This window comes from Fringilla coelebs (genome assembly GCF_963513975.1).
Source record: "Fringilla coelebs genome assembly, chromosome: 3".
NCBI lineage: Eukaryota > Metazoa > Chordata > Aves > Passeriformes > Fringillidae > Fringilla > Fringilla coelebs.
This window is the reverse complement of record NC_140030.1, coordinates 83259032-83403210: the sequence shown is the minus strand read 5'-3', so window position 1 is coordinate 83403210 and position 144179 is coordinate 83259032. Positions and strand designations below refer to the sequence as shown.

The window sequence follows — 144179 nt, the reverse complement described above, 5'->3', positions numbered from 1 at the left end:
CTTCAACGTGAAATTATGAGAGCTCCTGGCATTATAGATTCAAGAAATCCTGACCACTCTTAGAAATTCCCTGCCCTGCACTCTTGGGCCAAGGATGCGTTTTGCTCCTAGAAATCAATCATAGCTGACCATAGTACATTGGCCAGAGATTCCCTTTGGGTGGCTTCGATATCAAAACCTTCCAACAGGGATATTCCAGAGACTATTTAGCTCGCCTTTTTTCTGACACCTCAGCTACATGTCCTGCCTAAAATGGTACTCAAGTGTTCATTTTGTTTATTCACAAGCCTTCCACAATAGTAGATGTTATTTGGTTATACACCACTCTCCCTCCCTGCTCTCTTCCCAGGTCCTTGCAAATCTTGTTCCTGTTCCTGTTCTTTTCTGTCAGTAGGTGCCCAGCTTTCAATGTTGACAGAAACCAATTGGTTTTGTTATGTGTTTGCAATTTTGTTTTTCACAAGAGTCACGTGCAGGGTAAATTATCTGCAAAATTAAGTAACATGCCAACATCTAAACATATACAGCACACACAGCCAGCAAACTAAAAAAAAAAAAGCAAACTTGTGTAGCTCTAAAGTGAACGGCAAGAGTCACTGGTCACAACTCTAATGTCTCTATCTTAGTTCCACTTTGGTAAAATCGAAGTGCTACTAGCTCCTTCCTCTTTTCATAAGGACTGTGGTAAGGGGAAATCTGTTCATGTTTCTGAACTGCTCAGATTTAGAGTGAAAGTGTCACAGGAAAGCCCATGAGGAAATGTAATCAGTTTGTGTTCTAGGCAGAGCTTAAGTGGTGTTTAGTAAATAAGGCCTGAGGTCAAGTGATGAGGGTAAGAAGAAATTCTGAGCAGTTACCCAGTGAGCACGTAACAATCTGTCCTATACAGTGACAATCCTGTGACTGTGATACAATGCAGATGCATATAGAGGTTTAAATCGAAAAATGAAGAGCTATCACAATTTTAATGTCTTATTTCTGAGCAATTAATATTTCCAACCTCAGTGGTTTTTAATATAATTATTAAAAGAAAATAAGGACAGACAATATAAAACCAGGTGCCCATCTAGCTCAAATATTATGCAGTTAGCACATTTATAAAATAATTACTTTAATAGGCATTTGAGCTCTGCAACAGAGTAGAGAACTGGACCTCATAGGATACATTCTACTGTCTGCTTTTGAAAGCCCCAGGCAAAGGCTCTGAAGAGATATTCTTGTGAATTTCACTATTTAATACCTCCCCACAATAATTAGGTTACATTTTCCCTGAACCAATTTCCTGCTGTTTTTATATTTTTACATATAAACAAGCACAACATTAAAGATCCATTGTCCTGACTGCTCAGAAACAGTGTGTGAGCAGGTATTAACATGCCCCTACAAAGACAGCCAACCAAACCAAGCATGTTTGAGTCATTCTCCCATTGCACTTTTCAAAATCCCAGAAAGGCTTGGATGATTTCAACAAACCCTCAGTCCTTGCTATTGCATTGCTTTGAAGACCATCCAGGTTGTCACCACCTCCCTCGTTTGGTAGACCACTGATTTCACAGAAAGATAACTTCCTGGTCCTGTTTGAGTGTTCTTGGTGCCAGCAAGACCAAACTTCACTGACCGTCCTCGGTCACACTGCATGCCAAGATCTTATCAAATCTGCTCCACCTATCAGCCCACCTACCACCTTCCATTTGTTGAGCCCCACATCTGGCTTTAACCAGCATACTCACAAGTTCTTTCAATATCACATCTGCCAAGGGTTTTCCTCCTTTCTCATAGTCTGTGTGTTTTGGGTTGATTAATTGATGTTTGTTTTGTGGGTTTTTTTTTTTCCTCCAGATGAAATGTGGGGGTTTTTGGCCGGCTTTCTGCTCCTCCAAAGTCACATTGTATTTGTTCTCTGTCTAAACTTGCATTTGCAATTCAGCCCAGTTAAATAGCATTTGTTAATGCCATTAATGGGCTTTTAACTCCCCGCAACCTGATTAATAGTGGAGATATTAAGTACACCCAGAAGTAATGTTTACAAAAGCATCCACGTGATTTAGAAGCATGAGTCCTGTCAAATGTCTCCGTGTCAGCTTTGCCTTTGAAAGTGAACTTCACAGTTTGGCATGGACCCAGAGAGCTGGGAGCATGCTCCATTTCTTTTTTGGGGGAGGGTTGTAAGCTTATCCCTCTGCAGCAGGACATTGGGATGGGCATCAAATCAAAGTTGATTTGCACACATGGACATTTTTCCTTCCCTTCCTGGCTGCTAACAGTTTTAAAAGATCTTGTTTCCTGCCTTACACCCTGTTCAGCCAATCTTTTTGTTTTGTCCTTATGTTTTTAAAGAAGCAATGGGGACTCTCTGTCACTTCAGGCTCCATCTCATTTATGCATGGATAAGCTCTCCAGCACTACTTGTTTTCACAATCTCTCTTCCTAAAACCCTTTCGTCTTTCCTTGGCAGCCAGAACTCCCTTTAGATTTCTCTTGCATGTACCCTTTCCCTGCAGGAGGTGATGACTGAGCTGGGTTGGGTGGCTTTGCCTACAGCAGTGGATATTAACAAATCTAAACAAATACACCTATATCTGCATGAGGGAGACAGGTACCCACAACAGACAGTGCTTGCTGTGTCCCTCTAATGCTTGCCTTTCTAAAAAGGGTCACAAATGCCTTATCTCAGTTCTGCCACTCTCAGCTGACTTTCCTATCCCTGTATGGGCCAGTCCAAAGTCTGAGGGAAGAGCTAGACTAGACACCTAGCTTTTTCCTGGCTTCTCCTTCAGGAAGAGATTGTTTACACCTCAGTACATCTGAATGATTTCCCAGAACAGCAGCTAGCTACTTGGTGCTAATTCACCCCAGCAGGAGCCACACAGCTCCACCTCACCCCCTGCACAAAAGCACTGTAACTCCAGGGTCTCACATCCTGCTCCAGCTGTAAGTTCTTCAGGAACATCCGTAAAAGGAGGAGGGGCTTTCTAGCCAGTGTCCCCAGAATTAAATCACTGAAAGGCTCCCTGCTGGCAATCCCTGACCTCAGCTCCACTTTCAAGAGCAAACACAACTTTTACATCCATCCCCTTGCTGATGCCCTGCAGAACTTTCCTCAGCTGCGTTGTGCTCTCCGCTGGGATTAGAGGTACGGAGCTAGCGGGCCATCTGCTGTGCTGGCAGAGGCAGCTCCCATTCCCCTCTGAAGAGCCAGCTTGCCTTGATCCAGTCACCAGGTTAAGCCTGAATGACAACCATCCATGATTCAGCAGAGATTTGGCTTTTGGCTGCTTGCTTTCTCATTGCTTGCGTGGCCAAAGAATGACATCCATCATCATTTGGGGGCCTTGCCCACGCTGGATTGCTCTGAGGTTTGCTCTTTGACACAAACTGAGTTTTCAGGGGACGATCAGGCAAGATGAGTGCATGCTTTCCTCTCCTCTTGCAGCAGCAGGGGAGTGGTACCTCATCATTAGACAAATGCACAATGTCCTAGCAGAGCTCCTTCCCTCTCTCCCACAGACAGCTTTTTGTCACCAAAACACTTGCAAAGACTGAGCTGCCGGAGAGGGAACCTCCAAAATTTCTCCATGGAGCAAGGGAAGGATGGGATATAGCTGGACACCGCATCAATGCTCCATGTTTCCCCACTAAACATAACTAGATATTGCAGAAGAATCATACTATGTAGGAGTCAAAAGATTTCCCAACAGCTGTTCACACAGATGTCCAGGATTGTTTTTATATATTTGCATATCTATATCTATATCTAATACATATAAACCCAAATATAAATATTTATTAATTCTTTTAAAATTTATTTAGAATATATGCACAAAACAGTATATAAAATATAAAGTTACATATATGTATAAAATTTCATACATCTAAAGCCCAGTGCGAGAGGGACTGATCTCACTCAGAGCAGGATCCTCTGGGTACAGTGTGGTTATGAGCACTACCTCAGGCACTGTTTTATGGTAGCTTGGCACCTCCTGTGGCCCTGCAGAGAGGGAAACCCCTTCAGGGAGTTAGGGTCAGTGGAAATTTCATGTGCTCAAAGAAGCGTGTGGGGATGGTGACCTGGTGTGGCCTATTAGCACATGGTTCAGGGCCAGAATTAGACCTGTACCTATCTCATGGCAGCTGGAGTGACAGAGAGAGGCAGAGTTAGCCAGGAGGGTCCAAAAGTCGCTTGGTACCTGGTGAGTGTGAGTCATGAACTAGTTGAAGTGGGGGATGGAGAACCACAGAATGTATCCAAGGCACAATGCTGCTGGATTGCACACTGCTTCCCACTGGGGCCCTGCCAAGCACGGCCCTGCCTGATTTTGGACACCCTGCTGTGGTTGTGCTTCCAATAAAACAAAAGAGAAAAAGGCTTTATTTCAAGAAACAAAAAATACCCGCAAAGAAATTGAATAAATGCTACTCAAGTCCTCTGTGTCCCTTTCATGAGTTTAATACAGAGCGCAGGTCCATCTCAAAGACCCAACACACCACAGGGGGCTCTGAGAACACCTCTGCAGGAAAGTTCTGTCTGATGGACCCTGTCCACAAACCTCTCTGAAGCTCTCCCTACAAAGGCCAACGCAAACCAGCAGCTCCATCTGAGAAAGCAGATGGGTTTCCCAGGAAAAAATGTTTCTCTTGCTCATTAAAAATCTTTGGCTTTGCTGAATATAGACTTCTAGATTTATACAAAGAGTAAAACATCACCTGCCCTGCTGCACAAATGCTTCAAGTCTGTGGGAAAGCAGAGACCTGTTATCAGGAATGGGATTGCTCTGGTGGACCCAGCCTTCCTCTGCCCAAGGGCATCAAGGGCATGCTGTGCACTGCAAACATGAGCTGTGCTTGGGTAAGCCCAAAACCTTCAGGGTTCCAAGCTTCCTTGTCTGATTACGGTCTGACACTTATTTAGAGGTTGGTTCAAGGAGGAGGGGGTGTGGTGAAGGAGTTCTAAGGAAACTCTCTGTCTTCTTGGACAGGTTCTGGGGAACCTCAGGCAAGCCATGCAATGGATGAGGTGTGTCAGTGAGGAACCTGTCAATGCAGAGCATGACTTCTCCCATAAGCACTACCCTCCTCTCTAGAGCAGGTTTATATACTGCAAGAACATGTCGCTTTACACCCTCACAAGTGAAGTTTATTAGCATGCTCCTTATTATTTTTCATGAGGAATTTGCACACATGGGGTGAAGATTAAGCCCTACTTCCAATAAACTCTGCATCAGCTGTACAAACCTGTCCCAGAGAACAGATAGACACAATGGAGCAAGGGCATAAATCACAGCATGGGGAATGAGGGTGCTAGGGGGTAAATCAGAAAGGTCAGAATAGCTGGATGATAAAGGAGGCAACACAGTGGTCTCGAAGGCAGTGTTGTCTGATGGTGCATAACTCACATCTAATTTGTCCCTATGAATAACAGCCCAGCTTCACCTCCATGGTCTTCTCTTTCTTCAGCTCTCGCCATGACACTTACTGGAAGTGAAACTCAGAGCACACTGAGGTCAAGGCAAAAGAGAAAGTGGGGCACGGCTGTTTAGGGCTTACCATGCTCACATCTATGTCAGTGACCTAAGAGAATGTCCAGTGTCCCTGAGAGAACACCTGCCAATGTAGGCAAACACACACTGAAGAAATTGGTCTTGTAAGCCACTGGTTAAAAACCCCCACAGGCAGGTCTAGAGCAGGAATGCTCAGGAGGAGCCACTGAGAGTTGAGCAGTCATTAGGAAGGCTGCAGCGCCCTGATGTCCACAAGACAGACAGGAGATATCAGATCTTCAGCTCATCAGTGTGCTGAGGGGGCACAACCCCATAAAGGTCATCCCTGAAGTTAGTGGGCTATGGAAGTCTGTGGAATGACATTACTACCACATCACAGTATCCTCAGATGGCACACACTAGTGCAGCTTCATTCTGAAATTAGGTGCTGATTTGTCCCAAATAGGTTTTTTGGCTGCCTCAGTGTTGTGAACTTTTACCACAAGCAGAACTCTACCCTGTTGTTTCGATAAGAGACAGAGGATGTTTCGCAAAACTTTGTGGCAGAACATGTAACGCTGACCAGAGGGCTGTCAGATTTGCAAAACTGGGTGAAATGTTGCAAACAGGCAGACTGGCGCCATTGGAGAGCAATTCCAAAAAACGAACTCCCGGACACTTCCCGCTTTCTACCACGGATCCAAACAGCCTCCAGAGATGCTTTTAACAAATGCTTCTGCATCCCAAATATTCTCTAGCCTCCAGGGCCTTGAAGCACTGCCCCAGCACCTATGAAAGGACAGAAATAATGAATATGGAAAGCTGATTAACAGTAAAAGAAGCCAGAGGTTTGAATAGAAGTATTTTAAAAAACATTGGCTTTGCACTCTATAGTTCTGCAGGGAACTTGCCAGTCCTGCAATGCCAAAGACTGAAAATGCCACCAATATTCCCTCTTAGGGGCCACCCAAAATGTCTGAGTAGATGGCCATGCCATTGTGTGATTCCCTAAAATAAAATTACTGTAATTGTGGTTAGGCTTTAGCTATCCAGGAGCCACATGAAAGAACATAAAAGCCACAGAATAACTTAGCTACATTGTCTCCTGGGGCTTTGCCAGGGCTATTTCTGAGATGATGAAATCTCTATCTCTGGAGAACTTATGCTCAATTTCAGGTTCCCAGTTACCTGACTTATTTTGCCTGGAAAATGGCTCTATCACCTTGAATTCGCTAGTGTTTGTTCTTCCGCAGTCGGATCCTATCGTGGAAATGTAATTAAGGATAAGCTGTTCTCTGGCACCAGCCTTGCTCGGGAGGCCCAAGTCCCACCCCAAACCCAGAGCAGTCTAAGGAAGAGGCAGTCTGTTTGAGGACATTGCACAGGAGCTCATGGCCATCCTGCCGAGTCATCCTGACAGAAGGAACCTCTGCCATGCAAAGGTGTGCAGTTATTTCTGCTTGGTGCTTCACCTCATGCACAAGTCAAGCCAGCAAACCCACGCAGAGGAAGAGGAGGCAGAGAAGATCTGCAGTTTGTGGTACGAGCAGCACAAGTGGATGGCTGTGCCCATAAAACTGTTCCAAAGTCTTTCACTACCTGCCACTGTGTGGCTGGTGCCCTTGATTGCTTTTTGAATAAACAGAGCTGCAGTGGCAGCAGAACAAGTAAGAATTATTTCCTACAACCACAATCTGCGCATTAGGAAGCATGTCTAAATCTGAGAGACCCAGAAATGAGGATAAACATTGCATCTTGTGAGGGGACTGGTGAAATCCCTAAGTTAGGGATAAAAATCAGGAAACTGAGGTCTCTATGTGAGGCATTCAAGAAATTTCAGTCTTTCCTTCCCCTAGAGAATGCACGCAACCCATACCCAAGGATAACAAAGTGATTTAGAACCCTAAACATTAATTTCAAAACTTGATTGTTCAGGGAGCTTTCAGCAGGAGAGGTTTATAAAGCTGATCAGCTTTTGAATATAACTCTTGGGTCCTTAAAGATTTAAACATACTAAGAGTCAAAACACGCTGATGTCAACTTTTCAAATCTGTGGAAGTTCCCACTCCCACATTCATGTTTGTTCTCTGCTTCCATTCCTTCACAGAGTTATGCTGGCACTGTGGTCCAACCAGGCATCTGCAGCAGCCTTTTTGCCCTGCTCTTTGTGTATCATTCCTAAGATATCAGAGCAAAGTCAGCCAGTGAGCAGAGTCTGAGTTATTAGATTTAGTCAGCAAATACAGTAGCAGTGTAAACAGCAGACACGTCCAGAAACTCCAGAGCCTTCCCCTCTGTCTCCAAGGCTCATGCCTCTCTTCTGTCCTGAATTTCTGAATAGTTTCAAGGCTGATGCCAGTTCTGCACTGCTCCAGCAGAGCAGGTACAGCCCATTGCAGTAACCTAAGAGTTTTGGTGGCTGGGGAAGAAATAGCCTCCTTTCATCATCTGCCTGTATTGGTAGTAAAATTTCTCAAGCTCTGCCTCTGATACTTGCCCAGTGGTTATAGGAAGAAGTAAAGAGGGGCACCAAATGCCCTACCCCACACAGAGCATATTTGCATCTTCAACTGTTTGTTTATCCATGAAAGTCCCCAGTTAGCAAATCCTCAAGGTGCTGCTCAGGCAAGCTTGAGCAAGAGAGGCCATGTCCCAAAAGAAGCTGTTAGGGTTTCCAAGTCATTCAAAGACCCTGATCATATGCTCATCTCCTTTTCTCTTTTTTCCTTGTCTCTTCAATTGTGTCGTCATTCCTCGTTATTTAGGCAGCACATGTTTTTGTGCAGGGGTTTAAATCTCTCATACTGTCTGTCCCTGGTAAAGTTGTCTGGCTTATGAAACTACTTTGGAAAAATCTTCTGACATGTTTCAGTATGGACCCCATTCACCCACCAGAAACACCTGGTGGTACCTGGCTCACTGTTCCATGGAGAGAAAAGTAAGGGGACAGGACCACCCCCCCAGCCCCTGTTCAGGAATTACACACACAGGCAGGCAAGAAGGTCATGCAGCTGCACAGCTTTGGCCACTGCTGCCCAGGGCATCCCTCTCTCCTTTCATCTCCCCTCTGTAGTCACAGGTAAATATGCCACAGGCAGCAGAGGAGGGACCTTGATACTGCTCCCCTGTCTGGGTGGGTTTCCACCTACTCCAGCTGTAGAAGCCCTCCTGTAATTCAGCAGTTTTAACTTTTACAGAAAGCTGGTTTTCCAGACACCCATACTGATGAGAAACACTTGACAATGCAAAAGGTAATGGCTTGAAAACTGAAAGGCCAATAAATCCTCCTGCCCCCACTGCATTTCCTCTCAGAGCTGGTGCTCTTTAAGGCAAACTTCCAGGAGTCTGACCCAGGGACATGGGACAGCTGAGGCTGGCGATACCACGTAAGTGGCACTGAGGCATTGTGTCTTTCTGCACAGAGGTGAACTATGCTGGCAAATAGAGAGGCAATGTGTAACCTGATGTGCTAATTATATATATTCCTGTAACCAGGGAAGGGCCTGTGTACGTGCCAGTGCCTGGACGAGCCTGGAAAGACAGGCATGATAGGAAAAACTGCTATCTCTCCTTTTCCTTTTCTTCTCCATTCAAAGAACTTACACAGAACATAATTGAGGATGGTATTTATTCATTTCTTTGAATGAAAAAGAAAAATTGTGCTTGTGATTTGGGAGGAGAGCTGCCAGAAGAGCAACTGGAGCCTTTCCAATACCTCACAGTCTAGTAGTTAAGCATTGCCTGAATTGGGCACCAGGGAATCTTGAGTCCTGCTTTCTTCCACTCAGTCGTTTATAACTCTTGGCATTTAAAAAGGCACCTTGTAAACATTTAATTCATTGTTCTTTGATATATAATTGAATCATTTGCTGGCTTGCCTCGTTACAGGGCGGAAAGCACCCTGCAAGGGGAAGTTTTCTCTCTCCCCAGCCCTTCCTCGCCTGCTGGGGTGCAATGGCACCGGCAGCTTGATGCCTTCCGCTCCCCACCAGCTGCTTTCTGGCTGCCTCCGAAGGAAGGGACGTCACCCTGGAGAAAGAAGGTCTTCTCTCTCTGTTGCCAGATCTTCCCTCACTTTTGTGGCACCTGCTTCATGTTCCTTCATCCGTGGTTCTCAGCCAGCTGCTGTGTCAGCGCAAGCCCCAGCCTTGAGCAAGCCAAGCCAAGCCCTTCCCCATGGCTGGCTGCCGTGGGGCTGGAGTGGAGGTGTGGGTTCCTGATGGGAAATGTGGTCGGTCTCTTGTCTCAGGTGCCCTGATGTTGGCCCAGCCATTCAGTAGGTCCCTGCTGTGTGAGAGGAAGGGATATGCACACAGCTGTCTCCAGCAGGCCTGGGGTTGGCTGGCTCCCTGCTTGAGTCAACGTGGGCTTTTTTAAAGTGTCTTCCTGTCATCATTTCTTAACTTTAACGCACAGGCCAAGGCTTGTTTGACGCTGTGGCAGAAGCCTCTCTGTTACACCTCATGTACAAATTAGTGGAGATCTTTGCTGCATTCCAGTAAGGGACTGAAACAACAAATCTGCTGGTTAATCATTTATTGCTGTGTGAACCTGCTGAATAGCAAATATGCTAGAAAGGGGAAAGGAAAGGGCACGGCAAGAGATTAACTGAGGACAGTCAAAAGTCAAGCAGAAAGGAGCGGGGATGAGACTGGAAAGGTCAGGTGGCAAACAGGAAGGTTACTGCAGTGTAAACACTGTCCCTCAGCTGCACAGGGGCCAGATGCACTGTCCTGCTGCCAGTTCAGCCCTCTCTGCTCCATGACCACAGGTAGTGCAGGCTGAATGGCTAGCTACTGCCTCCAGCTGAATATGACAACTTGGTGTGCCTAGGAGAGATATTTAGATTCACTAAATTTCTTTCACCTTTCCAGGACTCGGGTCCCCAGTGCTTACAAAGCATGTGCTTCTCCCAAGAAGGGACCTGTTGCCCTTGTACCCTTTAAAAATGTATTTCTCCGTGCAAAGTGCTGTTCTCATCAAAGGCTTTGACTGCCAAAACCACCAGCACTGGGGTGGTGGGGAAGGCAAATCAGCTCGAGTCAGAAAGCTGATTGTCCAGGAATGGAGTTCTCTTATGGACTCCAGCGTGATAGGGCTGGTGGGACAGCACACTGCTGTATCTGTCATGATCACAAATAGAGCTTGAGCAGAACAAATGTCCCCCTCCTAGACACCTCTGGGGTATTCACTTTAGCCCTCCAAAACCTGCAGACCAGTGAGCTGGGATACTGAATACAGCCATTGTCACCCAGGCCTTGTCTGCTCGTGACCACCCCAGCTAGAGGGAAGCTAGCCAGGAAAACAGGGGTGACCACACGGCCACTGGCAGAATTTACGGTGTGTCTTTACTGGCCCGTGGGTGCTGGGAAGCAGAGCCCCATGGCAGCAGTGTCTGAGTAAGCAGCAGGCCCATGCAGACTGGGACAGGGTCCACCCTCACACTAAGCACACATCCAGTAGGAAAGCGTACAGGAGCAGCACCCCAAAGCCAAGGAAAGGGCTCCATTTAGACTCCTGTTGACATAGCAACGGTGTGACATTGCCAGCATGCCCAGAGCATGGTGGCAGTACCATGGGATATCTGCCCAGGCAGTGGGGTGTTTGTTTTGAGAGAAGCACAATACTGGGCGAATGCCACAATTCAGAGAAACAAGTACTTTGGCCAACATAAACAAAGCAGTTATTGATATATTTACATAGCCAAGGTTCCTCACTTGAATTGTCAGCATCCAGTGGACTCAGTTGCCTTTTCTTTGCTCTCCACTTCAAGTCACAGTGTTGAACCTGACATGGGAGCAGCCGTGAGAAGTCTGGTTGATCATTATATAGCTTCATCCATGTTGACAAGGAAGACTGAAAAAACCCATGGTGCCAGGATGCTCAAGCTTATTGCCTCCAGCAGCCCCCCTTCTGCTCTGTGAAGGGCTGTGAGAATCACCAACCACTGCCCTTGATCCAGCCACACTTGGATATCCCCACGAGCTTTGGCTTCACCTGGGGTCATAAGCAGTGGAAAGGCCGAGGTGAGTCTCGGTGTCTTGAAGGAAAAAGAGGTGAAGAAGAAGCCTGTAGCTATGGGTCTCCCAGAACTCATGCCCTTCTCCTGGATGAGGGGCAGGGAGCAGTTTTGAACACCTTAACCAAGGAGAAGAAGGCTCCCTCTCCTGTAGAACACCTTGTCCTGTTTTCAGCTGGCTGGGAAGGAAGGTAAGTTAGGAAGGGCAGCAGGACCCCATTGACCAGCTATCTGAGGACTGAGCAGGCTAGTCCTTCAGAGAAAAAGAATGGTTTTTTACTCCAACTGCTCTGTAAAGCAGTAAGAGGTGAAATAATAAAATAAGATAGTGCTCATTTGATGGCCCTAGCAGGATTATACTGCTTCACAGTGTGCATGACATAAACAAACAAGCATGTCTATCTACCAGAAACTCTACTGTATTTGCCTGCATGCAAGCACAAATTGCATGACAATGTATTTTTGCAGTCAGTGTTCTCATTACAAGCAATTAAAATAAGCAGGAGCATTTTACCAAAGCTGAAGGTCTCTGTCAATTTGATTCAGGCAATTTGCCTTGCAGCAGCTAAGTATCAGCTGAAAATGAAGGCACTGATCAAATGGGGAATCTCCCTTTTCCTTTTTAAGGCTCTGCCAGACTGCAGTAGGGTGGGAACATCACTGTGGGGAAAAGTGGGAACATGTGGCTGAAGAGAAAAAGGGAGGGAGAATGAGAGGAATGGAAGTGGTGTTACTGGCCAGTGGTCATATGTTTTGATGCCTAAGAAATAAAATGTTCTGGCATTTCAGTTTTTCCATGGAGCCAGCAGCAGAGGATGTAGTTCTCTCTATGACAAACTTGCTGCCTAGTTCCCCACAGAGCTGTGCTCCCGAGTTCCTCCAGCTGATTTTGCCGGATAGGCTCAGCAATTCTTCAGCTGGTGTCGTGTTACACCCAGACTTCTGTCAGCAGGCAACCAAGACCAGTGGACTTCACATCAGAGCACAAGCAAGCCGTAGATGTCAGTGTGCAAACCTGGGCTTATCAGAAAACCAGGCTGCCATCATGATGCCAAATGAGAGTCAATTCCCCCCAAGCAAAAGAGTGAGTGGGATACCACATACCTGAGAGGAGATGAGAAGGGAAGCAACCACGCATGTGTGAGACAGCAAGGGAATACTGCCCCCAAAATACTGACATCAACTCCCACCTGAAATATTCTTACACAGAGCCAAAGAGAGAGTCTTTCACAAACTGTACAAGAAATTCAGGAGTAATTAATAATAGAGGAACCAGAAGGTGAATGCTACCTCATGGTAGAGCAGGACCCTCGGCTCCCTTGAGTCAGCTCAGAGCAGAGGGCTGTGTGTCACACAGAAAATGGACAGGCCTTCGGCTACACTGCTCAACAGGGGGAATCTTGGCTATCCCATTCTTCAGAGCTGGCAGCTGAGCCATAGGAAATGTGAAAATCTTTTCCTCAGGGACTTTCTAGGAACTCAGTTCAGGAGGATTCCTGTTGCTGAAAAGGACAGGCATCAAAGCACTACATATCCTGTGGGAGGAAAAGGGGAATTCTTTCACAGACATCATCTCTTCCTTATGTAATTAAAAAAGTCAATGGGAAACAAATCCAGACATGAATATTTATCTTCAGCTTCCTGGTAAGCGTTTTGCTGCACTAATTCCCCTGGCCTTCTTCCATATTTTTTTTTAATAGAGAGAACCCAGATACAGTGGCTCCCCATTAGGACTTGGGCACCTGGGGACATGTTGTCTGAGAACCTGTTGACCCCCAAGCTGTCTGACTGAGCTGACACATGCATCTTCATCTAAAATTTTCCCTGAAGACTCAGCCCTGAATGTAGTATTTTCCATAAAGGGTAACACTGCAGTAATTCTGTTAACAAGCAGTGCTGTGAAACTGCCTGCCGATCCCTTCCCACCCTCATCTCAGGCAGATGTCTGAGGGGGTAAGAAGAGAAGGGATCTGTCAGCCCAGCTGCATTAATTTGAGACATCAGCAGGACACAAGCCTCCCGTGGGCCCTCTGCCCAGGGTGACCTTCGTTGCATGAGGCCAGACTGTCAGGGCTTGGGAAGGGGCCACAGACACACCCCAAGGCAGCATTAGAGATGGCAGCCTCCTGTGCCTCTGCCTTCCCCTAGAAGCTCTGCAGTGCAGTTCTGGTAACACACTGGAAGAGGTTTCCCGGGGACGCAGTGGATGCCCCATCCCTGGAAACCTTGCAGGTCAGACTGAACGGGGCTCTGGGCAGCCCGATCTAATTAAAGATGTCCCTGCTTGTTGCAGTGGGGTTGGACTAGGTGGCCTTCAAATGTCCCTTCCAACCCAAACCATTCTGTGATTCCCTGATTCTATTATTCTTTTCATGGTCTGGGAGAGGAAAGAAATGCAGCCAAGATCTCCCTAAGCAAACCCCTTGTCCCCGCTGCCAGTGCTCCCCTGCTCAAGGATGCTACAACCTGCTCTGACTTCTTATGCGTGAGGGAGCCCCAGCCCCATGAAACAGACCATACTCTCAGCTCACTCTTTTTGCTCTTCACAGAGCCAGGTGTGTTTGTAGAGTCAAGAACCACCTGGTCAGCAGGAGCATGAGTTAGACTTTTTTGTACAACCCTACTTTTCCTGCCCCCAAACACTATGATGCTTGACGTGGAAAAGACGCTTTATTTTTACCCCACAGGTTTCCTGTCCACGCAGAACAAACTGTAATATGCATCTACACAAACACATCATTCCCTTTTGTTTTATCTGTGTTTATTAGCCCCTCTCTGCCCAATCTATACCCTGAGCATACTATTATTAGTTTCCTGCTGTGGTACTTTTCCCGTTGTACCTGCTCCTTCACAAGCATTAATGAGATTAAGGCTAACGTGATGAGATTAAGCTTCCAGCATCTGGATCATCCCCCAGATTGTGTTTAACCTGGGTTCCCGCTGTGTCCTCTGGGGTCCCTATGGTGGGAAACTGACTACTAAATATCACCTCTACATATATAGAGGTCAGAGTTAGAAACACTTCAGTGAGTGACTCTAATCACCTTGCTGGCTGCAGGTAGAGTTTCCTTTTTCAGCCTATTTTGGGGCTTTGGAAAACTACCACAAAAAAGGAAAGATTATTTCAGGGCAGAGGAATGTCATTTTCTAAAACTTATTCTCAGAAACCAATGAATCATTTTAACAAAAACTGGTTTTCAATCAACTCATTCATTAATTAATCATGCTGAAGCAAGATTTTTCCAGAATGGAAAATTTTAAGTAAAATAACGACTGGCAATATTATAAGCAACTGCAAGAAAAAAAAAAAATCAAAACCAAGAATCAGATGAAGTGCTGCCTAACTTTACCTGTCACTGTCCCTAATAGACAGATGGCCTTCCCACAACAGCAACACCTCTCCTGTCAAATTTAACAATGTGGTCATGTGAGTACCAACTCAGTGGGACTTCTACCTTAATGAAGACTAAGAAAAATATTGAATATGGACTTCTAATGTTATGTGATATAATCATGTAATAAGAAATAAGAAAGTGAAACAGCACAGAACATTGTATCTTGCAATGACTGTACTTCCTTGTCAGTCAGGAAGCTCAGGTAATTTACAGTGCACATGAGATCAGGAAGTCCATCAAGATGTTCCTGGCACAGATTAGTCACAGGACTATTTATCCAAGGGTCAGTCACATGTGTGGAAAGTAAAAAAAAAAAAAAAATGTAGCAGTTAACAATCTGTTGGTCTGTGAGCGTAATTGATGTGCTCTGTAATGCTCCACGGATCTTGTGGCACACACACGCATGCCTGTTCTCACTGCACACCCTTCGCTACAAGAAGCTGATTTTTGTGCAAATCTAAACAGCAAAGTACAATTCTGAATTATAAAACAGAGAGTTGGGACCTCACTGCAGAACTGCCAACATCTTCTCCTTTACAGGCAGATGGCAAAACTGTCATAATAAGATGCTTGAGGAAGAATTCACCAGTAACACTTGGAAGGGTGTAAAGATTGATCCCTCCTAACTGAGGAAGGAAACATCAAACCAGTAGCCCCAGACTGTAATATCCCTGCATAGATTTGTCCCCAGAGATGGGGTAGAAGTCTTTGCATTGGAAAATGATCAGTTCCAGGATGCGCCATTGCAGAGTCATGTCTAGCAATCCAACTGTTCAGTCAAAAGAAGCAGGGAAAGACAGTGCCACATCCACCAGCCCACTGGCAAGAGATGTGCTGGGCTCCTGCGTGGATATGTGCAGATCACCCTTGCTAAACATGAAAAAAGAGGAACACACATCTGGTGTTGGTGACTGCCAGTGGATTTCCTGCCTCTCCCAAGTGCTGTGATTCTGTTAAGTGGTTTCTGCCAGAGAGAACATTTGTGTCCTGCTCATGTGGAATCAGTTTTTACTCATTTCCCTACCCATTTTTACATCTTAAAGGCATGCCATCTAAATTACACTCGCACCTTTGCAGCAAAACCCATGGGTCATCACCATGAGGAGGACTCAGAGAAGTGTGCCATGGGAAAAAAGAGGCCACATGGGAAGAATGAAGAGGAAAGCTTTTCATGATCAAGTCCAGCAGCAATAACTGTCTCTCAAAACAGACAACATGGGCCTATATTGGGTATTCTTTCAGTTCAGCCAGGTATTGCCAAAGCCCATGGCAGGGTTCCCATCCTTTCCACTAACCCAGCAGTCATGCTCCTCTACTCCCAGCAATCCTAAGCAGGTTGCATGGTACAGGAGGGAGGTTCAGGACATAATGTGCAGCGACCAGCAGGTTCCAACAACTTTCTCACCATGCTGCACAGCATTTTTTGCTTTCCACAAGACTCCTTCTGCTGCAGACTCCCAGCAGAACAGGCATAGAAACAGGGAGTGCGAGTGGCGCCTTCCCCAGATAGATTTCACACTTCTAAGGCACAGAGATGGAAAGCAGCGTCACTTTGATCAAGTGCCATGCGCTGTGTACAGTAAATGACGACACACCACTCCCTCTGCACTTGACACCTTGCCAGTTTGGCATACTTCTGATCTCTGAGTGTCACCCCTTTTCAGTAAAGGAAAATATTTTCAAAGGTGAGCAAATGACCTGGGAGCCCAATCCCCATCACTGCTCAGTGGGGCATTACATCCATTTGATGGTATGCTCTTCACACAGGTGCTCAACAGGTCAGTCACCCAGATGTGGAGTGAGACAAAGACCACCATGGGGAGCTTGAATCTGAATCTCTGAAGGTGCCCATCAGGCTTCAAAGGGAGCTGAGGCTCACTTTAACACATATTTTGGCCTTTCAGGACAACTGCCAGATCCTGTTCCTAGGTTCCAGCCACAGCCCAGTCATATCCTGCCTTTATTTCAGCTCTCAACTGAGAAATACCCATGAAATAATTTTATTATACATCAGCACCTGATTATCTCATTCCAGCTGAGGAGGACTTTACTCCAGTAATGAGCCCATGACTTGGATGGGCTGCTCAAGGACTGCAGCTGCTTCCTAGGAAGAGATATTTACAGGGTCTCTTTCTCAGCCCTTCACTGCTTTCCTTCTCAAGTGTGTGGCTGCTCATGAAGGGGCTGCCTCTGCCCACCACTGCTCAGAGCCCACCTGACACCTGAGGTCAAAGCCACCTGCAGGCTGAGGGGCTTTCTGTTCCCATACCTTGGAAGGGATGGAGCAATAGGGTCTGCAGAGGTGAAGGTGCTCTCCTTGCTCTCGTAGAAGATCAATGAGCCTAGGAACAAGAGGTCTAAAGCCTCTCTATAGACAAAAGTATGCACTAAAACATCAAACATCAAGGTCCCACGCTGCAGCAGATCGTGTTCCTCAAGCACAGCAGGCTCACAACAGTTACCCCTACACCAGCTCCACTCCCAGAGCCCAATTCCACAACATTCCCCCTTACGCCGCTGAATGCAGATGATGCAGCAGGTACTTATCACTCTCACCATTGAAGAATTCCCTTGCATGGGATGAATTCAGCACCAGCATAACCTAGACTGTGTACCTGTACCTTGCACTGTGAAGCAGAGATCTTGGTCTCACAAGCTTTAGGGACATTAACCACTGCCACATCAGACCCTGCCCCTACTATTTCCTGTATTATCTGTGTGATCTGTCAGGGAGCAGAAGCCATGTGAGGACATCCTTAAGCATGAGCACCAGGTTCCCCTAGGACAAGAGATGAAATATTCACTCTGACATATTAAAATAAACCAACCCCTCCTTCTTTGGAGCCAGATTGTGAATATGTAGGGTGTGTGTAGTCAGATGAATGTCATTGCCAGATAAGAACATCCCTCACAATCACGCAGTGTCGAGAGCCCAGCGAATGCCAGTTCCTGATCACCGTCACGTCAGTATAGTGCAAAAAACAACTGCTCTCTTTGCTGTAGCCACATTGCGGTTTTGTAGAACCTCAACAGTCATCCATGAGCAGTCTCTGAGACTGTCCACAAGGAATGACACTCTGCTTTCTCTTTGTCCATGGCCTTACCTTTATCCCTGGTGACTGCAGATTTAAATGTGCAGGCAAGGAGTGGAACTAAAGCCACCCAGTAAGACAAATCTGCCTTACAAAATGCTACTGGAGGCATACAAAGAGAAAGCCTGTGGCTGAAACCTTTATAAAGTTTTAGTATAACAGAGTAAAGAGTGATACTATGGGCATTTCTTCCCTGGCATAAGGTGGGCACAGTGAGAACCTTCTGAGCTCTTCAGTTTTCCCAGCATTTTCCCTTTTGTCTCTGTACCACCCAACCTCAGGCAGACTCAGATGAATACAGAAATGACCACAAAGAATAAAAACTGTCAAAGTAAACTGAATTATGTCTGACATAGAGTCCTATTTCCCATCCTGCTTTGCATGCTCACTTATAGGTAGTAGATAATACCTTTCCGTTCATACGAGTATAAATAAATGTCCAGTGCCAGACACAGCCACTGTGACTGAGCAACGGGGGAGGACATTCAGCCCTTTCAAACCATGGAAGCAGACAGTGGAAAAGGGACAGTTTGATGACATATGGAAGGCTGTCAGCTACTTTTTCAAACTGGGAAAGACACAGCCTTTCCAGTGTAGATCCAAGAGAAGTATTTATTTTTAAAGATAACAAAGGATTGACAGTTGTACTGTACATAAGATAGTAACAAGCAAGGCCATGCAAGAGGAACATCTCACCCATCACCCACGTAGCTTCAGGGAGTGTCTCATCCCAATCCAACATCTGCCCAGGTATTTAAGCAATGACTTCAACAGAGATCAGCACAATGTAAACATTTCCTACCTGAGATGGGGCACCACAACCAGACCTAGGAGTGGAATAGAAAGCAAAGACTTTGGTTGGTCCACTGTGGTAGTGGAGTTGGAGAGCAGCACCTGCAGCCAGCTTTTGCCCAGCCAATCTGGGTATGCAGAGCAGGTTGGCATGCTGGCAAGGACTCCCAGCAGGGACTGCCTTCCTCTCTAGGAACCTGGCCTCCACCGAGCTCTTCCTGCCTGTAAGCTGTGGCTTTGCTTCTGCTGCCCTGCAAGCCACAAAGAAAAGAAGCACACTTGGACAGTCTGCTGTGGCCACTTCTGCTGGAGTCTGACAGGTGTCCTTAGCATCCAAAATGAAGCAGGAACCCCACTTGGTATCCCATAAAAGACTTTCTAAAGAAGTTTCTTTAGAAAAGGAATCTAATGTTGCTAAGACTCTGCTTTTTCTTCTTCCACAGCTGAAGACAAAGAATACTGGCACAACAAGGAGCAAGGGAAGAAAGGCAGGAAAACAGGAGAGATGTGCCCTGGTCCAGGTGGGAGCTGGAGAAATGTCTTAAGGGGAAGTCAGCAGACTGGTACTGGGAATATAATGGAATATAATGGAATATAATTCCTCTTGCAGAGGCCCTGTATGAGACTGAGACACACATTTCCTCTGTGACACACAGGAAACAATTTCAGCTGCCTGTGCTCCAATTCCCTTTCTGGAAATGGGATTGCTGGTGTTCATTGTTCTACTCATGGCTCATAAGGACCAGTCCCAGTGGCATTCAGGTCCCTGCTCAGGTGCTCTCAACATGAGGGGCAGTTGATCCAGCCCTCAGGAGAGAGATATCCCGGCACACTGTGGCAGCTAGTAGGCTGTTTTGGAGCAGCCTCCAGTCCATGAAAAGAGAGCCTGTATCATGCTCAGTATTCCTGGGGCTGGCCTGGGGAAAGAGACGAGTACTGCAGGGAGGAGGTGGATGGGCTGGTGCCTGCAGCTCCTCTGGTGGCAACTGACAGAGATCCTGTTGCAGTTGTTACCTTGGCAGTCAGAGGTGTTATCTGACGGGATGGGACTCTCTCACCCCTCTTTCTCACTTCTGGTGGCGGATGTGAGCAGCCTGACAACCCTAGGCTTCTCTCCCCTGTTAGGCTCAAAGTGTTGGGTTGTGACTCCCAATGTGCCAGATAAATGCACTCTAGAAAATTTGTTCCATATAACTAGAAAACTGTTCACTGTGAAGCTTCTGTTTCTCAGAGACTCCTCAAATAACACCTCTCTCATTGAGAGCCCCAAGCAACAGGGTCCCCAAGACACCCTAATTTTCTGCTGCAGCTTTGGTTAAACACCCACTCAGCTGCCAAACTGCCCATCACAAATCAGGAAGATTCAGCTGGTCCTGGGCAACCCCCTTGCCAGCACTCAGGCACCTCTTTCCTCATTGCTGCAAAGCAAAGACAAATACAGTTGAAAAAAACATGGGTAGGCCTGGGGGAGGAGTGAGGGCTTCTGCTGGGCAGGGGGTGAAGCACGAAGGAGCACAGAGGGAGAACTCAGGCAGGAATAGTCAGAGCAGATACTCTGCTAGTGCAAATCAAGGTGGCCTCATTGACTTTGCCTTGCCCTGGCTGGGTCACGCCTCCTGTGCCATGTTTCCTGAAATAGGGATCTGCATGTCTGGCTCAATGAGAGCAGGCTGTCCTGGCAGTGTTTAGAAGCTATGTAAGTGGAAAGCATTTTTACACAAGCTAATTTGACATATAATATTTCAGGAACTTACAATTTATTTTTATGGTTTGTTAAAAAAAAATTAAAAATAAAAGCCTGGCAGAAAAAGAAAATAAAGGGGGAAAAAAAAGAAGACTGAGCAAATAATAACATGTGTGGGTGGGTTGGTATGTAATACCCCAACCACAGGGCTACAGCAACATTTGGTCCCATTGACCTTTTTGCTTAAATTAAGGTAATTACTCAGCTACTGACAATAGGCTGCTGTGTTACGTCTGTGGATTTGCACATAGAGAGGGACATGACAAATAATTTGACACATGCCAGTGACTTCAGACTTGGTCCAAAGTCAAAGGACATATTGTTATTATGAGCAAAATTATTAAACCTAGATTAAACTCCAAGATCTATAAAGATGGAAATGTGGAACGGCGAAAAGAGATAGGTAGACACATATATAGACAGACAGACAGACAGACAGACAGAAAGACAGACAGATAGGTAGATAGATAGATAGATAGATAGATAGATAGATAGATAGATAGATAGATAAACTTTATGTAGCTTAAAATAGATCTAGTCAAGTAATTTCTGCTGTAATCTCTGTCTGAGGGTAATGGACTTTAAACTCAGCCAGTTTTATATCCCACGGGCTTTTTTGTCCTAAAGTTTTTACTAGGAAAATCAAACCTGTATATTTTAAACCAGATAATTCAGTGTGACTGACTATATGTTCTGTTGTTGACCTGGCCCAAAATACTCTCAAGTGCATTTGCATACTGTGATGCAATGTCTCCTAAGTGTTTGCATTTCTTTTCCATAATATAACAATTTGCTGGTTCACATGAGGAAATGGGTCTACCATTCAACCTGGGTTGTGTGCCCCCATACAAATATTCTTTGTAATACTCAAGGAACACAAAAGAAAGCAATTTCTGCTAAAATGAATGAAATGACTCAGGACATTGCCACCTTGAAAAGTCAAATAGCTCATTCCCCTTAGAAATGTCAATAGAAGCAATTTACAGATGTAAATGCTTTAGACTTTTTCATTCAAATACCCTTCTGCTTTTCAAATGTACAGTCCCATAAAACAAATGCTGAGGCATCTATTTCATTAAATACAAATTCTCATTTTTATTCTGCTTTCTTTCTGCATAACAGGAAACACACACACAGAGAAAGGTAATCTTTTTCTAGCTCAAGTTATTAAGTTATAGAGCAGATTTGCTATTATGTAAATTAAATGACATCTCTGACATAGAGAACTCATAACTTACATGCTTACACTGTGTTGACAACCTTTAAATGGATTTTAGAAACTTTTGCTGCTTGAGGTTGAACATTGCATCTGTGCACTGTTACTGCTTGCATGGCTCATTGAATGCTGTTAAAACAAATTTTCTTTTTACAATGAACGAAACAACTGGGATGAGGCAGAGAAGACCTCAGGTCATAAGGTTTGCAGAATGAAAGAACAATGTTAAACTTTGGAGTTTAGTAATCTTGAGAGCAAGCCTTGGGAATTCACTTGCCAAGCTCCAAGGGTGACCCCTGAAGCCAGGCTGCCTGTGAACACTTCTGGTGCTGAGCCATCTGGTCCCAAGGCTCCATTCATGTTTGCAGTTTCCCACAGCAATTTGCACACCCACAATTTGACATCTCTTAGGAAAATAAGGCCAGTATTTTGTAAAGATTTGAGAGTTCATGAGTCTTCTCCTTAAGGGCACCTTCAAATTCAAACCAGGTATTTGGAAATTCACAAACTTTAGCACTGTTTAGACTAAAGGATAGAGGTTTACCTGAAACCCTAATTTTGATCCTGGTGAGGAATAGGCCTGGGGTCACTTGTTCTCCATGGAGCAACAGATAACACCAGGGAGTAGAAGAAACTGTAAGGACACCTACAAACCTGAAGGTGAGAAAATGCAGAAAACATTGATGATCCAAGCAGACAAGCGGAACACTGGATGTAGATGAGGCAGGAAGGCATTTATCCCAGATGAGGCATTTACATCTTGTTCATGGTGTTTTTGTAACAGTCTTATCATCCAGATCCTCAACTGAGGGATATATTGGGCCAAACTCTCAGCTGGTGTGAAGCAGTGCATTTCCATGTCACAAGCCTTAATTTAGCAACAGAAGGGTCACAGAAACCAGAAAATGAGTCCTTCCCTACAGATTGATTCATTGGACTTTGGCTACCCCTCACTCACATTTCCCCATACCTATTCCTAGATGTCCACTGCCTTTTTAGTCCATTGAAGACTATGAGACAAAATACATGGTCTAAACTGGTAAATCCATTCATTACCACTGCTGCAGCCCCAGCTGATTGCCCGCTCCTTGAAAACTCATCCCTGAAATACCTGTGGGACTTTCACTTCCATGATGGTTCTGAAGTACAGAAGTACACCTAAAAGTACAGAAGGCAGTGAGACTCTGTTGCCACAAAAGTGCCTCCAGTTTTCCCTCTCAATGCCACCAGACTGAGCACAGCAAGCAGAAGAATCTAACAAAACAAAGCCAAACAGCTTCCAGCTGTTATTTTAAGCCAGGAGAGGGCATGGAGGGAGGGAGCAGGGGGAATGAACCACTCGGCAAACGCTGGGAAAGCATTTAGTTTTGGCTGATGGCCTCTTGTGGCTGTGGTTTCCACAATGTCTCTGTGTTCTATCTGTGTCAGGATGGAACCAGTCTCCTGAAATAGACTGAACAAGCTAGACTGGAGCTATTTTAATACCTAGAGCTTGTTCCCTTTAGATTTTTTTGAGTGAGGGGATGGAGTGGAAAAGGAGAGACAACAAGTAAGGGTGATGTTATTTTAACACATGCAAAGGAACTGTCAGAGTGTAGCAGTTTAGCTGTCTCAGCACACGCCCCCATGCGCCCCATCGTTACTACGTGCACGGATGCACAGCCTGAGGTAGCACCTGTGTAGCCCAGAATTAGCTGGGATTGTGGATGCACACGCACGCATCTCCTTGGAAAAGCGTCACAGTTTCCTTCGTGTCACACTGAGAGGGAAAAATGAGCTCACGTCTCCAGGCGTGTGACGTGCGAGCTGCTCATGGTGGGCCTTTCTTACCCAAAATAGACGCAGATCACTCCCCCATCATGCTGCTATAACAGCTTGGTCACCATGGTCCTGCTCTGGAGAGCAGCTCCTTCCCAGCATCAAATGTTGCAAAGCTGGGAAGGGATAGTAGGATAGCGTGCAAAGCAAAGTCTCGAGAACACCACGTGGCTTTTTACACTTGCAGCCAGTTCTGATACTATCTTTTGCTGTGTGCTAAGGGGATAGGCTTTCAGAAACTTCATCAACAGAAGCAATACAATCCAGTATTTTCCCCAGGCCTGCCTGGGTACTTGTTTCATAATAGCTCAGACAACACTTTCCTCTTAGCTTTTCCCTGATTTTGCAGCAACAAATTGTAAGTCTTGAAAATGTCCTCTCAGGTTGCCAGTGTTGCCCTTTTAAAGATCAGTGCAGAGGAGATTTTAATATCTGTGTCTAGAATATTTTCCTACATTTCTTTAAATCGGGTCGACATTTAATTTGTCTTGGATTACATTGTATTGGTCTTGCTCATGATGCACTGTTCTGAGGGCTCAGCCCCTCCATGGCAATCATCAACTGTGTTATCCTGATTTATACTGGGCCACTGTGACCTGGTATGATGCTACAGAACAGCATATCATCTGTATCCCTGACACATGACAGCTCCACTTTCTTTAGCAGATGAGAGAAAAGCCATACAGCAGCTCATATCACCTCTAGGTTGGTCAGAGAACAACTTGCTCCAAGGAAGACATTCCTCAGAAGCTGATGAAGTCCCTTTGGCACCCTCTTCCTATTGCTAAAGTCCTAGCAAAAATCTTTTGCTCCCCAGTATTTGCATTGCTCAATGTCTTTGCACGCCCTCTGTGTTGAAGTAAGGTCTGAATCCCTTGTGACAGCCCCACATTACAGCAAAATAGGCTAAAAACCCATGTGAGGCCTTCTGTTTCTTCCTTCAAGGTTAACTCTTAATTTTTTTGCCCTTGCAACCAGACCTCCTCAACACAGTCAGCCAATGAGGTCATCCTCTCTATCAGATAGAAGGAGCTAAAAACATGACACAGGAGATGGCAGCTCCATTGGCTGCTCATCTCAGTACCTGCAGCCAAAACAGAAAGCTTACTCAGGCTGCCAAATAAAAATACCTCTTGTGGGCACATTCCTTGCAGAGTACACAAGAAAGCAAGCTGAGAAGACAGCAAGGGAGGACAGCAAGAAGTCAGACAGAAACAAGAATGGACAGATAGTGAGGAGGGAGAGAGACAGAGAAGAGTGGCAGGGAGGAGGGGAAAAACCACAGGTGAAGACCTATAAAGATAGACAAGGAGCCAAGTGAGATGGGGCACATTGATTTCATTAGCAGTAAATGTCATGGCACACAACACAACTGTACGATACAGTGCTTTCTTAGGCACGCACAGTGAAACCCTAGCTCCATTGAAGACTACGGCCAAAATCCCATTGACTTCAGTAATTCCAGGACAAATGGAGCTGCCCCACGCCTTCCAGCAACCAGCTCTGGCCACAGCCAAAATCCCTCCTGCAATCCGATCCCAGCTCTCCAGTTTCACCTATCACACTGCCAGAACCAGACTCGAAGGGGCAAGCAGAGGATAGCAACGCACAAATGGCCAGTTTGTGTTTTTCCTATTTTCCATATGTGGCAACAAGAAAAGCAGGCTGTTAGGGGCAGAATTTAGCACCTGCAGCCTAATGCCCTTCAGAATGGTCTTCAGTCCCAGCAGAATTTCCATCTCAATGTCACTGCCTAGGAAAAAGGAGCCACTCCTAACTACTACAAAGGGTAGCTGTCAGGTTCTAGTTTGCTCAGAGCTTCATGCAGAATCACTGAAAATGTTTCCACTACCTTTGGAAAGCGAAGTGTGCAGTGACATTAGATTGTGTAGAGTTGCAAACATATTGCAGCCAGCAGAACAATGTCTTGCAACACGGTGGACTGCAAGATCTTTGTTTGTCTTCTTTGTCACCATGGTCTGATGATGCAGTGATCAAACCTGTGCAATGTGGCAATGCATAAAACTTTAAACATTTTATGCATTTTTTCAGGCTCCTGGCAGTGTGGATCCCCCACCACAGGACAGGCTGTCCCCAGGACAGCTGAGATCTTGGCCTTTCTTCCCTGGACTCCCACATTACACCCAACCAAGTCAAAGGTCAGAGTCATTAACTTCAAAGTGTCCCAGTGCAAAGGCTGGGATAACAGAAGGACCAGCTATCACTTGAGATTAACATCATGGCTGGCAGCTTGACTTCTTCAGCATTTGGGAAATCTCAACTGCAAGATGAGCCTTCCTCTAGATGGTTGGAACAGATGTGGGTTCTCATCTGGGGAAGGGAAGGGAAGGGAAGGGAAGGGAAGGGAAGGGAAGGGAAGGGAAGGGAAGGGAAGGGAAGGGAAGGGAAGGGAAGGGAAGGGAAGGGAAGGGAAGGGAAGGGAAGGGAAGGGAAGGGAAGGGAAGGGAAGGGAAGGGAAGGGAAGGGAAGGGAAGGGAAGGGAAGGGAAGGGAAGGGAAGGGAAGGGAAGGGAAGGGAAGGGAAGGGAAGGGAAGGGAAGGGAAGGGAAGGGAAGGGAAGGGAAGGGAAGGGAAGGGAAGGGAAGGGAAGGGAAGGGAAGGGAAGGGAAGGGAAGGGAAGGGAAGGGGGTGTATAACAGTGCAAGATGAAGCACTGTTTTGATCCCATGTGGCTCAGGCACTTCTTTTTCAGTGGATGCAATGCGCTCACAACCCAGTGATCTGTTGACTCAAATGCCGTCATGGACATAAGCAGCATAAACTTTGCCTAAGCACGAGCAGCTGTCACCTTGTGAGACGCATGTGCTCAGAACCAGGTGCGTGTCACTTCTGTAACGTTGGAGGATATGTCTTTCACTTGGCCATAAATGGAAGGAGGGGGGAGGGACCCAGGGAAGATATGGACACTGCAGCAGGTACTGGAAATTGTTCTTGGCTCCTAGCAGCATTGTTTGATCTGTTCAGTGGGTCATGTGCCAGCCAGCCGACTTGCTACGTGTGTTTAGACAGCTCCTGCATGTCTGAATTCTCCTGGCCAGCTGGCTGCTTTAACTCCTTCAGCTGCTCTTACTGCCAGTAGCCAAGCAGTATTTGAAACAGCAAAATAAAACTCAGCAGGGTTGAAAAGTAGCACAGGGTTTGAGTTAAGTGAAGATGGGTTTGCGAGTGACAAAGGAAATGGAGAATTTGCTAGGACCCTCGAATTAATGATTGTTGTTGGTAAAAGAGCATGACCATCATCCTCCTGAGATGTGTTTCCTAACTTGTTTAATAGAAAATTAACCAGGACAGCCTCTGCTCTCTCAAGCTTTGAAATCCTGCCATGGAAACCTGTAGCAGAGGATGAAGACTCAAAAGCAGCAGCAGCATACAGCACAGCCTGGTATCAAGAATGCGCATACACTTGTCCTACCATGCATCTTCAGTTGCATGCCCCCTCACAAAAACAAATACTATGACTAGAAAGCCTGGAAAAGTGACATTGTTCACTGAAGTTCATGACCAACCTGTGATCCTAACCCCCTCCCCTCCTTACCCCACCATCACCTGACAGCTTTTAGAGAACAGTCTCTGCATTAGTGCTATAGGTCCCCTTTAAAACAGGCTCGAATGTGAACCCAGGCAGATCACTGTCTGAAGTAAGTTTTCTAGACCTCCTACCTCTCTGTGAGTCCTTTCTTTAAAAATACTCACTAACAGATTTGTGGTTTTAATGTGACTTGTTGCCCCTGTTAGACACTGTGGCCCGTATACCAGTGACCCCTCCCTCTGTTTGCCTCTTCTGCTGCGCTGATCCAAATTCTCAGGTCACTGGTAGCAATCCAGAGTCATTCCTTGGGGTTTATTCCAGCCTGTCGACAGCACTGCTGAAAGCTGAGTGCACCGTCCTATTTCCCACCCCTTCACCCAGGGTGACATGCTGGTTGTGAGGTGTTCTGTGACATCTCACACTTCAGGCATTGTATTGGTGTTTGTCATGTTGCAGCATGAGGAGACCCAGCTGGCATCCTGGGAATTCCAAACAGCATCCATGAAGACTTCTTTATTCTGCTCTTGGATTCTCCTGCACTGGTGATCTGTTGTCCTTTTGTGCAGTTTGACAAAAGCAAGGGCAGAATCCCAATCATGTCAAATGAGCAGGGAAAATCCCACAGAGAATGGGAATGAAGGAGGGATAGGGACACCCTTCCACTCAGCAAACAGGCCTGGGGCCGCCATGATCACGCAGCGTCTGGAGACCATCCAGACCATAAGGAAACCATTGCAAACTGCTTTGATGGTGCAATGGCAACACATTCCCACTGGCATTTTCACAAGCTAAATGGTTCTTGCATTGCTGACAAGAAGGCTGTTTCCATCCATATGCCACTGAAGTCAGGAGAATAACACTGATGCAGAAATTGCAATAGTTGAGAGCAGAACAAGCTGCAGTTTTCCAGCAACAGTGAGCTGCCTTTCATCAGCTCAACCATGAATCCCAGGGAGGCAGACTCTCTTCCTCACTCCTATTCCATGGACCAACCAAGGAGGTTGTTCAGGCTGTCAGAATGGGGACCAGGCTGATGATGGAGGAGGTTATGGGCTGGTTCTTGTGATGTCTACTCTTTCTTCAAGAGGGGATGTGTTAGTATGTGCAACTGGCCTGAAAAGAGAAGTGGGGAAGAGGAAAGAAATGGCATGTAGCCCCCCACTTCCATTTGCATTTGCCTGCTTGGGATAGAATATGCTGCTAGTGCTACCCTTGACAAAAGTCTCAAGCAGAGATGCCACAACATATCCTTGCCTTGTTTCTCTGCATTTATCTCTGCCCCAGAAGGCTGGACACTTGCCAGGGGGCCTTGCAGAATCTGGGTCTTGTTAGCTCTTAGTTGTCTTTATACCGTTTTACAACGGCAGCTGCAAATGCCAAGTAGCAGCTCAGCCCCGAGTTAACAGGATCAGTGAGCACTGAGGGTTCCATTGGGGTGGAAGATTAGTGTCCAACCCATTGGCTGGGGAATCTTGTGCATAGGGGTGGGGGAACAGGCATCACTGCCACCTTCATCATGGCAGAGACAAGCAGCAATAGATTCTTCAGGACCTGTCACCTCCAGACCAGCTCCCTCTGTCATTAGGTCTGCTATCAAAGGCAATGCTATGTCCTCCCCAAACCACTTGTCTCCAAAGGTAGATCCTGGCTGCTAGGTACACAGCTATGAGCAGAAGTCCTGCCAACTTTGAGAAGCAGCCTTTTCCATTGTATCTTTCTGAAATCATAGATATCTGCACGAAATCTTCTGTCTGCAGAGAATAGTACTGAACTTCTCTAGGACTGAAAGTATCACAAGAAAATAAGGGGATCAAGCATGGGTTTATGAAAGTCAGGTCCTACTTGAGCATCCTGACCTTCTGTGACAGAGTGATCCTCTTAGTGGGTGAGGGAAAGGCAATGGATGTATCTACCTGGACTTAACTGAAGACTTTTGTACCAATTCCCGTAGCATTCTCCAGGAGAAGCTGGCTGCTCGTGGCCTGTGTTGGTCCACTCTTTTGGGCAAAAACTCTCTGGATGGCCAAGCCCCGAGAGTGGTGGTGAATAGAGTCACACCGGCTGGTGGCTGGTCACCAGTGCTCTTCCCCAGGGCTCAGTGTCAGAGCCAGCTCTGTTTAATCTTTATTGATGATCTGGATGAGGGCACTGAGTGCACCCTCAGTCAGTCTGCAGGTAACACCAAGATGGATGGAAGTGTTGATCTGCTGGAGCATAGGAAAGCCCTGCAGAGGGATCTGGACGGGCTGATTGATGGGCTGAGACCAACTGATGGAGGGTCAACAACGTGAAATTCTGGGTCACAACAGCCCCTTGCAGCACTGCAGGCTGGGGCAGAGTGGCTGGAAAGCTGCCCAGCAGGAAAGGACCTGGGAGTGCTGGTTTACAGCAACTGAACATGAGCCAGTGTCTGCCCAGGGGGCCAAGAGGCCGATGGCATCCTGGCCTGGATCAGCAGTGGTGTGGCCAGCAGGAGCGGGGCAGGGATTTTCCCCATTCTGCAGCACAAATCTTATGAGGAGCAGCTGAGGGAGCTGGGGGTGTTTAATGTGGAGAAAAGGAGGCTCAGTGGGGACTTTATTGCTGTCTAAAACTATCTGAAAGGAGGTTGTAGCCACATGGATGTTGGTCTCTTCTCCCAGGTAACAACTTACAGGATTAGATGAAACTGCCTCCAGTTGTGCCTGGAGAAGCATGGATTCAATATTTAGAATGGAAATTTCTTCACCAAAAGGGTGAAGAAATACTTCACCAATTCTCAAGCATTGCCCAGGGAAGAGGTTGATTCACCATCCCTGAGAATTGAGTATCCGAGAACAGCACGGACCAGTGGAAAGAAACTTTTCCATCCAGTCCTCTGTTGTGGCAACCAACCATGACACAAAAATGTACCACCTTTGTAAATCAGGCTGTCAGGTGCAGTCTATCTAAGAACCTTCCTGGAGAGGGAACTGCACAAGCCACTTATCCATCAGCATAACAGCAGAGCAAATCAGACAGCTATCTTCAGTAACCAAGATGGATTTGTGGCATTAGGACATCAGCACTGCTCTCAGTAAGTGTCTGGGTAAATGTCTGAATTGGGACTGATAAATTGATCTTACAAAATTTTAGCTTTAAAAATGAGAGGAATTTCTATCCTCCTTAAATTCTCATGATTTGGACCCGTGTGCTACTTTTAGAAGAGAAAAGAACTGTTCCTTTGCTCAAGTTTTCTACTGTCCACACATGCCAATTTAAAAAAAAGTTGGTTTTTTTTTGTTGAGGGAGGCAAAGGGGCAGACAATTCAACATCAAGATCTGAGAATTTGTCTACTTTATCAAAGTCACTTTAGGCTTGCCAAAATTACCCTTCTTTGCAGTCTAAAAGGAATTACAAAGCAAAATAAAATATTTTAACTGCTTATTCGTATTGTTGCACTGCTCTGTTTAACTTCTCTGGCAAACCTGCTGTTGGTTATAAATTTCTTCCCCATGCCAAGTCAACCCAGCAGTACTGAAAGGTCCATGCACCAGAGTTACTCTGGGCCCTTGGCCTCCTGGCAGCTGTTATTCTTTCCTACCTATGCCTGTGGCTGTCCATGTGGTGCTTTGAAGCCGGTGCACGTTCACAGAGGGCTGTAGCCTGCCAGGAAGACACCTGGCCATACGCACACTTCTCACCCATGTGACACCAACTCACGGCATCCCTGGGCTGAGTATCCCAGCAGCCAGGGCACATCTTCCCTGCTGGCTCTGTCTTGTCCTTTCCCACGCTCAACCCTCTCCACTCCAACCTGCCTCACCTCCTGGGTCCCCACATCCAGACCTAAATGAATGTTCAGGTGAACACTTGGGTCCAAGCCAGCGAGGCCACTGCTATGTTCTTATGTGCTGTGTACGATCCAAGAGGTCTTTTTGTTCTATTATGTGAACATAAGTTCACCAGAAACTCAAATACATCCAACTTGTTGGGCGATGACAGATCTCCCAAGACAAAATGCCTTCTGCCCTGAGTGCCTGCACAGCCTGGACCTGGATTGTATGTTTGTGATTGTATGTTTGTCGAGATCACACGTGGCCCTATGACTTCATCATCAAGAATATTCCCAAGCATTTGGGCAAACTATTGCATTTGAGGAATGACAAAACACCCACAGCACTCCACAAACACCAGCACTGCTGGGAACCCCAGCAGCCAAGCAGATCAGCATGCTCCCTGCCCCACATGGCCCAGCATGCCTACAACACCATGCAGAACATGTGAGCAGCTCCACGTGTGTGCACCTGTGCCCTATGGACTCTGTCTGGAAGCCCTGCACAGCCCCATGATCTGCCTGCCTTGGAGGAGGTGGTGTTCAGGGAGCCACACCTGTGGGGCACATATCTGTCGCAGTGAGGCACCTTCTGCCAGAAGGTGTCACAGCAGATTGGAAAGGTACACCATCCTCCTCACTTATCACTTACAGCGAGCCTGAGTCAGTGACAGAAGTGATGTGGGTGCCCCGTGTTACCAAGCAGCAGCTGGCTCCCTAATGTGCATGACAACAAGAAGAACAGTGGTGTGCAGACCCCCTGGGAGATATCCCCAGGCCTCCTTCATCCCTGCAGTAAAGATAACTCCTGCTTGCAGACAGTGTGCTGTCCAGCACAGGGATCTCTGTGTCCTGTGTCTGCACTCTGCATGAAGGAGACTCAGCATGGCTTCACCTTGAGATCCTGAAAGCTTCAAGACTCACACAAGCTAGTGCCAAATACTTCTTTGTGAAAACCAAACCCCAGGGTAGGATTTGGGATGTGAACAGCTTTTGAAAATTCTTGCTACCTACCAGTGTGGGTTTTGTTTGGTAGATAAATTCATACACAAGGAAAATTGTCCCATCTGCAGTCTTCAGACAGTAACAAGCTGCCCAATGTCCTTATGGAAAGTTCTGAAAAGTGATGTTATTATGGGTAGGATAAAAATCTCCAGAGATGAATCCTGAACTTCTCTCATTCCTAACTAGGTACATCTTTCAGAACAAAACTAATTCTAATTTTTCTTTAGAAAAAACTAGCAGTCATTCCCATAAAATTCTGGAATAGAAGTTTGTTTCATGTCAGTGGACAGGGAAGCAAAGTCTGGCCTTTGTGTTGACCTATGTCATACCTATGTGGCTGCATGTCACAATGGCATGCAGCCACTTAGGTAAACTGGCAGGTCTGTCAGTGTTGCACTTGCACCCTGGATTCTGGTTCTCAGCTGTATCCCTTTCGTCTCCAGCCCACGCAGCACATGCAGCTGCTGGGATGTCCTTTCTAACAACAGAGCATGCCCAAAGCTCATTAGCAACCCCTTGAGATGGAGTGATGATGTAACGTGGAGTATCTGCAGAAAGGGAGTGTGTGGCAGGCCTGTGGGTGCCCTAAGGACTGCACACACCCTTGGACAGGCTCGCCTCAGGGCACAGTGCAGCGCAGTTGCCATCTCCAGTGTGTGCTGTTAGGTCCACCTACTCTGCCTGGGTTTTGTGTGGTTGAGTGACTTTGAGTTCCTTTCATAGCTCAGGATGTTTCCCTCTGCTGGTATGTTGTTAGAAGGGTCAGGCATTAATTTGTGTGGTTTTATAATTGATGTGCCTGCACCTGAAGGTCACAACAACAATTTGCACCAGGAAAAATAGAACACTCAGAGGAAAGCCTTGCTCATTTTCTGCACCACAAGGGAAGTCTCTGGACCCTGCACATGACTCAGACATGGTCCACAGCAACTGCAGGATTCTGGCATCAGCCTGGTGATTTTGCAGGGCTGCCTATTGTACTCTAATCACCTGCTCTCATGGGCAGCTGCACCAGCGTGACAGGTTTTCCTGCCTCTTCAAAACACAACGCTGGCCAATGGATATGGGCAGAACTTACTGTTTACACTTTTCTGCATGGCAGACATGTCCTGTTTTTCTGTGGGAAACTGCTGCCTGGGAGGAAGCGGTGACTTCCGTGCGTGTCCTGTGCGTTACCCTTTCATCCCATCTTCACTCTAAATCTCAGGACTGAGATTTTCCAACCGACCAAAAGGCTTTGAAATTCACGCTCCCAGCACCCTCATGCAAGAACCTCAAGCTAAAACGCTCCTCAATGCTTCTAACATGCTTGGTTGCTTCAAAGCGTGCTTCAGAGTGGGGATTATATCCAACCACGGTTGGCAGTAGGCATGACCCCAGAGAATTGCTCCCTTCACCCAACTTTGAGTAAAGCAGGTCCCAAGAAGAAGAAATCCTAACACGTATGTGCAGTCTGGCAAACCTCAGTGCCAAGGGCTTACTGGACCTGGTAGTTTCCTTGTCAATCACTGAACTTGGGAGTGAGGCCCAAAGGAAGGCAGGTAGGTTCCATGGCAACTTTAGCCTCTCTCTGCTCACCGGGGTCAGCAGATCAACACGCTGCAGTGGCAGTACCACGAGCAAAGCAAGGAGCCTGTTAGCCCGCTGTCAAACACATGGGGGCAAATGAAATTAGTCCAGTCCAAAAGCCAGCCTCATTTGCTTGAAGATTTTATTCTGATGCTAGAAAGCATGGTGCAGGAGATGGGGAGTTCCTCCACAGCCCTCAGGAAAGTCCTGTCTTCCCAGACTCCATCCTGAGCTTCTCTGGGCCTGTGTACCAGTGCACAGATTGGCCATCTGAATAAAGAAGTTGTAGAACATGGTGCTTTTATAACACCAAGGACACACAAATGCATACAAAGTTTATGGGTGTCTTTCTAATACTCTGGTGTTTTCCTGCACCAGGTGGAATGTGGAGAGGGGATCGGCAGTCCTCTGCACAGACAGGGAGGCTGTTTCAATCACTTGGCATCTTCAAGGACACAAAATGAGTGTGATAGCATCAATAGGCTCTAATTAATGTTTTGTCTGACAGACAGAACCCCTCTGGAACTGAGAAGAGAGATCTGGAAACTCCAAATGGCAAGGGTGATGCAGGGTGACAGCTGGAGAGAGAAAAATCCAGTTGACTGTAGACCTGATTTGTACAAGAATTGCACACATCCACTACCTGTCTCCAGACAAGGAATGTGAGATTGTAAGGTCTGCCTGGCTCACCCAGCCTGGTCCTCAGTTCTCACAGGCACCACATTTCAGGAATATATTGAATTCCATCTTAAATGGGGCTTGGTATTTGCCTGGAGTAGAAGTCTGTTTCAGAGTCCAGCTACTGAACACAACCCCTCCAGGGCTATGGCATGTTTAACAGAGGTCATGAGCCTCATTGGAAAAGTGATTGCAGAAGTGGAGCTTTGGCTAGAGGTTGGGTAACATCAGAAATATTGAGCCTACTTCAAATTTCCCTCCAAATTTGCTGTCCTGACTTCACATGCATCACCTTCTTGCCTTTTAAGATGGAAAAGGCAGCATGCATGCTTCAGTAGCTATCCAGTGTTTGTTTATTTTTTTATGACCCATTTGACTTAAAATTATCTTGGTCTATTCCCAGTCTCCACAGATCAGCCTTAAAGCTACCATGTAAATCACAGCTCTCCTCATTCTAGACACACAGAAAGGGAGCAATAAAGAAGCTATAAAAAGAAATTTGGCACTTTTTCAGCTTATCATCTAAGCGTAATTGGTTGTTCTTTACACAAGAAAAAAGTTGACCTCTTGCCTATATTATTTTCATGGAAGAGGTGAAGCTAGATGGGGTTTTAAAGTGGAAAATTCCTGAAAAAGCAAGAAGTGAATGGCAGAGAAAGGTCTCTTGGCCCAGCTGTCAGGTCTAGGTTTCACCCTGGGTCACCCCTGCATGGAAAGGAAAAACATGTCTCCTCTCTATGGTGGCTGGGTGGACGAAAGGGTTGAGAGCAGCAGGGACCCTGATTTACAGCCCAGCTGTCCTCACTCAGAGGACATGATCAAAGCACCCTGCGATCCCCCACTGAAGAGATGGGAAGAAACGGCCGACTGGCCATCTGCTTGGCATGTTCAGCTCTAGCATGAGGCCAAGGCAAAGGCTTTGTTTTCATGGACCAGAGCCTCTCACAGTGGCTGCTGAGAGGAAGTGGCTGAAAACTAATTCTCAATTAAGTTGTGGAACCAGTAGGTGGGAAGTTCCACGCAGGCCAAAAGCCCATAATCTCGTCTAGAGATGACTTTTGTTAAGAAAGAAAAGGGTTTGTGATGTCCTGTCCACAAATTTCCTGGTGTACTCTGGAGGAGGTCATGACCCCTGAAGACTTGTGCCCCTCTCCCACTGAGGATTGATGCAGCCATTCAGAGACCCAACTACCAGAATGTGAGCAGATTTTCCAACCAGAGGTATAAAACAGCAACGTGGGATTACTGCTCTCTGTGCTGAGCGCAGGACCGGGCCAACGCCCTCTGTGGTTATGGGATAAATGTGTACAAGGTCACAAGTCATGAGCCCAGGCTGGGCTCAGAGCAGAGATGTCTGTGGTCTCCTTGGGCCTTCACCACGGCATGGTGTGGGAGACATCTCCAGAGACACAGCTCGACAGGGACAGTCAGCTTATCATCCTGGAGAAAAGGCATAAGGCGCAGGCCATGCCTGCTGCTGTGCTATTTCCAGAGCAGGGGGCCAAAGGGGCTCCTGGGGATTTGAGGGCAGGGCTTGCACAGGGGTATACTGCCCACCTGAATTACATGGCAGGATGACACTGACCCCTCACATGCACTGCTGATGGCTGGGCCACCAGACCTGGCTCACCTCCACATGCCTGCTTGGAAAAGGAAGGGTTCCTATAGTAAGCAAGTAAGAAAACTGGCTGAGGGGACCCTTGTGAGAGCAGTCCCACTCCCTGGCTGCAAGCCCAGCAGCACTTCCTCCACCACAACGTGGTGTTGTGTGTCTTGGTTAATTTAATCTTTGGGACTTTCTTGAGGGGAAAAGCAAGGACGGGCCTTTGTGGAAATGTCACGCAGCTTGACACCAAAGGGCTCCAGGGCAGCCTCAGGAGGTGCCACTCCGTGGCTGGATGGCTACAGAGCACGTGGGCTGCGTAAGGATACTGGGTCCTCCCACCTGGGAAAGGCTGCAAAGGAAGCTGAGTAATGCCTGGAGGGCTGATTGTTCTTCCCTTATGAACCTGGATAAGGGGTGGTTAGTGGAGAAAGGGACTGTGATTTGGGAACATATTTATATGGGCTATGGGAAATAAGGACAGACCTAGGCAGAAGGGATGCACAGAGGACAGTCACTTGGGCATATGTGGTATAGAGGCGGACTTTATGGACAGGGCTAGCTTCCACTCTGGGCCAGTCCTGCAAACCCAGATGTGATTCCTCAGACTGACAAGTTGGAAAACACAGCAAAGCATTAGATTGCACCTCCAGCATGTTTATTCCTTCAGTTCCTCCAGCCACCTCCTCACCCTAGCCTCTTAGCTCTAATCCTTCATGTTTACATCCCACTGCCTACCAGGAGGACTAACTCTTGGCCTGTACAGGAGCTTGGTTCTTCAGGCTTGCTCTCACCATCAGAGTCACACCCTGAGGCACAAGCCACCTGCATGGCCACCCTTCCCTAACACTAGTGCCAGCCTGAAGGAAGTGGTTGAAACATGACGTCCACACCTGGTGTTGACCCCTGGTGCTGTTGCCATTTCCAGTTTTATTCAGTATGGCTTCCTGGATAAACAGATGGATTTTCCTCTCCTGACCCTTCATAAATATTATTTCAAGGGTGCCTTTGAAATTGCACAAACAATCACCTGTTTTCCACCTTCACACAATATTTTTACTGTCCTTCATTATGCAGATTTTTTTTAGTCCCTGCCTGAGTTAACATTCTTCTCCAGTGGCTCTCACTTCTGTTTACCTCATAAGCAACATATGCCTTTCAGCCACAGCCCTGAATTTCTTACATCCCAAATGATTTCACTGTATTTCAGTCACAGCAACGACTGAAGGATTGGAGGCCTATGTCTTCCCCACAGAGATATCAAGGATTCTATCAAAAAGGCCTAGCCTGACAAGATTTTCTTCCTTGAAGTTTGGATGTCTTACATTACTGTAGAATACAAGCAAGTGAGGGAAAACCTGCCCTTACATGCCTTAAAGCTTGTCTCTTTTCCTAATTGTGTGATTTGGTGCAAGCAAAAGGTATATTTTCTCCCCATGACACTTTATTTAGTTATATTATCTACCACAGATATAACACAAATATGGAAGACTGTAAACGTGAATGGCTGGGGTGAGATAGCAGAAGCAGTCACCCCATCTGTATTTCAGAATTTAGTGCAACCATAAAAACCATTCCTGATAAAATATAGAGGCAAAATCAGCAATGAATGCATCATCACCATCATAAAGGCACTGAGAAGTCAACCACAAACAAGCACAAAGGGGAGTTTCGAAGGCCTCCAAATTTTGCCGACTTACCACTACCGCTCTTTTTTTTGTACTTATTAGCTGCCACCCCATCTTGAGTAACATCTCTGAAGCAAGCCCTGGAGAAGCGTGACAGCCAGAGGCTATTTTTTCCTCTGTTCTCATCTTCTGCTTGAAGACCTTTGCTCCCTCAGCAAATCCTAACAAACTTATATGGCACTTGAATGAACAGCTTAACTGTAAACACAGAGCAGGACCAAAGGTGAGATAAACAGGAGCCCAGCAGCTCTCAATGATCCGGGAACAAGGGGCAGAGTTGACGTTCAAGAATTGGACTGAGACTGATGTTTGCTTGCCCCTGGGATCACAGGATGTTGTTTTGAGGACCCTTTCCGTGGGGTTCTTGTAGGAAATTCTCTGCCTGTTAAAAGCAAAGTGGAAGAGAAGAACAAAATTAACTCCATAGCTCAGACCACTGACTGACCCTCTGACATGCTCACCCACTGCCTGGTCAGCCATCACGCTGACCTCATTAGCAGCAATGGGGTCCTGCTGCAGTTTCTGCTAGTACAGCTCCCTGGGACAGGAGCTTCCCTTCACCAGGTTTGCACAACACACAGAGCCAGAGAGAATCAGTGGAAATACTTACAGATAGATAACCATTGTTTTTCTAAGAGCAGGCTTGCATTGCTTTTGGCAACATTTAACAAGCCAGCTTCAAAACACTTGTCCTGGATCAGGAACATGAAAAACCTCAGCAGGATTGCACTGAGAGGGCGCATTTTTCCTTGAAGAGAAGACTGGTATTAGCTGCTGCTTCCTAACAGCCAGCACTATCTGTGAGACCTCAGCTCATCTGCCTTCCCCCAACACCTCCAGGAATGCATGTGGCTTCATGGTGCAGTGAAGAGGGTGCCAAGGGCCGAGCTGTAAGGCTGGAGTGACTTGACCAGGTGACATGTGCTTGGAGTGCTGTGTTGCACCTCTCTGCAGACAGAAAGCGTGCCAGCAGCGTGTTGGTGAAGCTGCTTCTGCATTGTGTTATTTACCCCCATATCCCACCCAGCATGGCTACACCTGGCACCAGTGTCTGCAGACAGAGCAGGCTGGAATCTTTTAAGACAGCTTTTTGCCCCAAAAGATTTTTATATTAAATGAATTGGTTTTAATAACCAGATATGAATATCAGTGGAAATTTCCCTGGCAAAATATGTCAATATGGGCATCTTCTTTATTCTGGGTGGAGAAATACATATTCATAAAATTTAAAAATTCAAAATTTTATTGCAGATTTCATTGTCATGCTTTTTAACTTAATGAGAGACCCAGCATGCTATCACCATATGAAAGACTTGAAATATTGCCATTTTATTTCCTTTCTTAAATCATGATGGACAGCTGCTATTTAGAACTAATTAAAACACCTTATCTTTTTTTCACAGATCAAAGTGTCTCCTGTTTGTTTTGTAATGAAGCAGTGTGACACTTTTTGTGTTTGACTTTTTGTCAGACTGTTTCATTACAAACAAAAGTCACTTTGATCTGTAGAGAAAGATAAGATTTTTTTAATTAGTACTATATAACAGCTGCCCTTAATTGTGCTTAAAAATAGAAGAATGGAAGGCTTCAAATCTCTTGTCATATCATGCACTAAAACTTTGTCCTAAAACAGGCAGCAGACACTGTAAAACACACAAAAAAAAAGACATAAAGTAGGATTTTAACAGATGCTTTGAAATTCCAGGATGTAAATGAAATACAAAATGTAAACCCTAAAATCCCCAAACTGGAAACACTATGAGGATCTATATTGTAAGAAAAAAAAAATATATTTGATTTTAAAATATCTTTCAGAATTACTCTTCACATGGAAAAGTTGAGGGTCTTCCCCTGAAAATCCATGGGCAAGGGCTAAGAAGAAAATCATGGGACAATTTTTTGGCATGTTAGGACAACCCACAGCCTTGGTGTTCCCCTGGCTCCTCTGCACTTCTAGACATTGAAATAGCCACATCTGTTAGATTAATATCTGCTGCTCTGTATGAGCATTGCCTTGAGCAGCAGAGTCCCATTCTTGACTGGCACCTGATCATACTGCAGATGAAGGGTAATAAAGCGTCTTTTGGCAAGATGACAGCACCTCTTTCCTGCTACACTCACATTTTGAATCGGCCTTTTCAGAGATGACTGCCCACAAATTTATTGCCCCTAACTCCAGGTCAGGCACCAGAGCCAAACATCAGAACCTCTGGTTCTCTGCACTAGCTCTGTACCAAATTTTGGGCCAAAGCCAGACTTCCAGCTCTCCTCTCCAGACCAATTCACAGTGCTGACTGCCTAAGGGAACTGTTTCATGCTTTCTGGTGGTGGCTGCTCACAGGAGCAGTGATTCACCCTAGAACTTTTGGTCTCAAGGGAATGCTGATGTCTGCAGCAGATGGGCATCTTCCCTGAAGCTGACTCCTACCCATGAAGCTTGCCCCTGCAGGGAGCCACAGGAATGACTCCCAGCTTTCCCATCTCCCAGGGCCAGAGGCATGTCTCATTTCAGCCAACTCACCAGAACAATGCCACACACGCCAAATACAACCCTCAATGTGAAGAAGATTGTCTGTCCCACTGATACAGAGGTCGCCAGCACAACTAAAGGACCTGCTCCAGAGGAAAAACTGTATGGAAACAGGAGGAATGGCAAGGGAAAGTGGCAGCATCCCTGCCAGCAGCACATCTCTCCCAGCAGCCAGCACCACATGCTTCATGGGAGGTAGTAAAACCCTCGTAGTGGACAGTTATGCAATAGGCTTCCTTGTCTAGCTCGCAGCAATTATTGTCATGCGAGATGAAGATTTATATCCCATGTAGGTTTTTAGCCCAGCTGGTGTAGGGGTGGATGATATTTTTATTGCTTCTGTATGGAAAATGTGAGAGTAATGTCTTCCCAAGCTCCTGGCCCCAGTCGTGCTTTCACACAGCAAATTCCACAGGTTACATACTGTGTAATGCGGCGTGTTCCTTTATTAGTATTTCAGGTACAGTATTTTAAGTCATGATCTTTTTCTTGCTCATTCTGGTATTTTAATAAAGAGTAAATGCCTGGATCTTATGCGCCTTCTCCCTGCCAATATTCTTTTCATTCCCATGTCACATCTCTCTCACTAAATTAATAGTCCTAAACTTTTCTTTGTGAAATCCTTTTCTAATAATTTGTATCAACTATCTTTAGACATCTTCTATTTCTGATATATCCTTCAGAAAAGTGACAAAATCTGAGTACATAGTTTCAAATGTAGACATAATTTCGATTCATAGGAAGGTATCATAATACAGCATTTTCAATGCTAGCTATTGTGATCTCTACTGCTTAAGGGGCCTGAAAAGGACCTTGATGTTTTCCTGAGTAAGAAATAAATAATTTAGGGCCGGTCATGTTACGTAAGTAGCTTAAATTGATTTTTCATGTTGCATTACCTTGTACCTATCCCTGCAGACATTAAACTGCCAGCTGCCTATTCTGGACATCCTTATGTTCTCCTCTTCTTCAGCGCTCTCAGCAACACCAATAGCCGGGGCCCAGGCAGGTGCAGCAGATGCCACACAGCCCTCTGGCAGTCTTGTGTGGTGGGTAACATACCCACCATCCTCCAGCCCCTGCTGGGGAGACGGCTGCTGAGTGTTGCTGCTACACCACATACAGGACTGCAGCAAAGGTGATATGAGCCCACAAAGAATGGCTTCTGTCTGAGGGGCTAAATCCTTGCCTCTGCATGCTCACAGGGATCCTCAGGCACTTTTCATCCAGCTTTCTTCTGAGCACCTGCTTAGTAATAGACATAACTTTTCTTTCAGTCCTCTCTTCTGCAAGCCTTGGTGCTTGCTGAACAAGGTAACACCTTGTCTTGGGGTGAACACCTATCTCTTGGAAAGACAGCCAATCCCAAGCTGAGAGTGCAAGGCTCAGTGATCCCAGTCCATTGGTGCGTATTTCTCCATGGGTCAAACTAGAATTTGGCACATGACCCTAGCTCCATACACCATCTTTCACCTGATGCTGCTGCTGCTGGGAATATCCATCTCTTTGTGATTGCTGCTGGTTTTTAATTGTGATCAGTGACTCAGCACAGGCTGGAGGAGTTGCATAAGCAAAGCTGAGAGCAATGGAAAGTGATTTGGCTGAACCAGGATCAGGAAAGCTCCATACCTTCCTTACGGTGACAAAGAAGAGCAGAGTTTGGAAGACAATTGGCAAGGTCCTGTAGCTCTTCGGGATTTATCTCTTGGTACAGACCTTTGGTGCCTTGAAAGGGGCTTCATGAGAGCTGTTTATGCAGAATTGTCAAAACCTTCAGTAGTTATAAATCAGCACTGCTCCAATTAATTCAATGAAACTGCCAATTGACACCAGATAAGCGCATAGTTTGTAATACAGTCTTGAATCCAACCAGATCACCTTCTTTTCATAAATACCTGTCTGGTAGTTTTCCCTCCAGGAGCCCTGCAGACCTTTCCTTCTGGAATCCAGCAGACTCCATGTCCTTGCTGTCTCTCTGGGCGCAAAGTAACATCTGAGTGTTAACTCCATAAAAAAAAAAAAAGAAGCACACATGGGTTTTTTTACAACAGAGACCTATTAGCAAGTCAAAGCAACAGCTTGGAATGGTGGAGGCACAAATGTAAGGAATCTGTGGTATTTGTAAGAAATGCAGATAGCAGATGATTTGACTTATTTCCAAATACTATGGCAAATGTTCCTCTTAGTGCACAGGGCTGTGCTCAGCCTATTGCATTGCCTGCAGTAGCACTGTATTTATGGACAGCCAGAGGCAAATACACAGACCTTCTTGTAAGAACTTCTTGACCCATACAGCAAAGAGATAATGTTCCTCCTTTCAACAGTGGATTTCTGGACATTTGCAAACAGCAGATTCAGCATCAAGGAAACCCTCTGTGAAGCAACTGATTGGAGTTGCTGTACTAAAAGAATGATTCAGGAGGTTACTGCAGGACAGTGGGAAAGGCAGAAATTAAACTCCTACTAACCCACTTTCAGGCTACAGTCAATCACTTCTCCAGCCTTGAATTAGAAGCCAAAATCCTGATTGCACTGGCTGCAATCTTCCCTTTTCATTGGCAGAGTAATACCTACATCTCTCACACCCCTAGTCCACACTCTAAACCATACACTCTTGGTAGAAAGTCACCCAGAAAGACTCATTTACTTTCTTTACAATTATGTAAAAGCAAAGTTCCCTGGGTCGTGTGGCAGAGTGTATTTTTCTGCTCTTTAGTTTCCTTTGGAAGTCTCCAGTGAAGACGCCTGAGGAGAGAAAGAAGTCCAAATTCTCAGTGAGAGACTTCTCAAAACTACTTTCCTCCTGTTCGGGCAAAAGTTGAATAAATCACTGCAGTTCAATCTGAATCCCTTGCTGTATTTTTGGTGGTGATGTTTCAACTCAGCTCATTATTTCAAAACACTGATTCTCATTCCAGGTGATTTCTCCTTTGTCTGCCTTCCTCTTTCCTGTTGTCTACATCACGTAGACATTTTTGCTGTTTTCCTACTGTTCATTGCACTATATCCACCAGGTCTTATCCATCTTATTCTACCTTTTTCCATTTTCTTAATAATTTTTTCTTCAAGTTCAGTCTGAATTCAGCATAAACTCTCTTTCCTGACCCCAGGGTGTCTGGATATTTTGTTTCTCCTGTTGCTGATTGCTGCATCTTTCCTTTTCTCATTGCTCACCCAACTGTAAGTGACATTACTTGTATCTGTTCTCTGAGGTGTAGGAGCATTTTCTGCTTTACACATCTAAGTCCATACCCTGGCCACATTCTGATTTCCTGCTGGGACAAATACTGGATATACTTGATTCTCAGTCTCCATGTTTCTGTGCCATGCCTTAATGTCCACAGGAAGGGGATCAAGTTGCGTGTGCAAGAAGACACATCAAAGCCACCTTTCTACCCTGGAGACTCACAGGGCACAGAACCAGAGCCTGTACCATAATGTACCACTCTATCCAAAATGCAAAACAGGTTTTTCTGACTGTACTTGAACCATGCTGTAAAAACTCCACCTATTCAAATATCTTTACCATACCTCCTTACAATGCATACCTCCTTAAACCAGGCATTGCATGTGAGAAGTACTCAGCACCTCTAAACTTACGATCAAATAGTTGCTGAGCCGGGCAATGAGATAAGAGATAAGAGAAGACTTCCACAACCAAAAATATGTACAAAGACAGAGCCTATAATCACACAGCAAGTTGGCAATAGGTTAGGTACAGCACTAGGTCTCCTGATTGTCTCCACTGGTGCCCTCACCAGATTATATGACATTTTCCTCTCCTCACTCCCTTCTCATCATTTTCTCCATTCCCCCCAAGCCACTCCTCTCCTTTTATTTTAAGAGCTGACTCTGCCATTTCCCATCTATAAGGTGACATATGAAAACTTTCTTAGAAAACAGTCATAAAAAGAAGAACAAAATGAAAAAGAAAGGCCCAATGGAGAGCAGAAAATTACAGTGTCTGGGCCGTATTTACAATAATTATAATTATTATAATGCACAATAGGGTGTAGAAACCCGTAATTCTCCCGGTGCTTTCTGATTTTTAGATCTATGTTTAGAAAGCACATGTCAAAGAAACAGTCAGAAAAGGAATACCATGAAGTCACTTTCCTCTCTGTGTTGTAAAACCATTGGGGAGCATATTTGTGTCTGCAGGAACACAGGGACAAACAGCTTCAGAAATGAAACCATCATTGTCTGTCCCAGGATAATGTGCTAACTGCTTAAGTGAAAAAATAAGCTCTCTCCTAACACTATTTCACAAAAAGAGGCCCTCCTTTTTCCTCCCTATCCATGTGTCATTTTTACAGGACCAGACATTGCTCCCACTTCTGAGGCTTTGATGACTCTTCTCCCCAAATGTCAGAATCCACACTAGCAGCCATGACCCCCATCCCACAGTAACACAAACTTGGAGTTGATCCCCTCCTTACACAAACTATCGTGGTGGTATCTGAAGACCTCCTGGTAGCACCTGAGGCAGTCTGACTAACATCTGCCCTATGGGACTCCTTTCCTCATTCCTCTCCCACAGGCAGAAGCATGAATATAATGCAAGTGTTTTATTTTCCTCACCAGGTATCACAGGAAGACAAAGCAACTTTGAAGTGCCCTCATGCACAAGACTGAAGATGGTAAGGCTTGTGATGTTCTTTTGCTCCTGCAGACAGTTATCTAGCCCACCAGACAGCTCTTCTGGCAGCCCAGAGGAGCTCTACCCATTTGGCAGCAAATTCTGTTGCTCATTGCTGCAGTTTAGCTCTTAAAACTCATGCAATCTCTTCAAGGAAAGGGATGAGATCTTCAATTCTAGTCAGAGATCTGTCTGAGAATAAGAGCTCATATTTCTACCTAATCCTCTACAGAGACTCACCTTGAAGCCAAACCAGTCCATTCTGGTCTTCTCCCAGGGTACAGCGTGAGTCTTGTGTCTGTTAGAAGAAAGAGAGAAGTGTCTCCATAATTGCAGTGTCTATTATGTCCACAGGAGTCTGTGTTGGTGTGTATTTACCTCCACCGATCTCCGCACCCTTTCCTGGCTCAGACTCTGCCCTCTGTACCCTGTCTCTCAAGCTCTGCTGTTCTGCTCTAAGCATCACGTTGCAGCTGCTGTGATATATGCCAACATCTCCTGCAGGGACACTTTATAGCCAGTATGAAAAGTGGTGTTTGAAGGGCTATGGAAGTGCCCATATCCCTTTCAGAGAGCTTGGGACAACTTCTCAGGCTATTTAGCTGGAAGCAACTACTGGATCATAACTCCTGCTGTGCCAAATGGACACTGAGGACTTTCTTACCAGCAAGATGGATTAGAGGCATTTTCACTGGAAATAGATTTCTTTCTAAACACAGGCCCTTAGTTGTCTTTATTCATACATGAATGGGTGATAGCAGCACCTGAATATAAAAACTCACAGTGAGTTATTACTGGGAAACCTGTCTGAGTAGCAGAGCCATGCTTAGTGACATCTGGGTAAATCAACTAGGACCAGCTGTGAAGGAAGAGACAGTCTATGTTTTGGGCAGGAGTGAATACACCCTGCCCTCAAGCTCCATTTGTGTTTGGGGATGGGTATAGGGATCAGTTCTGTGCATTGCACAGGTGCATATGAATGTAGGTACATGAACACATCCGTGTGCGTGTGTGTGTGTGTGTGTCTTTTTCTTTGAATGTTGCACATTTTTTGCTGAAATAAGGAGGAAACTGTACCATAGATATTTATAAGCAGAAGAGAATAATACATGCAATATTTATGCCAGTCTACAAACCCCCTCCCAACCCAGCAGTACACATCAAGATCAGGCTCAGATAAAAAGTCACAGGATTATCCCAAAAATGGAGTGTGTTCCAGGCATCCCCTCTGCTCTGGTGCAGGCCTAGTGGAGAAGAAGGATGAAGAAGCACAAAGAACTTAGAGGAGTTCTCATCAACCCTTATCAACCCAAGGTGGAGACTTTTGCACAGTGCCTTCAGCAGCCAAGATGAGCTCTGTTCCTGACAGCGAGGAAGGCTGCCAAAACAAGGAGGTTTTCCATAAAGAGGACTGAGAGTCACTCCTGGCCAGGTGTTCTTACTCTCTTATGAGGCCAGCTCCCACCCCACCTCAAATGAGACAGCCTGAAGTAGGGAGAGAAGGCGATCAGATAGATGCACACAGAGTTATCTCAGATATGCACCTGCCACTCAGCCAGCGCCAGGGAGACGCCAGGCACAGAAGGAAAATTTTTTTCTCCTCTGACATTTTTGGTGTGGATAACAGAGTTCATGTAGAGCAGAGGAGCCCAGCAATAATGGCTTCTGTTGCCTTAAGCTAAGCTGCTTAATTGCATTGGACTGGTTCATTGAATCAGGGAGAAAGGTGAAATCCCTTGTTTCTTGCACCAGCTGACTTTCCTCAATGAACAAAGCCCCTGAGCCAAATGCCAGGTGATCCCAAACATCAGAAATTGCTGAACAGGGCAAACAGACACAGTGGGCAATAATGAGTGAGCATGTATACACTGAAATGGCTTGCAAATCAGGCTGATTCTGAAGCCCAGTAACCATGATCCTCGCAGCCCGCGGGAAACACATAATTCCTAATTTACCTCCATTTTCTGGGCTCTGGGCAGCAGCAAGCAGTTCCCAAATGATTTTTGGTATTTAGAAGAAACTCTGCTGAAACAGTTGAAATAAGCATCTTTTTTCCATTCAGTGTCTCGCAGTTCAGGGTCATTTTCTCTCATTCCTGCCCTTCTTCTCCTTAGCAAGACCTTGGCTTGCTGTTTAAAGAACTTGCAGTCACTGTAAGTTATAAACTGTTCCTCCAGAATGTTAAACTAAAGATCTTGATGTACCCCAAATAATCATGGGTAGAATATTAAAACATCTCATCAAGAAGGCCCCTAGCCTGGACTGGTCTCTTTCCATGTCCTTTCACTCAAACATCCCGACTCTGAAGCAAAACTGGATGATATGGGGTACAGCCTTGGCCAGTGTGAGATCAGGACAAGGCTGGGGCTGACCTGTGAGTGTGTCCCACAGCATATAGAGAAGCATTAGTAGTCTAATTAATTTTGCTTTGGAGCCATTCAAGGCAAGGCAAGTATCAAAGGAGCAGTTTTGGTGCCAATCCGGCTTCTTTGACCCATGACAAATTCCACATTAGCCGGGGACAGGGTCCAACTAAACCAGTGACATGTGTGGAGCTTGACCCTGGTCTTCTCTCTGTGGTGAGTGATGCAGCATCAGACACCACAGTGTCAGAGAGGTGACCCACCCCAGGCTCAGTGATCAGTGCTGTGATTGTTCTGAGAATGGGACCCACCATCAATACACAGGAAAGGCTCTCCACACACATCACTCCTGTGGCTGCATGTTTATCAACAGCACCAGCCACACCACCTTTGAGCCCCGGGCTCCAGGGCCACATACTCTGCATCTCCCCAGATGTCAGCACCCACTGCAGACAGTCCTCCAAACCCTCCATCTGCTTGCTCTTGAGGGCTGCTGGCTGGCCAGGGTTTACCTCCTTGTCCTTCTACCCACGCTCCCTGCCAAGCCAGGCTTTCCCCCAAGCTGGGGTTTGTGCCAGGAGAGGGAAGTACCCTCATGCAGACTGTGGGTGCAGGGCAGGGGTGGGCTGGAAGGTGGGCCCTGGGATGGCTCTGGTACCACGCTGTGCCTGATCCCTGTGGTGGACGTAATGTGTATCCACAGTGCAAATATCACGAGACCTGGCTGCACATCCTGCTGCCATGACTCACCCAACACGTGGCCCTGGGCAAGGCTTTTGCCACTTCCTTCTTTCTGTCTCCCTGCCTATCTGTCTTGTCTAATTAGGTAAAAGCTTTCCAGGGTAGAGATCGTTTCTCCCTGGGCTGTGACACAGAGTGGCTGGATGTGCTCCTAGACACAATCAACACCCGAGCAGAGCAGACCCTCTGGATATGACAGTGTCAGCAGGAACAGGCACCCCTAATACAAACTTGTCTCAATTAGCAGGCAGCAAAATGTCAGACCTTTTGTGGTTTGGTAGGAAAGCTAAGGGTCTCCCCTACAGAACCTGCCAGAGTGGCTCCCTACTCTCAACATGCCAGGAAAAGCATGGCTTTTGCAGGCAGTGCAGGATAAATCTCCAAAAAGCCTTGCAGGCTTGACTCAAGCACAGAACAGAAAGGCTTTCTTGATCTTTGGTGCTGCTACGGGAAAATCTTTGCCCGCTGGCTGGAGATAGCTGGAAGACTTCTGAAGCTCAGCCTGTCTTGCAGGTAGAGGAACACAGGCAGAGGGGAGAAATTTAATACTCCTGTGCAGGGCTAGGAGTTGGACTCAATGATCCTTGTGGGTCCCTTCCAACTCAGCATATTCTGTGATTCTGTGACCCTGGCGTAGTTACCACAAGGGCTCAGGGCTGCTCGCCTGCGTCAGGGCAGAGATAACATCAGCCTACTGAAGACAGTCTCGAGCAGCCTAATTGCTCCTGCAGAAGGAAAACGTGGGCCACAGGAGCTGCTCTGGCTCTTGGCTAATTGTCAGGCAGTTGTGCTGCAGGGATTGTGTATCCTGGAGGAAAGGCTGCTGAAGATGGATGCTGTGGCAGCCAGCATGGACATGAGCCTTGTTTAAACACCATGAGGGATGGGTAGACAGAGGAGTACACAGAGGAGCAGGCTCGGTTCTCTCCGTCCTGCTCCTCCCTGGGGATGTAGTTCCAGGTTGGGGTTTTATGCCAAGGATGGTGGTCGCCATCTCAGATGAAAATGGTGAAGGCTCTGTTGAGGGCCAAAAGAGAGTAGGGAGCCGGGGTGTGATGGCTGCTGGGAGTTTAAACAGGGGCACTGCAAAGGATTCAAAAGCAGGGTCTCACTCAGTTCTTCACTACCTGCCTGATAATTTCATTGCTGTTTGCCAGTAGATTGAAGATATTGAGAAGAGAATGTCATGAGTCTAGCACCACTACAGACGCTGCTAACCTCAAATGCAATCACCACAAACAGCATTGCAGAATGGCAAACCTGAGGTGTGTGGACATACCAAACCCAGACTCTCCTCACTAAAATCCACATGCTCAGGATGTTTCCGACATTGCTTATAAATAACACATTGGCCTTAAATATTCGGAAACCCACAGTTATGTTCTCTAGAATTCATGCCAAACAAAATAAGCAAGCATTTTGAGATGGTCTGTGTGCTTGAGAGCTACATACTAAAAGTGGTAGTGGCAACAAATGCAGTGTTCTTTCTCTTCCTTGTGGACGCTGGAAAAGTAAAGTGTGCGTCAGGTAGGGTTCCGGCTAAGGTCGGAACTAGGGCTGGCTTTGAGCATGTGATTCTGGGAGCCTTCCTCTCCTTCTGCCTGAAGTCTTCTTCTCCCTGCTCTGAACAGTTCACCAGTTTGGCTCGTCACCCTGGCAAGGAGCACAATAGAACCCAGCTGCCCATCAGCTACTCTGATGGAGATCCATCTACACCGACCAGGCTGATTGCAGGACAGGGAGCTGAGCTTTGTGCAGCTTAAGAGGCAGCAAGAGCTCAAGCAGTCTTCCCTTGAGCTCATTCACAAAACGGAAGCCCAGATCCCTGTGAATCCACATGCTCACCAAAAGAAGCCTGGAAATGATCTGAGTGAGAGCGCAGATGGAAATCATTGTCATCAGGGGGGCCAAGAGCTTTGCAGGAAACACGAAAGGATCAGATGTTTCAATGGATAAAAAAGAACATCCAGAGCTACATGAGGTAGAATACAAATGTAAGAGATCTTAGCCCTCTTCCTCCAAAATACAAGCCAGCCCTGACTGACAGGGACAAAAGGACATATCTGAGCAGGTTGTTTTGTAATTACCTGCAGCTGCATTTCCAGCCCCTTTTCCTTGCAATGTCTGGCACTGGCCTCATCCCAGATGTAACTCTGAATTAAACCACAGGGAAACTGGCAAGAGTAGAAGGAGGTTCTGTGGAGGGGAGACAAGGAGACAAACTGAGAAACCTCAACTGTGGTAGAGCGCACACATCCCCCTCTTGCCTTCTTCCTTATCCCCCCTTTCTCCCCTACCACTTCTGCCAAGGAAAGATCTTGCCTAAGCAAAGCTCTGATGACAGAACAGCCTGCCTTGGATATTTAGTTAGGCAAGGGAAAAAATTAATTTTCAGACCATCTGTCCTGTCCAAAGAATAGCAGTCTTTCCCAAACTGAGCTAACTCCATGAAATGGCAACAGTAAGCAACATGATATTAAACAATAATAAATCAAAGCTGACATCATTTGGAGCACATCCGAACCCTCCCCTGTGGGGGCATCACTCTTCTGTGTGTCAACAGCAGAAAGAGAAAAGCAGAAAGAAGCTTAATCTGAATCAGATAATAGACAGTGGGCCTAAGATAGTATTTCTGAGAGTTCATCCTGCCCCATCATTCCTTCCTGTGTCCCTTTCCCATTCTCACAGTGGCCTCAGCAAGCCTTTTGGAGGGTCTTCTCTGTCTCCTCTGCAGCAGATAACAGTCTAGAACAGCAAGGCCACTGGGCTCAGGGGGCTGGGATGGTCCATCCCCACTGCAGCACACAGCACACCTTCCAGAGCCTCTGCCTTTGCAGTGAGCTCCCTTCCTCAAAACTGCAAGAGGGCTGCCCGCCTTAGTCCAGACCAGCCAGCCCAAAAGCTCGGACATATTAGGAGCAGCAGGGCAGAAGGGGAACACTTGGGGTGGATTTGGAGTAGAAGATGCAGTGAGAGTTTGACAGTGACATAAAGTGACAAAAGATTCCAAAATCATGGGAGTGGCTTGAGAAGACGTCCCTTTATCTTTAAACCAGATGGAGAGTAATGGGAGAGTATGGGCAGACACAGACAGCCAAGCTTGGTCTAAGAGGGGTGTGCAGTCCAGACATCTCAGTGACATGCCACAACTGGGATCCATGCTGTGAGACAGAAAACCAGTTTAAAACTCAGATTAAAACCCAAGCTCATCAGGGTGTGTTTACCAAAATGCAATGCCCCTGCTGGAATGCAATGCAGACATACACAAGGGGTGGCTGGGTTTAGCTATCTCCCTGTAAAATACCAATGGAGAAGTGACTTGAGGGAGTTTTGCTCCAGCACCAGTCCCACGGCTGTATACTGAGCACTTCAGTGCAAACCAATGTTTTGTTGCCTTTAATAGGAGCAGAAAAACAACGCCACTTTCCCAGTGATGTACCAGCAAGGGACACGACACCAGCGTCAGGTGTACTGCGGACATGGTTTCTGCTCATGTCTGCACTCTGCACACATCCCCCCAGTCAGGATATTTATACCTAGACATATAGAAGTCTCCTCCCTCCCTCATTCAATACTTTCTTCAACTGCATGCCCAAGAAACAAGCCAGCAGGCAAGGACAAAGTGCAGGTGGATGGTGTTCAGAGAGCCCAGCTTGAAACTGAAAGCTGAGGGCATCTCTAAACTGGTGCTATGGGCACTGTCAGCCCAGTGCAGGATGGTTCACAGTGCAAGGCCACTGCCGTCCTTCAGCTACTTCAGCCTTTGTGAGAGGTTGCAGACATCACGGTCGATGGCTCTAAAGAAGGCAGAGTCCACGGCAGTGGGTGAGAAATGGTTTTTGGATCACACCACTGACAAGCCCATCGGCCTTGGGGAGCTCTGTGAGGCCTGGAGTTGGGCTGGTAGGGGCTGTGGGGCAGGAGGGATGGGTCCAGGGAGGGCTGGGAGGGGATTATAATACACAGTGCTGCTCTCTCTGCTGCCTTCTCTGCAGACACTGAGATGTGCGTGTGATAAAAGAGATTATTTACAACAAAGGGAAGAAATAAGGTACTAGAGCTTCTTCCTTTCAGGTTTAATGGGCTTCTCGTAGGTGTGCCGCTGCTAATGAGTGTTGAGTCATGCTGGCCAGATCTTTCTCTTGCACAACTTCTCCCTGCCTCCCCAGGTTGTTCTGTATCTGCCCTCTGATACTCTACCTGATGACTAGGGCAAGCACCGCTGCCAGCAGCAGGTCTTACGCAGTATTTGCTGAGCTTTAGCAGAACGGGACCCGATTGTTTCACGCTGGCCGCTGTTTGCTCGGCCAGCTCACTGTTTGTTCGGCTATTCCTCTCCCACCGCCCCCCCAGAGCCCTCCACGGCTGCTTTAGCGGCGGCAAAGGCTGAAGCAGCCCCGGGCTGCCGCCCCAGCCAGCCCCAGGGCCCGCGGCCCGCACCAGCAGCAGCAGCAGCGCCGGGGCCGCCCGCTCCCCTCTGGTACCGCCTGCAGCCCTCCCTGCCCCTGAGCTCTGCCACACACCGCCACCCCAGCCCCGCTGTCAGGGCCAAACACCGAGGCTGAAGGTAAAAGCAGCTCTTTCCCGCTGCATCGGAGCGCCAGCCATGCAGGCCCCGCCGCGGCCTCGCAGCAGGGCCCTCCAGCGCAGCCTGGGACAGACCGACCCCGGCGGGGAACACTCCAGCTGGCTGCAGGGATGGCTCACACTGCAGCCACCTGGAAGCAGCCAGGAGCAACAGCACAACATGGTCAGCCCCCATAAATGCTTCATTTTCCTTTTCCCTCCTGTTATTTTCCAGGCTACCGGCGGAGAGGTCTCGTGTGGCAGGCAGTATCCACGTGCATCGTTCAGTGGCACCAATCCCATCAGTCAATCTCTTGACAACCTCTGTGCGCTGGGGAGCACTTCTCAAGGTCTGGTGTGTGAAACCTCCTATAGCAGGACTGTGAGTCCAAAGACAGTGTAAGTAACAGCATTCCCTTGCTGATTCAGCGGAATGTACTGGCACATCATCCCGGGAAAAAAGCTGAAGTATTTTCACTGACTCACACGGGTCCAGAGATCCTGTTAGATCTATCCCAGCCTGTGACACTGGGTAGAGCCTTCTGTGAGTGTCAGTGCTCTGGGATTGCAAAGGACAGGAGGGGAAATCCCTTGTGGGGCGGAACTTGGATCCTGTCTAACACACCAAGGAGAACAGAGACCTTCCACCCTGCAGCAGGCACGGGCGGCAGGGCTGCACAATAGAGAGCCTCGCAGCGGTTTGGGTTCGTCTCCGAATCCGGCCTTCAGTCTCCGACTGGCTCCGCATGCCAGGGCACAGTGTCCCGGCATTAAAAATACCAAGGCTGACAGATAGTGTTTATTAATAGCACGAGTGGTGTTTATTGCTGAGCAACAGTCAGCAGCTCGGAGGTTACTGCTGTTACAAGCCAAGGTCTGAGAGCATTGCCACATTGCTCCGTTCTCAGGGGAGAGAGGCTCCATCTCTGGAGGCAGAACCCATGGGGAGAGGGGGCCTGGCTGCCTCAAGGACCTGCTGTGAGTGCAGAGGAGCAGGTTACAGGCTGGGCTCCCAGCCCACGGGGGCTATCCTGTGTCTCAGGCCAGGATGCTATGCGGTAACTCAGAGCCCCAGAGTGACCGCTGCAACACCCAGTGCAGTTTGTGCAAATGGCTGCAGACCCCAGTGCTGAGCACCCACCTTCTTCCCAACACCTGCGTTCAGCTGCGCTCGAGGCACCATTCCCTACCCATGAAGGGCCTTGGTCTCCTGGGGCCTCTCTCAGACCTACATGTGGACCCCCTGCTCTGTCCCTGTCCCTGCCCCATAGTCCCTGCCAGGCTCTAGGCACCAAGCTGCTGTTTAGAAGGACACTGGTTTTTAACATCCTTGTTTCACAGGAAAGGAAACTGAGGTGTAGAGAGGAGAAATGATACACCAAGGGTGATCTACTGCTCGTGTTCCAGACACCTCCACAGATTTCACGACTACATCTTAGTGATCCAGAAGAATTGATGGAGTAGGACACCTTGCTGGGTGTTCTGCAAAGATCTACATGCCCAACTTCTCTGAAAAGCTCTGAAACAGTCCTGAAAGAGGGGCAAGGGTTCAGAGACTGAAAAAACTTGAAACCTAATAAGCTGTTGTCATTCCTGAGACTCACAGTTCATACTCTGGAACTGGAGGCCAAATTCACTTTTCAGCAGACATTTCTTTCCAGTTTTTGATCTTACCATCCCAGCAGGCTTCATGTGATGCTTCCCACTCTCCAGGTTTCTTTCCTGAAGAGCTGTGCTTTCTAGTCTTTACCAGTTTGTGGTTAAAACAATACAGCACGAGTGTGCTACAAGCAACATCCCACTTCACTCTTTCTCCTAGTTTTTTCCTTTCTCTTTGTCATCACAGGCAACATACAGGGGTCTCCTAGGGAATGTTAGTCCTGGATTATCTCATTACATATTGCTTCAAGGGAAGATGGGTTGCAGCTGGGAAACTGATCCACCCTGCCCACACAGCCTGCTGCACACCTGGAATTAACATTACATGACTGATGAGCTCTCATCCTAATCAAAGTGTGACTTCCTTTTGGAGTCAGGCAGCGAGGAGCAGAGGCCCAGGGACAGGCTGCGACGTCAGCATTGCACTGCACACAAAGCTTCTGCTCCCCACTCACTGCCCACTATCCAGGAATCTCTGAGCACCAATTAATTCTTCTTTATCCTCACTTACAGATCAGGCCCTAGGGCAGCTCAATACTGTTATCATTGTTGTACTCTTATCACCATTAATAGCTGAGGAAACTGAGGCACAGATCAGAGAAGTGATTGACACTGCATTAATTAGAAAATGAGGGACAGAGCTGGGAAGACAATCCAAGACTCCCAGCTCTGGCAAAATATCAAGATACAGAATCACCTGTAATGCACAACACCATAATTTTAGTGAATTTCTTTTATACAAAGGGTTTAGCAAAAAGAATCTTGCATATATGCTACAGCTTTGGTTTGTCTTGGCTACAAGATCCTATCCAAAACTGCTTTCATTCTCTGTAGTATCCTCTGAGCAGGTTTCCCTTACACTGCCTTCCATCTTTACTTGCACCCTCTCACCCTCACTGAGTTAGAGACCAGTCATCCAGTGCTAGCCAGCACCCTGGAGTCAAAGGATCCACTGTTTCCTGGTGTCTTCCAGGCTGCTTGGACTGAAAGAGCCAAGGATCTAGTTCAGAGGTATCCACAGAAAAGATTTTTGTCAGTAGCATGTTCAGACAGTTATCATCTGAACGAGAAAATGAGGAGTCCCTGGATGCGTTAGCATCTGTTCACACAGGCAGGTCTGCGTGGAGATGCTGATCGAGCACACAGACCTCTTGTGCTCTCAGCTCAGCAAAAGCAATGTGCCTTCTCTTCTCCCTCAAGGACCCTCAGTCTGGATCAGGGAGCTGGGCCGTGGATGTTTAGTCTGGAACGGTCTGTGGAACATGATTTGGTGGTGTTCCCGTGATATTTCACACAATAAGCTTAGGGAGGACAATGCAGTTGCTTTGTGAGACATGGTGATGCTGTGTCTTGTGACACAGCCTATTAGCAGATTGGCTAATGCTGGGTGTGCAGCTGCTTTCTGTCACGGGAAAGGCTGAAAGCAGCCAGAATATACCTGTGAATCCTGCCTCTAATTATTCAGAGCAAAACACACTGTGATCCTGGTTTTCCTGCAACTGTGTACCTTGCACACACATGAAAAATAACAGCCAATAACACAAACAGAATTTCCCCTTTATGCCTTGCTGAAATCCTGCTTAGTAAACAGGATTATACTTTAAATAGGCTATGGTAGAGATACAAGGAAAGACACACAGATGCCCACATTTCTTTTCATGAAGAAACTTGCTAATCAGCCAAATGGGTTTTGCTACTTCTGCTTAACCTCAGCTGCCTCTACAGCCTCTATTTAAAATATTTTGCCTCTTTACAGGATCTGTCTGGCAGCCCTCCATCACTGCCTAATTGTGCCGGGATGGGGTGTGAAATAGCCTGATGAGGGAGCATAACATTTTTCCCTTAATTTCACCAAAGCCAACATCTCCCCTTCTTGCTAAGAGTGGCTTGGTGCTAGCAAGAATCCCAGCAGTGAACTTCCTGTGAACTGATGGGAACAGTCCTTTTCCTGGAGCAAGGAGACAATATCTGAGAGCTGTGGATAGAAAAACGAGGTAGTCAGCTAATAAAGAAAATTAACCCAGTGGACATGATTTGCCTACATTCTCCAAAGCTGGAGTTCTTTTATAAGGCTTGCCGCAGAAAGCTCTTAAGGATAACAACTAATCCCTGGATAAGGGTCAAAGTTCTTGCTGGGCATTAAAACTTGGTGATGTGATTAAAGAAAAAGTGAAAACTTGCTGCTTGGAGCAGAGCCTCTAGTGTGGAAGCTGCAGGGTGCCAGTGCTCTGGTCGGTTCTGAGTGATCCCAGGACACTGGGGATGAGGAGCTAATGGATTTGGCTCATGGTGCTGGGATGTCTGGGGTGCCTGAAAGGGATGTAAAGATACTTTGGTGTGAAGCAGTGTAACAGCCCTCTGAAATGGCCCCCAGATAGGCAGAAGGTGAATACCCAGGCACAGAACAGCTGGAACTTCACCTCTTCACCAACCTTTCTTGAAGGTCTCTTCTGGAAAAAAATATTTAGCAGTTGCTGTGGATACCCCTGATTGGATGTCTGGATGTCTGTGTGTATTTACAGCCCAAGAGGCATATAGAACTCAAGTGACTTAAAACTGAGTGAGAAACTGTAAAATATCCACAGCAAGACAGGGATGTATATACAGCTCCCTCCCAGGTTTAGGAAAGGTCTGCGATTGACAACAGCAGAAGATGGGGACTGGATTAAAAATAGGGTGGAACCTGGATGTAAAGGGATACGGCAAGAGCCTGAAGAGCAGAGTCTGAAGCATGCCTGAGGGGACTCGCTGGCAGGATTCAAGGCTAGGAAGGAAAGTCATTGCTGCCAAACCACTTGCCCAGCTGAACCTCACAGCACTTTGAAAATGAATGCAATCGGGGCACGATTGCCTTCTGAGCTTTTTCGTATACTCGGGTCATATTAGATTTCATATCTTCAGGAGCATGAAACACCAAAATCTTTTTGGTTTGGTTAAAAACAGGTAGTTTTTCACACCACACTGGTCTTGTGCTGGTGTAAGTAGCACAAGATTCTCAGCGTTGGCCATCTTGCACTCTAGCAGGTGCCTCTTCATCTGCATAGTCAATAGCCACAGGATCTCATCACCCCCCTGTCTGCAGCAGAGCTCTCTGTAACAGGGGCAGGCCAAGGGGCTGCCCAGGGAAGGTGCATCAGGTGTTGGGGAGGATGGAAACTCAGGCCCTTCTGCAAACCCTCACCTGACTTTTCCAGCACTCAAACCAATTCAAACCAGTGAGAAATGTGTCCATGGGAGTACAGGAGGTTTCATAACTGGGAGGGTTCCCTGCACCTGGGGCTCATAGATAATCTCAGACCTGCCCCACCCCACTCCTGAGACACAGCCAGCCTACTCCTCCTCGTCCTCCTACCTCACCTCACAGGGCATACTTACCTTCCATCTCGTTGCCTTTGCAATGTCCTACCTGTCCCAGCCAACAAAGCCCCTCCTGAGCTGTGCCTAGTTGTCCCCACCTTCCCCCCCCCTCCCCCTATCCTGTTTGCTCCTGTCTCCTTCCTAAATAGCAGATGGAAGGAGATGTTGTTGGTACCCAAATACCTGTTGAGGTTCTCTCTCTAATGATGGAGAGGAGCAGGGAGATGCGACTGCCACTGGGACTGCGTGGTGAGGGGCCAGTGACTTACCTGCTTTGGGAGAAGGTATACAGAGAATCCTAACCATTTCAGCAAGATGGGAAGCCTTCTACTAACTGGAAATAAAATAAGAATTAGTAAATGGCACTTGGTGTTTGTCAAGGATCCAAAAAGAGAGGATGGGATTTGTCTTGTGCATGGAGGAATCAAGGCAAGGGAGGGAAAGGGAGGTATTAGTGATCCAGTTGGGAACTGAACTCGGCTCCCTCTCTTCCCACACCTCTGCTTTGCTCTACAGACCTGGACTCGCTGACTCCCACGGTTCCTTCAGCTGTGCTAGGCAATCCCTATCTGATGGTGAGGCAGAAACAAGGCTCACCAGATGATTGAGCATAGCTACGTGCAGGACCGCACTGCATCCACTCCGTGGGCACCACCACCACCACCACCACCCCAGCACTGGCAGCCACAGCACCCTCCTGACTCAGCAGCACCAAGGAGAAGGTTCTCTCATGAACTCCCCAAGCTGGCACCTCCAGCAGAAGTGATTGCAAATTCCAGAGCAAACTGAGAAATCCTCCAAAAGGATTTAGAGAGATTAGAAATGAGCAGGAAACAAAATGAGATTTAACTTGGGAAAAGATAAGCTAATGTATCTGGGGCAAAGCTGCTTTGCAGTGGGAGGGGACACCCTGGAAAGCAGAACTGCCAGAAGAGGTTGAGAAAGAGCAACCATGGAGTGATACATCTAGAGAGAGACATAAGGGGATATGTTCAGAGCCTCTTCTCTGTTTTTGGAGTGATTCACCTTTGAGCGTGTTCAGCAGTAGACAACTTTCGAGGGGAAAGGAGTATTATTTTTATATATGAAAGGTGTTGGGATATAAGAACGAGGAATGACAGAGGGCAGAGCTCAATGAGCTGACACCATGGGATTTAAAGATCCATTTTATGTCGCTGGCCAGAAAATTACTCCAGAGGAGACATAATCAGACTCCACATGCATATGAGGGTCAACATCAGAGAGGAAGGGAGCGCACCTACTGACACATTTGCAAACTTAAGGGTGAAATTAAGTTAGAGAAAAGAGAAGGTAAAGATAAGGACAGAGTCCAGGCAGTGCAACAGGTTAGGCTGTTCAGGACAGCAGCACATGGTTCACAAGAGAATCTAAACCCACAAATTGTTCCTCTTGGGATGTCTCTGAGTCCGTGACCGGTCCAAACAATTCAGCAAGGGTGTGGATCACACTCAGTCCCACAAAGTGACTCACAAAAGTCACAGCCACTTGCACTGTACATCCAGCCACCCCAGTGGGGTACTGGTGCAGAGGGCAGTGCCACTCCCTGACTCATCAGCACCTCCTCCGGCAGCTCAGCCAGTTCTCCCAGGTGCTGTGTGTCGACTAGGTCTACACTGCACATCTACAACACAGAGCTCTGGGAAGCCAGTACTGCAACAAAAAATTGGCCCTCGGCCTCAGGACCAGCGTCAGATTAGTCACTGAATAACTCAGGATGATCCAATGACTCATAATTTATTATGCCTATGAAGACTGAAAACAATCATATCCTGTGCCGTTGACCCCCATTCACCACACTACCCATAGTGAGATAAATAAAAGTAAGTAGGAGTTAGCTTCTTATCCCCAGGAGCACCAACACCTTGGAACAAACATAATCTGCTCAGGAGTCTTCAGGCTGCTTCTGCCAGATGTGAGGTCCTTGCAGTGCAAAAAAGAAGACATGAACCTTCCAGCAAGCTGCCCAACATAAGGAAGGGGACTTGGAGGGAGAATGGGCAAATTGGAGTGTTGAAGAAAAAAAGTAGAGATGATCAACAGGAAGTTGCATTTCCAAGATGCACAGGCATCTGAGCAACCAGGTGAAGGGTTTCTTTGAAAGAATGAGCCCATCATAAATCTGTACTGGGGCTTTTGCTTCTGCATTCATGATGTCAGAACTGAGGACAGAAGGAAGGGCAGGAAGAGATGCTGGTGAGGGGTCTTGCTTCTGGAGAAGAGGCCGATGACACAAGCATATACTCCCTGGTATCCATATGTTTGTGGCACAGGCTGAATCCAGTACCAGCAGGTTCTCTGTAGGTGAGAAGGACAGGAAGGCCAGGCAGTGAGATGGCAGCTTGGACACCTTTCCAAAGAGTACACCATGGCTCAGGAAGGAGTTATGGAAAAATGAAGGTGAAGGGCTCAGGCCTTAAAATCTCTGAAGAGGTGATGGAACTGCATTATTTGCATAAGCTGATTATTTTGCTCATCTTGTGCTGCCTCTCCCCCTTTTTATCTCCCCTTACATAATGCTCCCACTGAAAAGGGTTGCAAGGGCTCAAAAGCTTGCATCAATCATACCCTTCCTTCACCACAGACCCATTTGACCAAGATTCAGAGATAATGCCATCTGGGGCCAAAGTTTTTCACCTCAAAGCTATCGCACAGGTTGGGAGCAAGGCATCCTGACCTGCATCCTAGATTGTTTTGGAATTACGTGAGCCTCCATGAGGAATGTTCAGCAGAAATTGACACTCATCACCAGTCCTGGCAGGGGACTGAGCAGAGCCAGACACCCTCCCTAGCCTGGGTCCCACCACACAACACTGTCCAAGCATGGAGCACACCAACAACTCTCAGAATAGCTGACAAAGGAGGTGTCAAAGCAAGCCCCGAAGCAAGCCCTCCTGTTCTGGCATCGGTCTTGCAGGATGCCTTCCCCCTGCTGCATGCACCAGGCGTGACCAGGAGATGGGCAATGTGGTGGGCTGGGCAGCAGAGGCACATGGATGCTAAACACACAGAACCTTACGGCAGCTGGCTGCAGTGGGCAGCCCCAATGCCTAAAGAGATGCTTGGGCACACACAGGCTAGGAAGAGATGGAGCTCTTTTTTACATTCCCAAAAAAGTGTTTGGGGCATGTGAAAAAGTGAGGTAAAAATATAGAGCACGAACCAGCAAGATTAGCCCTGTTTCACAATGTACAGGTATAGCCCAGAACTGCAGATATTTCCTGACGTCTCTCAGGATTGGCAGCATTGCTCACCTGGATGTGTGGAGGCAGCAAGTTTAAAGAAATCCTTATGGAAAGGCTTTTTTGGCCTTGGGAAGCCAGCCTTGGGCAGGTAAACAGGTGGCACTTGCCCAACAAACCCGCTTCCCTTCATATGTCTGTAATCGCCTCACACAAGACAGAGAGTTGCACCTCTGGAGATACTATCCTGAGGTAGGTAGCCAGCAAACTTCTGACATTTGAAGGGGAACCTGACCCTTCTTCCCTTCATGATGCAAAGCCCCTGGAGTCCTTCCACCTCCCCACATGAAAGGGCAAGCTTTCCCCAAAGCTGTGGTCAGGCACTCTATGCATTCCTTTCACACCCTCCTTCATGGCTGTGCAGGGGATATCACCTCCCTGCTCTTATCCACAACTCACCACCTCTTACGAGATATGGGGTACTTGGCTGGAGGTCCAGGCACAAGTGCCTGGTTGCTCTGGGATGGGCAGCAGCTCAGCCACCCCATTGTGCAGGGTGTCAGATGCTGTGGGGCACAGCAAGGGCCAGCAGCTGCTTGCGGCGTGGCACAGTGCCACCAGGGCCACACTGGCCTGGCCCCAAATAGGGAGCTGGGAGCAAGCATGGTGCTTGCCCAGATCAGGACTGCAGACTTTGTGCTGGATGATCTGGATTAGCCTTGAATTTCAGCCATCCCAAGCACAGAGAGACTGACTGCTCACTCACCACATGGACTACTATAAAAATACCCATCTCTCACTACCAAAGGTCCCATGGGCTGACAGTGGAGGACATATCCTGTGAAATGAATTTCCTTTGGGCTTCCAAAGTCCTTTGTGAGACCATGCTGAAGGACAGGAGATTTATAGGCACTTCTAACACTGACACTGTAGGTGGTGGTGGAGCCCAGGCAGAGCCTGGCTGACTTACAGACCTGATGAGCAATGCAGGACATCAGCAACAAGGGGTTAAACCAGCTAGCAGGTGCCAAAAGGGAGAGGCAGACAGGGCTTCCAACCAAAAGCACTCTTTATTCCATTGCCAGTGGGATTTTCTGTTGTGTCTGCCCAGGGCACCCTTTTCTGCCTTTCACGGTGCCTCCGCTCTCTGAATCACACAGAATAAATGCAGCAGGCACGAGGAAAGCATCAGCTGGCTGCCTGAAGATAGCATTTTAATTAGCCAGCAACCAAAACGTGGACGTGACCAGGAGCCTTTCAGGGAAAGTTCTCATGCACACGGTGAAAGGCTGTATGACGAGATCAGAGTGCCAGCCTGACAACCTGGCCGCCCTCCATGTGTCCCTGCCTCACCTCGGGCCACGGCGCAGGCGAGCCAGGTGCAAACTCTGGGTAGGGTGAGGGGCAACTGCTCTCCTACATCCCAGCTTCTCCAAAGGCAGGGTTCTCAATCACGTACAAGCTCTCCAACCAGCCTGAGCTCACTTCCAACACCAAACTATGACCACACTCCTCACAAGAGATGGCAGCCCAGTTATACCCACCCTGGAGAATAAAGAAGACTTGGACTGCTTCCAGGGCCCAAGGTAACCCCCATCAGAGCTGGCTTGGGCAGGATCTTCCTGCAGATGTTTAAGGCAGCTACCTTGGCTCTGCTCCATCCACACAAATTCTATGAGCTGTCCCATATGAAATATGCCATCCAGCCACTGTCTCATGAAGTAGGTGGCTACCAGGTCACCTCACTCTGCAGATATCCTACATCTTCTGAGCCCTTTGAGGTAGGAAAAGAGACAGGCACCAGGAGCAGCCAGCCCAGCTTGCCTTGGTGGGATGGAATTTGATGTGCTGGGTTTGATGTGCTGATGATATGTTGTGACTGAAAGGAACATGCTGATTCATCCATACAGGAGGCCTGGGTCCCTTCATGCTGCGGTTTCACATCCAGCTCAGCCCAGGGGAGAAGCACTTACCTGAGGGTTCCAATCTTTCCAATTTGATGACTTGTAAACATTTCCCAGGTCACAAACAGGCAGAGCAGGTCTCCTGAGGATAGGCTTGCTGTCTTCACCACCTTGCACAGCCACAAGCGAAAGCCCATAGATCCACACAGAACAAAAGCCAGCGGTGAATATAGAAGGGAAGCAACTCCTTTGGGTTCCTCATGCAGAAACATCCAGATGGCTCACGTTCTCACCTCACTCCTGCAGTCCACAAGACATTACTGAATACAGTGAACCAAAATGTCCTCAGGTACTCATCCTCTTTCCTCCACTCTACCCTCTGCTGAGGCAGTGACTGCAGGTCCACCTGTTCAGCTACTTGCGTCCATCCTAAATAGAAGCAAGATTCTTTACCTTCGCAAGAGCAGGAATGATGCAGCCATGAACTCAGTGGTCTTTATTACCCTAAGTGAGTCGCCTCCCAGACATCCAGGAAACATCCTGCATGCTCCTTTCCAGTGTGGATAGATGACTGACACATGACATATTCATCTCCATGGGTAATGTGGAAATTACACCACTGCCAAAGTTTTTCCTCCTAGACCCCAAAGCACATCACAAAAGATGCAATGGCATCAAGATCTCTCACGAAGTGATGAGCACTGTCAGAGCTAAACAGTTTTTTGTTCAAAGTCATCCAGGACGGCAAGGTGTGGCTGAGCCATCACTGACAGCAAGTTACATGCACACAGATCCAACTGCAAACACCAAGTCCATTACCAGAAAGGGCAGGCTCACAGCATTACTTTCATCTTGGATTGTAAATTCCACCAGGATTGCATCTACTCCTGCCTGTACAGTACCCAGCTCATGGGACTTGGCTCCTGACAAGCGAGGCATGGTTGGGACCATCACCACACTGCTTGACATCACACTGGGAAGGAACCCAGGAGACCGGTCCCCTTGGTCCTGGCCCATCACACCACCCTCTTCTCACCAAGCAGGGAACTCTGGCTGAGCTCCACACAAGGATTTTGGTGCCTACCTCCAATTCTTTTCAATGGGTTTCAGGTACCTAGGTGCTTTTGGAAGCTCTGGGCACAAATCCAAGAGTCCAACTGGTAGTTTGCTGATGCCCTGTAGCCTCCAGAGGCAATGCTGGAGAAACTGTTACACAATGGAAGAAAACAAGGATGCAAAGGCAGAAGGAGAAGGCAAAGGAAATCAAGGTCAGAATTAAATTCTTTAATACAAAAAAAAGTTTGTTTGTCGTCGTCGTTGTTGTTTTAAGATATATCTGTAATTTCTTTGTTTAAAAATAAATATGTACTAAGGAATATCTTGAAAAAATTCACTAGACACAATATGTAGTGTTAATATCTTTTTTCCCCGCAATTATTACAGATAAACAGTAGCACCAATAAATAAAATGATAACAAATATTAAAATTAAAAAGGAGAGAGATTCAAGATGTAGAATTTTCTATTTTTTCCTGTTTCTTCTTTTTACATATATAAAAAAATTGTAGTGTCTATTTAATCCGAATCACACATATACATAAACATATATATATATACAAACACATAGCCAAATATATATATAGTATGTAGATGTATATCTAACCGTTGTCTCAATAGGAATGTGTAGGGGTAGGTGTTAGAGAAATTAATTAAATAACTGCCCATAACATGCTACTGACTCTGCCAACAATTGGGGAGAGACGGGATGGGACAACAGGAAGGTTAAATTTATACACAACCAGTACAAAAAAAAAAAAAAAAAAAAAAAAAAAGGGGAAAAAAAAGAAAAACAGGAGGTACGACTTATAAATAGTTGAAATTAAATATTAACAAAGAATACTGAAAAATCCCTACTCTTTAATTAAATTATCTGTTTAATTTCTAATTTAAAAAGGGATATTAAATAAGTATATAAAACACTTTCTCTTCCCTCCCCCGATCGGAAGCCTCTGTCTTGCACGCGATGCAGCATTCTACATTGCAGATGCAAGCACCCACCCGTGTGTTTTCTCTCCTTCTGAAAGCCATCAGTCGGATGGGGAGATCCTAGTGGTTAGTAGTCGCTTGTTGTGAGTCTGTTTTTAGACTGTCTTGTCTTTTTGGAAGCTTTCCGTGTTGTACATTATCAGGCGTTGAAAATTCAATTGCAGATGATGTTTGGCAGCATTCTGACACAGACCGAGTACCTTTTTGATTATTATTATTATTAATAATAATTTTAATCACAGAACTAGATTATATATATCCACATAGATGTACAAACACACTTTCAGGGGTGTGTGCGTGTGCGCACGTGTGTAAGGTGGGTTTCACGTACACCACAGCCTACACTGCAGATACACACATAGCCAAGAACCTCACGACACAGCTAAGGGACTCCAGCTGTCTTCACATTTGATTCCCCAGCCCAAGACATGGAAAAGGGGCCTGATATTTACAGTACGTCATTAAAAAAAAAATCTTGACGTTCTTAAGGGTCATTCACACTGGGCACACAAACTGAAGGCAGCAAAAGTTGCTTTCTTTTTTCCCCCTTCAATCTTGGCGTACATATATATTATTTTTTTATATATATATATGTATAAAAATAAATATATATATATAAAAAAGAGAGAAAAACACATACATACATACATACATACATACATACAAATGCATACATTCACATACATACACACACACCCCCACTACTGTGTATATACTTCTGATTAATATCCCTTTCCAGAAATGTTCCATAAGCATCTTGGATGCTCTTGAGTGGCAGCTCTGTGCATGAAGAAAGCAGACAGTGCTGAACAACTGTGTGGCTATGCACCGGTCCCCATTCTTGCTTCAGCACACTGTAGACCTTGTGTCCTTCTGCAGCCACCAAGGGCGGGAAATCTAGACTCCTGTGATAATTCCTTGAACAGAAAGTCAGTGCGCATCAGCTGCCCACCATCCTTAAGAGAAGCCAGCATGACCCTCTGGCAAAGGTTCTACAGCGAATAAAGTCAACGCAAAATGTACACTGACATCCCATGTCCCAGCAAGGCAGGCAGGTTATGAGACGAGTAAGGGCGAAGGTTGGGGGAAGAGAGGGGAGGAGGAATCCTTGATCTCGGAGATGGCCATTTCCTTGGCCTTTGACCCATCGCACCCTAGGATGCCGCTCTTTGGAACTCCCTGCCCATCCTCTCCATCACCTCTCCTCCCTGTCCCAGGCAAGGAGAAGGTGGTTTGTGGTACAGCACACTCTACAGAGAAACAGCGGAGGCCGCACAAGTCAGTTAGAGTTAAGAAGTTTACACCCAGCGCTTCTACTCAAGTCCAGTCTTAGCTTGTTTCTTATGCCCCAAGTAGCCCGCTTGTGTCCACAGCAGTCGAGTATTATCCAGTGAAGACACCAATAACATTAGCAATGTTAAAAAAAATAATCAGTATATATATATATATATATATATATAATATATATGTGTGTGTGTGTGTGGTTAAGATATACATATATGTATATATAGATGTGGTTAAAATATATATACATATATATATATGTATATGCATGTATACACACATATATATGTATGCATGGGAAAACCCATCAAATACACCCCTATAAGTCTTCCTGGCTCTGTTATTTAGCAGCATAAAAAGAAAAATAAAATAAAACAGTTCAAAACCCAAAGGTGAATTCTGTGCGGCGGGTGCCTTGGGGAATGTTCCTTCCGGAGTCCATCGTCCGTACTGAAAGTGCTGTGCTCTACCGATCCTTCATTTTTAGGGTTCATTTGGATTAGTGTTTTGTTTTGTTTTATTCTGTCCAGGCGAGAAATCAGGCTCCAGAAACAGGGCTGTTTCCCCTTCTTTTCCGCTGCTCACCGTCTCGGTTTTTCACATCTGCCAAAGAGGAGAAGGAAGGAAAAAAAAGAGAACAGGGGTTAATGTTTGTGATGGGGGTGCAACTAGGGCAGGGAAGGGAAGGAAGGGTGGTGACTAATGTGTTTAAGAGCACATGGTGTTAAGACATGGCATGACGTCACTGGTGGGGTGAAGTGCTGTGCAGATGGGGCAAATCAGCTGAGAATCTCGACCCCACAAACGAGTCAATAAATTCTATTCCCCCAGGCTCATCTAGACAGAGCAGGGGGGATATTAAAAAAAAATTTGGAGCAGAATCAGTGGCATATCACAGAAAAGCTGAGTTTCTTGTTTGCATCTTTGCACACCACACACACAAATACACACAAACACAGAAAAACAAGGCTAAGCAATGCATGCAAAGACACACCCTCGGCTCTCCACCTAGCCTCTTGTTTGGGTTGGAAGCAGTGCAGACAACAAGGCCCCATGCAGGCAAGAAAGCAAAAAGTAAGTGCATTTCATTCCACTAGATGCTGTGAGTAGGGGTTAGCACCAAAGAACAGCAGTGGCCTGAAGAAGCAGCAGGAGAAATGAGAATTTACCCTCCCCTACAGGTCCAAATACTAATTCTACAAGAAAGAGCAAGAGGAACTTAAGCTTAACCAGCTTTTTATCTGGAAATTGATAAGCTAACTACTCCTATGACTCCTTCCCATTTTTCTGGCCAACACATTGCCTTTGGAAACCTCCCTTAGTGCCAATTATCCCATCACAGAGTGGGACTAGTAAGAGAAACTAGCAAACCCCTTCTGCCACCATGATTTCTTTGGGGTTTTTTTGGTTTGTTTGTTTGTTTCTCATTGTATTTACTACTATTTCTCATCCTTCAAACTCTATAGGGTAATTGTGAGTTACTCTAGATTTTGGGAAAAGGAGCAGGGGGGAAAGGGAAAAGGGCAACATTAAGTCTGGTCTCAGACCTCAGACTTCAGGGGTTTTACTTGCTAGAAGCTTAACTCTGAAAGTCACTCTATTATGGCCCCTCCATCAATTACCTTCCCACTGAAATTACAGCACCCTAGAAAAATTCTCTGTATACAGAGCAGTTTTCATCATGCTGGCAGTGCCAACACCTCTCTGGCTTGGACACAAAGCATTTTCACATCCGAATGAAGCACTTGCTTCTTGTAACAGCCTTAGCTACCTAGCCAATGGATGTCTCCCCTTTTCAAGACAGAGCCACAGAGGACCCTGGATCTCTCTCCCTTGTATTCTTCCCTTGAGCTGCTGCCACTGCAATACCGCAGAATCAGGAACAATCTCCTGCATCTCTGTGAAGGGGATCTGAGTTCAGAGTCACAGCCAAGTGCTCATTAGCAACCCCATTTCTATGTCTCCCTCTACACAGGTAGGATGATCCAACACCAGAGATGTACATGTAGCTTGTGCAAGTCAAGACACCCCACTGAGTTCACCAAAGTGCTCAGGTGAGAACCAGGAATCGGTTTCTTTTCATGTCCGTGCCACAGACGGTGTGTGACAGCACTCAGATGACACATGCACAACATGGATCTCTGAACAAACACTAACCCCACAGTGCCTTTATGTCTCCCACCTCACATCTGAAACAGGCACCTCTGCCTTCGCCCAGGGTCAGACTTAAACCTGCTGTATTCCATTCACAGTCCTGACTGCAGCCTCTCAAACCACAACTCTGGACAGGACATTGATAGGGAACTGTGAGCACAGTAAAAAAACACAGGGTGCTCTCCCTGGCCTTTTGAAGAACAAAGAGGCAAAGGAGAATGTAGGCTCAGCCTTGAGGGAGGCTCATAATGGCTTTCCTCATTCTGCACACAGCAGAGCATCCAGAAGCTACAGCAAAAGGGCTTGGAAGACAGGGGTGGTCAAATCCTAATCAGTTAAGGATTTGTCTTTGTCTAACAGTATGCTCAGAGTTGCATACAGGTAAGGTACAGAGGGATACAGACCCTCCCCTGCTTACCTCAGCAACATGAACTCCATTATCCTATTCTATGGTAAAGAATACCTGAGATACAAAGGGCCTGTCTCTGGGAGCCATCCCCATCCAAGTCCTGAGAGCACACCTGAAACAAGCAGCTGCCCTCTGACACAGGGACACTCTGTCCTCACCCCAGTCAGCCCCTCTGCTCTCTGGCCCATGTAGGACAGAGAAAAGAAGTAATCAAATAGCACTAGTGCCAGAAGTCAGCAGGAAGCAAGCTCCCCCCCTCTTTCTCTTTCTCTCTCTTTCTCTTTGTGTGTTTCATCCTTCAGGACACAAACCTGCAAGTGCGCTCGTTTAACTCAAGCTGCCTCGACTTGCAACGTGAGTCTGTGAATTTGCAGGAACATTTACAGGTCTGGGGATCTTGTACAAACAAGTGCTTTCTCCTCTCTGAGCAAGGCTCACAGTGACTGCAAAAAGGCAAAAGGAAAGATGTCTAAGCTACAGCGCTTCAGCAGAAAGAAAATACACATGCAACACCCTGAACATCAAAGCAATCCCCTTGCCCCCTCCCGCAGCCCCCATGCTGCCAACTGGAGTGCCGTGGGCTGATGGATTTTCCAGCAGCACCTCAACAGCCCCAGGACAGCAACCCCTTGCATTAGCGCAGAGAAAGAAAACAGGCCTTCTGCACAGTATTCACAAATGCTGCATTGGATCCATTGGCTCAGGCCAGAGGGAGGAAGAAGGGGAAAGCAAGGATGGGAAGGTGAGAGGTCCCAGCCAGCTATTGACACATAAGTGAAAGGAATTCTCTGAAGTGGACTATTGGAGTAGAAAGAGGCCAGCGGCTAAAAGAGTTAAATACACAGGGTCTCTCCTCCCCTGGAAAGTAGCTGGGCTCCAGCATCACATGCTGACCCCTGCACCGCCCTCCCTTCTGTAAGCCCCTCCCAACCTCACCACCTAGGAGTCTCCTATGGAGGAGCCGTGAATTTACAATGCAGAATTTTGTGAACCACCATGAGAGAGGCAGAGCGAAAGAGACAGAGAGAGACAAGCCACCAAATCTAGCAGAATGAGAAGAAAAAAAAAAAAAACAGAGAGGCCCCCCTGGCTCCCCAGCACCCCCTCTCTGGCTTCCCACTATCCCACCTCTCCTCTCCACCTGTGAGACTCCACCAAACACGCACGCACATGTGTACACGCGCGCACACTCACACACACACACACACACACACATGCTTGGCAGATGCCAGCCTGCCTGTCACCAGTCATCATAGCAGTGAGGACACGAGACAAGTGGTGGAAAGCAGATGACAGAGTTGCAACCGGAAGGCGTGAAGAGGTGCAGGGTACTCATCCACCCACCACACTCTTGTGCCTTGGGACAATGGTCACCACTGATGATTAGAGAGCCAAGCAAGCTAAAGCCACCTTCCCTGAGATAGCCTTAGTGCCAGAGCAGTGCCACCACCAGCGCTGCCCCTGCAGGATCTGCAGCCCACCAGTGACTGGGAGGGGAGGGTGAGATTTGAGCGAGCAGCAAGCAGGCAGATTGCTTTGGGGACAGGGAGGGAATAGAGTCTACAAGCAGAGGACACAAACGTACAAGCTGAGTGGTTTGTACCGGCCTTTCTTGCGCTTTCTCTTTTGACCCTTCCCCCTTCCTCGCTTTGATTTTCTGGAAGAAAAACAAAAAAAAAAAAAAAAAAAAGAGAAAGAGAGAGAGGGGGAAAGAAAGGGAGAGACAGAGAGAAAACGGAAGAAAACGCAAGGAAGAAGAGAAAAAAATACAGCCATGTGCCTTGCTGGGAGGGGAGAAGCACATGAGGCAGGACTGGAGGGTAAATCCCAGGGCTGAAGCACAGATCTCCACCTCGCACGCACATTCACCGGCTCCGGCGCTCCTGTCAGCTCTGCAACCAGCCTGCCCACAGCCAAGCCAACACCAGGGAACTCAGCAGAGACCACCTCCTGCAAGGCTGCTGCGAGCAGAGGCGGATCTGCTGGAGCCTCAGAGGGGCACCTGCCCCCTCCAGAGAGGGGCAGTGGGAAAGGGGCAGGGGGTGAGAGGGAGAAGGAACAGAAAGCTTTGTGAAAGCATCACGCCACCGCGGTGAGTGCAGACAACCATTCCAGGCGACAAGCACAGGCGCACAACAACTGACAAAAGGCAACCTGAGTGAAAGGGCTCTCTTCAGGTAAGAGGGAACCACTCTGTCATGATGTACTGCCCAGTACTGGGCCTACGAGGGGGCAGCTGAGCTCCAATAGCTCTGCTGCAGGGTAGGTGGCAATCCTGCCTTGGGATGGGAGCACTCCACAGACAAGGGAAGAGATCTGATCTCAGAGAGAGCTACCCAACCCAAAGGCTTTGCTTATCCACATCATCTCCTGCCTCTGGTTCAGAGGACTCCAGGAGACCTTACTTGGATGTCTGTAACATCTCCTCTGGCAGCCTCTATTCTGAGTACTGAAGAGTAAAGAGGGGGAAGAGGATGGCCTGACCTAGTTATTTTACCCAGGAGATAATCAGCAAGCTGCTTTCAGTTCTTCCCCCCTTTCCCTCCTGTCACCATCCACATGGACCTGCCAGACAGACAAGCAGATGGAGCCAAGGTACTGACTCCATTCTGAAAAATTCACCAGTTGCCTCTGATTCTTGGGCAGGAGCAGAGCAGGCAGAGAATAGGATATGCAGCCCTGGACACTAACCATGGATCCCTATGGGCCATTGAGAGCACAGGGAGCGAGGGAGGCTGGAGCCTGTACTGCTCCTTGAGCCACATTAGCACAGGAGCAAGGGAGAGACATGCAAGGAGAAGGCCCTAGGCAAAGCACCAGGGCTTGTCAGGCAAATGAGTCCCAGCTCTGAGGCAGTTCAGCAAAGGCTCCCTCGTTCCCTGGTGCAGCCCACCTCGGGAGAGAGCTGTCAAAGGGAATTGGAGGGATAGAAGAGAAAGCACCATAGGTGTTTCCTAGGCCCTGTTCAAGTCGTCTCACTGGAACGAGTGTCAGAGCATCAGCTCAATCCTAGTTCTGCCCTACATGTCAGGCAGGAGTCACAGGGAGACGGTGAGGGGAAGAAAATCAACCTGAAGGGAGGAGAGGGGTACCAATATAACAAGACTTTCAATCCGGCACAAATCAAAGCACACCAGTCTCTCCCATCCCTTCCCTTCCTTCCCTGGGGAGTGCAGAACCAGCAAAGAGCAGGCAAGGTGCTGTTAGAAGAGGAAAAGTGAATGCAACACGGTCCGAGCTGGCTGCTACACCCACACCCCATCCTCACCAGAGCTCATACAGACCAAACTCTCGCACACCTGCAAACTACAGAGCCACACAGACCGACCGTCCCCGACACGGCCCTGCGCAGAGAGGACTGTTGGCTGCACGCAGTCTGATACAGCCAGGAGCAGATTTCCAGGGGGAGGAGGAGAGGCTGGAAGGCAGCTAGAAACATACAACCACCAGGAGAGGGGTGAAAAAAGCTCTCTCTCTCCTGTTTGCTCCCTCGGTCTCAGATTCAGCCTCTTCTCCAAATATTCACTCCTTCCTCTCCAACTCCGCACCTCTAAATGGCAGAGCTGCTTTCCCAGTCATGCGCAGTCCAGCTGATCCTCTCGCTCAGAGAGATCATTCTTTCTTTTCAACGTTGTTTTGTATTTTATGCTCATCCCTGCAACTATTGCAGGATTAGAGCTTATTTTTCTACTTTCCACAACCTTTTTACTTTGGGGAGGAAGTAAAGGGGAGGTTGTGACTTAACCTCCTTCAGGCCACTAAAGCAAATTCATCAGATTTAAAAAAACCCTTATGAAAGCCTTCACCGAGACCCAGCTGGAACATCCACCTCCCTTTACACCCTCCCAGGTCCCCACCCAAACAAAACCAGTGTCATATCCTGCATGGCATCAGTCCTGCCTCCACCAGGCCTCTACTTCCGCCTCTCCCTGTAGCCAGCAGAGCTCCTACCAAAGCTGCTGTGAAAGAAGCCAGCAAGTACTCACTCAAGCAGCAAGAAAAAAATTAATAATAAAGAAAGGCAGCAATTTGCAGTAACCAGAAACACCCCAGGAAGAGGGAAAGGCAGAATGGGGGCTGCACCTTGAATCCATTCCAGCAGGACAGACACGATGGGACTTCCCTGACTCGGGAAAAAGCATTAGGAATGACTGCCATGGCCATGGGTCATGCAAGGTCCATGTCTGGGGTATGAAGGAAGGACCATCAGATCTGGGTTTCTGTGACCACCTGGAATGGATTCAGAGCATCGCCCCATGCAGTACCATATGCCATTTCCAAAAACACCTTCTTAAAGTGAGTATATCCAACCAAAGAAAAGGGCAAGGGGCAGTGGGGAGAGGAAATGCCAACCAACCACCAAAAGAGAAAGGAGGAAAAGCTTGTCACTTACTTTTCTTGTTTGTTTTTGACATCTTTCTTTGGTCTGTGGGGGAAGACAGAACAAAGGCCTCATTAGAAGAGAGCTTATCACATATACTTCTTGTATTATCCCCAGCTCCCACCAAGTCCAGGGAAGGTCATGTACAGGCAGCATTGCAGGATGCCCACGGCACCAGTTAAATGGTCCGTCTCAAAGCGGTTTTGCTCTCCTGTTGACCCTTGCCAGTAGCTAGTGCCAAAAGATTCCAGGATGCAGGCTAGCACTGTCCACCTATGATAGCTAGAGATGGAAGAGCCCTGACAGCAGAGGGCTTCTTTTCCCAGGCTCAGCCATCCCACTGCAAACCAACCGAGAAGGCTGCAGAAGCATCTGAATAAGAGTCCCAACCCAATGGCAGAAAAAAGGAAAGGCTCAGAGTAAGTTTATTGCAAGAGGAACCAGTGCTGCTCCATTCTCACCTGCAGTCACATTTACTGTGCTGTAAGAAGCTCATGTGTGATATGTGCTGACTCTGATGGGGTTTAATTCTCATGATCTGGAATGAAAGAAACAGAAAGGGTCACTGCCTGTTCACTCTTCATGTTCACAGCCCCAAATCAGGCTGCTGTGCAGCAAAGCACTCACACCCCAGGTGCTCCTGGGAAGAGCAGGGCAGAGTTCGAGCTAGCTCTGAGGCCCCATTCTCCCAGTCAGGGAAGGCCTTTGATCACAAGCGAGCAGCAACACCAGACTTGTGCCAAAGCTCTGTTTGCTCGTGCATGCCCAGTGTCAGCACTGGTGGACTGCCTTGGAGACAGGCATGGGAGAGGGTGTACCCCCATAGCAAGGTCCTCAATGAGCCCTCCCTGGCTGATGCCGGACAGACAGCAGCTGAACATCCAGGCTGCTTGTGCAGAAGCCACGCTTCAGACTCACACAAAGGTCCCAAATGAAAATTCCAAATGCAACTCCTTTTCCTTAAGCTGCCATTCCTCCCCAGCTGACATCTCACTTTCTCAGTGACTTGACAAACAAAATAAATCTGGAGATCTGCGTTTAAAAGAGTCCTGCAAAACCCAGACCCCAGCCCCAGGTATATCCAGGAAAGTTATTTAGAAGCTATAGAATACTGTCACATTCTCTTAACCCAGAACATGGCTGGAAAATTAGGTCTAGAGATCTGCTTTACAGCCTCGGACCCTTTACAGGCGTGCAGGCATACCAGTCAAGAACTGTAATTCAGCAAGGAATGGGAGGAAGAATACCATCCCTAGCTACACCAAGCTAGTATGACTGGAGCCTGCAAGTGGAAAAGCAGTATGGGGAACCATGAGAGAGCACAGGCAGGTTCCCCAAGACAGTTCAAACACAACCCAAAATTCAAGTAAAAGGACCTGCTGGTTAATCACTTAGCACTGCACATCTCTCATTGATATTAAAAATTCACAGCATTATTTATAGCGGCCATTCAAGAGGCTAAGGGACAAAAGTAGGTGAGGAAGCTACGGCTTATGGGTAATGGGCACCAGCACAGTTTTGGACAAGAGCTGGGATCCAGTCTCACAAAGAAGGGCAGTAACTAAGCTCTCTAAAGCAATTTGCATTTTTCCCCAAAGGCCTAGCCTTTGCTATCATGGCCACCTTCAGCAGTCTCCAAACAAAGGAGGAAGAGCCCAGTTTGTTTCGTAGATCCCCTTTAAGTCCTGCTGTAGCAGGATAGCCAAAGACCAAATTCCCTGCTCTGTTGGTACAGGCTGACCTAACATGCCCTTCAGGAGAGACTGCTGACAGGTTTTCCCCTTTTGCCCTACTCTGCTGCCTTCAGAACAACAGCTGTGTGTAGAGTTAAGGTGGTGCAAGGGCCCAAGGAGTATCTTCTTTGGGAACTGGGAGATAACACCATCAGAAATGCTCCTTTGCATTCTCTAAGCACAAGGTGCTCCTTTGCAGAAACTCTCCTCTGCATGCTCCTACCTACTGTATTTGGGCAGGGGCCAAAACACAGACTCTACTCTTAGCCTTAAATAGACATAGGCAACTCATCTTTTAACCCTGCGTGGTGTAACACAGAGCACCAGGGTCAGAAGAAAGGTTCCCTGGGGTAGGTTGCCCTTCCTCTGAATTAGCTGGGAGCTGGGACTTGGGGTGGCTGTGATGGCTTCCTTCCAACCAAGCATGGCAGATTGCAAGCTGGACCCTCACCTCCATTGTGACGTTGTACACATCCACAGGGACACATTCTAGGCCCTCATCGCCGCAGCAACCCGCACATCTCATCAGAGGCACACAGGATGGCTTGAATATGTACTCCACCTCATCAGGGTACTCCTGGAAAATGTCCACCAGGGTCTCAATAGTCCTGCAGAAGCTGCGCTCGTAGACTTCCAGGAATTTGATAACTAAAAGAGGAATGGAGGGAATAAGTTAATGCAAACTTAGCTCAAAAATGTCTAGCGCTTCACCCCTTAAAGTGAGCCAGACAGTTGCAACACAACTACCCTATGCTCTTCACTAACAGTCTTGCAGGCCTAAATCCATTGTCTGTGCTCTACATACACACACATCAAGTGGAAAGGGAAAAAGACAATCTCCTTCTACAGCTGCTTCAGGGCAAAGAAAAAATGGACAAGAGAGCTCACTGCCTTCCCGGTACCATGATGTATGCCACAGGTGACTCTCACCCAAACCTCTTCTCTGCTATTCCCCATACTCCTGATATGCTGCCACTAAGAGTATCAGCTCAGCCAAAAAAACCCAGGAGCTGCAGCAGCTAATCTGCGCTCTGGACTAAGGCCCTTCACTGGTTTGCGCTTTACTCCCTTTCAAAACAGTCAGTGGATGCCCCGGTTGTTTTAACGCCAGAAGCATCCTTTGTATGGACCTCAGCACACAGACACTCCTAAGAGCAAGCAGAGGCTCTGAACCATGGGGCTATGCATCTTCACCCTTCTTGTCATCTACCTCTTTTGGCCGTGCAGAACATCCACCTCAGCAGGTCACCAGGGAACCATGACAGCATCCACTACAAGTCACAGCCTCCGTGTCTCCACACTGACCACTTTCCCAGACCGAGGAACCGAGCCACCCACTGAAAGATTCAAAGTAGGCTCACGGCACCCCCAGCATTAACCAGACTATATATTTGGCTACTGAACCACAATGAGACAGTGTGGGAGGGGGAACAGGGTGGATCTGCCATTATCCCATGCCTTCCCTACAAATGGAGTAAACACTAACCGCTTGCGATCTGCACTGATTTCACAAGTATTTCTCAATGCTTCCCAGTCTCTTGCCAAAGCTTCATTTTGCTGCTTGGTCAAGGGTTGGAGAGATTTAAAGAGATGAGAGATAGTATAGATAAGTACACGCACACACAAACCCCAGGTGCTAGTATAGTATTGCAAACAGTGAGTACCCGGAGCCCTCCAGGCCTCCTGCTCTAGCACCACCGGCAACAGAGGATGTCTCACATGGAACCGAGGATAAGAGTATGCACAAGGAGATAGTACCTGCCCCATGCTGTTATGCGCTATAATGATCCACCTGTACAGTATGCAGAGTCCTCCAGCACCAAGGTTGATAACTCAGAGTGATAAGAGCAAACTGCTTGCATCATGGAAAATAATGGTCTCAAGTAAGCGCTTCTAAAGTGCCCTGAACTTGTGACAAACTGGCATAAAGGTTACTTTGCCACAAAAATGCAAAAGCTGCAGGGCTTGAAGCTCACAGCCCGCAGTTAATTGTTGAAAGTTAATTCTAGGTCATGCGGGGCTGACAGTACCATAGTGCTGAAGTGCTGAGAGCGGGTACAAGAGGGGAGGAGCTTCCCTCCAAGGAGTCTGAAGTGTCAGAGAGTGTGAGCAGCTATTAAAAGAGAAAGTAGCTTGTGAAAGGGAAATGTAGCCTGGCAGGCATGGACTGCTTGTTGGTACTCCTTGTCTAGAAGACAACGTTTCTGTTCCTTGTTCCTTCCCTTCCTCTTCACTCCTCCCCTAACTGCCGTATGTCTCCTGTCTGTTCTCCTATCTTGTCTGTGACTACCTGCTTCTCCTCCTTCTTCCTGTTCCCCTTTGGAGTGACTTTAGTCAACGCCTATGATCCAACAAGTTGAACAATTTAATACGTGGGAAATTCTGCCGGCACAAAGATAGTTGCTGAACTGCACTGTTGATTATTCACACTGCGCCAGACACAGGATCTGAGAACTCTGGCAGTAAAGACATAGTTCAGGATAAAAATGCTTACAGACCTACGTCAAGGGGAGGGACGGAAAGTAAGAGGGAGGGAAAGCAGCAGTTACCTGTGCAGATGAAATGCTGCTCACCACACCAGTCTGGGGCATAAAGGAGGAAGAACAAGAGCAGAAAAGTGAAGTGAAACTGATTGGCACCTGTCATGCTTTCCTAAATGTTGCATTATACAGGCACTTGGATTGCATCTGAGAAACAATACTACAGAACAGGCCCCAGAACAGCACATTCAACTTCTTTTGCAGGGCTTTTACTTTCACAGCTGCACCCTGACAACTATACTTGAGATCTGAGAGATCTGACAGGACTAAATCTTTCACATGAAGAATTTGTGAGTTTCTACCTTTCCTTTAACACATGATGGTTTTCCAAAGTCTGAATCAGCCTCTGAAAATGAACCAGGGAATCTTTTCCTAGCTGCCAGTCAGAAAATCCTGCCACAAAAGACACACTGCCTTATTTTGCTGGACACAGAGCATTCACATGAAGACTGTACAACACTCCATAGTTCACTTGCACAGTTACCACCCAAACCAAATTGGAGCACATGACTGAGGTACAGTCAACCTCACAGCAAAGCCCTGCCCCTTCTACCATACCTACACTCACTCCTATGTACTGGGAGTTGTATTGCACACTTTGCTGGGCTGCTTCTGCCTGCGCTTCCTTTCCATTGGTTGTGCCACAAATGGAAGAAGGTGTCTTTCATGGGGAAGCACAGGAAGGTCACTGAAGGACTAACACCACTGGGTCTGCTCCCTTCCTGCAATCCGGGCTTCAGCCCACATTAGAAGTTAATCCCACAATTAACTCACACTCACTCCTACCCTGCAAAACACCTCCAGATTTGAATCAGAGGTTATTTGTTGTGAATGGAGGGGGAAGGAAGGTTAAAACACAGACAGGACCCACATTAACTCTTCAAGGCAGAGTTTAAGTTCAAATTTGGAGCAGTTGAGTGAGAACAGGCTGGACTAGAAAAGGAGAAGTCTCTGATCATTTTGTCTCCCTCTCCATCAATGGCTTAGCAGCAATACAGACACACTGTTATTTTGAAAATAAAAGCGCAGCCACAAGTGATGGTGGTTTCCTTTATTTATACCAGAAAAGCTTTTCTCGTAAAACAAAAGAGTGTTTGTCTGACTCCTCTACAACTTCCTCTGCAACAAAACACGTAGAAGCCTCTCTTGAGCTCAAAAGGGTAGGGGCTGAAGCTAAAATAACAGTCTCCAACAAGATTAAGTCCATCCCAAATAAAAACCTGTCACAGTTTGACATCGCAGAGAAAGCATAAATGGCCAAAGACATAAACCCACCTTTCAGCCCAAGCCCCTAAGAGCTTTCAGAGGAAGGAACTACAGGACCATGCTTGGGTAACAGAGGCCAGTCATCATCTCCTCTTCACAGAGGAGAAACTGAGGTATAGAGAGAAGACCGCTAAGTTCAAACCACAGGACAGAGGTAGAGCCAGGAGTCCTGACTTTCATTTCACAGATGTATCTACATTGCAGAACCTGAAATAGCACCAGACAATAACACTGAAGTCTCACCACTTATATTGCCAGACCAGCTTCTCCTGCAATCCCATCAACCTTCTTGTGACAGAAGTTAATTCTGTTTGATTCTTTCCCTCCCCAGGAGGGATTTGTTGGGCACAACAAATGGCACAGATGAGGACACTAGCTCTTTTCTACCAACAGCAGAGAACTGGTTACCAAAATAAGCCTCACAGCAGGCTCCATCTTGATCCCTCTGGAGTCACTGAACCTTCGTCTGTTGACTTCAGCAGGAGCAAGGGTCAAGCGCAACAGGCGGCAGCCCACCGGCAAATCAGAAATTTTGCCAGCACAAAATGGACACCTATCCCAAGCACAGCCTGCCACAAACCTCTGGCAACACACATGGAATCTGTCACACCAATAAAGTTACAGAAATTGAAACTGACTGCTACGAAAAGAAAAAAAAACCCATCTGGGCCCACAGTGCTGGAGCCCTCTGCTGACCTCTGGCTGGAATAACGCTGAAGGTCACAGCCCGTGGGGACCCTGCAAGACGTCTGCCAGACCCTGCCGTGCAACAAGTGATCTGCTCTGCTACGCAGGTAAGGGGAAAACACGGTCAGGATGGTCTTAAAGCAGGTCATGATCACCTCAGCCTGAAGGTTCCAAAGTCCACAGCCCTTTTATCCCACTGCTGAACTGAGGACTGCGGACAGAAGCCAACCTCCTGACACGCACAGGGCTTCACTAGGCAGGGAGCTCGCAGGAGACATCTCTGCCTAACCCAGGGACTGACTGCCCTTCTGGTCCACATTTACTTGCACGACCCAACGAGGCAGGGGACACTGTCACATCCTGGCCTTTGGGCAACCGGAAAGACACAAGATCACAGCAGCTGCAGAGACACCACCTTGTTTCCCCACCAGGCAATGGTCCTGTCCACACTGGACAACCAGGAACCAATGAGTAGAACCCATCAGAACCTATCAGCACCCTAGAGTGCCATTCCCTGAATCTGCCAAGTCTGCTAGCCCAAACCAGAATAAAAAGGTGTACTTTTCAAGCCTGGCTCTTTACAGTGCTTAGCAATCTCCTGACTGAGCGGGGTACCTGAGACTGCTGGGAGGCATGATCCCAGAAAATCATCCTGGACTGCCCCTTTCTCCTCTTCCTCAGAGACCTGCCATCTGGGGGCTGCTCCGGCCTTTGTTCAGGGACCAGCCCTGACCACCCAGCCGGGCATCACTAGCACCGCCGGGAAAGAGGCGGGAAGCAAAATTTGACAAATCCCTTCCAACAGCACTGTGGCGAATCCCCAGCAAACTGCGTGCCGCTACTCAGCTCTTTGTGTGCGCCCGTGTGTGTGTAGATATATATAAAAATATATATATAAATATATATATATATAAATGAGCGTGCGTATGTGCACCAGCGCACGCACGCAGTTTCACTCCGAGTTGTGGTAAGCCAGGGGCGGGCTGGGCCAGCCCTGCTGCCCGCCCTGGCACCGCGGCCGCCCCGGAGCCCGGCCCCACGGCCACCCCCGGCCCCACGGCCCGGCCCGGGCCCGCGGCGTGGGGCGGGGGCGCAGCGGCCCCACCAAGGGGTTGATGGCGGCGGCGCCTCCCGCCGGCAGCCCCCGGTCCCGCTCCCCGGGAGGTGGCGGTGTCGGCCGCCGGCGGTTCCGGGGGCTCCTTCCTCCCAGCCCCCGGCCGTCCCCGCCCGCCGGGAAGCCGCCCAGCGCTTACCTTCATTGGGTTTCCGCTCCCCATCCCCCAGGGCAGGCGCAGCCTTCGACAACTGCAAAGACAACAGAAAATCGGTCACAACGCGGAACCGTGACGCGACCCGCGGCGCGGGGGGTCCCGGGCAGGGTCCCCGGTGGTCCCGGTCCCGTCGCCCCGCCGGGCAGGGGGCGGAGGGAGCCCCGGCGGGAGGGGGCGCCCCCGAGGCCGAGCCGCTCCCCCCGGCCGCCCCGGCGGGCACAGAGGGACCTTTTGTTCCTCCGGGGGAGCCGAGAGGGGCACGGGCGGGACGGCTCCGGGCCGGGCGACGGGGCTGGCAGGGCGGTGTGCCGGGCCCGAGGGACGCCCCAAAGAGAGAAGCGCGTCCCCGGGGAGCCGCTGTCAGTGACCGCGGGCAAACACCGGGAGCAAATGCGAGCCCGGCGGAGAGAAGTAACGGGGAGACCTGCTGTTGCTGCCGACACGACCGATGGACCCGGGCACCGCTTCTCCCCGTAAAGGTGAATCTGGCCCGGGAGGGCAGAGGGGGGAGAAGGGCAGCCAGGCACGGAGGGCATCGCTCCCCTCTCAATGTCACAGATGTCCGTCACCCAGCAGTGGTGGCCACGGAGGTGTCGGCATCTGGCCGGGTGTCAGGGCGATTAACTGTGACAGCACCACTTTGCCGACGGACGCCGCCAAACCGCCCGGGTTTTCTTCCTCTCTGATGGAAGGGAGGGCGATGCGCGCCCTCACCTAGTGGTCCCAGTCCCCAGCCCCTGCGTGGATCCCATTCCTGCACTCCACAGCTTCCCACTGGGCCAAAAATAAAAAGGTTGCAAGCTCTGCAGTCCTTCTTGCTGCCTTTTGGGACTAGGGACATTTCCAAAGCACTGATGCAGGAGTGGTGACAGGTAACCCACCCCCAAAATGTTACGGAGAAATATTACACCACTTTACTAAGGAAGTCTTTTTAATTCCAGGTGAAACAAGAACGCCACTCTTCCTGCTCTTCGTGAGGGCTTTAGCTCTGACGTAACTTTCCAGCCAAGTCAGGCTTCCCCCTGCTGTTCTGTTCTGAACCAAAATGGAAAAAGCCAAGCTTTCTTTCACTTCTCCGAGGTATGTTGCCACCTGTGTGATGCCATCTATCCCAGAACCTGCTGCCTTTCAGCAGAGGCCCATAAGAAGCATGGGAATCCATACAAAACACTGCTTTGTCAGCAATATGCTGTGCTCAGGCTTAGAAAAAGGCCCTCTGATGTTATAGCTGAAGACAGAACTAAATTAAGGCCATGTCCACCCCAAGCTCACAACAGGAATCTGCCAGCTGTGGTCTTCTAAGCGGTCCTGTGCACAGGGCAGCACCACCATCCAAGCAGCCGAAAATGTCAGCTTTTAAAAGGAGGGGGCAAGAGAGCCAGCTAGAAGCCCCTCTCCCAGACATTCCTTTGTGTCTGTGCATAGTTCCCTTTGTCTAAGGTCCCCCTGACCGAACTTGTTTCTCATTTCAATCAAAGTCCTTTATACCTGGGCATTACTTAGCAGCCCAGACCTGAGCTGCCCCATGTGTGGATCTATTTCTTCTCTGGGGAGGAGGGGGGCTGTGTGCCCAGTCTCAGTGCTGTGACAACACTTTAAAAAGCAGGTTCCTAGAAACAGTTTCATTCCTGAAGTGTGAAGGTCACTGCAACAGCACAAACAAAATGGAGGCAGCGGAGGCTGCAGCGGCCTTCCTTCCAAAGCCACTCAGTGCCTGACAATCTATGGGTAAAAAGAAAACCACATCAAGGGCAGAAAAGCCTCAATCTGCTATGGCACAGGAAGAGGATCACGAGCCAAGTCAGTTTATTCAAGTCACAACGCCCCCAAGACTTTTCACAGAGGGATTTCTGGTTCACACACAAAATGACCATGACAGACTGAGCAAAATTAGCTTGGAGACACCTTGAGGGTCATTTTTACCCATTCTCTATGCAAAACTACCCAGCCAGCTGCCAAGCTCACTGCCTCCTCACATGCAAGTACACAGTCTGCACAAGTGATGAGAAGCAGAAGCCAGCCACACACACACTTTTACCACTCACCTGTGCCTAGCCAGCACCTTGCTCTGCCCCTGATGTAGTGGAGCAGGAGCCAGAACACTCTCGCAGTGCTCACCTGGACCTGGGATGTGATCTGACCCCAAAGATGGGAAACGAGATCAGTGCAAAGTGGGGAAAGAGCTTCTGAGCTTTCCCAGGGGAGCTCTCAGCAAAAACTAGAAAGGTTTCCCAGAACTATCAGTAACAGGCTCTCTGCTCACTATTCCAAGAAACTTTTCTGCCCTTTCAGCAGTGTCTTTCACCTGTGCCTAGTGCCCTCAAAGCATGTTCACTAGAACAGCAGGTGAGGCAGGGCCTTGTGCCTCACTTCAAAACAGTCTGCTACGTATCAGACATGGGGAACCAAAAACATTCCTCGGGACAGGCAGGCCAACTGTGCCCTTCGGTAGGAGCCTGAAGGTCATGCTCTCCTCTGCTGGCTTTTGGCATTACCCAACAGTTCTGTAACACAATTTCTTTCCAATAGATTTTCAGCATTTCACAGTAGTGTGGAAGCAACCCCTGGCCTGGCCTTGAGAGTAGGATAAATGAGCCCAGAAATGGGGCTGACAGAGGAAGCTCCTTTCTGTGCTCTTTGCAGGTTGTAGCGAATGCACATCCCTCCCTCTGTGGGGTAAAACCTTCTCTGACAAATAAACCCACTTCACACCATCCACATGTCTGTACCTTCCCTGCCTCCCTTCTCCCCCAGTCCCTGTCCAGAGCAAGCTTTGCTCTGAAGGGAGAGAAAAGGTTAATCAAGTCATTCCTCTCTAACCATCACCCCCCTCACCACCACCACCAGGACTCTTTTTCTCCATTCCCCTCCCCCTAATCTGTGCAGGCTCATTAAAAGAGCTTTGTAACTGTTTAGGACTGGAACAAACAATCCATCCACTTTGAGAGGGACTCTGGGACAGGAGTTAAGGCACTTTTCGTCTTAGGCACTAGAAATTCTCAGCGTTTTCTGCTTAGGAGAGGGGGGGAATGGGACTCACTGCACTCCTTCTCCATTGTACAAGCAGACAGAGGTCAGTAATCCTGCAAGCTGCCAGCACAGCCAAGGGACCTCTGACAGAACAGACAGGAGAATGGATTTGGGGTTGCTCAGGAATCAGTGAGCCGCTCAGACATCCCTCTCCCCTGTTCCCAAAGGAGTACTCTGCTTTCCGGCCCGTCCTCAGAGCACAGGAACGGCTCTGGGGAAGGTGACCTGCTGTGTCCCAGCTGCCTAAGGGCTGTGGAAGCAGGTTCTGGTGGCTCCCCATCGTGGTGTGGTGCAGAGGCACAGCAAAAGCAGGCAGCCTGGTGGGTGTGTGATCATTAACAGTCTAGTCACAGGCTTCTTCTCCCTCCCTCGGTGTCTGATCGCTGCCTCTTCCCCATGGCAATACAGCTGGTATATCCAGGTCCCTCTGCTGTTCTGGGCAGGAGGGGAAGAGCTCCCAGACCATCATCAGGAGTGACCTGTCACCACACTGGCAGCAAGACCCACAGATGAAGGAAGATGGGGAATAACCACCTGTCCCCCATTCTCTAGGAAAGGGAGGACCTGAAGGGGACAACAATGCAACGTCTCAAATCCCATGCTGTGTGAGGACTGTGCACACTGCTCAGCACAATCAATCAGCTGGGAGGGCGGTACTGCAAAAGTGCCTTTCCTTCCCTAGCCTGCAAGGAAAGGCTATCGCCACCCTCTGTGGAGGCAGACACTTGTGGCATCATATACGACCTTGTGCTGCCCATACACGACCATGAAACAATTTCCCACCATCTAAGTCTCGCTGCAGAAGCAACCATAACAACCACCTCAGTAAGGAGTCATCCCCCTGAACCCTCACCAGAGGAGCGCCGTGATTCCTTCATCCCTTCTCCTTCACTTCCAGGAAAGCTGCCTGACTCATGCTGGACCCTGATTCCCCAACTCAGGCTCTGTCAGGGCTTTTATTTAATGCTCTCTTATGTGCCTGGCTACCTAGACAGATCAGCCTGACAGCCAGATAAATATTATCATCAAAGCACAAACCCTAGTCCTGTGTGAAAAGTCATGCCTCCTGCCATGCTCAGAGTCATCACCAAGCTGCCTACGTGAGATCTGCTGGTATTCCTAACGTTCCCATCACTGTGGTGCCCGGACAACCAACGGACAAATAAGGACAGAACCGAAGGGCAGATCTCACCATCCATCTGCCTGGGCACTTATATAGCCCACATCACCCAGGTACCTGAACCTCCAGCTATCTCTTGTGTCTGTCCCTGCAACACTTCCCCCCAAACTCCTGTAATTCTTCCCTACCATTTTTTCCATCACTACATTGTTTTCTCATCTGCACCATCCTCCAGCATAGGAGAAAAGGCAGCATGAGGTTTTTATGAGGACAGATAGATCTCGGCTCTACCTGATCTGCCGTTTCCTCTTCTGAGGAAGAGGAAGGGGAGGGGAAAAGGAACAAGGGGAGGGTTAAAGGGTGTTATCACTGGACACCAATACAGACTTGTCTATACTATAGGTGGGGAACAGATGCTACTGTACAATTTTACTGAGGAGCTGGGAGGCAAAGAAACTCCTATTCTGGGTGACAGTGGAAAAACTCCTGGAGAGCAGAAACAATTGTCCCACCAGCCAAATCTGGCAGGAAGGCAGCAGGGAGCTGCTCTGTGCCACACTCAAGTGAGAGTGTGCCTCAGTTCCCATCGAGAACAGCCGAGCACAGCCTAATGTGCGGCTGTCACTGGATAAAGTAGAGATATAACAGGCTAGAAACAAAGCGTGCAGTGCTTGCATGACTTCAGTTACAGCTGAAATGGCTCCTAATTGGGGAGTTGCCTTCCAGCATCGGTGCTGAACAAACAATGTGAATAACTGATTAGTTTGCAAGAGACGTTTATTTTTACGATTGTGGGAGATGATCTGGCCCGCGCTCTCTCAAAGTGCCGAGCAGAAATGGCAGGAGAGAACTAACCTGTTAAAACCTTTAAAACGTAATCCATGCCTGTCTCGCGAACAGCCACTTTCACGTGGGCACTCTGTCTAAACCCCTTAATATCTCATGGCAACATAGCCCTCTTGACTCTAGAAAACAGATGTATAGGACAGGTTTGCAAAGAAAGCTGCCCTTCTTTTTTCTTTAAATAAAGGAAAGGAGGAAGAGTTGGTTTCTAATTCCTCAAGAATGACAATGAGGTAAAAGTGACTGAAGAGGAAGAGAAAAATCCTTGGTTTTGTAATCTCGGTGCAGGAGATCTCTATTTTGTTTTTTTTTTCTTTCCAATCTGGAAGAAATTCTGGATCCATTTTGTCCTCTTTGATCTCTTATTTGTTTTTCCAGCTAGGCATTTTGAACTCCACACGGCGGCACGAACCCGAGCTGCGACCCAAGGCAAATATCGCCGAAGCAGCCTTTTGCAATGTCAGGAGACCCGAGGCTGATGCAAGAAGGCAGCGCGCTGCCTCCCTGCCCCGCGCCCCGGCCCCGGCGGGACCCCACGGCCGCGCCGCGCCGGGAGCCCCGCGCCGGGGCGCGCTCATGTGCGCGGGCACTCCGCACGGCGCTGCCGCTGCCCCGGGCCCCGCGGAGCTGCGGGCAGCGCTGTCCCCCCGCTGCAGCACCGCACGCACACGTGTCTATGCTGCGGGCACCCACCCGTACCCGGCGCCAGCGGCGCGGCCGCACCGCACCGAGCAGGTGGGAGGCAAAGGGGGGGCGCGAGAAAACAATAAAAGGGGGGAAAAGTATTGTCGGCCGTCTGCCTTCCCTCCCCCCTCCGCTACGCGGGGCACAAAAGCCCCCGTCCCGCCGCTTACCTCCGCGCTCTGCAGATAGAGCAGCGCCGCCAGCCCCCAGCGGATCCAAGTGAGCAGAAAGTTCATGGTTGCCGGCGCACGCCGCGAAGCGGGGCCCGCCGTGCTCCGCCTCGCCGCCGCCGCCCCGCTGCCGCCGCCGCCCCGCCGCGCTCTCGCCCGCGCCTCCTTCGTGCCCGCCGCCTCCTGAGGTGCCGCCGGCCGGGCGCTGCGAAGGGTTGCGGGGTAAGGAAGGTTCCTCTTCGGGGTCTCCGGTTTCACCCCTCCATAAGCCCGGCTCTCCGCCGGTCCCCGCTGCTGCTTTCCGTGGGCGCTCCGCCGGGCCGAGCGCAGGCTCCGCGGCTGCCCTGCCGCCGCCCGGCCCCTGCCGCCGGGCAGTCCGAGCTCCACAGCGGCGCCCGTCCGCGGCGCTCTCCCCGCGTCGGGGCAGGCAGGCACCCGCGCCGCGCTCGCTAGGATTCGCGCACTCACGGCAAAGTTTGCGCGGAAACTTTCAATGCATCTCTTTTCCTGCGCCCCCTCTTCGCGGCGGCTGCCTCCGGCGGCTCCTCGAACCGGGGTCGCCTCCCCGAGAGAAAGGGGCTGATTCCGCCGCCCCTCGGCCCGACCCCTCTCCGCAAATCGGGGTGGTGGTGGCGGAAAGGACGAACAGAGCGTTTTCCTCCTGTCCTCTCCGTTACTGTCTCTCCCTCTCTCTGTCCACCGCTTAAAAAAAATCAGAATAGTAATATATGAAAAAAAAAAATCCAAGCTGGATAGAGAGGGAGGGAACTGGGGCGTGGGAAGGCTCTGTAGGAAAGGGAGGAAAAAAAAATCCCAGCGGATCAAAGTATAGGTGGGGAAAAAATAAATTAAACGAGAGGATAAAGCAAGGCGGCAAGCTAACAGCAGGTCCCGGTGCCCGGGGAGGGCTGCTCCCGTGGCGCGCTGTCCCCCGCCGGCGCGGCGTGCGCTCCTCGCCCCCTGCGCGGCGGCAGCCCCGCTCCGCGCACTCCAGCGGCGGCTCCGCGCAGCGCCTGACCCACCGCCCGCCGCTCGTCAGCACTCTGCAACTGAGCAGAGCAGCCACGGGGAGAGACGCTCCGGCAAGTCCCACCTCCTCGGCGATGGCCCGGCCTCCTTCCTCCCCGCCTCCTGCGCCCCAGGTTCTGTAGCCCCGCGGCTCGCGCATTTCGAATCCAGCTCCCTGCCCTGCTTTCTCGCCGCGCTTTCTGCCGTGCCGATGGATACATGTTCGGGTCAAAATTCACTTTTCCCGTGGGAATTGTTCCAAAGTCCAGCAGAGCCATTTGGGGAGAGGGGCGGCGGGGGACAAACTGTAATCACACCCATCATCTGACCACCCCCCAGGACGTGGCTTTTCAGATACAGGGATTTCTTAGCGCCTATGTGTTAAAGGGCTGAAGGAGCGTTATCCTCAGGTGGGTTTTATTTCTCTTAACTCAGTGGTATTCTCCCGTGGCTCCGGGGCCTGCCTGTGCTGGCTGAGTGGTGCCCGGCTGTGCAGAAGGGTGTCATACTGAAGGGGTGAAGGTTTTGCCAGACAAACCCCACCCTGCTTTCTGAGAAGGTATTGGAAGGGCAAGGAGGCGGCCTTGTCTCGCTGTGCTTTGTGCTGGCATTCCCCAACTGAGCTACTTGGTCCCAGTCACACAGACTATTTCTTCATACTGCATATATAGTAACAATATGTGTGTGTCAACATACATCTTTCTCCTGCTTTCATCCTCCAAGGACCTTATGTGGCAGATGGAGTGGAAGTCCAGACTGGCAGATCCCTGGGCTCACCAAGAGCCTGAGGAAGGGGTAGGGGCAAAGACACTAAAGAAAGAAAAGGCTATATTGTCATTTAAAAACTGGTATTTCAATGCTGTGCCACAGACTCATAGTGATACAGGCAAAGCATTGGCTCTATAGAGGCACCTGCTGGCTGAGAGAAACACATAAAACAACCCCACCCCCCCACACCACCCCCCCCCAAAACAAATCTTCGCTTTTGGTAGATCTTAGACCTGTTCATCCCTTTGTTTAATTTTTAAAGATTTTGTATCACCCCTTGGTGCAGAATGTGGTGCCCTGGTCACCCTGATCCTGAGGAAGGCTGGGAGATGAGTGACAGGTCTGCCTGAGCAAGGAGCAGCTCCCATCTGGCTCCTCCACTGCCCCAGCTGCAGGTCACGCCCCACACCTCTCGTACCCACAGCCTTCCATCTGGGCAAGGGTAGAAATCCAGCCCAGCTGAAAGCCTGAAGGAGAATATAAACCCTTTCTCCTCAACCCGTTCCTACAGTGGAGTGGTGGGTGTTGTTCAAACATTGCAAAATTATCTCTCTTCCTTTGCTTTTTCTGTAATTTTTTTTACAAATTGTTGCAGAGGGTTTCTGAAGAAACAAATACCCATCCAAAATAACTAGAGTTCCCCATATTCAGGATACAATTGCCCAAAATGCCTTCCAAGAGACAGGGAGAAATTAACATCCCCCAGGAAAAAAAAAAAGGGGATATTTCATTAATGAAGGTAAGGCGCATTTAAAGTTCCCGGAGGCAGGAACCACTTCGACTCTGTCCCAGTTCACTGTGAACAGTTCCGTCTTTATGCCAGGACTCTGCACTTCAGACCAACAGCAAGCAGATTAACTCACTCAATCCTTTTATTTGGTGGAAGGTCTTAGGTGCCTTTTCCCCTTGTGCTAGATGAGCGTTCTATGAATGAAGGTAGCTCTACTGCAAATAACTTCCAATTCTAACACTCCTCTGGATGGACAAAATCCCTCCAGCTGCTGCTTTGAGTGAAGTCCCTCACAGAAACCCCAAAGAAAACATTAAATCCATGAGTGGCAAGGGTCAGTCTTATCCCCGTAAAGCTACAATGTACTGTAAATAATGTACAGAGCCCAGCTTCTAAAATTACCACTACAGGATTGCTCATCTCGTTTTATATTTCATCTGGATCCTATGATCTTCCCACCTGCCAACATCCTGTTACCAGGAGAGCAGTGTATGCGAAGTTTGTGCAAATGGTCATGTACTTACTGAATTCTGGCACCAGCAAGGACATTCATGTGCTTTCCATGTTAACTTTACACCATAATAAATACTGACATTGCTATAGAATCTGCAGTGTTCGTGCTAAGCTCTGCTCACCAAAAAAGCAAATATATCTGTGTCCCAGCTAGGCTTCTTTATTAGCCTTGTTACGCTCCCATGTCCATGGCCCCTGAGACAGAAAGCATCAACAGGCAGGATTTTAAATATGGAATACCTAAAAGCACAATCCCCATGTTTAGGAACTTAATGAAAGACATGTGATTTGCAAAGAGGCAGGGTAATGGCTTATTTGGAGCTGTGAGATGCTGAGAACTTTTAGGAATTATTTAGGACTTCATTTTGCAGATTGAACTCAGTCAATGTTTTGGCATTGACTTCAAAGGGCATAAGATCAAGCCTTATTTAGGGGCTCAAAATACAGAATTAGGAGCCTAAATTTAGGCATCCATATTTTAATACCTTGACCTGTGTTAGTAATACCCTTCACCTAGTCCCTCTATTTAACCCCAAAAGAGACGAATGTCAATAACTTTTTAGTGACTTGCCTAAGAGAACCTGTGGCAAGAAACGCATTACCCGCACTTCGTTTATTTTTAATCCTCTCTCTCAGATCCCCAAAATAACAGCCGGAGCAATGTTAGTGGAGGAGCTCAGACTCACTTTGAAATTGGAACAGGAAATGTGAGAAATGTGGACATCAAAAAGCAAATTAAACAAAACAATATTTTCTTAGTATTCCATCTTGTGGGCAAGTCCAGGGGGATAACCCAAATTAGGAGAGAAGTCAGAGAAACAAAGAGTAATTTTAAGCATTTTAGTGCCAGAGTTATTTCTTAATACACAGCACACTCACTGATTTCAAATATAGTCCCTCAGCGCAGAGCATGGAGGACAGAACAAGAAAAATCAACATTTTGGTATGGCCTTCTAGCAGATACGGAAAAAAAGGCCAGTATGGAGTTAACTCTTGGGAGAAGCAGCCAGGTGAAACAATCCTAAACATCCTGAGGTATTTCAGGTGTTTCTTTCCCTGTAAGAAATCATGGGGACGCAAGTGCACTAACTGAGCTATGGCCAAGGTGGCTGCAATGGTCACAGAATGGTGAATCAATTAACTGCATGAGTCTTATATTGTGATTATTTTTGTGTCGGTTGCACTAACAGGGAAGGGAGCAGCTGTAGGTATAACAAAAGGTTGCTCCTCTGAGATGCTTTGCCGACGCTCCCTCTGCTGTGATGTAAATAGAATACATGTGATGGGTAAGGGCAGCGCTCAGCTCGGATCTGCAAGCATTAGAGATGCCCATGCACCACCCACTGGCAGTTTCACTTACCTCTGTCACTCAGGAGTTTCCCAAAGATCTTCAGCTTCTGGAAAGAGAGAAAAATGTTCATGAATGCCCAGCACCATCACTCATTCTGTCCTTCTGGGTTGATTTTGTTCCCTGGACACCTTCCCATAGTCAATAATCATGTTATGAGGAGTTGCATCCCTTTCCTTACTCTTTGTCTCCCGTCACTGACTGGATCTCTGTATTATCCTTTTGCAGTAAGCAGCAGAGGCAGTGCCAAATGAGTGGAGGTAACAGGACAGGTCCTCAACCGTTAGCAGGATTGTTTTAACATCTACAGAGAGATCAAGAAACACAAAACAGCTCTTCCTGCCAAAACGATATGTAATGTCAGCTTAAGGGTACAATCATCTTGACCCTGACTTATATTTCCCTGGCTAAAAGATCTGGTAGGAGTACACACACAGTTTTTGTGATAGTGCTTCACCTTACACTTACATCACATTCCCTGGAGAAGTATCTGATGGGGCAGCCTTACTCATTAAATCATTTCCTGTAGGGCAGAATTCATTTGGGCTCATTTATTATCATTTGTCCTGGAGCTCATATTTTGCATTCTGATCATAAGAAGTGGGTGTTATTCATGGCTATGGGTCTAAGAACCAAATGCTAATTTCAGGAAAACTGTTCTATTGTCTGAGGTTGATGACTTGATGTTTGTCCCAGGTGCTAGACACATGTTGCTTGCTGAAGGAGATATGGCTTGATCACAGATTTCAACATTTTGGTAACTACCAAACAAAAATAAAACTAAACTCAAGTATGCCTATCCCTGCCCTGCAAATCAAGTGGCATTTAGCAATATTGACTTGAACAATAAATAAATCTATTCAACAATCAAATCAGAACAACCTCAGTGAGGCACCAAATGAGTACAATAACACAGACACAGAAGTTGGACGGTCCTCTGCATATGCAGCCCTCTGCAAAGACAAGCAAACAGGACTCAGTCCAGAGGAACCCACAAAGCACCTACTCTGCATTCCATGGGCCTCAAAGCCCCCCCAGCACCTCTCACCCCACTTCAGAGCTGAAGCAAAGGCCAAATACCACAAACATAGCTCACCAGAGAGAGGGAAGAGGGCAAGACTCTCTCCAAAGTCCTGGCAGTGGCAGGCTGTGGTTTGCACCAGTGCCCCACACAACTATCACCACAACTAGCACCAGGGAGAAAGGTAGCAAACCTCAACCAGCGGTGTCTATCTGATGCAGAAAGAACTCCCTCCTGCCCATAGATCTGAAAGTCAGAATAAATTCTGGGGACATGGGGACAGGATCACGAGCACACCTTGCCATGTCATGTCTTTTCTCTGGCCATTCACTCACCAGTGCTCCCCTAGAAGGAAGAAGCCACAGAAGGCTGGCCACACAGGCATGGTGTCAACAGGTGCTGACCCAGCCTCCTCTCATCTGCTGGGTGAGACCCAAAAGCCCTTCTACAATGAAAAATGGGGTGTGTGTGGAGGTATAACTTCCCTGGAGTGAAAATCCAGAGAGCAGCCACTGGTTATTTGTGGTTCCCTATCCCAGGGTACCAGAGGGACGTGAAATGTATGTGTACCAAAACAATACCCACGCCTCTTCCCAGTAATTAGGGTCTGAGGTAGGGAATCTCCCCAAACACCACTTCCCCACAGGTGACTGTAGACCTCCTTGCACCATTTCCTCCTCCCACCTCCTTTCCCACAAGTAACTCGTGATCATCCCATTTTCATCTCCACAAATGACCTGGGACCTGATCTCTTCAGGAAATCCTGCCTACTCAATTGTGTGGGCTATAAACCCCAACCAAAGGATGCTCCAATAAAATCTGCTGCTGGATGCCAGTTAAATTTTCATACTTATGCAAGATTATTATCTGATGTGTAAACCACAAACCATATATACAATTGCAAGGCTTCCATCTCAGAGGTATATTAGTGTCTGGCTCTATACTCTAAAAACATGCAATTTTTAAAACATAACAGACCCTACAAATTGTTTTGGATAAATGGAAATTTTATAACTCTTTTCAATTGCAGTTTACACAAGATTGTATTTCAGTTTTGTGAGGATCTTAAGTAGAGCATATTGAATACAGTTCAGTGAGCAATTGCATGAAAGCATGTTGGGTTGGTCAAAGCAGGGGAGTTTTCTTAAATTCCTTCTGCCTTTAGACTCCACAGATGCCCACACACCTTGGTGGCTGTCTGCCCAGAACCACACCTTCACACCCCAAAAAAGGCTGGGCAGTACCCCAACTAATTAAAAATCAAAATAAGGGCAAAGAGTCTGTTATAAGTCTCCTAAATTCTCCAGCTCTCAGTCTCCTGGGGGAGCTCTTCCCAGCTCTGGAACTGAAATGCAGGGTGTACAGCATTTCTTGAGAAAAGAAGCTGAGAGAGAACCTTCCTCATCCTTGGGCAAACTCATTGGCCTCCTCCTTGCTAATTATAATTTCCCAAATTCTTTTTTCCTCTTAGCATTTCAAAACTGAGTTCTGAAGCCAAATCTTGGAGGAAGGAACTTTGGTCCGAAACAGCTTTAACTGGAGACAACAATTCACTAGTGTCAGTTCTGGGAAAATTTCACTGACACCAGTAGGACAAAATGTAGCCAAGGCTTAGAATGCCTGAGATGTCAGAAAGACCTCCTTTCTTACAAGTACAATATTCATAAATAAAACTACTTTTGAAGAAGATTGGCAAAATCTGAATTGGGTAATAGCTTTTCTGATGTCACCAATTCACAGAAAGGTCAATATTAAAAGCCCAAATGATTTAAAACAAAAACCATAGAGACAGCTACTCATACAAATGCCATCCATCAACAAAATTAAGTTCAAACACATGATCAGTTTCATCATTTCCAGCTTATTTTCTGCTCATCTGAGAAGAAGTGGTTTTTCTGGAACTAAACTATGGGTCAAAGAGCATAGCTTTTAACATCTATAATTTGATAGAGAAGTTGCTTTTCAGTATTATCTGTATTCTCAAAAATACAATATTAACTCTTTTAAAGGCCAACGGACAGAGGAAGGGATGTGAGTTTGCAAATCACCAGTGAATCTAAAATACAGTCTCTATCCTGGTAGCTGAAAACACAGTGCAGGCTTATCCCCTCCCCTTCCTGGACATTTCACAAGAGTTGAGTTATGGCTGGACAAGCATCCATCTGTACTTGTGTTGCAGGACAGCACAGGACCATCAGGCCAGTGCTCCAAACCTGTGCAGGGCAGTGCTCTCTTGTCATTGCAATGTGAGGCAGCAGCAGTCGTGAAAGAGCAAGCCACTTCCCTAGCAAAGGAAAATCCAAAGCCCCTGCTCCAAAACCATTTGCTGTGAAGCACATAACAGTTCGTCTTCGCTGAAAGTGACTCCTAAACCAGCTCTTACAGGAATGCATTTATATATGGAGAGCCCCTGTCCCAAGCCAACCAGATTGCCCATCCAAGAGAAGCAGGCCAGTTAGAATTAAGTTTTCCTCACCTCACTTACATTCTCAAAAGCTGCAAAAGCACCAAAACACCCTCTCTACCCTGAACTAAACAAATGTTTAAATACTTTACCTTTTAAAACTCATGACCCTGAAGCTTGGATGGCAAAAAGCCATCCTGCCCATCCAAAATATCTTTATGCCACAGCTGGAGTTGTGTGCCATTGGTTTTGGGAAGGTTCATTTTTGTGTCTCCCAGTGCCATGCACAGTGCTGTTCTGGGGCCCCAGGACACACCTGACACTGGGACAAGACAACTGTTCTCTGAGACAACATCCCAGGTACAGTCACTGGCTGGGGACCAGGGCTGTCAGCAAAACAACTTTTGCTTTACTCAACATCAGCCCATTTAGGTGAAATAACATGAGCTGAATTCCGTTTTCAAAGAAAATGATTGCACAAACCAGTGCTATCTGGGAAAACAAATAATTAAGCAAACGAAGCCAGGCAGGAAACTCAGTGCAAGAAGAAGTGTGCTTCATGAAGCGCCATGCCTAGCTAGCTAGCCTGGCTCTGGAGACCAGCAGTCCTGTCTTTGACACATCTGCTCACTCTCCTCTTTGCACGCTGACACATTTCGCTGCATTTCACTTGAGGAGTTTGCTTTGATCTTTTGTGGTTCTCAGCAGAAGGACCCTGCAGTGGTGAATGGCTCCAGCTGCAAAGCTCTGCTGAAGCACCATTTGGGCCTGTGATTTAGCTGGCCTTTTCTGCTTGAGAGGAAGGTGGCTTTACAGTCCTTGAGGGGAAGAGGTAAATTCTAGAAGAGAAATAAACTTACTTGTTCTGCACTTCGGTTCTTTCACTGTTGAACATACCCACTGTGCATTTACCCTTGTTCCTGCCCTTTCTGGAGCTGAAGAGAGGTCTGAGCACCCAAGACTGGGCTGGGCAGAGTGCATGATGAGCAGATGATGCAGAGCTTGCTAGAGGAGGTGCTGGTAGAAGGTCTGTAGTTCTTCACCCATGGGGTAAAATGGTGCCTGGAGAATTCCATGGAAAGAGGACAACATTTCAGTTCACTATGGAACAGCACCTTCGATGCCGTAGGTGACACTAAGAAGCCCAAGGGCTGCCACCTTGAAGAATGAAGTGGTTGCCAAGGGAGTCGCCTTCTTTAATGACATGCATTCTTGACCCAGGTGCAGACCATGTGCAGACTGGTCTCACTGCTGGACAGCATCCTGTGTGACAGAGAGCTGAGGCTGGTGGCTGGGGGCTCCTGCCAGGTTTCAGTCAAAAGCACTTGCCTTTCATTTTGTTCCAGACTGAGCAGTGTAAACGAAAGAACTGCATCAGCCAGTGCCAATTTCATCCAGTCAAAAGTTTGGCAAATTAGTACAAGTCAAAATTCATTAAGCAGCTGCTGAGGTTGTCTGGGCTGGCTGCATTTTTCTCCAAAAATGTGCACATGTGCTTCAAAGAGCAGCTATTGGGTCATCTACCTGTTCTCCCACATCCAGGACTCATTCTGGCAAGGGGAGGACTGAGAGGGTCTTGCTGGTACTGCTCTCCTGGCGTCCATCTCTGTATCTGGACATCTAGGAGAATGAAGGCCTCTGATGGGGTCATCACTGTGGCAGGCTCCCAGTGCAGGAGTGATCTCCTCCCCAGGAAGCAGAAACAAGGCAAGAATCAGGATGTGGGCCACATGGATGTCCCTGAACACTGATGGACAACAGTTAGATGGAGGACCCAAGCACACAACTGGAGCCAGCCAGCACAGCACCTCTGTGCCTTCTTTCAGAAGGTGGGCTGTGCTCTGTCGTTGTGGACACTTTAGGGACAGTCACCTGCTGGCAAACAGGAAAAAACTGTGCAGGGTGGTTTATTGCTGGCTGCTTCTGTCCTGAAGGCACCAAAGCATGTACAGCTCCGAAGCGCTGCTGGATTAAGACCAAAACAGTCACTTGCATCCCAAAATGGTATTTTACTCTGACCACCACTGGTCATGCCTAGGCTGACATGGAAGGTGACCCCACAAGAGTTGCACACATCTCTGCTGGCAGAACAGAGGCAGGGTGGGGTAGAAAGGGTCAGGATGGACCTTCCAAAATACTTTCCTCTGGAGGAAATTCATTCCCTGTTAGTATTCTGCATTAGAGCAAGAGCTAGTAACTACAGAACTGAAAATTAATTATTGATTAGTTAAGACTGAAACGAGTGTGACTCAATGTGATTTGTTACAGGCAAACAGAATAAAGTCCAAACTGCTCATATACAAACCTGAAGGTCTAAAAAGGCCAGTTTTCAAAGTGGAAAACAGTTCAGCTTTGAGCTAAATGAGATGGGAGAGAAACACAGAAAAAATGGAATAGTTCGGAAACTGAATATTTTTATTGGTGCTGAAATATCATAATTTAGAAAGAAGGGTGGTTTGGAGGCAAAATAAAGCAATAATTAAATATGTAGATGTTAGTCTCTGTATGGAATTGTGTATATGTAGATATTGGGGGGGGAACATAGAAACTAGTAGCCATAATTAATGTCATTTAATTGATTGCAACGGTAGAAAATTGACATGGGGAGCAAAAGCACATGAAGGTATCTGTGAATAGGAGATTTAAGGGTAGTTAGACTGCTTTTTAAAGCAGAGTAAAAACAAATTATATAAAAAGTAGTTATAGACAATTATTCTGGTGTACTACCTATGAAATAATTATCTTATAATGATGCAGGGAACACCTGTAGCCAACAAATATGGCTGTTGTAGTTTGGACAGTGATGACACATATTTTCTTCCACAGTCTCTTCCCAAAAGAGACTCTGGAGTTTTTTACAAACATTAACAGAAGCGAAAGAAACCTGAAGGCAGTGATTTAGATTGAACACACAAAAACCCCCAATTTGTAAAGCACTAAAAAGTGTGTTAGGAGAAGGTTCTGAGGGGCTTTGATAAGTTTGGGAAAACAGATTTCATTTGCCTAGAAATAAGGTGACACTGTACCAACATTACCATGAATAAAATAGGAATGTTGGGTGGCACCTCAGCAAAATACCCAGCGACCTGGTGAAGCCTCCATTCCTGAGCTTCTCAATTAGGAAGAACTAATTCAAGGGGATAGTATAATTTGCATCAATGAGTCTAGATACACAACAATGGACCAGCTTGGTATGATGACAGCTTTTACCAGTGAGTTTACAAGTTTGCTTGACAGAGGTAAAAGGGTTGATGTAATTTATTTAACTTCTTCAGGCCATTTTAGTTCATGCCATAGAATGGTAGAAAATATGCACGGATCTTATTAAAAGGATTAAGAAGTGGATAACTAGTAGGTCTTGGGAAGTGATACTGTAAGAGAAGAGTCCCTGATAGTTGGTACTTTTGGCCCAGCTCATTCAAATCCAACTCAAAAATGTGTTCAAAATGATTCCTATTGAAGTCTGAAGATAATGTAAAGATGGAATTATTAAGTGGTGAAGAGGATGTCTTTGGTGCAGAACAATACAAATTGCATGGGCTCACACAAACATGATGTCTTTTAATGCAGAAATGTATGACCCAGCTGTAGCAGAAAGGAGAAGTCTTCCTACCAGAAAGGGATTTCTACCCAAGCAAGCCAGAAATCTGAAGAGGACTTGGAGGCCATGGAAGTATCTGCCAGAGTGAAATACAGTGTCAAGGGTAGTAAGATCCTGGGCTGCAAGACGGGAACTGTTAAACAGGAAAAGGGAGGTTGCATTATGCCAGCCTTTAGCGCCAAGAAAACTGCTGCTGGAATTGCTGCATGGGCAGGGAGGAGTCGGGAGGGTGCTGAGAAGAGCCAGAGGATGACTGCAGCTCTGAAAGAGATGCCATGGAGAAGGGTTGCCATGATGTAGCCTGTTTTTGGATGAAAGAGAAGGTCATGGGTGATTTGCTAATGGCATAGAAGAGTTTCTACTGGAGACAGAAGTGCAACAACAAGGTTTTCCTTGGTTTAGCAGTTACAAATATTGAAAGAGCCAATAGGAGGAGAAAATGCAAGGAAATCTTGGAGATTAGAAATGAGGCAAAAATACAACTGGGGAAAATTACAAGAAGCTCTTGTGGATTTTCTGAAAACTGGAAGTTTTTCTAGATAGCTTTCTACAAAAGAGCATGTTTCTCCATAAGTGAAACAGGGACAAACTCAGGAAATTTCTTTGTCAGGTGTTATACAAATGAGATGAGACGGTCACCGCAGTTGCTTCTGACCTATGCTTCATGATCTATTGTAGAAGTTGTATTCTGTGGCTGTATTTGTGGCTGGCTCTGATTGCAATAGGGATTCACACCTACCTGCTGGTCAGTCAGTGCTGTTTCTTTGCATCCAGTAGTGATTCCTTTCCCGACAGCCTGTCCTTCTTCATTGCTGTGACCAGAAGCAGCAGTCTGCTTCATCGCCTTCTCTCTTGCTTTCCACAAGGTTCCAACTCTCCCAGGCCACTCCTGGCTCCCCACCGTTCCATTCCTGTCCTGGTGTCCCCAGGTCTCCACATTCCTCCAGCCCTACTCCTACTGTTCAATCCCAAGAGATGTCTCTGGGAGAAGACCCTCCAGACGCCTGGGAAGATGCCCGTGTCTCTCTCTCCAGCTGCAGCGAGCAGCTGTGAGCTGGCTCACGCTCGACTCACGGGCGGGCTGGGGGCGGCTGAAGGCAGCTTGTGAGCGGGCAAAGCAGCTCCCGGGACTGTCAGCTTGCCCACGTCCTGCTCCGGCGTTGTGGCAGAGCGGGGAAGGGACCCGGGGCAGACTCGGCTGTCGTGCACCGGCACTCACCCCCTTGCAGCGTTTTTGGAGGGTTTTTCCCGAGGCCGGTTTTCCCCAGGAGCGGAGCGCCGGGCGTTCCGCGCTGCCCACACTGCCCCCTGCTGGCCGCGGCGGGCCGGGAGCTCGCAGCAGCCTGCCCCATCTCCGGCGCCATCCGCGCTTCCTGCCCTTCCTTCCCAAGGACATCCACTCCATTGCCTTGGAGGTATGTGGGATTAAATATCCCTCACCCACCTGTTTCGACAGGGCATGGGTTTCAGCCTGGATGATGGGAACAATGAGGAGCGCCTCTTGTCAGCTGATGCTACAAATTAAAAATGCCAGTGAAAACACGGGCACCTGAGCCAAGGAAATCTGTGCCTGCAAGTGCCGCCATAGGAAAGACTCGACGGCACCAAAGGAGGCCCATTGGGCAGGTGTGTGAGCAGGAATATCATTTAACACCTTGCATCACTCATAGCTGGAAGTGCAATCCCATTACCTGTGCCCTCTGACAGGATGGTCATAATCCCAGCAGAAAGAGATTGCTAAAAATTAACTTATTAGCATTGCTGTTGTTGTTGTTATTCCCAAGAAGCTAGATAGAGGACTCAAAGGAATGGCCTGTCCCCTCCTGAGAGCCATCCTCTGAAGACAGGACTTTTCTGCTGCAGATAGGGATTAAGGAGAAAAATGAGTCAAGATTTCCGTTTCTGAGATAGCTGGTAGTAATTAACATGCAGCTAATGGAGGGACACGTTAGTTGAGCTTTCCAGGGAATGTATTCTAGCTGCAAGAAGATAGAAAAATTCCAGAGTGAAATGCAACTGGCCTTGCACCTCATATTTCTTGTGGTCCCCAGATCCCATCAGGCCATTAGAAGGCCTGACCCTGAGCACACTGAAGTTACTCTGAGAGGTTTTTTTGTGTGTAGAGAACTTTGTGGCAGGGCTGCTAAACTCCAACGATGAAAAACAGGATTATTACCCTAGTTGGAGAAAGCTGAGGCTTAAGAAACCCATGGGATAGCCCCATCTCTCTGGCAATATCTTTTTGCCAAATTAAGCCTGTAACTCTTGCTGAAGTTCCCCTCTGCCCCAACCTACTCTCTCTTTCAGAATTTGGTTCATGAGGAAAAATGCATCCCAGGCTTTGGCACAAAAAGACCCTGATATGCCTACCAACACAATAGGCCACAGTGAGACCTGGTCTGTGGGCTGCACATCACCACAAAACCACTCTGAATAAAGCAGTAAGGGAGCACAGACCTTGCTGTAAAAGGGACAGAACAGCCCGACCAACAATAGGTTAAACTTTTAGTGTATCTCTGACCTATCTGGTAAGGAATCCAGCACTGATTTCCTCTGTGGTAGAACATTTCTCACACTGTTTACCCACAAAACACTACCAGTTTTCAAGCAGGGAAGTGAAGAGCAACTTTTCCCAACAACTGGGACTAGGCACATTTATATACAAAGAGTATACAAAGAGTAAAAAATGCCACCAGTTTGTGTTATTGTTTACTATTGCATATGCAGCAGGAATAGCTCAAGATAGTGTAAGAAAAAAAGTCATACAAACATATAGATTCTAGGGTATTTATGAGTGAGGAAGGACAGATAAGGTGGTGTAGGAAGAAAAGAAAATGAGAATTTTTGCCTAAGGCAGTTGAGAAGTTGAGGAAGACATGAATTCAAATGAGAAAGTTTTGAACATCAGATGATCTCCAAAGAATATTAGTATTTCTCCTCTCCTTCATAAACATAGAACAGGGGAAGGGGAAAAAACATGCTGAAATCTTAACTCACATTACAGCATATAAAAAATGTCTTTCTCCATGCAATTACTTGCAGCTCTGTACAGGCAAAGACTCACATGGGAGAGGGGACTGAAGGTCCATGAGTAATCACAAACCCCAATCTCCAGTAATTACCATCCAACCTTTAAACAAAAAGCCTTCACAATTTGCCAACCATAATTCTATTGTCCTTGCTCCTGGGTCCCTTGGCTCACAGTTGCATGGCCACTCAAGCAGAACGCCAGGTTATAATTGTGATAGCTGATGGAGACAAAGAGAAAGTCCACCAGGGAAAGATAAATATTGTTCTATAAAGATCACCAACCAAATCTACTCAAATTCCAGAAGATAAGAATTGTTAATAATTTCCTGCTCAAAGTGGCCAGCCCTGGCCTCTCCTGCAACCTCTTGTTCCCATGAAGCTAACATTTTTGAATAATAATTTTTTTTTAAATTACCCAAAACTAAAGCAGTTTTCCTCTGGGTAAAACTTCTGTCCCTAATTTAGCCAATGTTGGCTTTAGGCCATCAGACTTTTTTCTTCTCTAGTGGGTCATACAGTGCATTTGGAGAAATCTATATCTGAAATGCTCACCCATTTTATTTTAAACAAAACACAGTTTCTATCCACCTTCAAAAGATATTCAGTAAATAAAAGTTACCCATTTATCTTACCAAAGTGAAAACTTATTCAGATGTCCCTAAAGAACAAAATAGTAATAAATGAATTTTGAGGTAAATTTTAAGGGCTGATGAAGCACTCTGACTGCAAATATGCAGAATCACTCTCTGGAAATGTTATCTAGTGGACTCCAGCCCTTCCAGACTCTCTCTCAAACTCCAATAGCTGGAAGTTTATAACTCTGGTGTTATTTTCAAGTGTTTCCAAGAGCCTTTTGGTTTGGTAATATATTGTCTTCAGTTAGAGAAAATAATTTGCAAGATCTGCTTTCTGGCTCTTCCGGTTCAGCAGAGCAGCTGCAGAAGTGATTTTCCTCCTAACAAGACCTGTAAACTCTCTGCATCCCAGAGCAGGGAAAACAGGACCAATCATTACTACAACAGCACTGTGTCATGGTCTGCAAAATATCTGTAGCTGTGACCACTCCTTATGTCAGAGCTGAGGTGCCTGGGCTTGCTTTGTGCTTCTCGCTCTCAAAACTCCCACCCAGGGCACTTCCCTCTGCGCTATCCCCACAGGAGCCATCCAGCTGTGAGAGACAGAACTGGTTCTGCTCACCAGAAATGTGGCATTTTGCTTATTGCCATGCACCAGGGAGAACTGGGAACCAGATCCAAGGGAGGGCTTGCCTGGTGGGCATTGGAGGTCAGTAAGTTATGACTTTATTTGTAAACATGAGAAAACTTCATCTGGAGTCAATAAAAACACAGAGTCCCGTGGGACCATTTTCCTGGGTCAAAAGCAATAAATTCAAAGAGCTCATCCTTACAGAGAAGGGAAATTGGCTAAGAACAGTGCATAATAATATGTTACATTGTATATCTGTGGGCCCTTTGATCCCTGGATATTTACAAATATTAATGAGTCATGCTTCTCAAGCACCTTTTTGGAAGGTATCATTAGACCATCTTCCAGATGGGGAAACCCACAGGAGAAAGAAGTGATCCTTCCATAGCCACACAGAGCGTCTGTGACACAGCCAAAAGCAGAAACCAGATATTCTTGCTTCCAGTCCTTTGTTTTTAATTATAGCAACATTCTTCCTCTCATATTTTATGCTGTATTTTATAACAAGTCATATATGAATACACCTATGTAGGACATTTGTTGCTGGTTTATTTTCCACCAGTCACACTGGTATTTTACTCCTTGCACTAAATGAATTTTAACTGACTCTATGACAGCAGAAAACTCAGTCATAAATATATACTGTGGTCACACAGAGGGCGTTGCTCACACCAAATAGTGATTGCCTTTACAAGCAGCAACAGGAACAGATGTATCTTAAATTTCCAAGAAGGAAATTTTAAGAAAAGAAAAAGAAGGATGCACCTATGCATATGAGTGGACACAAAATTCAGCAATTCTAAAGCTGCAGTATCTAAGGGACCAAATTTAAAGAGATATAACTCAGTACCTATTGGTTTGATGGAAGAGTGGGGGTAGAAAAGAAAGAAATTTAAAAATTGTCAAGTATTCTCAAGTACGTGAGAAAAGAGTTATCTGTAGGGTCCTTTGTTCTGGGGGATCTGATAAAAAAGAAAGCAGTTTTCTTTGGTGAAACTCCGCCTAGGATTGCTTTTTCGCTCCTATTGTGGAAAAACAGTACAGTTGTCACTGAATAATCTAAGCCACAGAGGCTCTGTGTTCCTCTCCGACATCGAAGCACTATATTTTCCTTTAATTTCTTTTGGTTTCAGACCTTTTTTTCTCTCTTTTTTTATTCCCCCAAAAATGTTTAGACCCTTTGCATAAAACAGGTCATGTTTTAAAGCCAGAGCACTATCATAGAATTTAGGCTAATAGGACTATGTAACTTCATTTACATACATTAGCTCATTCCTACAAACCATATCAAAACATTCAGATCCTCCTTGCTCCTGCCTCTGAAATCTATAAATTCTTCCCAGCAAATCCATAGATAAGGGGATGAGCCAGGCCTCTGCATCCATTTTGATCCTTACTGGCCTTGAAGTGGTATGGAAATTTGATCACTTTATCATTTTCTTCCTGGATTTCTCTTCAGACTCACTCTTCTCTGCCCTCACCCCTCATTTGGGTGTTTGTCCTCTCAAGAAAACATAGTAATTGCTCTGGATTTTGCATGGGGACATTTTGCTTGTGGGATAAACCTGTCCAGATGTTGGCATTTACATCAGAGCTAGACGTCTAGACATACTTTAACAGTCAGCAGAGGGAAACAGGCATTCTGGGACATGGGTAATCTCATTTTAAGGTAGATGTTGAAAAGCGCCCAGATGAACCCAGTCCTGGAAGTGCCTATCTCTCTCCATTGGCTATAAAGATTGCCGGGAGCAGAAGCTCAAACATAAACATCAAAAGTTAAGGGAGATGAAAGTGTATGATCCTCAAAGTGCCTAACAGAAATGCACTTCAGTAGTCACTGGGCTTTGGGTCTTTGTAGTGCATGAAGCAATATCTATGTTTTTTCCATTATGTGATCAAATAGCAACAGCAAAGAAGGAAGAGTATTTTCTATGAAGGAATCACAACCCTTCAGTCCTTTTCTGAGGTATCTGCTCACATGCCTTAAGACAGCCAGGATTCAGTCTCAGCCTCAAGCCCAGCAACTTCAGTTTCAGTATTTTTGCTGCCATCAACGGAACCAAATTGCCTGGTCTCAGCAGGGGGAAGAATGACTTTGCAGCAAACTTCATTCAAGGGAAGAGTTGCTTGTCTGGCATCGCTGAGCAGATGCAGTCTTCCATAATGCCAACTCATATGTCCCTGGAGTAATGTGAGGCAAAATATTTAATTCTCTCTAAATTTGTTTCAAAAAGGTGAATCAACTCAGCTGCCTTCACTAGCACAGCATGCACCTCATCGCCAGTGACACCTCAGTTTGTCCAGCTCATGAGAGGAGGCCACACTCAGACTCCCCCAAGGGGAGACATTGCAATTACTACCTGCACTGATGATGCAGACCAGAAACCCCAGATAGCAGGCTTTTAATCAACCTTGTAATCACAAAATACTCTCATATTTAGACACCAGAGTAATTGTAATGCCAATATTACGATAGGTGGTAGAATGAAGCTCCAAAGCCTTGACACCCCTCTCTCCAAATCAACCATTTCTTCATGTTTTTCATGTAAGAAAACAGACGAGCACTGGTGCATATTCCTGGTTTTTCCTTTCTTTATTCACAGGGCTGACTCTCACTTTATCCATATTCCTTTCTAAATTTGGCTGCATTCACACAGTGTCAGCATCTCAACAAGACTTCCGAAGACACCAATATCACTTAACTGCAAAGCCCTGGATTGTTGTGGAGAGTCTTGTTGCCCAAAAGCAAATTTTCCAAAAATGCGTGAGCAAAGAGGAAGGTTTTTGTGAGTTTCATGCACCAAACGACCTTCCTAATAATGTGGAAGTGTCAGGGAGGCTTTACATCCCAAATGATCTACTCTACAAATATTCAAATCTGCTTTAATTTAATTTGTGTCAAAGCCCTAGTGGAGTTCAAAAAGCCACCCACAGTTCTAGTTCTTCTGCCTTTCAGACAGTCTTCTGCTAAGGAGTAATATCCCTGCATTCTCTTTGTGTTATGAACTAGGATTGTTTTTCTCAGTTTTGTTTTTTTTTTTGTTCTCTAGGAACACTTATTGGCAGAAGTGTCTTTGTTTCTTAGAAGTTCATCAGCTCTCACCATCTGTTTCTCCCATGATGTCACTGCTGTCACTTTTGCCTCATCGCTATTTCCACGGCAATCAGTCAGAACTGGATGCCTCAAATGTCTGACCTCCACTAGGAATTGAAAACCAGAGCAGAAAGGATATGAAGAAACAAGGAAAGGATAATGGGAATCAAAACCAAGGAAAAACAATTGCTCAAAATCTCTGATTGCATCTAAATGTGATTCTTCTGCTAAATTTCTGAATTTCGGCATCGTATTTTAAGAATGTTTTAAACTTTACCTCCAAAGAAAACCTCTTTGAATGTATAGGCTTTAAGAGGCAGATATTTAACAGTGTTTTCATAGCATTTTAAAAGGATTTCTTTTCATTTTCATACTCCTATAACCTGAACATCAAGACATGGTGTTAGAACTATTGGCACTTCCTACATCATAAGAAAGAGAAAAGCATGTTGACTTCTAAAGTAGAAGGTCTAATTTCTTTTTCTTAATGTTGACACCTAATAAAAATAGGAAAATAATAGTGTCTTTGTTAACAACCACTCTGTAAATTTAGACAGGAGACATCTGTAGGTTCTGAAACATACATCAAAATCAAGGAAAATGCCAATGCAAAAACTTTGTTGTTTCTTTCTGAGAAACAGAAACCTTTCCCTCTTCCCATTTTACTTTCTTGTCCTGATTACACAATGTCAACAAACAAACAAGGCCATAAACCCAGTTGTATTTTCACTTGGCAGGGCACCTGTAGCATGCTCGCTCTTACATAAAACAGAGCTTTTTAGCCAGTTTTATTGCTCTCTCCTGTATCAAGATGCCCGCAACATTCCAGCCCAGGAACTCTCCACTGCTTGTGGGGCTGTAACCATGCCAGAAATACCACTGCAAAAAGGAAGGCTTCCTTTCCATATAGCAGAAATAATATTTTCCACGGATCCCCAGCTTGCACAGGTTAGTGCGACCACAGGCTTCTTCCCCAGCCCCCTGTGGTGTCTATCATGATGAAAGCTTTTGGAAATGCTTTGTAGGCTGGACTTCCTGGAGGCGGCGGGAGGGCTCCGTGTGGCGTTCTGCAATCCGAGCATCCATCTAAGCGGCCGTGTGCCCCATGGAGCCCCAGCGCTGCGTATGCTGCATGTCTGTGCTAGCTATTACTGCGAAGGGCTGCAGCTGAGCCTGATCTCAACACAGCTGAAGCTCAAGCACTGCCAAGAACAGAGTGTGTTCGGCGCTGTTTTAGGAAGTATGGCTTGTCTTCTTTTGCAGGAGCTCTCCTTGTTCTCATTACCTCCCTTGAGTGCCAGAGTCCTTGAGGTAAGCAAGAGACCCTTCTCCTCCCTTGCTCACAGTGAAAACTGCTTGCCTCAGTTTGGAACGTCTTTTAGCTAGAAATTATCCCCTCTTGACATTTGTCTGCAACCTGGTACATCCCAGAGCATATATCCCTATATGTCTATCCACTCATCTCCAGAAGACGATTTTTGCTTGTGGAGACATCTCTCACTACATCCTCAGTTTCATCTTCAGGTTGTTTCATTTCTCTTTGATTTTATCCTTTCACCATCCCAGAAAGAGAGTCCCATTCTTGATATTTCATATTTGGAGACGGAGATGAATGAGTACAAGGATTTTCTTATGGATTATGTGTCTGTCTCGTTAGCAGCATGCCTATCTTGGTGCATCAGTACAAAGAGGCTGTTCTGAACGGACGGTTTATTTTTTTAAAGTGAGGGAGAGAGGCAGTGGCAGAACAATTTTTGTGCTTGGTGGTTGGCTAGTGTAAGCCAAGCAGAGATAAAGGAGGATGTATTGTCACCGCACAGTCATCATAACCCCTCCAGGTGCCCTTCCCAGGAGTTCCATGTTTCTCTTGTACAGTTTCAAGTGAAACTCCCATCAGTGCCGCCCTCTTCTTCAAACATTACCTGAGCGTAACTGATCCTTTTCAGCAGTTATGAATGAACACACAAGTTTTGACGGCCTCAGTAATCTCCAGCTGCATCATCTGTTTCCACATATGCATAACGAGACTTTCCTCCTCCTCCTCCCCTTCACTCTGTCCCTTGTCCTTGGTTTCAGCTGCCCTTGCCTTCATCAGTTAATCTCTGTATCTCAATTTTCCCTGGAAGACTCCCCAGCCATTCATCCTTGCATTCCCCAGCCCTACCCGACTTAAAAGTTTAGGGCACAGATTTCTTTCCTTGTGCGTGCGAACAGCAGTGGGTGGAGTGGCTGCTGAAATCTTACTGGATCTGCAATATGGGCAGTGTGGTCTCTATGCACTTAAAAACAAAACCTTGGGGGAAATTCTGGAGCCAAGCTAAAATGTCAGGATTCTGCTCAAAAGGCCAATAGATCTGCAGTTGAGAAAATGAATCACTGGCACCAAACAAGATAAGGAGGAGATGAGGAAAATTAGGCCATTTGCCTAGAAGCCCTTCATACTAATCCTGGCCTCTGACTTTGTGACCTGACAGAGGGACTGGTAATTTGCCTCTAGATGAAGAGACCGCTTCAGAAGGAGAAGTGAGGAAGAGAGCATTTTGGTTTTTTGCTTCACCTAGCCTGGCAATGGCCATTTCACTCTCAACTTCACTGACCCGAGTCTGTCTCATCAAAAGAAACCAGAGTTCAATGTCTATTCTGGGAAATACAGATGGGAGTGAAGTGAAGGAGGGGGGAGACCCGTTTCCATGGTTTCAAGCTCTTTCTTTCTCGATGTTGCTTCCCTCCTGTTACACAGATAATTTCTCCAGTTTCGAGGCTCAGGCACAGCTCTGCATCCCGCAGCAAGGCAGGGTCTTTCACACCTTGGCAAGTTGTTCACTGAGACATAGCAGGGGAGCAGCGGTCTGCTCCTGATCATGTCAGGGCAGGCTCTACCATGAGTGGCACCCCAGCTTCCACTGAGTTTTCAGGATGCTGTGTCCCACTGCAACTTCCTCCTTCTCTTCAAGCTGACCCTCACACAACTGAAATCTAGCTGGATGTCTCCCTTGGCTGCTCTGAACCATGGGGATACCTCTAGGATAAGCTATAACCTTCCTCTGCTTTCTTTCCCCAGGACAGGAGGCTTATTAAGTCCCGTTATTTCCCTCTCTTAGCCTCACTGAAAGTATGCCCCAGCAACCCCATTTCTTCAAGGACATCTTTTCTAACTCCCTTAAAGGCTGCATCTAGGTAGGTCCTGCTGGTGGCATGTAGGATATCCTTCTGGCAGGGGCTGATGTCAGCCCACTCCAGTGCTCTCCCTCCCTTACTGGCCTGCAGCAAAACCTTCTGCCACTTTTCCCCTCGGCACTCCCTCATTCTCCCCTCCACTCAAGCCTCTTTCCCAGGAGATCCTTCCCCAAGACCAGAGGCAGATATTCTTCCTGGAGATTCTGTAAAGGAAAAGAAACAGCTCAGAGAGATCTCTTGTATTGTCCTGGGCTGGGACTGAATTTTCCTGGAAACACCTGCAGCCTGCTTTTTCTAGGAAGAAATTAATGTAGAGAAGCCTAGAGCTGGGCTCATGGCTACAAATCCAAATGCAAGAAAAGTAAAAAAGGAACTAAAAAGACAGCTACCCTATCATTAAAATATGATATTATTAAGCTTATCTTATTTTCAGGAAACAGGGGAAAAGCAAAGCATCAGTGTTAGGGGTCTGCAATTGAACAAGCTTTGTTTGTACGATAAATGGCTTTTATTCCTGGTGAGAGACCTAAACTGTGTTTACAAATAGTGCTGACAGTCCAGCCCTGACTGTGATCCAAAAATGCAGCATCCCTACTCCTGGATTGCCTCAGCACTGCCTCCCCAGAGGCAGGGAGAAGCAATAAATCAAGAGTAGCAATCCAAAACATGACACAACTTTTGAGCAATATTTTCTTGTGCCTTGTGGTATGTGGAGGGCTTGCTGTCTCCACATCCCCCTAGCAATTGCTCTGGTAACAAAAATATTATTGTCTACACTGTCTCGGACAATAAAGACCCCTCAGGCTCATTGTTTTAGTCGGGATTTAGCCCAAGTATCCTTACCACGCCTCTGCCTCTAAATGCTCTGATTCAGTGACTTGGCTGCGAGGTGGTGACTCACTCCCCTCCATCTGCTGCTTGGGTCAGCCCTGCAGGTGGGACAGAGGATGTGAGGGCCTCGGGCTGGCCCGCAAGACAATGGCAAGTTACACCCCTGTGCGGAAAACAGCGCTTCAGAGCCCTTTGGATCAGAGTCCTTGTGAGCTGACCAGTGTGTCTCCTTCACACTCTTGCCCAACCCACAATTCTACTCCTATGGACTCCATCTCGCATCCATGAGTTCCCAGGTTCTGTGTCTTCTGAACCCTAGAGGGTACTAGAGAGCAATATTCCGTTTCCTGAGCAGCAGGACACTTGTCTGAGGTCCCAGAGGTGCCTTCTGTGAAACGAGGGAGCAGCCCTGTGTACCTTGGAGAAGCCTTGGAGGCACCAGGGCCTGCAGGTCCCTCTCATTCACCATCGCTCTCTGAAGGAACCCAAGCAGGGACCGGTCAGTGTAGGGAACATGCAAAACCTGGCAAAGGATGTATTTCCCTCTGGAGTTTCAAGACAAGCGTGCCTGGGCCCCAGGTGAGCATAAAAGGATGCTAATGCCTCCACCTGTCAGCACCACTCTAACTTTAATAACCAGGGGTCCCCTTGTTACCAACTCCCCGGCTTTACCAGGGACATTGCTCAGATATTGTGGTGATGTGGACCAAAGAAGAAAAGACATGAGTAGATCAGGCAATCTGTACCACATTACTGCAGCCCTCCGAGCAGTGACTGCACATATTCCAGCATGCAGTGTGAGCACATACCCTGCCCTGCCTGGAATCATAATGCAGAATGGGATCATCCTGAGCCCATCCCATCTAGGCACTCACCCAAGTTTCAAAAGTTCTGCGAGTACAGACACAAGAGAAACATTTCTGCCCTTTCTGCTCTGCCCCACTATGACAGCAGAAGAACAGCAGAGACTGAGTAGGAAGTCAAGCAGACCCCACCAAATGATGTTTTTGAGTGTAATGACCAGTCTTGGAGACTTGTTTCTGCCTCCTGGACTACGCAGAGTCCTTACATCAGTAAAGCCCTTTAGCTTCTGGAGACAGAAGAAACTCTAATTCCTGACAAGCCAGGGTGACAGATGTTAGCAGTGCTCAGGAGCATGCTGGCCATTTGCCAGCTTCTTGAGATTGGCATGTTAATTACACCTGAGCATAGAGAAGATTTGAATGAAATCTAACCACTGACAGTTATAACTTTCTACTTGGGCAGCAAAAGCATGCAGAATTTCACAAAGCATGGGTTAAAACAAAAATATGCTTTCAGAGCAGTAGGAAAAAACCTAAACAACTTTCTAAGGAATCAGTGGGTCCTTTGCAAAACCTCACTCCCATCTTGGAACACTAACAAAGAGTTCAGCTTCAAGGTAGAAATGGATCTGTCACTGAACAGCTCTAAACAGTTCAGCAAAGTGATCTTGATGTTCCCTGTGCCATTCAGCAGAGCTACTGCTGTCACCTTGGTATTGCCTGAGACTTTGAAAGAAAAATGAGACATTACTATGCAGAAGTAATTTTTTTAAAAGTCGCAGTGGCTTTTTTGTCATCTTGCAAGCAAGAAAAGAAATAACTCAAAATGAACTATGAAATATGAAAATGCCCGGAAATATGAAAATGCAATATAAAGTAAAATTTCTGTGCTTGTAAAAAGCTATCCCAATGTGCTATCTTCAGGTATTTGTTCTTCCATCATTGCAAAACAACAAATTCTACCAAAAATCTATGAAGCTCCTGGCAATCATTGACTGTGCTGTTAGCCTACAACAAGGTACAAGATTCCATGATCAGCTCTCTGCTCTCTGACAGACTTCATTGTGTGAGCAACCACTGAAGATTTACTATTTCTCACGTCCATCACCTAAAGTACCTGGATGTGGTCACCTGGTCGAAGTGTTTCTGCACCTGCACAGCTCAAGGAACAACCTGCTAGGAAGTGGTCTAAACCCCAGCAAGCTCCCCAAGTCATTCTTCATACAGACATCCCCACCCATATCACAGAATCACCAAATCACAGAATCTTTAAGGCTGGAGGATACCCTCGAGATCATCTGGTCCAGCCATCAATCCATCACTGCCACTATCACCCCTAAACCATATCCCCAAACACATCCAGACACCTCTTGAACATTTCAGGGATGCTGACTACACCATCTCTCTCTGCAACCTCTTTCAATGCTGAACTGCTCTGTCAGTGAATTTTTTTCCCTAATATCTAATCTGAACCTCTCCTGGCACAACATAAGGTCATTTCCTTTCATCCTTTCACTGGAGACATGGTAGAGGAGATCAACCCCCACCTCACTGCAGCCTTCTTTCAGGTACTTGTAGCAAACAATGAGGTTCTCCCAAGCCTCCTTTTTCCCAGGTAAAACAACCCCAGTTTTCTCAACCCTTCCTCACAGGACATGTTTTCCAGACCCTTCACCAGCTTTATTGTCCTTCTTTGGACATGCTAAAGTGCAGAGCACCTGCAAGCCAGCACACACATCACTGAAACCACACCATGGTGAGGAAAGCCAAGTGCACCACTGGTTCCAAGTGCAGGCTTAGGTCCAGACACAAATTTAGGGGACACACCCCTTATGAAACCATGGGAAAGACAGCACCTACCCTGATAGCACCAATCAAAGCTCAGGTTTCCAACAAGCTTTTAAACTTACCAGTCCTCCTGCCCTAGCACTGAGATGAGGGCAGAGTTAGAAGCTATTTATCACACTTCAGGTTCTGTTATCACTCCATTAAAAAAATAAATGTTTTGAACATGAACACAGTCAGTTATTTGGCTTTTGCTATGCATACACAGGGAAACTTCCTAGTAACTTCTTGCACTGTCATCAAATACCAGAATTGGTTCCTTTCCCCTGAACTAGGCTCAGGCTTGAATTCTCAATTCATAGACTTTGAACTTGATTCAGGGTAACATAGTTTTAGCTGAAGTTCACAGCCCCTTAAGGCAATAGAGGGCCAGCCAGAACTTCTCATCTAACCTCACGGCTGCCTCCAGGCCACAGACTTCAGCAGCTCAAGAGCTACACTTGCATTCAGCAAATCTCTGCTAGCAGTACTAGGAAGATCTCCAAGAAGGTAAGATATTTATTAGGTGGAGTTTTTTTCCTAATGCAGCTTTGAAAGAAAAAGCCACACAGAGACAGAACTATGGTTAAATCTCCATCACTCCAGTCCTTATACCCTATCTGGGTAAGGACAGGCCAGACCATTTCCAGTTGCTCTTCTGGGTCTCAGTACAGCCCTTGGGATGAGGCTTCTCAAGCCAGTGATTCTGCCATTTCTGGAACATTTCCTCCTGTCCCCAGTCTGCCTCAAGCCTCCACTGTTTCATCCCATCTTTCCCCACTGGTGAACCCACAAAAATGACACCTGAAAAAACATTTCTGATGGTCAGTTATCTAGTCCTAATAAAAAAGGCTGAAATTTCCATGCAATTGCAACCAAGAGGCTGTGTTGTAAAAACTGAGCTCATTCATAAAGAGAAACAAAGTGGGAAGCTGTCTACAAGGACCAATTCACAGAGCACATCTCCGTCAGCTTTGGCCCTTTCCACAGACCTTTGTTTTGGTACCCATTTACACAGGATGTTCCCAGAAAAGCTCTAGAGAACAGAGAGAGAGGTGAGATGATCTTCTCTGCTCACATGAAGGCATGAGGCAGAAACTACACGAGGATTTATGACATACTTTTTTTTCTTCTTTTTTTTTTCTTCTTTCACCATCTTCAGAGATTCAAACAATCTATCTAGCTAGTATGAATGCCCATGGTCAAATTCCTGTGGGGAACATTCTTGCTGAGTCAAGCTGGCGGAAAAACAGAAATTCTGCTTTGTGGGAAATTCCAGGACCTCTGTTTTCTCTCTAAATTAATGAGAAAAGTCACAAACCAAATTTTTCTGCAAAATGTTATTTCCAAGTATTTTTCTTGAATATTTGGAAGAAAAAATAGGCCACTCTGAGTTTTACAAGCCACAGCTCTGTGAGATGTGTGCCAAGTATAAAACTTTTTGGATGTCTCTGTCTGCAGTTCCAAAAGCCACATCACACTGCAGTAAACAAGTGCAGCCACAGAGACAGTGCTCCTCTCAGCATCAGATTGCCCTGCAGAAAACACAGTGTCTGTGCAGGCTGTGTCTGCAGACCCACCAGGCTGGGAGGAGATCCTTTTACTTGCAGGGTCATTTGTTGGGCTCTCTTCTGCAAGGTGAAAGTGTGTTTTTTACTGTTTACATTGTGAGTACTTTCTCCTTCCACTGTCATTACCTCTCCCACGCACTGCGTGTGTTCCAGTGATGTGCAAAGGAAGCTGCAGCTGACAAAGGGAAGGGACAGGCTCTTGAGATCTCCCCAGAGCCTTGGAACAAGGGCAATTACAAGGAACTATCTGTGCTTCTTCCAGTGTAGAGGGCAGGCACACCCACAGGGCAGCTCCTGAAGCCTGAATTGTGTGATCCTGTGCAGCACCAGTGAGGCTTGGAGCAGGTGGGCTCAAACAGCACACACTGGGCTGAGTTCATGAGGCTGAGGGAGGAGAACTTCAACCCTACATGCTTTCTCTGCCCCAAGAAAAGGGAGTAGTGGGCAGCAGCAGATGGCTTCATGAGGTGGTGCTCAAAGGATAGACCCTTTCCAGCACAGTAGGACATGGGACCACAGCCTCCAAAGCCCAGAGTGTAACGGGGTGGGGGGGGGGAGAGACAGGATTAGACCAAGATCTGATGCTGCTCTTGTGTGCCAGAGCTGCACAGACTTTCTCTAAAGACAGAATCAAGCAGATATTCCATTAAATAAGGCAGTCCCAGACAAGGTCTCTCCAAGTGCTCGGATATCAGGGACAAAAGATGTTTTAACAGAAGTAGGATGAAAGAATTGTTCTGTTAAATCCAACAGGCACCTCAGACTGCTCTGTGGCATATTTGTAACAGCAGCATGCCGGGAAGACTGCAAATGCTGGTCTTAAAAGTTACACTATGAGCTGCAGGAGGACTTCAGCTAGTTTAGGCAGTGCAATTTACCAAGGACTGACTGGAACCCAAAGGAAGTGGTGTGTGTGGGGTCTTCACTGGCAAGCAGAGACAAAAAGCGTAACAAATCACTGCAAACTCCTGATGAGAATTTGTAGACAGCAGGGCTGCAAGGCATAGACATGGAGCACATGTAAAACAAGAAGCAGAGCTAGGAAACAAAGTAACTGGATTATTTCTTCTTGAACTGGAGTATGAAGTTCCCATCCATTCCTCATTCATCTGCAGCAGCTATAAGAGGAAACAAGACAAGAAGAAGAGGGGATTTCTATTTGTAGATTCTGCTGTCAAGGTGCTGTAGGGTTACAAACACAAGCCCTGATTCTAATAAGTGTTTCTCACAGGTACCGTCCCCTCGTCCGCCTCCAGATGTGGTTGGGTTAACTCAGCTGTGCACTCATAAACTGCTCTTTACAGGACCAGGGCCAGAGTTTTACCAGAAAATTCAGGTTTGGGAAGTGACTTTTAGTGAGGCTTAAAAGATCTGGAACAGAAGAGGTGTGAAACTTCCAAAAAGCTTCATCATTCTCACTAATTCCCCTAGACAGGAGAATCAAAGGCCAAGTGACCTGATCACATCCCTCCTCCTTCCTTCTTCCCAGATCAAGAAACAGCAAAAGCAGCATGCCAGAGTGGTAAGAGTGACCTGTGGTTGCAGTTACAAGGAGTAGTGAATTCCCAGGAAGCTTTCACAGAGCCATTGCTAAGAGGTTTTTAGGGACAATACCCTACCAAAACTGAGGTAGTATAAAGAGAATAAAAGGAGGAGGAATATACTGGAGTGGTAGTCATGTAGTGCAAAGGGCTAACACCAGCCTAATCTGAGATTTTAGCTCCCTTTGAATCCATGTGGAGTACTTTGGGCCTAAGTGAGATTTCAATGGACTCCAGCCTGGTGTTATTTTCTTTGCATAGGAGAGAATTCCCATAAACAAAAAATAGACTGTTATGGAAAACTTCCTAGCTCCTCTACCAAACCCTAGAGGGGAGAAGAAATGAAAAATAGTAGGACTAGCAGCATACTGTGTGATTTTCCCCAGTCCTTCTACTTCAAGATCCAGCTTTTAGGACGCAGAGGGTTTATGCCAGCAAGCGCTCATCCACATGATGGAGTTAACTCCTGTAGGTTACTGTCCAGCCTCCCTCTCCATTAGCTGACTTCGCAGAAGAGCAGCCGTGCCCTACTGGCTCCTCTCCGTGCTTTTGAGGGGTTATCCCACAGCCCCATGTGCTGTGCAGGAGATGGCATGGCTCTACACACCCGTTCCCAGAGGACTGGGAGGGCAGATGTCTGTCTGACCCAGAGAAGGGAGGAGAGCCCCTGGAGGACTTGGCGGTACGGGAGAAGGGGCAGCTGCACCCGCATTGCAGAGCAGTCATGTCAGCAGCCTTGGGGTTGCACTCTAGCCTATCTCCTTGGCTGGCCAGCCAGCCCGAAAAGCATCTTCGATTTATAGGGATGTGGGTGTGGATAAGACAAGTTACCAGCCACGCTGGAGTTATAATCCCATTAACTCTGCAGTGAACGCCCACGCTAAGCAGAGAGGCCAGGGAGGCAGGATGAATCCAAAAGAGGAATAGGGCAGTCAGGCCTGTAGCACTGGTCCAGTTGCAGCCTTCCCGCTCTTTCCCTTCACCCCATATACCCAGTGACCTCACTGCCAACTGCACAAAGTGAGGGCAGGACATGGTTTTCCTGCCAGCGTCCGGGACACAAGATCTCAGCAGCAGGACCCCTCCCCCCGCCTGTATGGCAGCCGCTCATCCTCCTCCACCTCCACCCCGAGACCCTGCAGCTGGGCCCAGAGCACACAGCCAGGAATGGAAGTTGTCAGTGCAATCACTGTGGGTTTCACAACCTCCTCTTACTGCAGCTTTACAGTTTATTTGCTCTGTGTGCCAACGAATGTGCACACATGCACTGCTCCTGTGGCTATCCATGCACTTGCGTGTCATACTACCCACCTCCTAAAGTAGAGGGGAATGTCAGGCCTGGGAAAAGGTGATATCCATGGTTTGGCTGCTGCACATTTTGTGGTCACTCTGTGTATCAGATGGGCATGGGAAATTCCTGCCAGACTCTGGCAACAAGTTTCTCTCTTGGCTAATTTTTAATGGCAAAGGTTTTGTAATCACCATCCGAGCCTGAGGAGCAGAAATTCCTGCGGGGTAATTGGCTTTGTCGGTCTGTTGGGCGCACTCAGCCTTGATCTCTTCAATTACTGTACGCATGGACCTCCTCTCAGGCTGCCAGCCAGAGCTGCTGAGGAGCCCTGCCGGCTCCACGCAGGGGTGCGCGTCTTCAAGCAGCACAGCTGCCCTGGCAGCTAATGCACTGCACGAGGTGCGGGGCAAGGCCAGCAAGAACCAGCTCTAAGCTTGGGGGGAGCCACTTCGGGAAAAGATCACTGATGAGGTGGGACCTGTGGGGACAAGGGGACAAATGATGTGGGCCTCCTGTTGGTCCTCTTCTACCACTTGACTCACGGGTTGCTGACCACAAACTTCTTCACCTGCCACCACACAGGGCACCTCATTACCAGCAAGGAAAACACTCCCAAGAGAGACTCAGCTTCAGCTGGCAAAAAGTCTGCACGTGCCAGGGTGGCTTATTTTGGATGAATTTTCTGCCAGCAGAGCAGCACATTATCTTAAGACTTGCCAGCATTACTGTATTGATGGGAGGGACAGGATGACTTTTCCTTCCCTTAATTAATGGGGTTATGCAGGCAAAAATTTGTCGAGAATGGACAAGGCTGATGACCCCTTAATGCTGCCTCATCAGCACACAGCATTTAAAGGATGTGTATGACACTGAAGCATGTTTAGAAGCCCCTCTGTGGGGCCCAAGAGGGCTACACGTGGGCACAAATCTTCAGGCGTAACATCTGTCGTATCAGATTACACACTGGGGTCTTGGGCACAACAAACGAGTCAGGATACATGTGCACAGTCCTCCTCGTGCACCCCATGTCTTCATCATGGCCTAAACACTACATTTCTCCACAGTACCCCCAATCCATGTCTGTCCCACCAGCCCCACATGCTGTTCCCAGCCTGTTCCATCTTCCTCGTCTCCTCCCAATAGCAAACTCTCTGCTACAGCCTTTTCTGCTCCAGCCCTCAGGTCTGTCACCCATTCCCAGATCACCCCAGGAGTTACTGCCCCTACAGCAGTGGCCAGAGGGTTGTTCTCCAGCTCCACTGTCCTGGAGTTCACCACAGGCAACTTTCACTCCCTCATCTCCTCTAATTGCGGTCAGCACCCCCACGGGCTGGGGGATCTCATAAATACCACGGTCTTGTGAGGGAGTCTTCCATCCAGTAATTGACTACACTTTCCAGATGCTCTTCCAGCAAGAAATTAAAAAGCAATGTGACCCTTGTCGAGGGCGCAGGCACCCCCTGCAATGCAAACACCCTCTCCCAGGAAAGCCTGTCCTCACAGACATGGGGCTGGCTGAGCTGGCAGGAGCCACGGTGACTGGAGCCACTGGGGGGGCTGAGGGGCCATAAATCCTGGCCCCTGCTCTCCCCCAGACCCTTATCAGCACCACTCAGCACGGTGGGAGCTACAGGAGGGATGTGAGCAGAGATAAGGGCCCCACTGGGGCAGACCCTGCTCCACTGGGAGTCTCCAGACCCTGCAGGCTCACGGGCTGGCTGGCGGTGCCCAGCCCTCTCCTCTGGGGCAGCAGGAGGCACAGGGGTCTCCTCTTCTCCCCACTCCCAGCCCGGCTCCTGACATCCTGACATCCTGGGGGCTGCAGCCTGAGTGTCCAGCTCAGCCTGTGCCTCAGCAGAGCTGGTGCCTCAACCTCGGCAGGCTGTCACTGCCCCCTCCTTGCACCCTCATCCCCTCTTCCCTTTTTTTCACACAATGAAGAGGCTTAATGAAAAATAAACAAGCTGGGAGCTTTACACTTGGGGAACAAAACAGCCACAGGCTGACACTATGCACCAGTACCAAGGTACCCCCTCCCAGCCTTGGCCACGCAGTCCTACCGAGTCCCAGAGGACCTGTCTTGCTGTGGGCCATTCTGGCTGCAAAACCTTTTCCCTCAGCACCCAAGCAGTGCCATCATATTCCAAATGAGCATCTGCACCCTCCGGCAATGCTGTGATGGGAGAGGAGCCACAGCTGAGTGTCTCTCTTGCTGCAGGCCTTGCTCTTGGCTCAGGCTCCAAAAAACGTGCCACCATGTGGCAGAGCTGACACCTCGCTGGGCTTTGCGAGAGACCAAAGGACTGGGATCAACATGAGGTGCAGGACAAAGAGGTGCAGGGGCCGAGTTCAGTCAGGGAAGGGTCAGGGAAGATAGAGGTCCTCAGCAGGACGGAGCAACTTGGGGGTGGGGCCAAGGGAGCAGAGGAGGGAGGCTTGGGGAGGGAAGCGTGCCTTCTGTGTGCTGGGCTCCTGCAAGCCCTAATCCCCAGCACAATGACCTCCGGGGCAGATATGACAGTCTCCAGCTGTAGGGCTCTCAGGCAGGGGAGAGGGGAAATCCAGTCTGAGGGAGGGCATTCTCCAGCACCAGCGTGGAGTGGAGAGGAAAACTCTGTGTGTTGTGGCTCACTCCTGTCCTGCCATAGTTGGTGGCCGGGAAGCAGAAGCCAGGGCTGGTGAAGGGAGGTAAGACCAGTTCTGCTCCAGACTGCAGAGCAGAAGAGGGCTCCCTGTGCGGGGCACAGAGGGAAGTGCCAGTGATTCACAGCATCGAGGGCAGGCACAGATAAGTGGTTGAAAGGTCTCTCACCCTGCTAATCCTGCTTCCTTTCAATAGCTTTAAATCCATCACTTAAAAATTCAGAGTTTCTCAGTTGGAGAGCTGGGTGGCCTACAGGATGAATGGAGCTCTTCACCCCTGGGGCAGCAGGGAGACTCCAGAAAACAGGACCAGGAAGGTGCTGGCATGTTAGCACGTAGCTGGGTTATAATTTACACGCATACGCCATATGCTTACTCCCATTAGCATCTTGGCTTGGAAGGCACCCAGTCTCCTTTCACCCCTGAAGGAACTGACCTCATTAGAAAGCACTCAGAAGCCTTCCTAGTTGCCTGCAAAATAGAGGCAGCTACACCTAAACCAAAGCCTTGAACATCAGGCTCGTTGCCCTTTGATGGAGTTAAAAAGGTGGCATTTCCATTGCGGGCAATCTCAATGTGGCCAGTTTCCCTGAGGGGACACGGCACACAAAGGCATCCTTGCTGTGATTTCAGTGACCTCGGGTGGCATGCAGTAGGGATCACTTGTGTTTGCATATTTAATAGAACATCTGTGAGAGATTGCCCAAGGGTCCAGTGAGGATCAATTAGATGGTAGGAGAGAAGTCTTTAACTGCATGGCTAGTCCACATAAACTGTGGCCTTGGAGGCAGTTAAAATGGGATTGAGACCATGCTTAAGTATGGTTTTACTATTGTCACTAGCACCATTCACATTGAGTGTGACAAATACCGTCCTCCTCCTGCCCTCTTCTAGGAAAGGTGAAACCAGTTCAGAAGCTACAAACAAGTCTTAGAGATAGGTGAGATCCTCAAGGGTCAAACCAGCAGTCCCAGCTACACAGAAGGGCTTTGCCTCTGTGTGGAATTGTCTCCAAGCAGTTCACCCACTTTCCCACCTTTCTGGAAGGCCACAGTCCCACACCATCCCTTCCTGTCTTTTTCCACTGTGCTTCTACCATCTCCACTTAATGACTGCTGTAAAACCAGCTCCCTGATCTCTGTGCACAGGCCCAGGATTCCAGGTTGGGAGCTGGGGGTAGGAGGGTTGCTGAGTCTGTATATTCTTCCAGATCTCCCCCCTGCACCCTCCTCCATGCAGAAATATCCCTGTTCCTATCAGCAGTTTTGGAGCTGACGTCCTTTGTGACGCAGGTAACATCCGCAGGGGTAACGAGGAATGATCTCCCCACGCTCCCAGACCCTGCCTGCCCGAGCTGGGGAGAGCTCACACTCACTGCTGGTGCTCATGGGATGCTGCTGAGTCACACTAGCTCACTGAAGGCCAGGCCAGGTGACAAAGTGGAGCAGTGCACATTTAGACCCACCCAGAGAGAGCTGCCCTTTGAAATTCTGCTCCCCTGCTCCCAGCAGCCAGTGTTTTCCTTCCCTCAGGCTGTTAAAAAGCCATACTGTCAAAAGTCCTTGCATGCCCTCTTGACCAGCATGTCCAAGCACTGAAACCAGTACTGCAAATGTTGAAAGTGCTGGAGCTCAAGCCCACACTCCCCGACTGGCCCCTCCATCGTGTTGGCACAAAGAGGACTTGGATCGCTTACAGGAACAGTGGACTGTATGCAGTAGCTGTTCCAGGAAAGGAGCAAGACTCAAGGAATGGCTCAAATGCAGCCTCACCATGTATCTACTGTGTACACAGCATGTATCTACTGTGGAAAGGCGTTTCCAGGGACCCCATCTCATGCCCTGTCCCGACCTGACCGCATGAGAAGCTTTGCAGTAGAAAGAAACCAGGCACTGTAGGACCGGGGCAAAGGGAGCTCACATGGTGAATGCCTAAAGCAAGGTGCTGAAGTGCTTTCATGCCTTAGTGCTTAGGGTCAAAGCTCTCTGACTAGTTAGGTGCTAAATTCCTTCATTAGCCCCAAGCTACTGCCTCAGGTCAAAAGCAACCTCCATCACAGTGAGAGAAGCAGGTTCAGCTGCTCTTTAACCTCCTTCCTTCCTTCCTTCCTTCCTTCCTTCCTTCCTTCCTTCCTTCCTTCCTGCCTGCCTGCCTGCCTGCCTGCCTGCCTGACTCAGCATCCCCACACTTGTCCCTAGAGGTCTTCCCTATCATGCACCAGCAGCTGCAGGAGGGGACAAGCAGAGAAAGGGACACGAATGAGAGTTCTGCTTATCTCTCCCGGAGGGAATTTCTCACTTCCACTCTGTTCTGCTCTCTGCCCGGCAGCAGCCCTGTCGCCAGAGACAGCGTCTGGCCGGCTGTGTTGACAAAGTCACAAGAGATGTGGTGTGCACATGGAGATCAAGGCAGGGCTGACACAGGCTTTAAGCTCATTCCCAGTGCTCTGCTCATCAGAGGAAGGAGGTGGGGGTGGGAAGGGGAGAAGACCTGTCTTGTGCACTGTGCGAGACCGAGGAGCAAACCTGGGCCCCTCTGTTTCCCCAGCCCAGCTGCTCTCAGCCACTCACACTTCCCTGCCTCGTCCCAGCCAGAGGCAGCACAGGGTTGACAGCCAGAAGCATCACTCCATGACCTTTGCAGAGAGCAGAAAACCTTTTCATCATATTCAAGTGCTGTCAAAAACCGGTGAAAGTTCCTGTGTCAAACACATCGAGGTTTTGCTCCCAGACTTGACAGGGAAACAAGCTCCTCAGGACAGGCATCCATAGAGCATGCTGTCTCCTTCCTACTCTTCTGCTCTCCTATTGCAGTGTTCCTCATCTGGATGATTCCTCATTCAGATACTTATCAGCTGAGTTTGGCATCAACCCTTAGATCAGAGCGCTCTGCCCACGATCCTGCTGCACCCCTGTTTGCAAAGGATCATGATGATATACACTGTAACTGCCTGGCAGAGGAGGACAAGTTCGCATTTGCCTGGCACTTCTCATGCTCACATCTCGACTGATTGTAAGTGCTCATCCGTGCCTCTCTTTAGCACGGAGCTCACTTGCCAGGAGGGGTTTGCCCGTTTCCACAGGCTGGGACGGAACCACTGCCAACAGCTCCAGCAGCAAGAGCAAAGCTGCTCAAAGCCCTCTCCCCAGAACCTCCCAGACATCCAGGCTCTGTTGACCCTAGTCACAGCCCCCCCAGCTGCTTGCACCACCTGCCCCCTTCATGCCCCTGTCTGCCCCTGCAGCTCACTTCAGTTAGGGGCCAAACTCAGGTGTGTTGGGTGCACTCAAAAAAGCCTCCTCCTTGCCCTGCAGCGCTCCCAAGCACTTTGTACACTGGTCTCTGGGTGCTGGCACCTGGTAAGATATCAGGGGAGCCTGGTGGGCTCCCGGGATTGAGCACACATCCTCAGCCCTAAATAACTGCTGTCCTTGCCACTTGGGCAGATCGGGATGAGTTAGCACTAACATTTCAGTACTCCCGTATCCTTCAGTGGGTATCCTTCCTAGTATAGAAACGTTGCTTTCAAAAAGCACCCCCTACCTCTACATATATCAATTTCATCGTGAGACTGACAAAATAAAGGCCAGCTTAACCTGAAATAGCTGCATTTTTAATAGTGCTCGACTCTCGCTGAGGACAATAATGAATCCCATCCCCCGAGGGGCAGCAGAAGTGCTGCTGAAAATCTGGCCCGCAGTGCAGCCGCTGCCGGCAGCCCCAGACACGCAGCGGTGTGGATGCAGGACGCCTCACCGGGAGGGAAGAACAAGTAGGACTTCCCCTTCCCTGACGCTCCGTCTCCACCTTTGTGTTGCAAAAACAAAGAAGTTTTGGGTGTGATCCCGCCCTGCGCCCAGCGGCTGCTTTGGCGGTTGCGTGCACAACGTGCCCGCTCCTGGTGCCGCTCATGGAGGAGGAGGAGGAGGAGGAGGGTGTCTGTGCCATGGGCACGCTCCTCGGCCCCCGAGGCACCATGCTTCTCCCTCTCCAAAATACACACGCCGGCACCTCCTCCCATACGCCGGCAGCGGAACAGTCGCTGGAGACTTTTCCATGCTGCAAGCCAGGTTGGATGAGGAAGGCTGGGCTCTTCTCAAGGTGTCCAACTGCCTCCTAGCATGAAATTGTGGAGCTGATCAATGCAGATGAGCACGTAGAACAGTGAGAGCTGTCTCAGCCTGACTAAGAGCGCTTATAGTTGACGGCCAAACCTGGATTGACCTCTTCCAAGATTACCCCAGGGAGCAGGGATCTTCTTCTCTAGTTCTCCTTGTCTCATTTTATTATTTTGACCCTTATAACAATATCCAACTAAGCCCCTCAGGGTAGAAATCAAGGGTCTGCAGTTTTCCTCTGTGGTCAGTGGAAGCCAAGAACGAGGAGAGCCACGTATTAATTCATTTTGCAACCTAGAATAGCACATACAGGGTCAAGGATCCCACCACCAAAAAACAGAGGGAGGACCACATCTATGTGATGGAGGGCATAAGGTGTCAGAATGAAAAAGGATCAGAAAAATACCCTGACTCTACTTATGCATGAGTGCCCAACTAAAAACCACTGCCAGAGCCAACTGTGAAGACCCCAGGCCAGCAGGAATGGAGCTATAGCAGAGGCTCAATCCAATTTGGCTCCTGTGACGAGGAGAAGAGCCTGTGGCAAGCAAGATGGCAAAACCTGCCATAGCCAGCTATGCAATAGCATTAGCTGTCAGAAGCAGAGTCCCTGGGTTATTCAGTCTAGGCTGCCTTTTTTTTTTTTAAAGTCTTACTCTGCTTCTTCCAAACTCCTGACTGTGACAAGCATTCTGGACAGCCTGCTAACCGTGTGCTAAGTTTGGCCTGAAAGCATATAATCCTAATGAGAATAGAAAGACCTGACTCTCTTTGGGAGCTCCTGCTACACCTTCAAAGAATCCAGGAGTTACCAAGTGGTTTTGAAACACATCCATGACTTCTGTCCCACTTTCTGATTGCCTCTGAGGAGGGAAGGCTGTGTGCATGCCTGGGAAGTGGCACAGGGCTAGGAGAGGAAAGCAGGGGGTGTTCAGTGGGACTGGGGTGGGAGACATAGGGTTTTATATGCAGTGGGGGGGCAATGAGTCTATGTGCCAAAGAGGACCAGGAGGATCAGGAAGGATGGACACAGGTTTTCTTCCTGTTGCTGGAGAGTACAGATAACATGGTGGGGATGAGAGGGTGGAAGGGCAACGAAAAATTCCCATTAGCATCCAAAGGGAAAGACTTGACAAAAAAGAGAGGTGCAGAGCTGTGAAAATCAAAGAGAGTATCAAAGGAGGTGTATAGAGAGAAAAGACAGCCTGGGAATACACACATCCACCGCATGGACATCCACATGCATGCTAAGTTGAGACTTCTGATTCTTCATTTGCCCACTCAGTAATAACCCCCTGGACCTTGCAATACTATAAACACCTCTCCAAAGGGAAGTGCTTCTTAGGCTGGAGAGGATCCATGAGAGCAGGCTCTCTCATTCACAACCCTTTTCATCTTATACTGGTTTTGCTGCATGTGTCAGAAGAACGCAGGTACGTATCTGTTTCATGCAGGACACTGCCAGGCATTATTACTAACTCAGGGTATCACATGAACTGAGAGCAAGGGGGAAACAAGAGAGCTGGGAATGCAAGATCCAACTGGACAGAAAGCAGCAGAGGCCCTCTTTGTATCCCTTCTGTCTTGTAAGTATGTGTGGCACACTGCCAATGCAGAGAGGGGCTATCACCCTCAAAGGCACCACCGGCATTTTAGTGCCTGCTCTCTCATGGATTTATACACATCTGGCCATCCTGGTGCTGGGGTGCCTTAGGTGGAAAAGCAACTGCAATGTATTTATCACAATGTGCTGAGATGCTCACCTGCCTGCCAGCTGCTTCCTGCTGCTCTGCTGACTTGCTTCATCACTCTGTGATGAACTGGATGTGAACATCAGCCTTTTGACACCAGTCAGCAGCAGTCATAGCTGTTACTTAATAACTTGCTCCACAGGAGCTGCTTGCCCAGAAATACAGAGGCAATGGCCTGTCTTCTTCACTCTCCATGGCTGCCAGACAGCATCCCTGGGGAGACCCCAGCCCCACCACCCACTCCCCACCTCCTGGCACCAGCGAGGTGGGTGGCAGCATTTCATCTCATGCATAAACACTGCTGCTATTCAGTGCTCAGAGCTGGCAAGATGAGAGTGTACCACTGGTCTGTACCCCAGATTGTAACACCCAGCCCTCTTACCAGCCCAAGAGTGCAGAGGCACACACATCCAGCCTCTCATCCTGGGCCCAAGCACAGCCTTCCATGCAGATCTGCTCTCCTACCAAACACTCATAGACAATGGGAATGGTCTCATTAAAAAAGCTGTGGACAGAATGAATCTCAACTTCCCTCAGGCCTCATCTCTGGCCCTTCCCAATGAGAGGAGATTGGCAAAAAGAAACCAGCCCATTGCCCAGAGCTGGCTGCTAGCTTTATGCAGCACTAGGGGGAAACACCCTGCTTGCCACTGTGGGATGAGGCTCACCCCAGTAAAGAAGTGGAAAGAAAAAGCTCTCTATCAAGATGGTAAAAAAGCCCTGGGTCCACACCAGGGCCTCCAGGGAACAGCAATCCTGAAGTTACTGGAGGTGCAAGGAGCTGTGAATATGGAGAGATGCAGGTAATGTTGTAGCAGAGATAGAGGACAGGTCTTCACCAAGGGGAGCAGCCAAAGGTTTGCCCCAGGACCCAGCAGGGATGACTGTTCTGAGCTGGTCTGCTCTGTTCTAGAGAATGTAAGAACTAGCACCTATTTTACTAGTCACTCCCAGTTCTGGTTTCAAGTGCTTGTAACTTTCCACTTTCGCCACTTAGGCTGACATTTTCCAGGCCAGGCATCTGCCTTAGCCTGTTACAAGAAAAAGAGGAGAAAAAAAGGAAAACACCCAACAAAAAAGACCCATGCACATTTAGGGATTTTGACCATTCTCAGAGCACCAGAAGGAGAAGAGGTTCTTTAGTCCATGCTAAAAAAATCAACACTTAAAGCTTGTTAATTGAGAATTTGCAGTTTAAAGCAAGAACTTGAAATTAGGCAAGACAAGTGCCTAGATGCCAAGAATATGTCTCTGCTGTCCCCAGGAAAAATATCCCTGAATTTTGATCCAGTTATGAGCTCCATACTCACTTAGAACAGATTTGGCAGGGTTGGTGGCTGCGTTGCTGCAAAGTTTCTGCCCCAAGTGAGTGTGCTGTATGTCCACACAGAACTCTCAAGCATCAAACCAAACTGGTCCTAGACCAGAACATCTGCATGTCCCTCTGTCAATGTATGTGGGGTGCGGCATGTTGATGGAAATGTTGCTTTCTATGAGGTACATAAACATTTGCCTTGTAAAATCTTGCTGAATCTTCCAGTCCCAGTTTCCAGACATTACCTGAAAATACTTGCCAGGTCTACCCTTATTTCATTCACTTCACACACCTTTTGATTTCTGCCATGACCAAGACTGTGTGTCTTGGTTTCCTTCCCTAGAGATGACAAATTCATGTTCAGCAGTCTTAAGACCAATGTAAATCAGAAAAATACATAGGAAAAATGTAACATGATGGCATTTCTATAGTATCCAACCTCCTTATGTCCAGAGAGTTAAATTCTAGATGCAAAGAAAACCTTAATTCCACCACATCTTCACTGGAGAGGTTTGACAATATTTTTAACCTCTATTGATATGTAGACTCTTTCATCTCTGTAGTTTCTGAGCTAGTCCTAAGCAGTGTTGATCCTGACTCTGAGACTTAGGCCTCTGATTCTTTTACCCTGCCTCCAGGGGAGGAACTGGGAGGATATTTTGAAGCCTCCTTTTTCGGGAATTATGCTTTTGGATAGATGTTGCAAAGTGGGGAGCACAGGTCCCAGATGTCTGCTCCAAGAAGAGTTCCAGAGAGGAAAACTGACTGAAGGAAAGCCGTGGCCCTTTCCAACAAGGGCTAATGAGCTACAACTTTCAGAGTGTTTGGAGGTCCAGATTTCCAGATTCAGCTTTCACATCAGCAGTCCAGAAAGCAGAAAGCAGAGTAAACCACAGCATTGACATACATAGTATCTTTCATATCAGGACTGCTGGGCATTTTATATCAGTTTCACCTCCCAACAGACCAGAGACTCGATAATAATTATTACTTTTTCCTTTTGCAGAGTAAAAGACAGGCAGCAAATATGAGGCGAATTACCCATAGACAACAAATAAACCATATGCAGAGTTATGAGAGGAGCCCAAGTATTCTGACTCCTTCTTCCTGCTCCGACCATGACAGTGAGCTGGAGTAACAGATGCCACATGCAGATAATAATAACAACATACATTGTTGCCTTATAGAAATACTGCACCCTTTAATTTTAGCCAAGACTTTTGTGTACACTTCTTCCTTGTTCTGCTAAGTATTTATCCATTGCTATGTCTAGCCACATTGATAGCCATGTGAGTTCTTTCATGGTGCAGGGGTGGTTTGGTCCTTCACTAGTTTCCCTGAGGACACAGAGCATGCTGGAGGACATATGTCACGTTCTGCATTCCACTGGGATGGCTTTGGGACATCTGAATGATTTTATCCTCTGTTGTTCAAACAGAGTTTGAATTCAGGGTGACAGTGCCTTGCTGTGCCATGTAAAATCCCCAGCATGGACTGCTTCTTGCTAGCCTGACTTATTGCTAGCACCACCCAGCACTTCATCCCTTTGTCTTTTGTTGGCTGCTATTCTGGGTCTATGTCTCCCCATCAGAAAGGGCACAGGACTGAGAGCTCCCTGCAACACAAGCCTTGCACTGTCCCAGCTGTCCAGCTTCTCTGCAGGGGTTACAAATGGTTATCCCAACACAGGCTCATCCTCAGCATTCCTTGAGTGCTGGGAGCTTCCATCACAGTAACCACGCTTTGTTGCAGCAGATGTTGTAAATCTGGATGACTGTGTAGAAAACATGGAGTGATTTCTGAGGATGACAGAGGTGGGACCATGAGGGAAGAGATGGGATGGAGGTGGGCAATGGGATGCACCTGCAGAAGCACATGGCAGCACAAAGGAGCACACAGCAGCATGGAGGGGCTTGTCTCTGCTGGAACCTGAGGAGAGGAGGTATCACACAGCAGACCCCTACAGGAGAGGAGCCTGCCAGCAGCTGACAGGTGAATAGTGTGGGATCACCCCACAGAAGGACATTTAGAACACATGCTGCTGATGTGGCCACATAGGATGGGTCAGGTAGTGAGAATTACCGTAAAAGGAAATGTGCCTTGAAAACCAAAACCAGCTCATTTCTTTTGAATAAGCTATTTAGATTCCCTGCCGGTCTGGGTCCATGTCTCGGTCACTCACAGGACCAGAAGAGCCTTCCCTAAAGCCTGGGGGACAACAGTATTCTCTATCGAGTCCCCACCATGTAATTCCTTGCAGAATACTTTCTTCCTGCTGCATCTTGCCCTGTTTCAGATCTCCTCTTCCGACCCTCTCCTCCCTCTCTCTTTCAATCTCTGCTGTTTGTTCCATGAAGCTATTCATCAGACAGTTTCCACAGATGGCCCCCGAGCATCGGTTCACTAATGAACAGCTCTGTGAAAGTCTGCTTGAAATACCAGCGGCTCTGAGTGGATGCGCAGGCGCCATGGGATCCTTCTGTCCCTTGTCATGACTGAATCCTTTGGATGGTGAAGGTATTCCCACAAACTGAGAAACTCTGGACTGGTTTCCTAAGGTCCATCTCTCCTGTCTGATGTTCATGTCCCTTTGGAGTCCAGTGAATGTTCAAGGCACAATCACCATGTTCAGAAGCAGTTAGGTAAATTAGTAGGTATGGATCAGTCTAATCAGAGATGCAAACATCTCTGGGCAGATTGGACAGTAGGGCCAGCAACAGCTGATTCTCCAGCAGGCTTGTGCAGTTTCCATGCCCTTGATAAAGCAGAGGAGTGCAGAGATAGATAAATCCATATCCACTGTTTGCTCTATCCCTTTTCCATGCTCTCCACTATGAGCACAAACCAACCAGAGTATTTGCTTGGGCCTATCCCCAACAGCCCATTTGAACCCTACTCCAGCTGAGACCACATTGGAAGGCATTTCTCAGGGTGACAGGCCGGCTTTCCTCCAAAGAGGGGCTTAAAACAAAACAACCAAAGCCATTCAATTAGAGTTTGGAGCTTAGAAGGCCCCTTATCTCATGAAAAGAGAGATTAAAGTTCTCTGATAATTTAGAAAGTGCTTAAAAGTTTAAAGGGGAATTGGGCTTTTATCTGAACTATCAGATAACACAAAGAGCGCAAAGGCCACGCACAAGTCACCCCCAGGGTGCAGTCACTTCATTGTAGAGAGCTTCTGCTTCCAACCATGGATCTGATCCCAGTCCCTAAAATTAATAGCCAGACTCCCAGACTCTCATGGACTAGTAGCTAGGCCAGTCTGACAAGTCCCCGTGGCTCAGACACACAGTCACGTAACTCCAGCCTAGAAAGTCCTTGGGTGTCCTCACTTTGTGGTGCCTGACAGCTCCTGTGGTGAGATGGGCTGGATGTCCTGGATGCCTTTGACTGAACATCCTGGCACTGAGGGCTTCTCCCACCACACCAGTGGCCAGTGCTTACTAAATGACAGTGTGTGGTGTGCTCAGCATGCCCTTAGCAATGTATAGTTGGCCCAAGTGCTCCCAGGAGCTTGCCCAACCTGTTTTCCTTTCAGTTGCTATTTCAAATAGCCAGTTATTATTTGTGTGGTTGAGGCCATCATTCATTTACTCTCCTGGTAGACTTTTGCTGTCTTCCCAGCTGTCTTTCTCTCATGCTCATGTCCACTTTGGCTGCTGCTGACAAGGGTGTCCTGAGAGGCTGAGACCACCATAGAACAGTGGAGGGAGGAACATGTGTGGGATACAGAGTGTACCCTGGAGCTGGCCCTGGGTACTGGCACTGGCTCCTGCAAGAGACTGAGACTCTCAGGCTCATGGCAAAACGACAAGCTCACTATTCCTCATCATCACCCACATGTCAGAGAAATAACTTGTCCTTTGAGCTACAGGGCTAGAAAAGCTGGGGGTTTCTGGGTAAAAAGGGATGTCCTTTGTCCCCAGACATCTTCTCCTCACCCGTTGCATTAATTCTTGTCCCACAGCATGCAAAGGACAATAGCAGTGTGCATAATCTAGAGCTAGATACCTGCCAGCGGGCAAGTCGTGTTCACATGTGGTGATGGTGTGGCCAGCTGATGTCTAACGGTTGGGATCTCCCTCTCTTTCCTTCAGAAATCACTGGTTTAATAATTTCACCTATTCTGACAGCCACAACATTACTGCTTTTGAAACTTCTACTGCTCTTTCAGATGTGATTGAAGCTGACTGGCATGTTACAAAGCTACTGGAAAAAGGGAGGATGGACAGCCAAAGAAGCATTTTTCCCTTTGGAAAATGGGCTTTAAAAATACCTGAATATAAACCAGACTTTCTTCTTTTGTGCCAACCTTCAGTAAAAGTTATGTCCTTCATCCAGCACTCTTAACCTCGACAGAGAGACCTGAGAGAGAGACCTGGCCTAACCCCTGACAGAGACACCTGGCCCATCCTTACTGAACCAGACCACTCAGTCTCTCATGACTGAATGAATCAAAAACTCCACCTTGCATCTGCTTTGCTGGCAGCCCACAAGAGGATCAAAATGTTCCCAAAATAAAGCATTATGGAAATTGTCTGCCAAATACTTGTTTTGAAGGGCCTTTATTGCAGCTTTTCAAGTCCAAGTTGAAGGTTAACTGGAGATTTTGGTGAATCACTTGGAGAAACAGCTTTATCAATCTCTGATCTGAGGGCCAGGAAATCTGAGTCCCTTTCCCAGCTCTTTCGAGGACCTTCCATATTATCCTAGAGAAACAACTACTTTTTGTATTTTCTCTTTCAGAGTTTGTCCATCTGCTTTATTTAACCTGTCTTCTCTTCGGAAAGGAGGCTGGCATTAGTGAAGAAGTGACCAGCATTTCCAGCATGGGGCCATGAACTTGATCAACAGGGCAGTACAACACTAATAGCACACAATAATAGATAAGGACTTGGCGGGTCTTCATTTCTGGAGATATAATTGCAAGAAAGTAAGTATAACAGACTATTCCTAATTGGAAGTGACCAGTTAAGAAGCCAGCTCCTGTCACTGCCCAGGACAGCCCCAAGAATCACACCGTGTACCTCAGAGTACTGTCCAAATGCTTCTTGAACTCTGTCAGGCTGGTGCTGTGACCACTTCCCTGGGGAGCCTGTTCCTTGGCCAACCACACTGGCTGAAGAACCTTTTCCTAATATCTAGCTTAAACCACTCCTGACACAACTTCAGGCCATTCCTCTGTGCCATGTCACTGGCCACCACAGAGAACAGACCAAGTGACCTCAGCTGCTTCTCATACGGCTTCCACTCAAGGCTCTTTAGCATCTTGGTTGCCCTCCTTTGGAAATTCTCTAATTGCTTAATTTCTTTCTTATATTGTGGCATCCAAAACTGCATACAGTATTGAAGGTGAGGCTGCCCCAGTGCAGAGCAGAGCAGGATGATGCCCTCCCTTGCCTGGCTGTGCCTGATGCTCCCAGGACATGCTCAGCCCTCCTGGCTGCCAGGGCACTGCTGACTCATCTTCAGCTTGCTGTCAACCAGAAGCCCCAGGTTCCTTTCTGTGCCGCTGCTTTTCAGCATCTCATTCCCCAGTCTGTCCCTACATCCAGGGTTGGCCCATTCCATGTGCAGAACCCGGCACTTTCCCTTGTTGAACTACACTTGGCTGGTGATTGCCCAGCCCTCTGGTTTGTCGAGGTCTCTCTGCAGGGCCTCTCTGACTTCAAGTGAGTCAACAGCTCCTCCCAGTTTTGTACTGTCTGCAAACTTGCTTAGTATCCCTTCCAGTCCTGTGTCCAAGTTGGTTTTGAAGTTGTTGAAGAGCCTAAGATAGAGCCCTGCAGAACCTGCTAGTGCCAGCTCCCCAGTCAAATGCCAGCCCATTCTCTGTAACCCTTTGTGCCTGACCCGTGAACCAGTTGCTCACCCATTACATGATGTGTTTATCCAGTTGTGTGCTGGACTTTTTTTCCAAAAGGATCTATGAGAGATGGGATCAAAAGCTTTACTGAAATCCAAAAAGATTACATCAACATGTAATAGATGCATAATATGTAAGTACATAATATCTATCTAAGGGAATGCACATATATATACATGTATAATATTTACATCTATAAAGAATCCAATAAAAAGTGTGGGAATTGATATATTTAAAGAAATAACTTTGAAAATGTTTGGAAGTGTTTGGTCTGGTCATTGGTACTGGCAATGGTACTGGCAATGTGCACAGGACATAGGAAACTGCTCTCAATAAGTGGGATGTGCCACACAGACAGGCCTGTCCAACACCTTCCATGCAGCCAGGTAAGGCTCACTCCAGGGACCACTGCGTGTCAGTGCTCAGGAACTGACGGCTCTTGCCTGCTGAAGAAGATTTTGTGTATACATCAGCCACCTGGCTTGTGTGGTGTTGAGCATGGGAGCCCCTGTGAGACGGAGGTGTTCAAAACATTCATGAAACATTAGAACATTTCTGGGAGTTTATGCTGTGGTTTGTCCTTTGGTTTAGGACACCACCAGAACCAGCCAAGAATACTTCAGTGTGACAACATTCTCATTCGCATGGCTGGCATGCTAACATCCTCATTCTTACCTTGCATGTCTGTCAAGTATAAGCAAAGTGTCTATTAATTGTGTCTGACTGGATTTCAGCTGCTCTTTTAAAAGGTCGCTGATACAAGTTTATACAATAGGCCAAGAGGAGGCTGAATCCCCGTGGAGAACACACAAGGCATTCTCTTGTGTTGCTGATTTAATAAGGAAGAATTGAATACTCCTGTTTAGAAAGGCCCAAATACTTTGAAGGTTTCTGCTTGAATGGAAGTTGGATTTCACTTTGGCTGTGCTCTGACACTCTGCATGCTCACCTCCCTACACTGCTCCAGCCAAGGATTACTGTGGGAACCTCCTCAAGAATAGCAGGTGACAATGCTAGCTTTTTGTGGGAAACCCTGTTTTCCAGAAGATACCTCCTTCCAAATATGAGGCTTATCCTCCAAGGCCAGCAAGAGGTGAGATAAGATACACGATTTTCAACACCCAAGACGATAAATGAGGTGATCAAAAAAATGACATTTACTTTGATCATGAAGCACTGGGGATTTGCAAATAACAAAGTTCTGAGAGTTCATCTGTAGGCAAGACATAAATGTATCCCTTGAGATGACAAATAAACAATCATAAACTCATGGACTGCTTAACAACATGACCAGGGTTGAAGTGCCCCAGATACATGATTGGGAATGTTACTCACTTGATTGCAGGCATGACTCCTCAGGTCCACGTGGAACCAGACACTCAGCCAAGACCTCACCAAGCTGGCCCTAGCTGCCAACTCCAAACCCCTTCGCTTAGTCAAGTCCTCTGTGCAATACACACTTCCTGCCCTATCCCTTGCCAAAGTCCCACTTATCTGCAGCTCACCCCCAGCAGCAGATGGAAAACATCCACAGCAAGAAGCAATGGGAAAAATCAGCTCTGGTTGGCTCCTTACATCTCAGCAGGCTCCAAAATCAGTGAGCTGTGCTGGCTCCCTATCCCAGAGAGTGCTGCCATCTCTCCCTTTCCATTTTAACTGCTTCACATAAGGAGTGGAAAATTCTGCAAGGGAATTAAGCTGCCGGGAACACTGGTAGGCATTAAGTTGTGAATAACCTCTCACTTGCCTGAGTCACAAGAAACACATTAGTGACGGAAGCAGGGGAAGTCAGTGCCATGATGGGACACAGGCATGGATGTCTCTGCGCATCAGATGCCATAAAAAACCATACCCCACGCATTATATTTATTATATACCTTTATGAGAGCCCAAAGCAGCAAGATGTGCCAGCCTGCACTGCATTACAGCTTTGTGGAGCTCCAGACACAAGGCACAAGCAGGCAGACTCACTCCCTGGCAGAGTATCTCACGGAGCAGCGTACTGGAGTTTCGTAAGCGCCGTGCGTCCCCCAGCACGGGAACACGAACAAACGCTGTGTGCCCAACGCACCCGAGTGTGGAGGCTGCGCATTATTGCAGCTTTCATAATCACAGCTTCATATCTCCGATGTGATAACAGACAGACAGTTTCTATTACGCAAACAGCACCAGGTAGGGCCAAGCAACCCACAGCAAGGCATCACTGGCATTCTAGGAATGGCTTGGGTCCTCTGCTGCCAAAACACACCACCCGCAGCACGTCCCAGTGCGGTGACATGCCAACGGAGAGCTACAACCGTCGGGGTTCCTCTTGGGACTGACAAGGAGCATCTTCTGGGGGGATCCTGTGAAGTCCTGCTGCAGAAAGCCAGAAGCGAGATGAGTGTGGAGCAGCTCAGGCAAGACCTGACACCCCACAGGGTGCCTGTTGCTTATACAGAACAGCTAATAAAGCTGGTTATCATGCCAGCAGCTCTTGCCTTAGGTGTCAGTGGCCATGTGGAGGACACCCAACAGCAATATACATGCTGGCTTTGCTGCCCAAGGAGAGGAATGTATAGTACGAGCTCAGCAGTTGGATCTTGCTGGTCCTTTAAAAGATATCTAGCAACAAATGTGGAGCAAAGCTCTTTTCAAAAGGCACTTAAGCATGTGTGGATTAAAGTTAAGCGTTTGTTTGTGTGCTGTCCTAGATCATATCCATTGCAATCTCAGGGCCTGTGTCTGGAGAGGCTTTGTTGGCAGAAGGTGTCTTAATGCAAAATGCCACCTACTGAGAATAGGCTTTTGCTGGAGTCTCCTGCCTAAATGGCTGACATAGCAAACCTATGTGCAGAAATAGAGAATTACCCCAGCAGGTGTAGGGACTCCAAACATTTTTAGTCACGCTCTTCAGAAAAAACCAAAACAAACCAAACAACCTTTAATAGCTGCATCTTGCTCACAGACTTTTGTGAAACAGCCTAGAAGGCACATAAAAGAGACATACCCACACCTCTGCCTGCTGAGGACAGACACACTCTTCCATCCCTTAGGGTGAGAATATACTGTGGTGTATTTATTTGCAAGCAAAAGCATGACAGGAAAGGCCTCAGTGAAAATTCATCCAAGGAAATTGTAAAAGAACATTACAAGTACCAGGGGCATCAAATGAAAGCAGCAAGCAAAGCACACAGTAGGATGTGTCTGTTTACACAATAGGTAGTGACACTGTGGAAGTCCTTGCCACAGCATGCTGTGGACACTACGGGTTCACAGAGTTTAAAACCAGCAAAAAATAATGTGTGGAAAAAGAACAAAAAATGCAACAAAGATACTAGGTCTGCCTCAGAAAGTCCCCTAAATTGCAAATTGTGGGACACAGGGGAACATTTGGGAGATGTATCTCTATACATTTGCCTTCAAGTACTGCTCTTTGCATGTGTTATCAGCCAGTGTTGGAGACAGGCTGCTGGGCTCCAAGAACCCTTGGTGTGACACGGCCCAGCTGTTCCTCCCCTGTGAACACTCACTTTTTGCTTGGTGGGGGCAGAAAGAAGCAGCAGACTCCCAGCAGTCAGTGCCAGAGGAAACACCTCAGCTTGGATCAGGCTCCATCCCATGGCTGGTTGTGCATGATCAGGGATAGATATTTTGCTCAAAATGAGATTGGGCAGAGACTTGAATCTGGGCATTTCTCCCTAGGTACAAACACTAGCATGCACCCCTCATATTTCAGCTCTGAAAAATGTAAGTTTCAGTCTGAAAAGCACATTTCACACACAAAAAATGGAAATTTGACACAACACGCTCTCTGCCAGAATAGCTGAAATATTGTGGCTTTGTCCCAACATAGACTGAGAGCTAATTAGAAAGCTTTGGAAGTTGTTCTCAAACAGAACTGCTTTCCTCTGGTTATCTACCATGGCAGTCTCACTCCAGAAATACACAAATATGTCCAAAAATACAAGGATGTGCATCAGCAATTCGTAAATGTATCTGGAAAAGAATTGCACAGTCGATTTTACACAGAAGTGGTAGCATGGCTATGGTTGGAAGCTGAGACTCTGAGAAGTGCTCAAATGCTCCTTTTTCCAACGTTAGGAGAAGAAATGCCAGAGGCCAAGGACATGGGCAGTGCTGGGGGGGAAGCTGGTGGCAGGATCTGGGATGTCAGCCACAAAAGGAAGCTTCCATGATTAAAAAACACACCAGAAAGATAGTAAAGTATCATTCTAACACAGTATGGCAATTCCAGGCACCCATACTCATAAATCAGATTTAAAAAAATCATTAGCTTTGTTTAAAAATAAAAAATTTAAATCCAACATGGCAAGCTGTAGTTTTTATATCTGCAACAGAGCATTTAAGTGTTCAGACTTCATACTCCCAAGCTTTTATTGATGACTCTTTGGGCTGGAAATTTGTTTTTAGAAGCACAGGAAATGTGTGTGTGTGGGGGGAAATCAAACTGATTTTGGGATGCTTTTATCACAGCGCCTTTGAAATCCTTGCTGTTACATGCAGAGCATCTCCTGCCTAAGTCAGACTTTGGCCTAAATATTTGCCCTGAAAAAGAATTTCAAAAATAGCAAAGTCAGGGAAGAATAGGGCCAAGGATCCATTCATGACTATCAATACTAAAATAAAATTTTAAAATAAGAAAAAAAAAAGAGAAGCTTGATACAGGTTTTGTTTCGTTTTTTTTTTTGTTTTGTTTTGTTTTGTTTCTGCTTTTTTAAAAAATAAATATAATCAATAGCATGAAACAGGGCAGCTGAATTTTCTGGATTAATTGATAAGTAAATCTACACAATTCAAGTGCCTTATGAGCAGAATAGCCTGCAGAGTGTTAGGCAAAATAAGGAAAATGTTAGCTGGTTTTGCTACACAGAAAAAAAAAATACTTTAAAGTAGCTGCAGATGGTTCCTGACATTCAAGGGCATTACTGAATGATTAACTTACCAACTCATTAGAGGCTATTTACATTGTTTATGAGCATATGAACAATTACACAATGAAGATAGTGAAACGTAATCACCTAATAACAGCATATAGTTGTGGCATAGATGAATTGGATGATCGAGGAGATCCTGTTTAAGTGCTGCCAGCAAGCTCCAGCCTGCCCTGATCATGGGGTGCTTGGAGGCTCCTTCCTCATCTCCTACAAACAGCAAGCCCAGGAGAGGCAAAAACAATTTCCAGGGACACTTGCTGTAGGGGGGCCACAGTCCAGAGGGAAAGCAAGGAAGGAGGCATGCACATCCTTGCAGGGAAACACAGGTGAGAGGCCCTGTACAGAGCCTCAGTACAAGTGTCAGTGCCACAGAGAGTGTACTCAGGATGAGTGGTATTTGGGAGTGGTTCTCATTCTGTCCAGAGGCAAATTCCAAACCAATAATTTGATCCTGATGAAAGGTGTTTGACAGGCAGCTTTGAAGATCGAAGGCTTCAAGGTATAAAAAAAGGCAACACTGATGCAAATTCAAGTTATGTTAACAAATTAACTTCTTACAGTATCACATGTCCTGCTTCATACAGGCTTCCCCTGACCACCTCACCATTTAAAAACAGAAAGGCTGACATGGCCCTGTCTTAACCAAAACTGATGTCTCAGGGTAAAGAGCTGTCTCAGGGATGGTAAGGAGAAACAGTGATATTGAAGACCTAACTCCAAACTAATACCAAGTTATTGGACAGAAACTCTTCAAGCGCAGCAAGCTCCCTTTGCAGAAAAATCCCATGCAGGAGGAACATCCACCACCACCTCACAGTGATGTGAACTCTTCTAGCCCATTCGGGTTGAACTTCTTGTGCTCAGAAGGGTGTTCTGTGCGGTGGCCAGCATCTGAGGGAGCAGCTGATACACCAGAAGGCTCTGCTGCCACTCAGCAGGATCTCAGTAGGCTGGAGAACTGGTGAGGTTCCACAAGGGCAAGTGCAGGGTCCTGCACATGGGGAGGAATAACCCCAAGTGCCAGCACAGACCGGGGACTGACCTACGGGAGAGAGCTCTGTGCAGAAGGACCTGGCAGTCCTGGGGGATGACAAATTGCCCAGGAGCCAGCAGTGCCCTTATGGCCAGGGGGGCCTGTGGTGTCCTGGGGAGCACAGGGAAGAGTGTGGCCAGCAGGCTGAGGGAGATGATTCAGCCCTGGTGAGGGCACCTCTGGAACACTGCGTCCAGTCCTGGGCTCCTCAGCACAGGAAAGAGAAGGATAAATTGGAGAGAGTCCAATGGATGCCACAAAGAGGATGAGGAGTCTGGAGCATCTCCCATGAGGAGAGACTGCAGGAGCTGGGCCTGTTCAGTCTGGAGAAGATTCAGAGGGGATCTCATTAATGCATTTAAACCTCTCAAAGGAGGGTGCCAAGAGGATGGTGCCAGACTCTTTTCAGTGGTGCCCAGTGACAGGATGAGGAGCCATAATCTAAAAAACAAGTTCCACCTTAACATAAGGAATAACTTCTTTCCATTGAAGGAGGCAGGCTGACACAGGCTGCTCAGGAAGGTTGTGGGGTCCCCCGCTCTTTGAAGACATTCAAAACCCACCTGGACTCATTCATATGCAGCCTGGCCTTGGTGACCCTGCCTTGGCAGAGGGGCTGGACTGGATGATCTCCAGAGGTCCCTTCCAACATTAAAAATTCTGTGTATTTCTGTGTGATCTGGTCAGTGGTCCCACATGCATTGGACTTGCAGATGCTGTGCAACAGGGACACTGGAGCACGGCCAGGTCAGGGGAGTGCAAGACTGACTGTTTGCCCACCAGTAGCCAAGAAAGCCAGAGACCCTCAATGTTCAATAACCTCAAAGGCAGCAATGTCTTGGATGAGGTGCATCCAGAAGACATTGCTTTATGGGAGGTGACAAAATCAGCCAGACGTATGGTACCACTTAAGAATATGTGTGGTCTTCTAGATGCCATCCCATCTACTGCTATCACAGCATCTGCGCTTATCAGAAAGCTGCCTGCATCCCCCAAAGTGCTCCCCAGGTCGGTAGCAGAGGCATGGCACCTCACATACCCTGGCTTCCTGTGCCTCCAGCTCTGAGGGTCAAAGCTGTGACAGCTGGCAGAATAATATGCCCATGGCCATGAAGCAGAGTGGCAGCAGGAACAATGTCAGACCACAGCCATGGCTATCTGTAAGGGGTTCAGTTTGTTGCCAACTAATATCTGTTGTTGTTGGTGCTTTCTCCATTCGTCTTCCTCAAACAAATATTTTTGCTGCTGTTTGAAGGCACTGTGATGGGGAGAGAAGGAGTGCATTGCACTTCAAACGGAACTGGAAGTCTGACAGCGCCTCTTAATTTTGAGTACAGCATGATCACAATGGTCTAGGAGATTCTAGGTGGAAGTAATCCACTGCATTGCTGGAAGTGCTGAACAGTCACACAAAAAGTACACTTAGCTTAACACCGGAGATGCAGAAGAGCCCTTGCTTTGTCCGGGAATGTTTTTTTCCATGACAGTGCCCAGAAAGGGGATGAAAACCTCCCTGATGGGGAAGACCAGCAAGAAGGACATAGATGAAGTCCAGTACCAGTTTCTGTAGGCAAGCCAGTGGCAGCCCTACTGTGATCTACATCTCCCTGTGCCTGCAAGCTCCTCTTGCTGCTCTTATTCCAACAAGCTCAGTGCTAACCATATGCTACAGTTTCCCATGTGTTGCCAACTCCATACCAAGCTCCAAAACTGCCAGAAATTTGTATCCCAAAGCCCAGGGAGTAGCTCCTGCTTTTTGGCATAAATGCAAACTGAAGCTCCAGCAAGAACTGTGCTAAGTTACCCTCTCATCTTCTCTCCCCTCCTGCCCTGAACAGGATGGTCAAAAAGGAACATGGTGATTTATTAGCGTAGCTCTTGTTCTGAAAAGAGGCCCTGGGTGCAGAACTGCTGAACTCAGCTGAAACTGGGCATCTCCCACAGGCAGCAGGACAGGGCAGCTGAGGAGTGACCCTGCTTCATGGTGTCCAGCTGTTTCCCTTCCTGCTTGAGACAGCACAAGCCAGCCTACCCACTTCCCTCCCCCAAACCGACTGTCACATTTGTCACAGACTACATTGGCCTAAATAGTTAGGTGTCACGTAGCCAGCAGCCCATACGGGAAGATCTTACATAACTCAGATAAATGGGACAAGGTCAACGCCAAGCCCAAGCTCCTCTTGCAGAAGACCCCATACCAGTAGGTTCTTGCAGCCCTCCTGCAGCATGGGGGCTGTCGGCTACGAGGGAAAGCAGGGGCTGCCCGGGAGCCCTGGCCACTGTCCACATGTAGATCAAAGGGCACTGCTGATACGTGCAGGAAGGGATTCCTGGTAGGATTTGCAGGACTGGAATTTGCCATCATCAGTCACTAACAGCAGTGCCAGATCAGGTGAGATGGTTTAGTGAAACCGCAGGTGTGGCCCTTTGTCTGTGCCCAGCATCTGGCACAGTGGAGTTTTACCTGTGTTACCTCACATCCCCTGCGCCTGTTCATTCAGGTTCCTCTCTCTATTTTTAAACAAGGTGTTTAGTGTCACCCGGTCAGGAAAATTACTCTGTGCCTTCAGGAATAGAAGCTGTACCTTATGTCTGCTTGCTCCATCCCAGGGGAGTCTCTCAAGGGTGATACCATTTAGCAGCCGTTAACGCTGCTCCTTCATGCACAAGCATTTCTGCTGCATCTGCTCTGATACTGCAAAGCCTGCATTTATGGGGAACTCACTGAAAGAAGGACAAAGGGCCCCGAGTTGTAGGAGAATAAAGCACAGAGAGAAGAGGGAGCAGGATTGTGTGTTTTTCATTTTTATGGAAAAGGACAAGCAGTCTGGGGAGATGGGCAGGGAGACTGGGTGCTGTGGGCAGCACTAGTGGAGGTCAACAGCCGCACAGTGCTGGGCCATGATTTGGGAGCACTGGCCTCAGGAGCAGGGACAGATACCAGCTGGGAAGGACAGATCTGAAGAGGGGCCTGCCCCCTGCAACAGGGAGAGGAGAGTGGTCAGGGGGAAGAGGCACACAAATTAGGATAGGTTTTGTGATAATGTGGGTTTTCCCTGCTTTCACTGAGGGAAGAAAATTTTCAGGACTTGCCTAGAAAAGAAAGGCTGTTCCTAGTCTTGGTGGTTTCAGAGAAAAGCTTAGAGTTGTGTCCCAAGAGGAATTTTAAGGGTAAGCAGTTGGAAGTGGGGAAGGAGGGGAAGGGCTGTTAAATACAAATACTTTTCTTTTACCAATATTTTTACTTAATCAATTTGTTGTGCACTTCAAGCTGGCAATTTTAAGAGCCAGTAGGCAGGGTGGCTGCTCTCTGGTCACCTCTGCCTTGCTGGAAAGTGCAGCGGGGGTGCAGCACTGCTCCAGCTGCGTGGCCTGGAGGAGTCCAGCCTCACAGCAAGCCTAGTCCCTCCATGTCACTTCCCTCTCCTGCATCCCCAGTGTCCCCCTCTGCTTCAGGGAGCATTGGCTCCTTTATTCAGACCCCTTTCACACAACCACACATCGTCATGTTGTGTTCTGCAGAGTCCAGAAAGCAAGCGTGCATGTGTGGTGATGACTTAGTGTCCTGGTGCCACTAACCCTGACCCATGTGGGGACAGGAGGCCAGCTACAGGTGTCCATCACCTGGAGGAAGCAGTCGGTGAGGAGTGGTTTTATCACGGGTGGAGAAGGAAAACCACAGTATCAGCTGGAGGCCAAAAACAACAGCCGGTAGAGGAGGAATTCATTAAGAGAAAAGTCAAGAGAAGCAAAGTGTGTTTATGTAAAGGCAGAGCCAGAGGCAAGCCATCCTGCAACCCGCAGCCACAGAGGGTCAGAGCTGGAGCCATGCCCACCCAGCTGCTCCCACACCAGCCATCTCCTCAGCTGGGCTGTCCTGGCACTTGACAGCCCTCCTGCTCTCTCAGTTGGCCTGCAGGGCTCCAGCAGAGGGGCTTCACCAGTCTTGATGTTTTCACACCCCCCCGCATCATCATTTGTTGCTGAGTTTGGGGCACTCAGGCAGTGGGCCCTGGAGCAAGTGGGTGGTTTTTCAGGCCCCACAGGGGACACACAGCCCTGCTCCTCATGGCTTCCCAGCTTAGCATCCTCTCTGGCACACAGGCCAGCAAGTTCCCAGCAAAACAGTTGGAACAGACTTCAAAAGGATTTACAGTGAGCAACTTTTCCATCTCTTGATCCTCTCAGCTGCACACTGGATTAGGGGCTGGCTGAAGCCTGCAGCCTCCGGTCTGAGGCTCGCTCCCCTCATTCTCTGGGGATGCACCAAGGACCTGCTTACCCCAGGTCCCTCTGTTTCCCATGCTGGCCTGAGGCAAGTCCTGTCCTGTGTCAATGCCCTTTTCTGGACTCTGGCTATTGGGACACAGGGGACCTCACAAGGACGTGGGATGGGTTTGCCCATTACAACACAACCTGGTAAAGCTCAGTAAGGCAGCAGTGTCTTCTCCACCTTGGGACTGTCATTAGGGCTGCCCCAGGCAGAGACCTTTATCAAGGAGGAGGGAACTAGCCCAGACCTTGTATTCCCTGACTGTTTTTGCCAAGACTTTTTCCAATAGGTGGGGATGGGATCTGAGGTGGAGTCACTTCATGAGGACAGGAAACTGCTCAAGCAAAGTTCATACTGCAAAAGTGGAGATATTTAGCAATCACCAAAAAAAAAAAAAAAAGTAGCTAGCATAGTGGACAGGGTTACTGCAGGCCAGAACACCAGGGCTTCCCTCCAAAGAGGAGGAGAAGGGCTGAGAGGCAGCGTTGGAGCAGCAGAGCAAGGGTCGAGGAAACAGGGTGTGGAAGCAGCACTGCTGCACTCAAAGCCCACTTTTAGCACTGACTCCCTGCAGGGCTCTGTGTAAACCTCCTTCGTGCCCCAGCCTACTCCTACAAAACACAGAGGGAAAAAGGTGGCGATTTCCAAGGGGAGGTGAAGGTGTCATGTGTTTAGAGAGCTGCTGAAAAAGGGAGAGGACTCCAATCTGCCACTGCAAGTGATGGATCCATTAGGCTCTACTGGGAAAAGCTTGTTTGCTGAGCCTTCGGCTCCCATCACACTCTCCCCACAGCTGGGCTAGCCAGTGCTGTGGGAGGACTGCACTGGGAGGTGCTGGGTAATCACTGGACAGAGTCACCACTGCTGCCAGCACCGCTTGAGCTTGTTTGTTTTCCTTAATCCCAAGAGGCAGCATCTCTGACATGGCAGCAGCGTGATTAACAAGATCCAGCATTGCTGTCACAAGCATGTAATTATAGGTTTCCTGTGTCACTCCTGCTGGGAGGTCAGTGACTTGCCCTCCCTCACTCCAGCAGAGTGAAGCCGCCAACTCCCATCTGCCTCTTAACCTCCTGCCCAGCTCCAGCCTCCAGCCTCCACAGCCCTGGTGAGGGAAGGGACGGCAGGCTCTGAGGGATCAGGGAAACCCAGAGCAAAGAAGAGTGGAACCAGGAAGAATGGAGAAATGGGGGCTTAAAAGGCAGACCATAGAGGATCCTCCTCCCTTGCAGGTATTTGGTCGCTTTAAGTTTGCCCACAAGATTCTGTAGCACAGTGGCACATGTGGAGGCAGCTCAGCAGCTGCCAAGGAGGGGCCTGCTTTTCAAGAGAGGGTGTCTGGTGCATTTTGGGAGGCTGTCCTTCAGACCCCACAGCAGTGGGAACTGCCTGTTCAAGAGAGACCTTGGTCCCAGAGAGATAGGAAACATTCTCCTCAAGAGCACAGGGATTATTGGAAATCAGTATTAGGAGTGCACTGCCCAGGGATGCAGAAAAGTGGAAACTGTGGCCTGTTGCCCCTCCTATGATCTCCTTTTAAGACATCACCGTACATCTGAGACCATCCTGAGAGGCCTGGGCAATCTTTCCCATCCCCTACATCCACATACCTCTGCCTACAAGTATATAATGTATGGGAGCTTTGCCACAGTTTGCCCATGTTCTCCCAAAGGAACTGCAAAATCATTTAGGAGGCCCCAAAGGAATCATCCTGCTCTTCAACATGTATGTTTCCCTTACAACTAGCAGGCTGGTGAGGGAGGCAGAGAGGGGCTGCTCTCACCAGATCAGTTTCTGAAGCTGTTGTACATGGGATTATCTGCAAATCGCAGTGGAGAAGGACCCGCTGCTGGCCTGTCAGAACAAGAAGAGTTTTTGTGCCGCATTTGCTCCTGGAGAAGGCCAGGTTTCCTCAAGCTCTGTTTGTTTAGTTACCCCTACAGAAGGGAATCCATCACATAGCCTCCTTTATTAATGCTGGCAATCATCTGCAACCAGCTGTTGCCCAGCTGTCAGAGCTGGTATTGTATGGGAATCCCTGCACAAAGAGCCACATCTCCTTATAGACCTGGGCTCCAAAAGAGACTTAAGGAAGAGCCTGGGAGGATATGGCAGCAGCCTGTTTAGTGGGGTTACTGGTACAGGCAGATGCAGCCAACCTCAGCTCTTGGCCACACAACAAACTGCAGCTCAGCTGTACCCCAGGCTGGCCGTGTTCCCACAGCAGCCAGTATGAACTCTCACCCCAGGCAGGAGCAAATCACTTCTGTCTGAGGAGCTGCTGCATGGTCACGAGTTCTCAGCCCAAGCAAGGAGTAGCTCTCTCCAAAGCACCGCATGCTGTTGTATTTAGATGGAGTCTAAAGTCCAGACTTGTGTGTTCAGGCCAAAACAGATTGGCACCTCATCTGTAAAGCTAGCTTTGAAATTGAGTCTCAGTTCTTCCCTTACTGACCCCAAGTATTTG

General features: G+C 47.6%; 1 protein-coding gene across 5 annotated transcripts; it reads right to left on the bottom strand.

Moving 5' to 3' along the window:
* Positions 1-63661: 63661 nt before the first annotated feature.
* On the bottom strand, positions 63662-87042 carry VEGFA (vascular endothelial growth factor A). Of its 5 annotated transcripts, XM_084203518.1 has the most exons (8): positions 86016-87042; positions 80151-80202; positions 74856-75052; positions 73133-73209; positions 72684-72716; positions 69876-69947; positions 68602-68733; positions 63662-66330 (listed from the first exon to the last, which is right to left on the bottom strand). In XM_084203518.1, the coding sequence occupies exons 1-8, from the start codon at positions 86079-86081 to the stop codon at positions 66309-66311; spliced, it is 651 nt and encodes a 216-aa protein (XP_084059644.1). In that variant the 5' UTR covers positions 86082-87042; the 3' UTR covers positions 63662-66308. The 5 variants fall into 5 exon arrangements, with proteins under 5 accessions (XP_084059644.1, XP_084059647.1, XP_084059646.1 ...); XM_084203521.1 differs by lacking the exon at positions 68602-68733; XM_084203520.1 differs by lacking the exon at positions 69876-69947.
* Positions 87043-144179: the final 57137 nt, after the last annotated feature.

Coding starts and splice junctions, on each gene's coding strand:
- VEGFA (XM_084203517.1), bottom strand. CDS start 86,081: ATGAACTTTCTGCTCACTTGGATCCGCTGGGGGCTGGCGGCGCTGCTC. Junction 72,717..73,132: donor CACAGTAAATGTGACTGCAG/GTGAGAATGGAG, acceptor CTTCCCCCACAG/ACCAAAGAAAGATGTCAAAA. Junction 72,521..72,683: donor GTCAAAAACAAACAAGAAAA/GTAAGTGACAAG, acceptor AATCCATTCCAG/GTGGTCACAGAAACCCAGAT.